This window comes from Haliotis rufescens, unplaced genomic scaffold, assembly GCF_023055435.1.
Source record: "Haliotis rufescens isolate VD_foot unplaced genomic scaffold, xgHalRufe1.0.p SCAF_14, whole genome shotgun sequence".
Classification (NCBI taxonomy): domain Eukaryota; kingdom Metazoa; phylum Mollusca; class Gastropoda; order Lepetellida; family Haliotidae; genus Haliotis; species Haliotis rufescens.
This window is the reverse complement of record NW_025963824.1, coordinates 13,219,115-13,363,293: the sequence shown is the minus strand read 5'-3', so window position 1 is coordinate 13,363,293 and position 144,179 is coordinate 13,219,115. Positions and strand designations below refer to the sequence as shown.

General features: G+C 42.1%; 1 protein-coding gene across 1 annotated transcript; it reads left to right on the top strand.

The window, feature by feature from the left end:
• The first annotated feature begins 26,038 nt into the window (after positions 1 to 26,038).
• LOC125379352 (glutathione hydrolase 1 proenzyme-like) lies at positions 26,039 to 112,906 on the top strand. Its single transcript, XM_048395760.1, has 12 exons — positions 26,039 to 26,178; positions 70,308 to 70,535; positions 94,048 to 94,170; positions 95,547 to 95,647; positions 100,026 to 100,215; positions 102,065 to 102,225; positions 103,267 to 103,416; positions 107,845 to 107,981; positions 108,265 to 108,452; positions 108,756 to 108,996; positions 110,077 to 110,190; positions 111,530 to 112,906. Exons 1-12 carry the CDS (start codon positions 26,144 to 26,146, stop codon positions 111,671 to 111,673), a joined length of 1,812 nt encoding a protein of 603 aa, XP_048251717.1. The 5' UTR covers positions 26,039 to 26,143; the 3' UTR covers positions 111,674 to 112,906.
• The last annotated feature ends 31,273 nt before the right edge of the window (positions 112,907 to 144,179 follow it).

The following is a 144,179-nucleotide window of genomic DNA, read 5'->3' as shown; positions in this document are numbered from 1 at the left end:
TAACAGTGTCACATTCTTACCGCGCCACTTACTAAAAGTGTCACATACTAACAGCGTGACAACCTAACAGCGCCCCATACTAACAGTGTGACATTCTTCCCACGCCACTTACTAAAAGTGTCACATACTAACAGCGTGAAAACCTTACAGCGCCCCATACTAACAATGTCACATAGTAACCGTGTCACTTACTAAAAGTGTCACATACTAGCAGCGTGACAACCTTCCAGCGCCCCATACTAACAGAGGACAACACGATGTCCTGCAGATGACCAATCACAGCCCGTGATCTACACAAAGAGACACGAACAGAGTGTATGACGACGACACCAAGAATAGGTCTACCTCAATGTACCAAATTCCGTAATCGAACACAGGTCTATGATCACGACCCAACACTTTAATCACCGGACTGCCCGACCGCCCACAAAAGCAGGAAGAAACAATTACCAAATCAAACTAAATGAGAATATCCCAACTATCGGACTATGGTTGAATAGCATCGGTTGTTCAGCTATTTATCTTGAAAGAATGTTTAATGTGAAGTTTACACGATATACGGCTTTTCCATTGGACGAGGGATCGGTCATATGACCGGCACATATTGACGTTCATACGTTTTTCACGAGCCTGTATACTTGAAATGACGTTAACGCTTAGTTTCAATTAAGCACATCTTTACAATCACCTTTCTAATTGACGCTTGTAATAGCCTCAGATTCATTAACAACTTCGTGAAGTCTCTCCCGTCACGTGTATCGTGTCGGCTATTTTGACGTCTTGGACTTGATGTAAATGTATTGCGACGCGCTGTCATTGTGACTGACTTACTGAGGTAGTTCTTAACAGACCTCTCTCATCTAATCAGGATATTATTTGAATACATTCATTATAAAGAATCTACAAAAGTTGTTCTCCTAGAACATGTTGAGCACACATACGCTCATGCCACCTCTCGTTTTGAGGAACTATTTTATTCCGGGATATAGCTGGTTAGGTATGTCTGTCAGTGTAGACATGAAATCACCCGTACTAAATAAAGTTGTCTATAGATATAGGTCTACATCCTTTGAGGTAAGAAATAGTTATATAAATACATAAGAATTGTCCCTCACTCTATACAGGTTCATATTCCAATAAACTCACACAAAGTGAAGGTTAATTATTAAATGCCAGTAGAAGAATGCAGATTTGTGCCGGTTTTACGAAATGTATATCTCGAGGTGTATATTTTGAAGCGGGACTGTCAACATGACATTACCAATGAGTTAAAACAATATATACAGTGCCTATAAATGTGATTATTTCATCCACATGTTCTGTTCGTTTGAGATATTTTAATTACCAGATATAAATCATGGTCCACTCACCCGTAGATCACGAAATTGCAGTGGGGTGGGGTGGGGGTTGGAGGTGTTTGGGGAGGTTGAGGGTGTGTCATTGGATATTACTTGAAAACATTCGTTGTAAAGAAACTACAAAAGTTGTTTCTCTAGAACATGTTGATCACAAACACGCTCATACACAATGAGCCAAAACAATGTATACAGTGCATGTAAATGTGATTTTTTCATCCATATGAGGGGAGGGTGTGTCAGTGGAAGGAAGTAACAATGTGAAATAATTACTATAACAGTTCAGGTTTCTCACTCACATTAATTAGTCTCGAGATGTGCAGAGATCGATAAGCCAACAACACCTACACAATACAAGACCAGTTCGGGGATATATTCCTATCATCACCATCATCGTTATCATCAGCAGCAGCAGCCGCATCAGAACGGGTTTCAGATTTTTTCACAGGGAGGTCGGAACAAACTCCATACAAACGAACTGCCACCTAGAGGCCGGTCGGTGCGAGGCAGACACACCGTACGCTTTATTGATTCTTAATGACACTCGCACGATGGCTTGTTCGATCTGTGGAGTACCTGGCAAAACCCAGCGTTGAAAAGCCAGGAACATTTCTACCCTTTTTCGGCTATAATTTCAGTTTGTTGTTTCATTTGAGAGTTGGAACATATTTAATCACAAATTGACTGATATCATGGTAAATTCTAACTTTAAACACAAACTCGGCACGCAAAGGATTAAATTGTGAAATTAGTCTATGACCATACTGGATCAATGAATAATCATTAAATTCTATTCAAATACACAGTTTTAAGTTTAAAATAAAACAGGCTGTATAGTGGGCTATGAGAGTGCCTACAACAAGAAATAACAGGCCTTAGAATTAATAGCCGGTGGGTCAGTTGTATGTGGACCAATGTGGACCGTAGAACCCTGGATTTCAGTTGGTACCACAGCTCATCAACAAGGGTAAGCTAGTTTTAAGTTTAAAATAAAACAGGCTGTACAATGGGCAATGGGAATGCCAACACCAAGAAATAACAGGCCTTAGAATTAATAGCCGGTGGGTCAGTTGTATGTGGACCAACACGAAGACACGTTTTTCTCTGTAGGCCAGTTTGTACTGAGACAGAAACAAATTCATAACATAGCTACGAGAGTATGAAATGTTACAACTACAAAAGGCTCTAAACTCTTTCATGAAAAACGTAATTCTGCCAGTTTTATCCAAATATTTGTAACAAATGGCAACAAACAATCAGTATTGACGAAAACATATGAATGTTTTACAATACAGAAGATGTACAAAAGACATTAAGCTGTTAGACTTTCACTACATATTTATATATAGAATTATTTATACCAAAACACAATTGTTTAAGATAAACAATGTTGATAATAACATTTGTTCCTTTGTGTGAGAATGAACCAGAATCTTAGATGCATGTTTATTTAGAAAATCATTATATTAAAATCATTTTACACACAACCAGAAAAGTATCTTAATAATCGTTTATCTGTTGAAATTAAGTGTGTTAAAAGCCGCATACTTTTGGCTATCTATAACAAAAATTCTAATTGACTTTATCATATCATTATTATTTCAAGTCAAAGATGTATCTTTATTTCTTGTATTAAGAAGGAAAAACTAACACTAATTTATTTCATCACAATTCGTGGCTAAACATAACAAAATAATGATTTGTTTTCCTCATAAATGGTCTAATCAATGTGGCCTATTTAGCTAAAACTTCATGGGTTGAAGAAGTTTCTAAAACATGATGATCATTAAGATATATTAACAGTGCTAGTGTGGACACGTGGAATGTCCTTTATTTTTTTACAATCATATGTAATTGCATGTTATGCAGTACATTCTGAAATTATAACATTGTCAAGATCACAATGTCATTTTAACTTGGTTTGACTCAATGTATGGGTTGTATCTGACAAGAGTGGTTGAACTATAAGTGATAATGAGAGTGAAGTTATGTAAGCTGGTTGAAGTGAGTGGACTGGCTTGCATGCTTTGCTTGATTTGAACATATAGCCATCATGTAATGTTGGCAATTTGAATCTTAATTCTGGGCAGTTACTGAAGAAACGTTGACCAGGTTGGACCGTGTTTCTGGACCGCGTGTCTGGACCGTGTGTCTGGACCGCGTGTCTGGACCGCGTGTCGTGTCTGGACCGCGTGTCTGGACCGCGTGTCGTGTCTGGACCGCGTGTCGTGTCTGGACCGCGTGTCGTGTCTGCACCGCGTGTCGTGTCTGGACCGCGTGTCGTGTCTGGACCGCGCGTCGTGTCTGGACCGCGCGTCGTGTCTGGACCGCGTGTCGTGTCTGGACCGCGTGTCTGGACCGCGTGTCTGGACTGTGTTTCTTGGTTAGACCTTGGGGTTTCTGTGATGTCCCTAGCTTCAGGGGCGTGAGTGTTATACCTTTATTGGTTATATTGATTGTACGTATCATGTCATCTTGAATAATTTGTGAATATATGCAGTATGTCATTTGAGATTGGAAGTTACATAATTGTGTCTATATTATGAATCAGTCTATGACTCCAAAAGACGGACATATGAGCCTCGCTTCGGAGCCAATGTAGTACGTCTTGTCAAAAAGTACGTAAACATCAGTTTATAAGTGTAAACAACGACACTGTAACTGTACCTCTTGGCTAGCAAAGTAAGTCTACCTGCAGTAAGTTGGGGTCTGTGCAGTTGACAAAGGTTATTTGAGAAAAGGTAGGCTCATTTGTATGACAATAACGTCGTCATTGGAGTTGGTTTAAGCTAGATATTATACTCTCTGCATGCTGAAAGACTTTGTTATTTGAGTAGAACAATGTCAGCTTGCTGTATGTAAGTTACTCCATTATGTATGTGAAAACATACTGGGTATTATATTGTGATTAAAGGTGTCCTATTGTGTTTATTATGTATACCTAGGTAATAGATTATAGATGGGAAGTAGGAGTACGATAGTGGCGGAGGGAGATGATTGAGAAATATGGCAGCCTTATGAGAGAGATAATGAGAGTGTGGGCAAGCTGTGTGGGTAGTGTAGGAGTAACGAGTGTAAGAGCGTGGAATATTGAGGAATTCTATTTTATTATTATGTATATAAATCTTTAAAATTCCTTTTGAGTTCTGTGGTCATTTTATGTGTGACAAACATGATGTATCCATTGACACGAAATAAAAAAAAATACCCCAAATATATATCTGAGAACAGATTATCATATGACAATAATCACCCAAGGCCCCATCCGGATTATCAAATGCTGTGACACTTTCGACAAGATATAGCATAAAGGACACCAGTTCTAACCCTGAATCCAAACGTAGATCCACTCTTCAACCGACCGGATTTGATTCCATAGTTCAAGTGATCTCTTTGCAATTTGGAAAAAAACGGTAGGGCAGTTGAACTCGGGAACAATTCACACATAGGAACTATGGATCGTGTTCATTGCTGCTGTGGACCTGGGAAGATCCGGGTAGAGAATAGGTTTTCAGAAACCCATGTTTGCCGCAATTCTTATTATGAATATAATCAGAGCAATGCTCTTCAACATATTCCTTTTGTTGGGGAAACACTTAAACATAATCACAGCAATATCTGTCCATTATCCCTACATTTGGGGAAACACTTGAATATAATCACAGCAATGTCTGTCTAATATCCCTACAGTTGAGGAACACTTAAATATAATCACAGCAATGTCTCTTCAACATTCCTCCTGTTGGGGAAACACTTGAATATAATCACACCAATGTCTGTTCAATATGCCTCCTGTTTGGGAAACACTTGAATATAACCACACCAATGTCTCTCCAATATCCGTACAGTTGAAGAAACACTTGAAAACAATCACACATTACAACCTTTTTTCATTTCGTGAAATACTTGAATACAATCAGGCGCTTGTTTATTTATAGGATATTTATCTTATGATGGCCAATGGCGTGTCTATTGCCGGGGCAATACCCCTTTTCCTACGTAGTATGTGTTTAATCCCCTTCCTAAAATCTTCCATTCTGTAGGTGTAAATGAGAAGGTTGAAACACGTTCCAAGTAGTAGACACACACTCGTGATTAGGGTCAGGGGAGCTTCTATCTGAAACATCAACTTAATAATTCTCAAACATACGATTGGACTCCAGCACAGCCCGGTCACTGAAGCCGTCAATACAGCTGCCATTGCCTTGCTGTGACTCACCCTTACGCCGTGCTCTAAGTCACGCTTAATGTGTCTTCTGGCGACGATATAGATCCAGGCGTAGATCACCACAACCAGCACCAGCAGGATTACTCCCAGCGTTGTTTCTACATACTTGAGGTCATCATACTGTCGTATGGCCGACGAAATCCCAGAGAAGACCCATATTCCAATTGCGACTGCAACACATCGCGAGTAATTAACGTGGGCAGTGTATCGATAGGGAAACTGAATTGCAATGAAACGTTCACATGCTAGTGCAGAACTGTTGAGTAAGTTGAGGTAGGTGGACATAAAAAAAACCCCTCTTCTCGCCATAGTGAAGCCTGTGTTGTTATGCATTTCAATGCAAAATAAAGACACAATCTGAAAAGCACAAGCAAAACAATTGAACAAATCCCCTAGTACAATGTTAATTATCAACACATTACATGTCTTTCGTAAATCCTTCGCACGAGCAAATGCTGTGATAATGATGCTGTTACATATAACGCTAACGACTTCAAGGGCGATGCCAGTTCCCCCTAAACCATACCGCAATGGCTTCGACAACTGACTGAGTGGATTACTGTTGTTCATGTCGTGTTGGTGACCTCTGACATAAAGATGGGCCGTGGTGGTGTTTTACTGATGCGAAACTGCTCTCATTTAAATATCAGGAGCACTCATCGGATACATCTTAGCCACAGATACACACATCAGTGTCACAGCTCATTACATAGTTCATCTTAATAGTAGACACACGGATCATTATCACACGACCATCACAGGTACATCATAGTCACAGTTACACAGGATCACAGGGTACAACTCAGTAGGAGATACATGACATGATTCAGGCTCACGATACCATCAGGAGGTACATTTCAGCCACAGATACACACGTCAGTGTCACAATACCATCAGAGAGTACATCTCAGCCACAGATCTACACATCATTGTCACAGTACCATCAGAGGGTATATCTCATCCACAGATACACGCCAGTGTCACAGTATCATCAGATAGTACATCTCAGCCACAGATATACACATCATTGTCACAGTACCATCACAAGGTATATCTCAGCCACAGATATACACATCAGTGCCACAGTACCATCACAAGGTAATCTTATCCACAGATACACAGACACGTCAGCGTCTTGGTACTAGAGAAGATGTAAATGCCTTTGACAAGAGCAAACGGTTCTGAAAATAATGTGGGCTTCACACAAATTAATAACAGACCACCGCCTCTACTCTCCTCTGAAACATGAATCCGTGTATTACAGCATCTGGAAGTAACTCTAAACCGTATCATTGTCTCCAATATGTAAAGGAAGCTTCATCTAATTGGCACCATGATATAGTCGGAATCGTACAATCGACAATCGATTTCTATTCTATTTACGCAATTGTCATACGATGACATCCATCAACCAAATTAGCGAGCCTGCCATCCGATCCCGCTAGTCGCTTCTTACGACAAGCATAGTCGCCTTTTTAAGGCAAGCAAAGTTTTCTGAAGACCTGTTCTAACCCGAGTCTTCACGGGTGGACCAATGAGTGAAACCGTTAATGTTTTGCTCCAGAAGCAGTGGGAACTAATTTGTAAACAAACGTTTGTCGTCTTTGCGTTCATAAACTACAAAATAATAGTGGACGACAAAGTGAGACAGGGACTACGAGCTTCCGGTACCATAGTTATCATTGACGTTAAAGTCACCCAAGAGACATGTTACGTCATGAATGTACAGAAAGGTCAGTACCTATTATATATCGCTATATGATAGTTCGCCAAGTCATCTCGCCAACAAGATTTATACACAAATCCAAGCCCCTTTATTTACAAAGAAATGATGTGAGGTAAAAGGAGGTTTAACGTCGCGTTCTCGTGCGTGCGTGTAAAAAAGTCTTACTAGACCCGATAAAAACATCAAGATGACGTTTGCCCTAAATTCGATTTATTCACAAACAATAGAATCTGTCGTATCAGATGACAACGTGACGGCAAAGAAACTTCTGACGTGGAATCGAAAACTAAAAGGCTTTACCCCATGTGTGTTGCATGTGACTGCACAGCCTGAAGTCGGTTGACTTGGCTGACTGCCCATATTTTCAACCCCTGGTTTCTCTGGACCAGTCTCGGTTATTTACAGTCGGTCATAATGTAGCATAAATGAAGCAAACATAGCATGTGCAGTGTACAATTGACTGGGGCAGTGCTGGTTCGACAACGAGAGGTCAGACATGAAAGCCCTGATTTGACGAAAACCAAATCGAGTCATGGCAGTGGCAGTTTATGATTTGAGGTATCCAAAACATAGGGACATTGACTACATACTATTATTGACATGTGTTGTACATATTCGGGTAAAGAGCATCAACTGTGCATACCAGAAACCTTAGAAGATTCTTACAAATTCAACATTCTAAATGGCATATTACAGTCAGTTCATCGAGTCGAAGTTTGGTAGTTCCAGTTACCTACTTTGTGACGAGTATGTCTTGCCCTGTCCAACTAATTGTGTATTTAGAAATGAACTAATTAAAGTTAGGTAGAGTTTATGTGAGTATCAAATCTCACTCTTTGACGTAGCGAGGTCTCCTGACCAAAGAAGTCAAAGAACTCTGATTAAATGCATCTGATGATCCATTTCTATCACCACGGCCTCTCTATCTACAGCAAACTTTACAACGATCGGGCCTTGGGTGTAAAGTCGTGTACTTCAACATGTTTGAAAGTTATTGCTGTTAACTTTGTCATTGTATTTGTGTATGATTGTGTTAGTATATCGAATGTGACATGTTTTAGGCGATTTGCACAGTCTATTTAGGCATTGAATTCATGAGCTCTGTATATTTTTGTGGCTTTGATGCACATCTTCCTCGTTTCAACCTGTACTAAAATTTAAACCCAAATCGGGATCGACGACATGCATCAGCCAAGTCAGCGAGCCTGACCACCCGATCCCGTTAGTTGCCTTTTACGACAAGCAAAGGATGGGTTGCTGAAGACGTACTTTACCTCGATATCTTCACGGTTCTTCAGGTGAAAGAAGGCAATATTAATGTTTTTACGGTACAATTATTGGTAATATCTAGATTAGATGAAAGAGAAAATTACGAAAATATCAATTATTTCGATTAAAGTAGTGTTCAATGTATATACGTATATTCACTATGACCACTAGAAAACATACATCCTTGTATTTTGGCCATTCCATGACAAACATTTTTTTTCTTTCATATTCTTTTATAAATACGAATTTAGAAGTGTATTTACACCTAGGCATGTAAATGTATGTTTATTTCCACAACAGTTTCCCGTTTCACTCCGTTCTACAAAAGGAAAGTTTGAAATAGGTCAATGAAAGTGAGTGAGTGTGAGTGAGTGAGTTAATGCTTTACGTCACATTGGCAATATTGTCAATGAAAGTAATGGAATAATTTGTCATAAAAGGAAAAATATATTCTTGGAATTGAACTTCGAAAATATGACTAGCAATTCAATTTTTATGTCTTTCTTTTTTTCTTTCGACCCAGCTGAACTGCAGTTTGGAGGATATATATTACAATTGTAAAAACAGAACCACAAGAATGCATTTATTTTAAGCTTGGACAAGATTTGTTTTACAAATTATATTTCTTCCTAAGGATACAAATCAAAGATTAAATGAAATAGGCCGAGAAGCAAGGTAACCACTTTACTAATCTCGCCATATTTCGCAATCCGTAGCACTGTATAGCATATGAGCTACACGATATTAAAGCTGAGATGATTAGGGTGATGATGGTTATAATTTTGATTGTGTGCAATCAGTGTTTGACATCTCAATTTACAGTTGAAAAGGAACATTTTCACCAAGAAGGTTAACGAAGGGAATATTGCTGTGGTGTCTAAGTACTGTTATTGGTGGACAAGCCAAAACGTTTTCCGTGATGAGATTGAGCTCAAGTTATGGTCTTTAGCTCAATATTTATTCGTATCGAGTATCAAGGCACTTGTTCGAAGAAAGTTTATCCAGAGACATACATATCATAATTTCCGTCTTCATCCGCCGAAGATGAACTGCTCCAAGCACCAAACCAAGACCTAAATGTTATAGATTTAACTATTCTGTGAAAATATTTCAGGTCATATCAGGGCTTGTGAACACAGTGTGTTCCACATCAACCTAAATGACAACTTACCTTTTTGTGATGCTACATAGAGTAGATTTTGAAATTTAAACTAGGAAGGGTCTCTCGGTTATTTTTCCTTGACAAGTAAACAAGTTGTTACAGGTGGCGTACCGTTGTTGGCGAGGCTATGGTGCCAACTAAAATCCTGTGGGTGGGCTGACACCATTCGTCCATATGACCACACCCACAGTGTCACATCCTAACAGCGTCACATACTAGCAGCGTCACACACTAACATGATCACATACAAAAAGTGTCACATACTATGTTACATCCTGATAGTGTTACATACAAACAGGGCCACTTACTAAAAGCGTCACATACTAACCATGTCACTTACGAAACGTGTCACATACTAACAGGGTGACAACCTAACAGTGTCCCGTACTAACAGTGTCACATACTGAACGTGTCACTTACTAAACGTGTCACATACTAACAGCGTGACAACCTAACAGTGTCCCGAACTAACAGTGTCACATACTGACCGTGTCACTTACTAAACGTGTCACATACTAACAGCGTGACAACCTAACAGTGTCCCATACTAACAGTGTCACATACTTACCGTGTCACTTACTAAACGTGTCACATACTGACAGCGTGACAACCTAACAGTGTCCCATACTAACAGTGTCACATTCTTACCGCACCATTTACTAAAAGTGTCACATACTAACATCGTGACAACCTAACAGCGCCCCATACTAACAGTGTCACATTCTTACCACGCCACTTATTAAAAGTTTCACATACTAACAGCGTGACAACCTAACAGCGCCCCATACTAACAGTGTCACCTTCTTACCGCGCCATTTACTAAAAGTGTCACATAAAAACAGCGTGACAACTTATCAGCGTCCCATACTAACAGTGTCACATTCTTACCACGCCACTTACTAAAAGTGTCACATACTAACAGCCTGAAAACCTAACAGCATCCCATACTAACAATGTCACATTCTTACCACGCTACTTACTAAAAGTGTCACATACTAACAGCGTGACAACCAAACAGCGCCCCATACTAACAGTGTCACACACTTACTGTGTCATGTACTAACAGTGTCACATACTTACCGTGTCACTTACGAAAAGTGTCGCATACTAACAGCGTTCCATACTAACAGTGTCACTTACTTACCACGCCACTTACTAAAAGTGTCACATACTAAGATCGTGACAACCTAACAGCGTCCCATACCAACAGTGTCACATACTTACCGTGTCACTTACTAAAAGTGTCACATACTAGCAGCGTGACAACCTACCAGCGCCCCATACTAACAATGTCACATACTAACCGTGTCACTTACTAAAAGTGTCACGTACTAACAGCGTGACAACCTAACAGCGTCCCATACTAACAGTGTCACATTCTTACCGCGCCACTTACTAAAAGTGTCACATACTAACAGCGTGACAACCTAACAGTGTCCCATACTAACAGTGTCACATACTTACCGTGTCACTTACTAAAAGTGTCACATACTAACAGCGTGACAACCTAACAGCGCCCCATACTAACAGTGTCACATACTTACCGCGCCACTTACTAAAAGTGTCACATACTAACAGCGTGACAACCTAACAGCGTTCAATACTAACAGTGTCACATACTTACCGCGTCACTTACTAAAAGTGTCACATACTAACAGCGTGACAACCTAACAGCGCCCCATACTAACAATGTCACATACTAACCGTGTCACTTACTAAAAGTGTCACATACTAGCAGCTTGACAACCTACCAGCGCCCCTTACTAACAGAGGACAACACGATGTCCGCCAGATGACCTGTCACAGCCCATGATCTACACAAAGAGACACGAACAGAGTGTATGCCGACGACACCAAGAATAGGTCTTCCTCACTGTACCAAATTCCGTCATCGAACACAGGTCTCCGATCACGACCCAACACTTTAATCACCGCACTGCCCGACCGCCCACAAAAGCAAACACCTTTCTAATTGACACTTGTAATAGCCTCAGATTCATTAACAACTTCGTGAAGTCTCTCCCGTCACGTGTATCGTGTCGGCCATTTTGACGTCTTGGACTTGATGTAAATGTATTGCGACGCGCTGTCATTGTGACTGACTCACTGAGGTAGTTCTTAACAGACCTTTCTCATCTAATCCGGATATTATTTGAATACATTCGTTATAAAGAAAATACAAAAGTTGTTCTTCTAGACCATGTTGAGCACACATACGCTCATGCCACCTCTCGTTTTGTGGAACTATTTTATTCCAGGATATAGCTTGTTGTTGTATGGCTGTCAGTGTAAACATGAAATCACACGTACTAAATAAAGTTGTCTATAGATATAGATCTACATCCTTTGAAGTAAGAAATAGTTATATAAATACATAAGAATTGTCCCTCACTCTATAAAGGTTCATATTCCAATAAACTCACACAAAGTGAAAGTTAATTATTAAATGCCAGTAGAAGAATGCAGATTTGTGTCTGGTTTTACGAAATGTATATCTCGAGCTGTATATTTTGAAGCGGGACTGTCAACATGACATTACCAATGAGTTAAAACAATATATAAAGTGCCTATAAATGTGATTATTTCATCCATATGTTCTGTTCGTTTATGGTATTTTAATTACCAGATATAAATCATGGTCCACTCACCCGTAGATCACGAAATTGGAGTGGGGTGGGGTGGGGTGGGTGTGGGGGTGTTTGGGGAGGTTGAGGGTGTGTCATTGGATATTACTTGAATACATTCGTTGTAAAGAAACTACAAAAGTTGTTCCTCTAGAACATGTTGAGCACATACACGCTCATACACAATGAGCCAAAACAATATATACAGTACAAGTAAATGTGATTATTTCATCCATATGAGGGGAGGGTGTGTCAGTGGAAGGAAGTAACAATGTGAAATAATTACCATTACAGCTTTCTCACTCACATTAATTAGTCTCGAGATGTGCAGAGATCGATAAGCCAACACCACCTACACAATACAAGACCAGTTCGGGGATATATTCCTATCATCACCATCATCATCATCACTATCATCGTCATCGTCATCAGCAGCAGCCGCATCAGAACGGGTTTCAGATTTCTTCACAGGGAGGTCGGAACAAACTCCATACAAACGAACTGCCACCTTGAGGCCGGTCAGTGCGAGGCAGACACACCGTACGCTTCATTGATTCTTAATGACACTCGCACGATGGCTTGTTGTTATGAAATCGATCTGTGGAGTACCTGGAACAAGCCAGCGTTGAAAAGCCAAGAACATTTCTACCCTTTTTCGGCTATAATTTCAATTAGTTGTTTCATTTGAGAGTTGGAACATATTTAATCACAAACTGACTGATACCATGGTAAATTCTAACTTTAAACACAAACTCGGCACGCAAAGGATTAAATTGTGAAATTAGTCTATGACCATACTGGATCAATGAATAATCATTGAATTCTATTCAGACACATAGGTTTAGGTTTACAATAACAAGTAGTAACAGGCCTTAGAATCAATACCAAACCAACTCACTCACCCACTCACAGTTTTAATCCCGATCACACAAAGGATGTCAAACGACGTTTAATAAGCTCATAACATTCATCATGTAGTCATGTCGAAGAGCGAATTTCACATGGATAGATGTCCGATGTCAGCCCTGGATTTCAGTTGGTACCACAGTTCATCAACCATGGTAAGCTAACAAATATATCAGCTTTTCAAGGAACAATAACCGAGACCTTCTTTCTCCTTTCAGGGACCCTTTATTGTTTTATTTCACAAGTCCTACGTTTTCATCTACGTTCAGTTTGAATAGACGGATTTTCACAAGCCCTGATATTAACTGAAATCCTGTTCAATTCAGCATCAAAATCTCACTTTCCAAGAGTTGGCGCGAGTCTGGGTTTGGTGTTTGTATCCAATGTAATTTTAAGATGTTAATGGATGGTAATTGTTATTTATTAAAGGTAGCAATTCATGGACCTCTTCACCTGAACTACGGCAATCCCCTCGTTCTTGGTGCTGATAGTCTGGGGTGTGCGAGAGGTACAATGCCAGTACTCGAGGGCCTTGGACCTTTTACCGTAGTTCCTCCAACAAGCACAAAGAGTGATCTTCGTTTAACAGCTTTTATTCCCACTTTGTGTTGCCGGTCAACCCACTCTATTTGTCACTTAAATACGCGACTTCGTCCGCAAAGCTTCAATCCCAGAAATGCCGCTTCCTGAGTTTGGTGTCTGGTTCGAAAGATCGTGACAACAAGCCGAGAGCGCAGCACCAGTCCTGATGTAGTCTCCCCAGCCGCTCTCTCGATTTGGAGACTTTTTTGGACGAGAGCGGAGCACCAGTCAAGATGTAGTCTCCCCAGCCGCTGTCCCGATTTGAGGATTTTGCGCCTTTTTAAACCGGTACCTACGTCACAGTTCTACTCATTTTTCCATCTATCATTGTGTGGCAGTTACAGGTTTTGTTTTACTGTCAACTAACCAGTAATATACCAGTAGTATATAGTGTATATAATACATAGCGTAGTTAGTATTAGCATTAGTATTATTATTGATATCAGTATGTAGTATTAGTATTTATTATTAATATTAGTATTTAGTATTAGTATTTAATATTAGTATTTAGTATTAGTATTTAGTATTAGTTTGCAGTATGGGTTTTAGGGATTTTAATGAAGATTTAATACAACACCTTTTTACTTAGGGTAGTGACTGACCCAAACATAACTATCAGCTTCTTTGTGTCAGCCAGGGTAAATGTTCTGGTTGAGTGGTTGACCCTATTGTTTTCCTTAGGGTCAGCTTTGCATGCTTTTTAACCCTCACTTGCACCTCAGTCACTACACAGACAAGTCACTGACAGACCACAGCACGTGGGCACATGTTACAGATTTTTATAAAGTCAAGGTATGTTTCCAATTAAATACATAAACATATATAAATCTATCTTTTCATAAATAACATTATATAAACAGGTGTACGTTGAATAAGGTGTTGGTTAGGGCATGTGAGATTTAGTCAATGTCTGATTCACCTGGACAGAGTGGTAAGTGTGTTGACATGTATGATAGTTTTAGGATGTTTAGTAATTTATTGTGTTTTATGGTAGTGCTGTGTTCAGATCTGTAAATATGTATTAACAATAGCACTGATCTGATAATAATGTCCACACGTGCAAGAGCATTGTGTAAGGAAGCTTATTGTACATTTAGAATAATTTCCATATTTATAGGAACTTTGATGTCACTGTAGCCCTGGTCATGTAGTCGTGGCAGATTAAAGTGTCACCTACACCTAGAGGCCATACTTCTGGTATGTTTACTTATCACCACATGTAAATATATATTATTATTATGTTTATCTATTGATCACGTTTTACACCACCTAAGAAGTATTTTGATTTGATGTATGCATATACTATATGTATGTATAATGTAATTCTAATGATGTATCATGTTCTCATTTTAATTGTCATAATTTACAAGATTCTTATTGAGTGTTATTGTGCATTTCAGGGTGTGAAAGAAAGGTATGCCCTTCGTCATCTAATAAAACGAATCACACCCGTAGCTGTATTTTTGACAACATTTATTGATGCACACACATATTCTGCTACAATTGGTCTACCACCTGCTCCACCTACACTAGATCATTCTAACCCACTCTTGTATAATAACAAGATCCTTATTAGGACTTGTGGTAATGTGAACTCCTCAAACCCCAGAATCCCCCCCTCCCCCCATTGCCCCTCATATTGCCTACTTATATAATTACTGTAGATGTCTTAATGAGTTGCTAATTACCATTATTTGATGCTAATAATACGACCCCCGTTCTGACGAAGAGTGTGTCTTGTTATAATATCTGGTATACATTCCCTCTTATTTCTCTGACTTATTGATTTATCTTCCCTTTAATTATCTAAATATGTATTACACTTTCATGCCTATAATACTGAGAGCAATGTATCTTCAGTTAATGAAGACGAGGATGATTGTATGGATGTATGGATAGTATTTGACACACAGACACACAGACAGACACAGACAGACAGACAGACACACACACACATACACACATTCATACCTTTCTGTATTTCTCCTCTTTCCATTCTGTCATATAACATATTTTTAAAAACAATTAAAAGAAATTACAAAAGCGCGAACAAGATGAAAACAGTTGGAATGCTTATAATATCAAACACAGCAATTCGCACATTTTTAAAGGAGATTTATGTATACATACTTTCTGTACATATAGTGGTGTAGATTGTCTCTTGAAGAATGTCATATGGATGACTTTAAACTCTATGATAACGACCGTATTACAACTTGTATTCGGAGTCAGTGCAGTGTGGTTTAGGGCATCCCTGCTGCCGCTGCTGCTGGTGGTGATGTGTGGGCGGATCAATGGCGTCACCAGAAGACACATTGCGCGTGACTTAGAGCACGATGTGAGGATGAGGCACAGCAAGGCAGTGGCAGCTGTATTAACGGCTTCAATGACCAGTTGTTTGTTCCATGAGTATGAAGTTTATGTTTGAAATAGGAGTTCCTCTGAACCTAGTCACAGATGTGTCTCTACTACTTGGGGCTTGTTTCACCCGTCTCATTTACACCTACAGAATGGAAGATTTCAGGAAAGGGTTAAACGCATACTACACGACATTGGCCATCCTCAAATAAATACCCTACAAGAAGACAAACGTCTTTGATTGCATGCAAGTATTACACGAATATTATATTCAAGTGGCCCCGAAACTGTAGGGATATTGGACAGACATTGCTGTGATTGTATTCAAGTGGTCCCACAACTGTGAGATTGGACAGACATTGTTGTGATTGTATTCAAGTGTTTTCCCAACTGTATGGATATTGGAAAGACATTGCTGTGATACTCACAAGTTTAGTTACAAACATAACACCTACATTTGCCATGAATTTTCTTTGATCGTTGCAACATCTGGCTGATATATAGGTTGCTGAGACAATGAGAAATTTAATTAAGATGACAGTTCCATCAACTGTCTTGGGTTTGATAAAACGTTGACTTGTGCAACTTTTGTTTTATGATTTGTGCAAAGATAATGATAAATTAGTTCATGTTATAAAGCTCCAGTGACTTCATCCCACTATCCTTCTATCATCTTAATGCCTCATCAATCCCAAACTTGTGCAATTCCCGTGATTATATACATAAATCACGGATCTTTTAAATTTTAACTCTGGAAAAACCGATGTTGTTTTTTATTTTTTTATTTTAGTGGATGGAACATGCAACCTTAACATCTGTAGCCTAATGAGTGAAACGAAGGCTCGGGAGACCAAGTCATGTGCCTGAACGCAAGCTAGAGATATTTTACGTCCGTTTCACGGAATATGTGTTGGAAACATGAAGGTGTTGCTAAAAGTTGTTTTTTATTTTCATTTTGGTTTGTGGGTGACATGAAAAACTGACCACCAAAGTGAGTGAGTGAGTATGGTTTTACGCCGCTTTTAGCAATATTCCAGCAATATCACGGCGGGGGACACCACAAATGGGCTTCACACATTGTACCCATGTCGGGAATGGAACCCGTGTCTTCGGCGTGACGAGCGAACGCTTAAACCACTAGGCTACGCGACCGCCCCTTGACCACCAGAGGTATATGAGATTTAAATCCCTCATTTCGGGATGACGATATTAGCATGTATAAATCGCCTTTGAAAATGCGCGAATTTCTGTGTTTGGTATTATAAGCATTCCAACTGTTTTCATCTTGCTCGCGTTTAATTGTTTTCAAAATATGTACATATATATTTATCGATCTAGATCTCAATATTGTCAATATACTTGATACGATCTCTTTCATTTTATCTTCTCTTAATTTTGTTACTTTTAACATGGTGTATTCTCATGGAAAGGATTGGGCACACAAGATCGCAGAATGCTCGCTCCTGTAGATTTAATCTATGCGTATTTATATGATTATTTAAGTTATACATTATAGGGCAGAATGGAAAGAGGAGAAAGACAGAAAGGTATATAACTGACATTACTCATTATGTATGTGTGTGTGTGTGTATGTATGTATGGTTAAGTGCTGAGTTTCTCTGAATGTTAGCCATTGTTTATGTAGGCTAGAGCACTCGAACCATGGTGTCTAATCGTTTAAATGGCTACTAAGATTCAGAAGCCTTTTACTAACCATTTCGGGGCGGTCTGGTAGCCTAGTGGTTAAAGCGTTCCCTCGTCACGCCAAAGACCGGGTTTCGATTCCCGACTTGGGTACAATGTGTGAAACCCATTTCTGGTGTCCCCCGCCGTGATATTGCTGGAATATTGCTTAAAGCGGCGTAAAACCATACTTGCTCGCTCGCTCGCTCGCTAACCATTTCATAGTGCATCGGACTCCTGCAACGATTAAGCAACAAGTCCTCATGTTCAAACCTATACTTACTGTTTTATTTAGGTCTCAGTATTGTTTATCCTGAAGTGAAGCATTGAATGTCCAACACACCTGTTCAACATCACTGTGTTGTCTTCTAACCTGGCTTGTATTGGGATGCTTCCTTTCATTGTTGTTTGATTGTTTGCTGTTTTACTCCAGTTACATGACGGCGATCTGAAAATAATCGAACATCGATCCACACAATTAAGATCGATGACGTTCATCAACAAAGTCAGCGAGTCTGACCACCCGATCGCATATTGCGACCAGCATAGTCGCCTCATAATTCAAACATGAGTTGCTGTAGACCAATTCCACCCCGTATTTTCACAAGTGGACGGATTCAGGGTTGTCTATTAACGGAATTGAAGAATGTCCCCTAGATGCTCCAATATCGTTATAGTTGTGTACATCAACTTGATCATGTTCAGTTCCATAAACTGAAGCACCTGCTGGACCAACACAAAGTGAACTGAATCACCTGCTTGACCAACACAAGGTGAACTGAACTGAAGCACCTGCTCGACCAACACAAGCTGAACTGAACTGAAGCACCTGCTGGGCCAACACAAAGTGAACTGAAGCACCTGCTGGACCAACACAAGGTGAACTGAACTGAAGCACCTGCTGGACCAACACAAGGTGAACTGAACTGAAGCACCTGCTGGACCAACACAAGGTGAACTGTACTGAATAACCTGCTGGACCAACACAAGGTGAACTGTACTGAATAACCTGCTGGACCAACACAAAGTGAACTGAACTGAAGCACCTGCTGGACCAACACAAGGTAAACTGAAGCACCTGCTTGACCAACACAAAGTGAACTGAAGCACCTGTTGGACCAAAAAACGGTGAACTGAACTGAAGCACCTGCTTGACCAACACAAAGTGAACTGAATCACCTGCTGGACCAACACAAGGTGAACTGAACTGCAGCACCTGCTTGACCAACACAAAGTGAACTGAAGCACCTGTTGGACCAAAAAACGGTGAACTGAACTGAAGCACCTGCTGGACCAATACAAGGTGAACTGAACTGAATAACCTGCTGGACTAACACAAGGTGAACTGAACTGAAGCACCTGCTGGACCAACACAAGGTGAACTGAAGCACCTGCTGGACCAACACAAGGTGAACTGAAGCACCTGCTGGACCAACACAAAGTGAACTGAAGCACCTGCTGGACCAACACAAAGTGAACTGAACTGAAGCACCTGCTGGACCAACACAAAGTGAACTGAACTGAAGCACCTGCTCGACCAACACAAGGTGAACTGAACTGAAGCACCTGCTGGACTCACACAAGGTGAACTGAACTGAATAACCTGCTGGACCAACACAAAGTGAACTGAACTGAAGCACCTGCTGGACCAACACAAGGTGAACTGAACTGAAGCACCTGCTGGACCACCACAAGGTCAACTGAACTGAAGCATCTGCTGGACCAACACAAGAAGGTCAACTGAACTGAAGCACCTGCTGGGCCAACACAAAGTGAACTGAAGCACCTGCTGGACCACCACAATGTGAACTGAACTGAAGCACCTGCTGGACCAACACAAGGTGAACTGAACTGAAGCACCTGTTGGACCACCACAAGGTGAACTGAACTGAAGCACCTGTTGGACCAACACAAGGTGAATTGAACTGAAGAACCTGTTGGACCAACACAAGATGAACTGAAGCACCTGCTTGATCAACACAAGGTGAACTGAAGCACCTGTTGGACCAACACAAAGTGAACTGAAGCACCTGCTGGACCAACACAAGAAGGTGAACTGCAGTTAGTTTCATCCGTGAAAATTAGATTTTTCACTGATCCCCTACTGGGACGTCGTGTGAATTTTCCCCGAGGTCAGTCATGTACGTTTCTTGCTTAAACAGGATTAAGACGCTGTCGTCTCCAAAGCAAAGAGTACATAATTCATTGTTCGTCAAATAAGATGTGTTATTACATAGTCTACATGGGCGTATACATTGATATGCATCAGTTTTATTGTATGGAATTACAATATCAATATACAAGTACCAACTGTCAAGGTGTACAAATTCAGTTGGTCCGTCATGGGCGAGACGTTCTAAGTTAATTTAAATGTCAATAAACATTCTCTACGCTCGCAGTGTTCAGGCTTTTTTATATGCGTTCTTAAAACTAAAATGCCATTTCTGGTGTCCCCTGCCGTGATATTGCTGGAATATTGCTAAAGGCGGCGAAAAACCATACTCACTCACTATAGCTAAAATGGAAAGAATTGTCATTAAACCGCCTACATGTTATCTGAAATGGGCTGGCCACTGTGACTTGATATTGCTTGACAACGAGTCATTATCACCCCGTCATCTGGGTTGTTCTATGACGTTTCCATATTTGTAAAAGTGGGTCGGTGACTTTCGTTGTGTGTTGATCGCAGTAAATGTTTCAAAACCGATATTGTTGTTTATCTGTATCTGATATAAAACATTCTATCCATTCTATCAATTATATCTATTTAATGGAAGACCAATGGCAGTGATAATACCCTCGAAAATAGTGTTACCCTTATATGACTGTTTGTTCTATTATAGGCATACAATACAATTGAGACGCGTAGTGATCAGTGAGTGAGTGAGTGAGTTGGGTTTAACGCCACTTTTAACAGTATAACAGTTATATCACGGCGGAACAGCTTAATGTAGGAGGAAAGCCCGAAGTGATGCAGGTCTCAGACGTTTACCACATCGGTGAAACCCACAAGCACGGGTATGGTGCTGACAAACCTAGAAACATAATCGGGGCGAACCGGGATTCGAACCCACAATCATAGGTTTCTGGTGTGCCCAAGGGACGCAAATCTGCGCAGCGAATCGCGGTGCCTTAGACGACTGGGCCACCCGTGTCCCCTGAGACGCGTAGATATGTACCTAGAGATTACAAGCCATGCATGGTTTGTAATCGGGGCGATGTAGAGACAGAGTACCATTTTCTGCTAATCTGCAATGTGTACAAAGATCTCTTCCAAATGTACTAACTCCAGAAACACTGTGTCCATCCGTCACTTGGAAAATCACACATGATCATGTCTACCTGAAATATAACATTTTTAATAAATCAGTTACCTTTATCTACCCTGCAATGGATGCTTCCTGACTTATAGTAGTACGTTCTGCAAGCTCTATATCCCACCCATCCACTATAGCAACATCATCTACCACCATATCTCAATAAGCAATTTCCGTCAAAATTGGTTTTTGGGGGGTGGGGTAACATTGTATACAATATCTAAGCCCCTATGTAATATATTTTCATTTTGTTTTTCGTATAGGATAGTGCAGTGGTTCAGGCAGATTTTAATACCCAGGTATAGTGGTTTTATTGTCACAATTCAATGGAATTAGTGTTTTACCTACTCACAAGATTTGAAAATGAAGTAAAAAAACATGATTTTTACCAATGTTTCCACTGGGAATTAGAATAACAGTTAAATGAAACAAAATGTTTGCCAAATTCAGATAACTGAACACATTACCTGTAATCAAAGACATAATTTGGATAGTTTAATGACTTAATAAAAATGTAACAGCCAATTTTGTCAAATTATGCATTTTTCCTTCAATTTATGCAATTTTGATCCCCTGAAAACTCCTGCACACACTTGCAAGCTTACTACCGAATGAAAATTGTGTACAGATGCCTCCTTCATGCAATAGAAAAGGTTTAAGGTATACAGGAAAATGTGGGAACGAAAATCGTATGTTTCACCCCTGGCCAACTGACTACTACTCTATGCAGTGTTATAATGTATGGCTGGACGGAGCTGTATGCTGTCTTAGATAATAAACCACGGGCTCATGGCCTACATCTGCACAAACAAAGAATCGAATTGAATAAACTTGGGGTACTAAAAGTGGGGCGGTCTATTTGGAGTGTATTTGAAAAGACATGGCTGTCGGATAAAATCTCGTTCACAACGCATTATGTATTCAGAGCAGGTTTGCGTTTCAGTCACGGTCTAGGTCTCAAGCCCGACAATAACACCAGCATTATTCTAACCCAGTTCTTCGCGGGTCAGGCGCATTAGGAATCCAGGCAGTCTGTATAACAATTTGACACTTATTACATGAGTCAACGACCTGCGAACGCGCAATCTTGCTGACGGTGATAGATAAACAAGTGGTACAGACTACCCAGTGATTGACAACATGAGCATCGATCTACGCCTTTGGGATTACGGTGACATGCTTCAACCAAGTCACGTAGTCTGACTGCCAGATCCTGCATGTTTAGCCTACATGGTTACATGTAACAGGATTCATAAACCATACATAACTTCCCCTTGGAGTATACCGTGTTCGACGTAATAAGCGCCTAGGGCGCTCTCAAAATTAGAAATCGGGGGCTCTTATTGGAATATTGTTTTATTGAAAAAAACTGAATTGAAAGATAAATTTCGTGGTTTATGCTGACAGCCTTAAATATTTATATACGACAGATATATTTTTCAAGAATTTAATTGCCCATTATTAAGGGTGCATATAACACATGAGTGCGTATTTTACGCGAATAAATAAGTCTTGTGTACATTGATCAATCGGAAGGGGTGCTAATTGGGATTGTTCAACGGCCAATATATCAGCAAATACCGCCGTGGGCGCTTATTAGAGCGGGGCACTTATTACGTTGAATACGATAATAACAATAGCGACATGATGGGGTGTCTCGATCATTTTATTACCGTCTTCGCCATGCTTGTGGTTTTGACACAGAGGTCCTCCAGGGTACGACCCGGAATATGTAGAGGGCGTCATGGAAAATGATAAATACAACATTCTTTGGTATAGGCCCGTATACAGCCTCAGACATATCCAGGCTAACAAACCTGATCTTGTCTTTTTTGATAAATCCAATGAAATCATTTATATTATTGAATTTTCTGTCCCTTTTGACACTAATGTGATTGACAAAATTCAGGAAAAACATGGCAAATATGCGCACCTCGCTTTCGAAATGTCACGCTTGCATCCCAAGTACCAAGTTGTCCGACTCCCCATTTTTCTCGGTGCCTTAGGTTTGGTACCTCCCAATCTGTTGTCTGACATTTGGAGAGTACCCGGGTTCGCTGCCAAGAATACAGCCCTTCTGACAATCTGGGTAATGCAGAAGGATGCAGTGTTGGGGAGTCTCCACATTCTCCAAAAAGTTCTCGCTGGGTTTAACTAGGCAGCGCTACCTGGGGGAAGCATTAGCTGTCTGGGCTACGTGTAGAGGGTGCAAGACCCCTTAGCTGATGATGAGCCTAACCAACCTGACTGTGCCAGAATCACCAAAACCCTCTTTGCCGGAGTTATCTATTTATTTAAAAATAAATAAATATCTAAATATTTATAATCAGAATAAAAGCGACAAAAATTATAAATTATCTGAAAGCAGAGTCCCTTGTACGATTGGGACAATATCATAAGCAAATGAATCACTATCAAGGGATTCATCGGTGGCACCTGTCACAAACACATGCGAAGGCAAGCCAACTACTCACCTGAAACAACACGGGAAGATATGGTACAAGGCAAAATAAGGACTTGAATCCGACATAATTTTTGTCACTACTGCATCAAGTTTGGACATGTCCTCCATATGTCTACCATAACACTTTTGAGAACTTTAAGGCCTTGAATTGTGTAACTATTGCGGTAGAAACAGGGAAATGGTTAACCCCTTCACGACAGACATCCGGTTGCGATACAATAGAATGCATATTGAATGCACGTTTCGACAGCTCTATAACTGACATAACTACAATATACAACGCAGTAAAATTCCTTTAATGTTTCTGCGAGAAGGTTACTCCGGATCTATGTTAACTATTCATAATATTTACCATATGCCAACATCAACAGATCTATGGTTTACCCAGTGTTTGTGAAAGATCTTTCAAATATTTGAACGCTCTCTGATCAGCATTTCAGTTATGTCACGCGTGTCAGCTTGATGCGGGAGGAAAAATGGAAGTCATGTAGGTCAAAAACAAGAATCATAATCAGGACGAACCAGCAATTCGAATCCACCGTCATAGGGTCCTTGTCGAATTCTTTGATTTGAGCGAGTTAGCGAATTTAGTTTTCAAAATTAATAAAAGTCCATTTGTATGACTCTTCTTCATGCTGAATTGCCAGATCATTCTACCGGGTACCCATTCACTGCTGGCTGAACTGTGGCATATTTCGAACAAAGTCACTTGCCCAAAGAGACACCACGTGTGTCACATGTGCTTCAGTCTGGGGCAGGACCGAAGCCCTAGGAGGAAAACAGCCCATCACGGCTGTCCGGCTTGTGCCGATTTGAACAATACTTCAGTTATTTCCAAGCATTTCAGCTTGATGTGGTAGGAAATCCCTAAGTGACGTATGCGGTTTTATGTGTCAGTGTATGTTTTTGTTGAACAATGATTGTAAAAGTGTTATATTGTTTCTGTTGACATTCGATAGAAGCTCATTGCATTGTGTTGGGGCAATGATTATTTGTCAGGAGTGTAGTACTACTAAATGTAAGCAGTCGTAAGGCAGGTACAATATTTAGATGCTAGAGTGGTGTGGTAATTTCATGAAACGGCGAGACTCGTCCAGCATTGTAAAGTGCCTTACAGCACTGGGTAGAAAGTTTTGGAAGCTAGTTAGGCGGTATGTAAGGGGACAAGAGCATGCCTCTCGCATCTCACACATTTCATCACACATTTTCATCTGAGAATACACAAGACCAGCTTTCGTGTGAGGATCACCCCAGACCCATCTCGGAAACTTGACAACCGCCGCTGGGGTAATATACTATCATCACTGACTTTTGCTATCACCACTGTATTTTTGTATTTGACGAGGACCACTGCCATCATATCATATATTGCCATCGAATATTGTACAACCACTCTATCGTGTACTGCCACTGTAATTGTTGTGCAGTAATTTGTGTTGATTTGTAAACCGAGTTAAATTTGGAATACAATTATTAATAATTGTACACCATTTGTTGGATGTTTGTTGGTTTCACACTAAGCTCTTTTACGTACATATTTCAGGGTTAACATATTGTTTCAATTTGGGAATCGACACGTAACAGTGCATGGTGCTGGGATTCGAACCCACGATCACAGTGTTCTGGAACGTCTCGGGGATGCAACTCTGCACAACGAATTGCGCCGTGTTATATGACCGTAATCAGATTACATAGAAATGCAAAGTGTTTGTTTCTTGTCGTGAAAATACGTTTGGTTTATTACAAAACGACAAAGACAATTACGATATATGAACTAATTTCTAGAGCAACGATGAAAGATGTGTTTAATTTTGAGAAAGGCAACCCACGCTGCCATTGCTACTTTGGTTTTAGAACAATTGGAGCAAGCAAAAGACCACTAGGGTTTGAAAAGGAGTATAACCATTGCTGCGCATACGTAAATTAATTCACTTACAACACATGCGCACTATTAATCGAAAAGGGCGGCAACTCGGCAATGCGACATAATCAATATGTCGAATGTTTGCGCATTTTAACGCCTTTTTTACACATTTTTTATGGGACGACAACGCGACATATTTTGACCTTGAAAGATGTCGCGTTGTCGCATTGTCGCCCTTTGGTAAAATGAAAAGCGATATTATTCAAGGCGAGACAACGCGACAATGCGACAAATGGCGGTTATATCGCGTTGTCGCATTGTCGTGCTTTAATTTTAACACTTTTTGCTTGTTTTTGTAAGGGCGGCAACGCGACAACGCGACAGTGCGACAATGTCCCTAATAAGATTCCATACTGAACTAATATCCATTGAAAGGCATAGTTCAGCTCGTCCTTTGACCTAAATGAAATTGTGTCTCTAAAGAAAATCTCATCTTCCCCGAATAATAGAAGGCATAACCCGTGAATGCTCTATAAGTCAAGCCTAACTTTAACACGCCTAAAGTTACGCACATTCAGCACTGATCCAACAGTAGTGGATACACGATGGAAGGCGACGAAAAAGAAGGGACGTTTAAGGGGTAAGATAATTACATTCATCAATTACTATTGGAAGATCCCATCTCCCATCAGTTCTTAGTGTGAAAACGTAATCACTTCTTAAAACAATGTGCATTTTATCAAACTTGAAAAATATCATGTTTAATAGCATAACTGCCATTTGTGAAAAGAAGCTAGTCCCTGGTATGTCATAATTGATAAATAGGAGCTCAGCGCAACTACGACAATGTGCAGTTTCACTCTGTCCATAAGTTTGTTTGTTTGTTTGTTTGTTTGTTGTTTAACGCCGAACTCAGCAATATTCTAGCTATATAACGGCGGTCGGTAAATAATCGAGTCTGGACCAGACAATCCAGTGATTCAAATCATGAGCATCGATCCACGCAATTGGGATACGACGACATGCATCAATCAAGTCAGCGAGCCTGACCACCCGACCCTGTTAGTCGCCTCTTACGACAAGCATAGTCACCTTTCACGGCAAGCATGGGTTGCTGAAGACCTATTCTACCCGGGATCTTTACCGGTCTTGCACACTGGAGGTTACACTTATATATACGCCATGCCATCAGTACCGGGACTGCAGGTGTTTAAGCCTACCTTTTACGTGGTCACCTTTCACGGCAAGCAAGGGTTGCTGAAGACCTATTCTACCCCGGATCTTCAAGGGTATGTCCATACGTGTGTCAACTACACTAAAAGATTTAAATAAATGCAAGACTCTGTTTCTTGCTGCTTCTCTGTGTATAGCCCCTGTCTTGTGTTCATGTTTCAATTGTGATATGTCATAACGTCAGTCATTAATTTCGGGAGAGGGTTACCAAAGTTGTGAAGACATGTGTCCAATCCGTTTGCTTGTGGATAATATAAAATGTATGTTTAAATCAAACGGTACCAAATGAAGTAGCCTTACTGTCCTATCACAACTAAGCAAGCAGTCTTCTAATATCTGCATCTGTAGTCTAAAGCTGTTAAAACGCATACAACTCTATATAAGGTTCATGCGACCAACGACCACCGATACCCGATAGACAGGGCGTCAATATCCATCAAGCCAGTCAAACCTGTTTAACGGTCCCGACAACGCGAAAACCGGGCGCAAACAAATGAATCATTTCACAACGCAGTTGGCAAACTTTCAAGTCGTTATCAGACCGTGAAGCTATGAAAAAGGGAAAGCATATCCACATGTAGCTGAGTTCTTGGACTGCTCGGCGCTGTATTAGACTAAGAGAATGGTCATTAATTATATGGGACAATATGTAGGGGCAACTAATTTGATGTAGGATGGGGTGTCATGAAAATTATATTACAGAAAATGATGTGTGTGTGTGACGAAGCTTGATAGTCTAAGGCCAATCTCCCCCCCCCCCCCCCCCCCCCCCCCAAAAAAAAAAAAAAAATGAAAAGAAAGGAGAACAAAAGAACACACACCCTATTATAAATGTCCAGAATCGATCTGAGTTGTTCAAGGAGGACATCGTCGAGATACAAAGGAGTCGCCGTAGGCCACAATCTCGGCAGATGCTCGGCAGATGCTTCATGTCACTCTCTTTTGTTGTGCATTGGAGACACTGAAACCGTCCTTTTTAGGGGACCGTTTAAGCCTAGAATTGTTACGGGGAATTAACTCCGGGATCTCCACGCCTTCAAAAACAGACAGAGAGGTTTTCAGGCGAAATGCAGGAATGTTTATTAGATATGACGTCAAAATGGCACAACATACATTCACATCATCTCAGTATTCTATTTCATAGTTTAGACATCATAATAAGCAATTAAATAGTACAGCATTAAGATATTGAAATGATAATGAGTTACATAAAAGATACCATATTATCTTGTACAATGAGTTCATTATTACAGTATAGTAAAATATTTTCACTTAATAATTCATTCCGAATATTCTTAAACTTAATTACCTCAGAATTGAATTTAATTGATAAATAAGTAAAGTACTTTACTGGTGCCTTGTTGAAAATATAACAATGATTTCATAGTTGTAACCAGGATAACTGCGGGACAACTACCTGGGGCTTAAGCCGGGCGTCACGGTACGTGCACCACGTGAACAATGGCTGGCGGCCTTCATTATGACGAGGGCATTCGTCACCACTCGCCCCTTTCCGTAACCTGCAAGAAGACTCGTCCCCCTATCGATGAATGTTATGTGCGAAAATACGACAAACCAATCAGAATGCGCGTATGATTTCAAGTACTTCGTCAAAGAATCCCTCAGAAATAATTTTTGATTTTACATATGTCTTGCATCTAAAAATATACCCAAGACACAGTTAAATGTGTTCAATCAAACTGTATAATTTCGCATGTCCTGATGTACTTTTAATTGCATCTGAAATATAAATGATATATGGGGAAATATATGTGAACCATTGCGCAACGAGTTGACAATTGTTTTAGGTATGCCCGTTTGCGCTAAGACGGAACCTGGTTGCAAAAATGGCCACGAGAGGGGCACGAGTCGCTATATTCGGCTTGTCCCGGAATAACACGAGTTGGTCACGAATGTAACGAGGGGTTATGGGCCGGAAGAGCGAAACCTAGCCATATTCAACTCTAAAATCTCTCGCTTTCGTGAAGCTACAGTTAGACTGGTCACGCTACAGTAAACACGGGATATTGCTATACCGGGACTCTCAAATTACAAGAAAAACCCAGAAATGCGTATACCGTAATTACAGTAGTAATTTATTAGATGCTGAAGTATAGTATAGTTGCACAAAAGTACTTTACATTTAACAAATTTAATAACTCTAATACTTTAATATTTCATAGATGTACATTAAAATATCTACAAAAACAACAATAACATATATCTTAAAATATATAATGGTAAATACATAAATACTTTCTATAATAAATTTGCGGTTGCACTGGCATACACGTTGTGTTCAAGTCATTCACTCCAAGGGGATCAGGTGACCAACGTGATCTGTGAACTCAACGTCGCCGATGACGTTGTTGACGAGATTGTCTTTCAGAGCCTGAAGACGGTTGTCAATCAGCCGGTATCTTCTCTTTCTGGGTGGTGCTGACCAGTGGGCTCCAATTCGTTGAATGGCGACTTCTACGTTGGATTGCTCTCTTTGAAATAGCGTAACAACTTCAAAAATGTTCGGATGGCCGCTTGAAGAATGCCGTTTTCAGTGATCACCGACGCTCTGCAGGCAGCAACAACGCAGTTCCAATACTTCTTCTCACGGGCCGTTTTCTTACAACGAAACTTGAATCCCTCATAAAACAAGTGCTGACCACCTCGCACGGTATCAACCATGGTCACTCGAACTTGTGCATTAGCCATTTTGGACATAGATAAATAAGTTGCACGCTTTATATATACCATCAAATACATACTGTATGTATTCTTAAGAAACGACTCTCCTCTAAACCCATCAGTATCATAACCCATATCAACTAAGAAACTAATTGTTTGTTCAATTAAGAAACTGATCATCTCTTCTCCTGTGTTTAAACATCCAACTGTATTATTTTTTTACGAAACGACTCTCCTCTCCTCTCCTCTCCTCTCCTCTCCTCTCCTCTCCTCTCCTCTCCTCTCCTCTCCTCTCCTCTCCTCTCCTCTCCTCTGTTTGAACAGCACGGGCGCTAATCTAAACTACGGACATCCGGTGTTTTTATAGCAATTACTCATTTCTCGCCTTCGTAGGACAAATACCCCAACTTGGGTTATTGCTTTACTGATACTAGGGAAAATTGGATTTTCGCTAACCTGGCACGACACCATAACGAGGTAACTGCCGACACTTACTTCAAGATAATGATTATTAAACATTTTAACACTAATCAAAAACTTCTGACGTTTACCAATTATAAGTAAATAACTTATAACATAAGAAACAGTTTATAAAAGAAATGCTGGATATTGTATTGTAACTCTTATCTACTAGACTGCCACTGAATTGCCTGTACCTTTATAGACTATTCTACGATATGAAACACAAAATCTACCGGCGCTTCACGATAGTGCGGATGCACTTATGTGATAAATAGTTAAAAGACATTGCCGAATCTGTGCGTATTTAGCTACAGAAACAGTGTTACTTTTCGTGTATTGTGTTCTAGACATATACGGTCACAGACTGGTTATCTTTAAATACATACATTTAGCTGCCGATGCTATGCTACTCATTATAATGAAACAAGAAATGTTTCCTGTGAAAATACAAACAGTGAGACTAATTAATAACATGATCAAAAATATTAATGCAGATAATAGAACACGTTGACCACCAAGTCACTTGATACAGAAACGTTATACACGTTGAACATGATGTTTAATAAGCATCCATAACTAAAATGGCGTAATATGTTAGATTGATATTTAAACTACTAGAATACTAACGCTAGTATTTTATCCGGGACGCTCTATTATTCTCTATTATTCAGTATAGTATTTGATTTCTAGATGAACTGTAAATCCCAAATCGTAGATTTCGAACAATGCATTTTGAATAATTGTAACATAAGTTCATTGTACCAGCAGAGTAACAAAGTAAGAATTATTTACACCACGTTTAACAAAAATGGCAAAGTAATAAGTAAAAGTAACTTACCTCCAAAAACAGACAGAGAGGTTTTCAGGCGAAATGCAGGAATGACTCTATGCCAAGATACCCCTGCATTTATACCCGAGACCTCCAGTCCACGTTTGAAAGCATGTCACTACCCATCTGTCCAGTTTGGAATTGATAACAATGGTTTGCCACATGGTGGTCAAATTATGCAAGTTTTGATGTGCTGACTTGCTTAGTTAATTGTTTATTGGCTGGTCGGCTGTGTCTGAATCTGGTCAGCCGGGTCTAGAATTTATATAGCGCTAGCTGATTAGCATCTACCTGCTCGTTTGACTGGTTTTGACAGCTTGCATCTACAAGCGTTACGTATTATGATAGACGTCCTGTAAACTATGTTGCATTTACTGGCTTGGGAACGTGAAACTTAAAGTACTAGAATATATTTGATTTTGATAAAACTTGAAGAAAAATATAATGATTTTCGCACTGTTATAACACTATAAAGAGGTTGTTGACAGAAAGCCTAGTTCACTAACAAAAATATACTTAATGTCACTGTCATTGACGACAGTAAAGTGGATGTAGACAGAAAGCCCAGTTCACTAACAATAAAAGACTTAATGTCACTGTCATTGACGACAGTATAGTGGATGTAGACAGAAAGCCCAGTTCACCAACAATAAAAGACTTAATATCACTGTCATTGACGACAGTATAGTGGTTGTAGACAGAATCCCAGTTCACTTAATGTCACTGTCATTGACGACAGTATAGTGGTTGTTGACAGAAAGCCCAGTTCACTTAATGTCACTGTCATTGACGACAGTATGGTGGTTGTTGACAGAAAGCCCAGTTCACTTAATGTCACTGTCATTAACGACAGTATAGTGGTTGTTGACAGAAAGCCCAGCTCACATAATGTCATTGTCATTGACGGCGGTATAGTGGTTGTTGACAGAAAGCCCAGTTCACTTTATGTCACTGTCATTGACGACAGTATAGTGGTTGTTGACAGAAAGCCCAGTTCACTTAATATCACTGTCATTGACGGCGGTATAGTGGTTGTTGACAGAAAGCCCAGTTCACTTAATGTCACTGTCATTGACGACAGTATAGTGGTTGTTTACAGAAAGCCCAGATTACTAACGATAATAGACTTAATGTCACTGTCATTGACGACAGTATCGTGGTTGCAGACAGAAAGCCTAGTTCAGTTTCTCAGGTTTCATATGTGACAGATAGATAACAAATAGATTTCAACAGTGCATCTCGTTTCCCCAACGTATGTCAGAGAATGCGGCAATAACGCTGAACGCTCGCAATAAAGTCATAGACACAAATACTTATGCTGTACCTGTTCTTTCGTACTCTGTTGGTGTTGTTGATTCGCCGAAACAAGACATGTCAACCATGATCAATAGCTTATATTTGCCAATCATCACTGGGTGCTAAGTCTAGGCTGTACAGTTAAATCACCCACCCTACAGCCCAGACTTAGTCCTCAGTGACTATTGCCTGTTCCATCCCTTCTCTCTAACATATCTATCTTCCTGATCGTCCATCCCTTCTGTCTAACATGTATATGTTCCTGATGGTCCACTCCTTCTGTCCAACATGTATATGTTCCTGATGGTCCACCCCTTCTGTCCAACATGTATATGTTCCTGATGGTCCATCCCTTCTGTCTAACATGTGTATGTTCCTGATGGTCCACCCCTTCTGTCTAACATGTAGCTGGTCCTGAAGATCCACCCCTTCTGTCTAACATATATATGTTTCTGATGGTGCACCCCTTCTGCCTAACATAGATATGTTCCTGATGGTCCACAGTTTATGTCTAACATATATATGTTCCTGATGGTTCACCCCTTCTGTCTAACATATATATGTTTCTGATGGTGCACCCCTTCTGCCTAACATAGATATGTTCCTGATGATCCATCCCTTTTGTTGAACATATATATGTTCCTGATCCTCCACCCCTTCTATCTAACATAGCTATGTTCCTGAAGGTCAAACCCTTCTGTCTAACATAGCTATGTTCCTGATGGTCCACCCATCCTGTCTAACATATACTTGTTTCTGATAGTCCAGCCCGTCCGTCTCAGATATATATGTTCCTGATCCTCCACCCCTTCTGTCTAACATGTGGCTGGTCCTGATGGTCCACCCCTTTTGTCTAACATATATATGTTCCTGATGGTGCACCCCTTCTGTCTAACATATATATGTTCCTGATGGTCCAACCCTTCTGTCTAACATAGCTATGTTCCTGATAGTCAAACCCTTCTGTCTAACATAGCTATGTTCCTGATGGTCCATCCCTTCTGTCTTACATATATATGTTCCTCTCGGTCCACCCCTTCTGTCTAACATATACTTGTTCCTGATCATCCACCCCTTCTGTCTAACATGTGGCTGGTCCTGATCGTCCATCCTTCTGTCTAACATAGCTATGTTCCTGATCATCCACCCCTTCTGTCTTACATATACTATATACTTTTTTCTGATTGTCCAACCCTTCTGTCTTACATATATATGTTCCTGATCGTCCACCCCTTCTGTCTCACATATATATGTTCCTAAAGGTCCACCCCTTCTTTCTAACATATATATATTCCTGATAGTCCACCCTTTCTGTCTAACATATATATGATCCTGATCGTCCACCGCTTCTGTCTAACATGTACTTGTTCCTGGTGATCCACCCCTTCTGTCTAACAGATACTTGTTCCTGATCATCCACCCCTTCTGTCTAACATCTATATGTTCCTGATCGTCCATCCTTCTGTCTAACATATATATGTTTCTGATCGTCCATCCTTCTGTCTAACATATATATGTTCCTGATCGTCCTTCCATCCTTTCTAACATGTATATGTTCATGATCGTCAAACCCTTCTATGTAACAATTATATGTTCTTGATGGTCGATTGCTTCTGTGTAAAATATATATGTTCCTGATCGTCCTCCGATTCTTTCTAACCTATATATGTTCATGATCGTCAACCCCTTCTGTCTAACATATATATGTTCCTCATGGTCCACCCCTTCGGCCTCACATATATATGTTCCTGATCCTCCACCCCTTCTGTCTAACATTGATATGTTCCTGATTGTCCACCCCTTCTGTCTAACATATATTTGTTCCTGATCATCCATCCCTTCCGTCTAACATATATATGTTCCTGATGGTCCACTACTTCTGTCTAGCATGTACTTGATCCTGACGGTCCACCCCTTCTGTCTGACATATATATGCTCCTGATCGTCCACCTATCCTGTCTAACATATACTTGTTTCTGATAGTCCAACCCTTCTGTCTAACATATATATGTTCCTGATGGTCCACCCCTTTTGTCTGACATATATATGTTCCTGATCGTACACCCATCCTGTCTAACATATACTTGTTTCTGATCGTCCAACCCCTTCTGTCTAACATATATATGTTCCAGATGGTCCACCCTTTCTGTCTGACATATATATGTCCCTGATCCTCCATCCCTTCTGTCTAACATATATATGTTACTGATCGTCCACCCCTTCTGTCTAACATATATATGTTCCTGATGGTGCACCTCTCTGTCTAACATATATATGTCCCTGATCGTCTACCCCTTCTGTCTAACATATATATGTTACTGATCGTCCACCCCTTCTGTCTAACATATATATGTTCCTGATGGTGCACCTCTCTGTCTAACATATATATGCCCCTGATCGTCCACCCCTTCTGTCTAACATATATATGTTCCTGATCCTCCATCCCTTCTGTCTAACATATATATGTTCCTAATAGTCCACCCCTTCTGTCTAACATATATATATTCCTGATAGTCCACCCTTTCTGTCTAACATATATACGTTCATGATCGTCCAACCCTTCTGTCTACCATGTACTTGTTCCTGGTGATCCACCCCTTCTGTCTGACATATTCTTGTTCTGATCATCCACCTATCCTGTCTAACATATACTTGTTTCGGATAGTCCAACCTTCTCTCTAACATATATATGTTCCTGATGGTCCACTCCTTTTGTCTGACATATATATGTTCCTGATCGTGAACCCATCCTGTCTAACATATACTTGTTTCTGATCGTCCAACCCCTTCTGTCTAACATATATATGTTCCTGGTGGTCCGCCCCTTCTGTCTAACATATATATTTTCCTGATCCTCCATCCCTTCTGTCTAACATATATATGTAACTGATGGTCCACCCCTTCTGTCTAACATATGTATGTTCCTAATAGTCCACCCCTTCTGTCTAACATATATGTTCCTGATGGTCCACCCATCCTGTCTAACAGATATATGTTCCTGGTCGTCCATCCATCCTGTCTCACATATATATGTTCCTGATGGTCCACCCCTTCTGTCTAACATATATATGTACCTGATGGACCAACTCTTCTGTCTAACATATATATGTTCCTGATCCTCCAACCCTTCTGTCTAACAAGTACTTGTTCCTGATGGTCCACCCTTACTGTCTGACATATATATATTCCTGATGGTCAACCCCTTCTGCCTAACATGTACTTGTTCCTGATCGTCCAACCCTTGTGTCTAACTGATATATGTTCCTGATTGTCCATCCATCCTGTCTTACATATATATGTTCCTGATGGTCCGACCATCCTGTCTAACATATATGTGTTCCTGGTCGTCCACCCATCCTGTCTCACATATATATGTTCCTGATGGTCCAACACTTCTGTCTAACAGATCTATGTTCCTGATGGCCGACCCCTTCTGACTAACATATATATGTTCCTGATGGTCCACCCTTTCTGTGTGACATATATATGTTCCTTATGGTCCACCCCTTCTGTCTACCATATACTTGTTCCTGATGGTCCAACCCTTCTGTCTAACATGTATATGTTTCTGATGGTGCACCCCTTCTGCCTAAGATAGATATGTTCCTGATGATCCATCCCTTTTGTTGAACATATATATGTTCCTGATCCTCCACCCCTTCTGTCTAACATAGCTATGTTCCTGAAGGTCAAACCCTTCTGTCTAACATAGCTATGTTCCTGAAGGTCAAACCCTTCTGTCTAACATAGCTATGTTCCTGATGGTCCACCCATCCTGTCTAACATATACTTGTTTCTGATAGTCCAGCCGTCCGTCTCAGATATATATGTTCCTGATCCTCCACCCCTTCTGTCTAACATGTGGCTGGTCCTGATGGTCCACCCCTTTTGTCTAACATATATATGTTCCTGATGGTCCACCCCTTCTGTCTAACATTTATCTGTTCCTAATGGTCCAACCCTTCTGTCTAACATAGCTATGTTCCTGATGGTAAAACCTTTCTGTCTAACATAGCTATGTTCCTGATGATCCATCCCTTCTGTCTTACATATATATGTTCCTCTCGGTCCACCCCTTCTGTCTAACATATACTTGTTCCTGATCATCCATCCCTTCTGTCTAACATCTATATGTTCCTGATCGTCCATCCTTCTGTCTAACATAGCTATGTTCCTGATCATCCACCCCTTCTGTCTTACATATACTATATACTTGTTTCTGATTGTCAATCCCTTCTGTCTAACATATATATTTTACTGATAGTCCACCCCTTCTATCTAACATATATATATATTCATGATCCTCAATTTATTCTGTCTAACATATATATGTTCCTGATCGTCCACCCCTTCTGTCTCACATATATATGTTCATAAAGGTCCACCGCTTCTGTCTAATATATATATATTCCTGATAGTCCACCCTTTCTGTCTAACATATATATGATCCTGATCGTCCACCGCTTCTGTCTATCATGTACTTGTTCCTGGTGATCCACCCCTTCTGTCTAACATATACTTGTTCCTGATCATCCACCCCTTCTGTCTAACATCTATATGTTCCTGATCGTCCATCTTTCTGTCTAACATATATATGTTCCTGATCGTCCTCCCATCCTTTCTTACATGTATATGTTCATGATCGTCAACCCCTTCTGTCTAACAATTATATGTTCTTGATGGTCGATTGCTTCTGTGTAAAATATATATGTTCCTGATCGTCCTCCGATTCTTTCTAACCTATATATGTTCATGATCGTCAACCCCTTCTGTCTAACATAGATATGTTCCTCATGGTCCACCCCTTCGGTCTCACATATATATGTTCCTGATCCTCCACCCCTTCTGTCTAACATTGATATGTTCCTGATTGTCCACCGCTTCTGTCTAACATATATTTGTTCCTGATCATCCATCCCTTCCGTCTAACATATATATGTTCCTGATGGTCCACTACTTCTGTCTAGCATGTACTTGATCCTGACGGTCCACCCCTACTGTCTGACATATATATGTTCCTGATCGTCCACCCATCCTGTCTAACATATACTTGTTTCTGATCGTCCAACCCCTTCTGTTTGACATATATATGTCCCTGATCCTCCATCCCTTCTGTCTGACATATATATCTTACTGATCGTCCACCCCTTCTGTCTAACATATGTATGTTCCTGATGGTCCTCCCCTTTTGTCTAACATATCTATCTTCCTGATCGTCCACACCTTCTGTCTAACATATATATATTCCTGATAGTCCACCCTTTCTGTCTAAGATATATATGTTCATGATCGTCCAACCCTTTTTGTCTAACATGTACTTGTTCCTGGTGATCCACCCCTTCTGTCTGACATATTCTTGTTCCTGATCATCCATCCCTTCTGTCTAACATCTATATGTTCTGATCATCCACCTATTCTGTCTAACATATACTTGTTTCGGATAGTCCAACCTTCTCTCTAACATATATATGTTCCTGATGGTCCACCCCTTTTGTCTGACATATCTATGTTCCTGATCGTGAACCCATCCTGTCTAACATATACTTGTTTCTGATGGTCCAACCCCTTCTGTCTAACATATATATGTTCCTGATGGTCCACCCCTTCTGTCTAGCATATATATGTTCCTGATCCTCCATCCCTTCTGTCTAACATATATATGTAACTGATGGTCCACCCCTTCTGTCTAACACATGTATGTTCCTAATGGTCCACCCCTTCTGTCTAAGATATATATGTTTCTGATGGTCCATCCCTTCTGTCTCATATATATATGTTGCTCATCGTCCATCCATCCTGTCTAACATTTATATGTTCCTGATGGTCCACACATCCTGTCTAACAGATATATGTTCCTGATCGTCCATCCATCCTGTCTCACATATATATGTTCCTGATGGTCCACCCCTTCTGTCTAACATATATATGTACCTGATGGACCACCTCTTCTGTCTAACATATATATGTTCCTGATCCTCCAACCCTTCTGTCTAACAAGTACTTGTTCCTGATGGTCCACCCTTACTGTCTGACATATATATATTCCTGATGGTCAACCCCTTCTGACTAACATGTACTTGTTCCTGATCGTCCCACCCTTGTGTCTAACTGATCTATGTTCCCGATTGTCCATCCATCCAGTCTTACATATATATGTTCCTGATGGTCCGACCATCCTGTCTAACATATATGTGTTCCTGGTCGTCCACCCATCCTGTCTCACATATATATGCTCCTCTCGGTCCACCCCTTCTGTCTAACATATACTTGTTCCTGATCATCCACCCCTTCTGTCTAACATCTATCTGTTCCTGATCGTCCATCCTTCTGTCTAACATAGCTATGTTCCTGATCATCCACCCCTTCTGTCTTACATATACTATATACTTGTTTCTGATTGTCCAACCCTTCTGTCTAACATATATATGTTCCTGATCGTCCACCCCTTCTGTCTCACATATATATGTTCCTAAAGGTCCACCCCTTCTGTCTAACATATATATATTCCTGATAGTCCACCCTTTCTGTCTAACATATATATGATCCTGATCGTCCACCGCTTCTGTCTATCATGTACTTGTTCCTGGTGATCCACCCCTTCTGTCTAACATATACTTGTTCCTGATCATCCACCCCTTCTGTCTAACATCTATATGTTCCTGATCGTCCATCCTTCTGTCTAACATATATATGTTCCTGATCGTCCATCCTTCTGTCTAACATATATATGTTCCTGATCGTCCTCCCATCCTTTCTTACATGTATATGTTCATGATCGTCAACCCCTTCTGTCTAACAATTATATGTTCTTGATGGTCGGTTGCTTCTGTGTAAAATATATATGTTCCTGATGGTCCTCCGATTCTTTCTAACCTATATATGTTCATGATCGTCAACCCCTTCTGTCTAACATATATATGTTCCTCATGGTTCACCCCTTCGGTCTCACATATATATGTTCCTGATCCTCCACCCCTTCTGTCTAACATTGATATGTTCCTGATTGTCCACCGCTTCTGTCTAACATATATTTGTTCCTGATCATCCATCCCTTCCGTCTAACATATATATGTTCCTGATGGTCCACTGCTTCTGTCTAGCATGTACTTGATCCTGACGGTCCACCCCTTCTGTCTGACATATATATGTTCCTGATCGTCCACCAATCCTGTCTAACATATACTTGTTTCTGATAGTCCAACCCTTCTGTCTAACATATATATGTTCCTGATGGTCCACCCCTTTTGTCTGACATATATATGTTCCTGATCGTCCACCCATCCTGTCCAACATATACTTGTTTCTGATCGTTCAACCCCTTCTGTCTGACATATATATGTCCCTGATCCTCCATCCCTTCTGTCTAACATATATATGTTACTGATGGTCCACCCCTTCTGTCTAACATATATATGTTCCTGATGGTGCACCTCTCTGTCTAACATATATATGTCCCTGATCGTCCACCCCTTCTGTCTAACATATATATGTTCCTGATCCTCCACCCCTTCTGTCTAACATATATATGTTCCTGATGGTCCACCCCTTTTGTCTGACATATATATGTTCCTGATCGTCCACCCCTTCTGTCTAACATATATATGTTCCTGATCCTCCACCCCTTCTGTCTAACATATATATGTTCCTGATCCTCCACCCCTTCTGTCTAACATATATATGTTCCTGATGGTCCACCCCTTTTGTCTGACATATATATGTTCCTGATCGTCCACCCATCCTGTCTAACATATACTTGTTTCTGATCGTCCAACCCCTTCTGTCTGACATATATATGTCCCTGATCCTCCATCCCTTCTGTCTAACATATATATGTTCCTGATGGTCCACCCCTTCTGTCTAACATATATATGTTCCTGATGGTGCACCTCTCTGTCTAACATATATATGTCCCTGATCGTCCACCCCTTCGGTCTAACATATATATGTCCTTGATCGTCCACCCCTTCTGTCTAACATATATATGTTCCTGATCCTCCATCCCTCCTGTCTAACATATATATGTTACTGATCGTCCACCCCTTCTGTCTAACATATATATGTTCCTGATGGTGCACCTCTCTGTCTAACATATATATGTCCCTGATCGTCCACCCCTTCGGTCTAACATATATATGTTCCTGATCCTCCATCCCTTCAGTCTAACATATATATGTTCCTGATCGTCCACACCTTCTGTCTAACATATATATGTTCCTGATCATCCAGCCCTTCTGTCTTACATATATATATTCCTGATAGTCCACCCTTTCTGTCTAACATATATATGTTCTTGATCGTCCAACCCTTTTTGTCTAACATGTACTTGTTCCTGGTGATCCACCCCTTCTGTCTGACATATTCTTGTTCCTGATCATCCACCTATTCTATCTAACATATACTTGTTTCTGATAGTCCAACCTTCTCTCTAACATATATATGTTCCTGATGCTCCACCCCTTTTGTCTGACATATATATGTTCCTGATCGTGAACCCATCCTGTCTAACATATACTTGTTTCTGATCGTCCAACCCCTTCTGTCTAACATATATATATGTTCCTGATGGTCCACCCCTTCTGTCTAGCATATATATGTTCCTAATCCTCCATCCCTTCTGTCTAACATATATATGTAACTGATGGTCCACCCCTTCTGTCTAACACATGTATGTTCCTAATGGTCCACCCTTCTGTCTAAGATATATATGTTCCTGATGGTCCACCCCTTCTGTCTCATATATAAATGTTGTTCATCGTCCATCCATCCTGTCTAACATTTATATGTTCCTGATGGTCCACCCATCCTGTCTAACAGATATATGTTCCTGGTCGTCCATCCATCCTGTCTCACATATATATGTTCCTGATGGTCCACCCCTTCTGTCTAACATATATATGTACCTGATGGACCAACTCTTCTGTCTAACATATATATGTTCCTCATCCTCCAACCCTTCTGTCTAACAAGTACTTCTTCCTGATGGTCCACCCTTACTGTCTGACATATATATATTCCTGATGGTCAACCCCTTCTGCCTAACATGTACTTGTTCCTGATCGTCCAACCCTTGTGTCTAACTGATATATGTTCCTGATTGTCCATCCATCCTGTCTTACATATATATGTTCCTGATGGTCCGACCATCCTGTCTAACATATATGTGTTCCTGGTCGTCCACCCATCCTGTCTCACATATATATGTTCCTGATGGTCCAACACTTCTGTCTAACAGATCTATGTTCCTTATTGCCGACCCCTTCTGACTAACATATATATGTTCCTGATGGTCCACCCCTTCTGTGTGACATATCTATATTCCTTATGGTCCACCCCTTCTGTCTACCATATACTTGTTCCTGATGGTCCAACCCTTCTGTCTAACATGTATATGTTTCTGATGGTGCACCCCTTCTGCCTAAGATAGATATGTTCCTGATGATCCATCCCTTTTGTTGAACATATATATGTTTCTGATGGTCCAATCCTTCTATCTAACATAGCTATGTTCCTGAAGGTCAAACCCTTCTGTCTAACATAGCTATGTTCCTGATGGTCCACCCATCCTGTCTAACATATACTTGTTTCTGATAGTCCAGCCCGTCCGTCTCAGATATATATGTTCCTGATCCTCCACCCCTTCTGTCTAACATGTGGCTGGTCCTGATGGTCCACCCCTTTTGTCTAACATATATATGTTCCTGATGGTCCACCCCTTCTGTCTAACATATATCTGTTCCTAATGGTCCAACCCTTCTGTCTAACATAGCTATGTTCCTGATGGTAAAACCGTTCTGTCTAACATAGCTATGTTCCTGATGATCCATCCCTTCTGTCTTACATATATATGTTCCTCTCGGTCCACCCCTTCTGTCTAACATATACTTGTTCCTGATCATCCATCCCTTCTGTCTGACATCTATATGTTCCTGATCGTCCATCCTTCTGTCTAACATAGCTATGTTCCTGATCATCCACCCCTTCTGTCTTACATATACTATATACTTGTTTCTGATTGTCCAACCCTTCTGTCTAACATATATATGTTCCTGATAGTCCACCCCTTCTATCTAACATATATATATTCCTGATAGTCCACCCTTTCTGTCTAACATATATATATTCCTGATAGTCCACCCTTTCTGTCTAACATATATATGTTCCTGATCGTCCACCCCTTCTGTCTCACATATATATGTTCCTAAAGGTCCACCCCTTCTGTATAACATATATATATTCCTGATAGTCCACCCTTTCTGTCTAACATATATATATTCCTGATCGTCCACCGCTTCTGTCTAACATGTACTTGTTCCTGGTGATCCACCCCTTCTGTCTAACATATACTTGTTCCTGATCATCCACCCCTTCTGTCTAACATATATATATTCCTGATCCTCCATCTATTCTGTCTAACATATATATGTTCCTGATCGTCCACCCCTTCTGTCTAACATATATATATTCCTGATAGTCCACCCTTTCTGTCTAACATATATATATTCCTGATAGTCCACCCTTTCTGTCTAACATATATATGTTCCTGATCGTCCACCCCTCCCCTTCTGTCTCACATATATATGTTCCTAAAGGTCCACCCCTTCTGTATAACATATATATATTCCTGATAGTCCACCCTTTCTGTCTAACATATATATATTCCTGATCGTCCACCGCTTCTGTCTAACATGTACTTGTTCCTGGTGATCCACCCCTTTTGTCTAACATATACTTGTTCCTGATCATCCACCCCTTCTGTCTAACATATATATGTTCCTGATCGTCCATCCTTCTGTCTAACATATATATGTTCCTGATCGTCCTCCCATCCTTTCTAACATGTATATGTTCATGATCGTCAACCACTTCTGTCTAACAATTATATGTCCTTGATGGTCGATTACTTCTGTGTAAAATATATATGTTCCTGATCGTCCTCCGATTCTTTCTAACCTATATGTGTTCATGATCGTCAACCCCTTCTGTCTAACATATATATGTTCCTCATGGTCCACCTCTTCGGTCTCACATATATATGTTCCTGATCCTCCACCCCTTCTGTCTAACATATATTTGTTCCTGATCATCCATCCCTTCCGTCTAACATATATATGTTCCTGATGGTCTACTACTTCTGTCTAGCATGTACTTGATCCTGACGGTCCACCCCTTCTGTCTGACATATATATGTTCCTGATCGTCCACCTATACTGTCTAACATATACTTGTTTCTGATAGTCCAACCCTTCTGTCTAACATATATATGTTCCTGATGGTCCACCCCTTTTGTCTGACATATATATGTCCCTGATCATCCACCCCTTCTGTCTAACATATATATGTTCCTGATCGTCCATCCTTCTGTCTAACATATATATGTTCCTGATCGTCCTCCCATCCTTTCTAACATGTATATGTTCATGATCGTCAACCACTTCTGTCTAACAATTATATGTCCTTGATGGTCGATTACTTCTGTGTAAAATATATATGTTCCTGATCGTCCTCCGATTCTTTCTAACCTATATGTGTTCATGATCGTCAACCCCTTCTGTCTAACATATATATGTTCCTCATGGTCCACCTCTTCGGTCTCACATATATATGTTCCTGATCCTCCACCCCTTCTGTCTAACATATATTTGTTCCTGATCATCCATCCCTTCCGTCTAACATATATATGTTCCTGATGGTCTACTACTTCTGTCTAGCATGTACTTGATCCTGACGGTCCACCCCTTCTGTCTGACATATATATGTTCCTGATCGTCCACCTATACTGTCTAACATATACTTGTTTCTGATAGTCCAACCCTTCTGTCTAACATATATATGTTCCTGATGGTCCACCCCTTTTGTCTGACATATATATGTCCCTGATCCTCCATCCCTTCTGTCTAACATATATATGTTACTGATCGTCCACCCCTTCTGTCTAACATATATATGTTCCTGATGGTGCACCTCTCTGTCTAACATATATATGTCCCTGATCGTCCACCCCTTCTCTCTAACATATATATGTTCCTGATCCTCCATCCCTTCTGTCTAACATATATATGTTCCTGATCGTCCACACCTTCTGTCTAACATATATATGTTCCTGATCGTCCACCCCTTCTGTCTAACATATATATATTCCTGATAGTCCACACTTTCTGTCTAACATATATACGTTCATGATCGTCCAACCCTTTTTGTCTAACATGTACTTGTTCCTGGTGATCCACCCCTTCTGTCTGACATATTCTTGTTCCTGATCATCCACCTATCCTGTCTAACATATACTTGTTTCGGATAGCCCAACCTTCTCTCTAACATATATATGTTCCTGATGGTCCACCCCTTTTGTCTAACATATATATGTTCCTGATCGTGAACCCATCCTGTCTAACATATACTTGTTTCTGATCGTCCAACCCCTTCTGTCTAACATATATATGTTCCTGATGGTCCACCCCTTCTGTCTAACATATATATGTTCCTGATCCTCCATCCCTTCTGTCTAACATATATATGTAACTGATGGTCCACCCCTTCTGTCTAACATATGTACGTTCCTAATGGTCCACCCCTTCTGTCTAAGATATATATGTTCCTGATGGTCCACCCCTTCTGTCTCATATATATATGTTGCTCATCGTCCATCCATCCTGTCTAACATTTATATGTTCCTGATGGTCCACCCATCCTGTCTAACAGATATAAGTTCCTGGTCGTCCATCCATCCTGTATCACATATATATGTTCCTGATGGTCCACCCCTTCTGTCTAACATATATATGTACCTGATGGACCACCTCTTCTGTCTAACATATATATGTTCCTGATCCTCCAACCCTTCTGCCTAACAAGTACTTCTTCCTGATGGTCCACCCTTACTGTCTGACATATATATATATTCCTGATGGTCAACCCCTTCTGACTAACATGTACTTGTTCCTGATCGTCCAACCCTTGTGTCTAACTGATATATGTTCCTGATTGTCCATCCATTCTGTCTTACATATATATGTTCCTGATGGTCCGACCATCCTGTCTAACATATATGTGTTCCCGGTCGTCCACCCATCCTGTCTCATATATATATGTTCCTCTCGGTCCACCCCTTCTGTCTAACATATACTTGTTCCTGATCATCCACCCCTTCTGTCTAACATCTATATGTTCCTGATCGTCCATCCTTCTGTCTAACATAGCTATGTTCCTGATCATCCACCCCTTCTGTCTTACATATACTATATACTTGTTTCTGATTGTCCAACCCTTCTGTCTAACATATATATGTTCCTGATAGTCCACCCCTTCTGTCTAACATATATATATTCCTGATCCTCCATCTATTCTGTCTAACATATATATGTTCCTGATCGTCCACCCCTTCTGTCTCACATATATATGTTCCTGATGGTCCACCCCTTCTGTCTAACATATATATATTCCTGATAGTCAACCCTTTCTGTCTAACATATATATGATCCTGATCGTCCACCGCTTCTGTCTAACATGTACTTGTTCCTGGTGATCCACCCCTTCTGTCTAACATATATATGTTCCTGATCATCCACCCCTTCTGTCTAACATCTATATGTTCCTGATCGTCCATCCTTCTGTGTAACATATATATGTTCCTGATCGTCCATCCTTCTGTCTAACATATATATGTTCCTGATCGTCCTCCCATCCTTTCTAACATGTATATGTTCATGATCGTCAACCCCTTCTGTCTAACAATTATATGTTCTTGATGGTCGATTGCTTCTGTGTAAAATATATATGTTCCTGATCGTCCTCCGATTCTTTCTAACCTATATATGTTCATGATCGTCAACCCCTTCTGTCTAACATATATATGTTCCTCATGGTCCACCCCTTCGGTCTCACATATATATGTTCCTGATCCTCCACCCCTTCTGTCTAACATATATATCTTCCTGATGGTCCACTACTTCTGTCTAGCATGTACTTGATCCTGACGGTCCACCCCTTCTGTCTGACATATATATGTTCCTGATCGTCCACCTATCCTGTCTAACATATACTTGTTTCTGATAGTCCAACCCTTCTGTCTAACATATATATGTTCCTGATGGTCCACCGCTTTTGTCTGACATATATATGTCCCTGAACGTCCACCCATCCTGTCTAACATATACTTGTTTCTGATCGTCCAACCCCTTCTGTCTGACAAATATATGTTACTGATCGTCCACCCCTTCTGTCTAACATATATATGTTCCTGATGGTGCACCTCTCTGTCTAACATATATATGTCCCTGATCGTCCACCCCTTCTGTCTAACATATATATGTACCTGATGGACCACCTCTTCTGTCTAACATATATATGTTCCTGATCCTCCAACCCTTCTGCCTAACAAGTACTTCTTCCTGATGGTCCACCCTTACTGTCTGACATATATATATATTCCTGATGGTCAACCCCTTCTGACTAACATGTACTTGTTCCTGATCGTCCAACCCTTGTGTCTAACTGATATATGTTCCTGATTGTCCATCCATTCTGTCTTACATATATATGTTCCTGATGGTCCGACCATCCTGTCTAACATATATGTGTTCCCGGTCGTCCACCCATCCTGTCTCATATATATATGTTCCTCTCGGTCCACCCCTTCTGTCTAACATATACTTGTTCCTGATCATCCACCCCTTCTGTCTAACATCTATATGTTCCTGATCGTCCATCCTTCTGTCTAACATAGCTATGTTCCTGATCATCCACCCCTTCTGTCTTACATATACTATATACTTGTTTCTGATTGTCCAACCCTTCTGTCTAACATATATATGTTCCTGATAGTCCACCCCTTCTGTCTAACATATATATATTCCTGATCCTCCATCTATTCTGTCTAACATATATATGTTCCTGATCGTCCACCCCTTCTGTCTCACTTATATATGTTCCTGATGGTCCACCCCTTCTGTCTAACATATATATATTCCTGATAGTCCACCCTTTCTGTCTAACATATATATGATCCTGATCGTCCACCCCTTCTGTCTAACATGTACTTGTTCCTGGTGATCCACCCCTTCTGTCTAACATATATATGTTCCTGATCATCCACCCCTTCTGTCTAACATCTATATGTTCCTGATCGTCCATCCTTCTGTGTAACATATATATGTTCCTGATCGTCCATCCTTCTGTCTAACATATATATGTTCCTGATCGTCCTCCCATCCTTTCTAACATGTATATGTTCATGATCGTCAACCCCTTCTGTCTAACAATTATATGTTCTTGATGGTCGATTGCTTCTGTGTAAAATATATATGTTCCTGATCGTCCTCCGATTCTATCTAACCTATATATGTTCATGATCGTCAACCCCTTCTGTCTAACATATATATGTTCCTCATGGTCCACCCCTTCGGTCTCACATATATATGTTCCTGATCCTCCACCCCTTCTGTCTAACATATATATCTTCCTGATGGTCCACTACTTCTGTCTAGCATGTACTTGATCCTGACGGTCCACCCCTTCTGTCTGACATATATATGTTCCTGATCGTCCACCTATCCTGTCTAACATATACTTGTTTCTGATAGTCCAACCCTTCTGTCTAACATATATATGTTCCTGATGGTCCACCCCTTTTGTCTGACATATATATGTCCCTGAACGTCCACCCATCCTGTCTAACATATACTTGTTTCTGATCGTCCAACCCCTTCTGTCTGACAAATATATGTCCCTGATCCTCCATCCCTTCTGTCTAACATATATATGTTACTGATCGTCCACCCCTTCTGTCTAACATATATATGTTCCTGATGGTGCACCTCTCTGTCTAACATATATATGTCCCTGATCGTCCACCCCTTCTGTCTAACATATATATGTCCCTGATCGTCCACCCCTTCTGTCTAACATATATATGTTCCTGATCCTCCATCCCTTCTGTCTAAGATATATATGTTCATGATCGTCCAACCCTTTTTGTCTACCATGTACTTGTTCCTGGTGATCCACCCCTTCTGTCTGACATATTCTTTTTCTGATCATCCACCTATCCTGTCTAACATATACTTGTTTCGGATAGCCCAACCTTCTCTCTAACATATATATGTTCCTGATGGTCCACCCCTTTTGTCTGACATATATATGTTCCTGATCGTGAACCCATCCTGTCTAACATATACTTGTTTCTGATCGTCCAACCCCTTCTGTCTAACATATATATGTTCCTGATGGCCCACCCCTTCTGTCTAACATATATATGTTCCTGATCCTCCATCCCTTCTGTCTAACATATATATGTAACTGATGGTCCACCCCTTCTGTCTAACATATGTATGTTCCTAATGGTCCACCCCTTCTATCTAAGATATATATGTTCCTGATGGTCCACCCCTTCTGTCTCATATATATATGTTGCTCATCGTCCATCCATCCTGTCTAACATTTATATGTTCCTGATGGTCCACCCATCCTGTCTAACAGATATATGTTCCTGGTCGTCCATCCATCCTGACTCACATATATATGTTCCTGATGGTCCACCCCTTCTGTCTAACATATATATGTACCTGATGGACCACCTCTTCTGTCTAACATATATATGTTCCTGATCCTCCAACCCTTCTGTCTAACAAGTACTTCTTCCTGATGGTCCACCCTTACTGTCTGACATATATATATTCCTGATGGTCCACCCCTTCTGACTAACATGTAGTTGTTCCTGATCGTCCAACCCTTGTGTCTAACTGATATATGTTCCTGATTGTCCATCCATCCTGTCTTACATATATATGTTCCTGATGGTCCGACACTTCTGTCTAACAGATCTATGTTCCTGATCGCCGACCCCTTCTGACTAACATATATATGTTCCTGATGGTCCACCCCTTCTGTCTCACATATATATGTTCCTGATGGTCCACACTTCTGTCTAACATGTACTTGTTCGTGATGGTCCACCCCTTCTGTCTAACATATGTATGTTCCTAATGGTCCACCCCTTCTGTCTAAGATATATATGTTCCTGATCGTCGATCCCTTCTGTCTAACATATAAATGATCCTGATCGTCCATCCCTTCTGTCTAACATTTAAATGTTCCTCTCGGTCCACCCCTTCTGTCTAACATGGATATGTTCCTGATGATCCATCCCTTTTGTTGAACATATATATGTTCCTGATCCTAGACCCCTTCTGTCTAACATGTATATGTTCCTGATGATCCATCCCTTTTGTGGAACATATATATGTTCCTGATGTCTAACATGGATATGTTTCTGATCCTCCACCCCTTCTGTCTAACATGTGGCTGGTCCTGATGGTCCACCTCTTCTGACTCACATGTTGCTGGTCCTGATGGTCCTCCCCTTCTGTCTAATATAGCTATGTTCCTGATGGTCCACCCATCCTGTCTAACATATACTTGTTTCTGATAGTCCAGCCCGTCCGTCTCAGATATATATGTTCCTGATCCTCCACCCCTTCTGTCTAACATTGATATGTTGCTGATCGTCCACCCATCCTGTCTAACATATATATGTTCCTGATGGTCCATCCATCCTGTCTCACATATATATGTTCCTGATGGTCCATCCCTTCTGTCTAACATATATATGTACCTGATTGACAACCTCTTCTGTCTAACATATATATGTTCCTGATCCTCCAACCCTTCTGTCTAACAATTACTTGGTCCTGATCGTCCAACCCTTGTGTCTAACTGATATATGTTCCTGATTGTCCATCCATCCTGTCTTACATATATATGTCCCTGATGGTCCGAACACCCTGTCTAACATATATTTGTTCCTGGTCGTCCACCCATCCTGTCTCACAAATAAATGTTCCTGATGGTCCATCCCTTCTGTCTAACAGATCTATGTTCCTGATCGCCGACCCCTTCTGACTAACATGTACTTGTTCCTGATCGTCAAACACTTCTGCTGAACATTTACTTGTTCCTGATGGTCTACCCCTTCTGTCTAACATATATATGTTCCTGATGGTCCACCCCTTGCGTCTCACATATATATGTTCCTGATCGTCCACCCCTTCTGTCTAACATGTACTTGTTTCTGATGGTCCACCCCTTATGTCTAAAATGTATGTGTTCCAGATGGTCCATCCCTTCTGTCTAACATATATATGTTCCTGATCATCCATCCCTTCCGTCTAACATATATATGTTCCTGATGGTCCACCACTTCTGTCTAGCATGTACTTGATCCTGACGGTCTACCCCTTCTGTCTGATATATATATGTTCCTTATCGTCCACCTATCCTGTCTAACATATACTTGTTTCTGATAGTCCAACCCTTCTGTCTTACTCATATATGTTCCAGATGGTCCACCCCTTCTCTCTAACATATATATATGTTCCTGATGGACCACCGCTTCTGTCTAACATATATATGTTCCTGATCCTCCAACCCTTCTGTCTAACAAGTACTTGTTTCTGATCGTCCATCCTTCTGTCTAACATAGCTATGTTCCTGATCATCCACCCCTTCTGTCTTACATATACTATATACTTGTTTCTGATTGTCCAACCCTTCTGTCTAACATATATATGTTCCTGATAGTCCACCCCTTCTGTCTAACATATATATATTCCTGATCCTCCATCTATTCTGTCTAACATATATATGTTCCTGATCGTCCACCCCTTCTGTCTCACTTATATATGTTCCTGATGGTCCACCCCTTCTGTCTAACATATATATATTCCTGATAGTCCACCCTTTCTGTCTAACATATATATGATCCTGATCGTCCACCCCTTCTGTCTAACATGTACTTGTTCCTGGTGATCCACCCCTTCTGTCTAACATATATATGTTCCTGATCATCCACCCCTTCTGTCTAACATCTATATGTTCCTGATCGTCCATCCTTCTGTGTAACATATATATGTTCCTGATCGTCCATCCTTCTGTCTAACATATATATGTTCCTGATCGTCCTCCCATCCTTTCTAACATGTATATGTTCATGATCGTCAACCCCTTCTGTCTAACAATTATATGTTCTTGATGGTCGATTGCTTCTGTGTAAAATATATATGTTCCTGATCGTCCTCCGATTCTATCTAACCTATATATGTTCATGATCGTCAACCCCTTCTGTCTAACATATATATGTTCCTCATGGTCCACCCCTTCGGTCTCACATATATATGTTCCTGATCCTCCACCCCTTCTGTCTAACATATATATCTTCCTGATGGTCCACTACTTCTGTCTAGCATGTACTTGATCCTGACGGTCCACCCCTTCTGTCTGACATATATATGTTCCTGATCGTCCACCTATCCTGTCTAACATATACTTGTTTCTGATAGTCCAACCCTTCTGTCTAACATATATATGTTCCTGATGGTCCACCCCTTTTGTCTGACATATATATGTCCCTGAACGTCCACCCATCCTGTCTAACATATACTTGTTTCTGATCGTCCAACCCCTTCTGTCTGACAAATATATGTCCCTGATCCTCCATCCCTTCTGTCTAACATATATATGTTACTGATCGTCCACCCCTTCTGTCTAACATATATATGTTCCTGATGGTGCACCTCTCTGTCTAACATATATATGTCCCTGATCGTCCACCCCTTCTGTCTAACATATATATGTCCCTGATCGTCCACCCCTTCTGTCTAACATATATATGTTCCTGATCCTCCATCCCTTCTGTCTAAGATATATATGTTCATGATCGTCCAACCCTTTTTGTCTACCATGTACTTGTTCCTGGTGATCCACCCCTTCTGTCTGACATATTCTTTTTCTGATCATCCACCTATCCTGTCTAACATATACTTGTTTCGGATAGCCCAACCTTCTCTCTAACATATATATGTTCCTGATGGTCCACCCCTTTTGTCTGACATATATATGTTCCTGATCGTGAACCCATCCTGTCTAACATATACTTGTTTCTGATCGTCCAACCCCTTCTGTCTAACATATATATGTTCCTGATGGCCCACCCCTTCTGTCTAACATATATATGTTCCTGATCCTCCATCCCTTCTGTCTAACATATATATGTAACTGATGGTCCACCCCTTCTGTCTAACATATGTATGTTCCTAATGGTCCACCCCTTCTATCTAAGATATATATGTTCCTGATGGTCCACCCCTTCTGTCTCATATATATATGTTGCTCATCGTCCATCCATCCTGTCTAACATTTATATGTTCCTGATGGTCCACCCATCCTGTCTAACAGATATATGTTCCTGGTCGTCCATCCATCCTGACTCACATATATATGTTCCTGATGGTCCACCCCTTCTGTCTAACATATATATGTACCTGATGGACCACCTCTTCTGTCTAACATATATATGTTCCTGATCCTCCAACCCTTCTGTCTAACAAGTACTTCTTCCTGATGGTCCACCCTTACTGTCTGACATATATATATTCCTGATGGTCCACCCCTTCTGACTAACATGTAGTTGTTCCTGATCGTCCAACCCTTGTGTCTAACTGATATATGTTCCTGATTGTCCATCCATCCTGTCTTACATATATATGTTCCTGATGGTCCGACACTTCTGTCTAACAGATCTATGTTCCTGATCGCCGACCCCTTCTGACTAACATATATATGTTCCTGATGGTCCACCCCTTCTGTCTCACATATATATGTTCCTGATGGTCCACACTTCTGTCTAACATGTACTTGTTCGTGATGGTCCACCCCTTCTGTCTAACATATGTATGTTCCTAATGGTCCACCCCTTCTGTCTAAGATATATATGTTCCTGATCGTCGATCCCTTCTGTCTAACATATAAATGATCCTGATCGTCCATCCCTTCTGTCTAACATTTAAATGTTCCTCTCGGTCCACCCCTTCTGTCTAACATGGATATGTTCCTGATGATCCATCCCTTTTGTTGAACATATATATGTTCCTGATCCTAGACCCCTTCTGTCTAACATGTATATGTTCCTGATGATCCATCCCTTTTGTGGAACATATATATGTTCCTGATGTCTAACATGGATATGTTTCTGATCCTCCACCCCTTCTGTCTAACATGTGGCTGGTCCTGATGGTCCACCTCTTCTGACTCACATGTTGCTGGTCCTGATGGTCCTCCCCTTCTGTCTAATATAGCTATGTTCCTGATGGTCCACCCATCCTGTCTAACATATACTTGTTTCTGATAGTCCAGCCCGTCCGTCTCAGATATATATGTTCCTGATCCTCCACCCCTTCTGTCTAACATTGATATGTTGCTGATCGTCCACCCATCCTGTCTAACATATATATGTTCCTGATGGTCCATCCATCCTGTCTCACATATATATGTTCCTGATGGTCCATCCCTTCTGTCTAACATATATATGTACCTGATTGACAACCTCTTCTGTCTAACATATATATGTTCCTGATCCTCCAACCCTTCTGTCTAACAATTACTTGGTCCTGATCGTCCAACCCTTGTGTCTAACTGATATATGTTCCTGATTGTCCATCCATCCTGTCTTACATATATATGTCCCTGATGGTCCGAACACCCTGTCTAACATATATTTGTTCCTGGTCGTCCACCCATCCTGTCTCACAAATAAATGTTCCTGATGGTCCATCCCTTCTGTCTAACAGATCTATGTTCCTGATCGCCGACCCCTTCTGACTAACATGTACTTGTTCCTGATCGTCAAACACTTCTGCTGAACATTTACTTGTTCCTGATGGTCTACCCCTTCTGTCTAACATATATATGTTCCTGATGGTCCACCCCTTGTGTCTCACATATATATGTTCCTGATCGTCCACCCCTTCTGTCTAACATGTACTTGTTTCTGATGGTCCACCCCTTATGTCTAAAATGTATGTGTTCCAGATGGTCCATCCCTTCTGTCTAACATATATATGTTCCTGATCATCCATCCCTTCCGTCTAACATATATATGTTCCTGATGGTCCACCACTTCTGTCTAGCATGTACTTGATCCTGACGGTCTACCCCTTCTGTCTGATATATATATGTTCCTTATCGTCCACCTATCCTGTCTAACATATACTTGTTTCTGATAGTCCAACCCTTCTGTCTTACTCATATATGTTCCAGATGGTCCACCCCTTCTCTCTAACATATATATATGTTCCTGATGGACCACCGCTTCTGTCTAACATATATATGTTCCTGATCCTCCAACCCTTCTGTCTAACAAGTACTTGTTTCTGATCGTCCAACCCTTCTGTCTAACATATATATGTTCCTGATGGTCCACCCCTTCTTTCTGACATATATATGTTACTGATCGTCCACCCCTTCTGTCTAACATATATATGTTCCTGATGGTGCACCCCTTCTGTCTAACATATATATGTCCCTGATCGTCCACCCCGTTTGTCTAACATGTTCTTGTTCCTGGTGGTCCACCCCTTCTGTCTAATGTATATATGTTCCTGATCGCCGACCCCTTCTGATTAACATGTACTTGTTCCTGATCGACCAACTCTTCTACTGAACATTTACATGTTCCTGATGGTCTACCCCTTCTCTCTAACATATATATGTTCCTGAGGGACCACCCCTTCTGTCTCACATATATGTTCCTCATCGTCCATCCCTTCTGTCTCACATATATATGTTCCTGATGGTCAATCCCTTCTGTCTAACATATATATCCTCCTGATGGTCAACCCCTTCTGTCTAACATATATATGTTCCTGATGGTCCATCCCTTCTGTCTAACATGTACTTGTTCCTGATGGTCCACCCCTGATGTCTAATATATATATGTTCCTGATGGTCCACCCCTTCTGTCTAACATGTATATGTTCCTGATGGTCCACCCCTTCTGTCTAACATGTATATGTTCCTGATGGTCCACCCCTTCTGTCTAACATGTATATGTTCCTGATGGTCCACCCCTTCTGGCTCACATATATATGTTCCTGATGGTCCATCCATCCTGTCTCTCATATATATGTTCCTAAAGGTCAATCCCTTCTGTCTAACATATATATCCTCCTGATGGTCAACCCCTTCTGTCTAACATATATATGTTCCCAATGGTCCACCCCTTCTGTCCAACATGTATATGTTCCTGATGGTCCACCCATTCTGTCTAACATGTATATGTTCCTGATGGTCAACCCCTTCTGTCTAACATAGCTATGTTCCTGATGGTCCATCCCTTCTGTCTAACATAGATATCTTCCTGATGGTCCACCCCATCTGTCTAACATATATATGTTCCTCATCGTCCATCCCTTCTGTCTAATATATATATGTTCCTGATCATCCACCCCTTCTGTCTAACATATATATGTTCCTGATGGTCCATCCCTTCTGTCTAACATAGATATCTTCCTGATGGTCCATCCCATCTGTCTAACATATATATGTTCCTCATCGTCCATCCCTTCTGTCTAATATATATATGTTCCTGATCATCCACCCCTTCTGTCTAACATATATATGATCCCAATGGTCAAAACCTTCTGTCTAACATATATATGTTCCTGATGGTCCACCCCTTCTATTTAACATATATATATGTTACTGATTGTCCACACCTTCTGTCTAACATATATATGTTCCTGATCGTCCACCCCTACTGTCTAACATATATATGTTCCTGATCGTCCACCCCTTCTGTCTAAAATGTAGCTGGTCCTGAGCGTCCATTCCTTCTGTCTAACATTTATATGTTCCTGATGGTCCACCCCTTCTTTGTAACAAATATATGTTCCTGATTGTCCGTCCCTTCTGTCTAACTTGTGGCTGGTCCTGATCGTCCGCCCCTTCTGTCTAACATGTACCTGGTCCTGATGGTCCACCCCTTCTGCCTAACATATGGCTGGTTCTGTTCGTCCACCCATTCTGTCTTAGATATATATGGTCCTGATTGTCCGCCCCTTCTGTGTAAGATGTAGCTGGTCCTGACGGTCCACCTCTTCTGTCTAACATGTAGCTGGTCCTAATCATGATGGTCCACCCCTTCTGTCTAACATGTCGCTGGTCCTGATCGTCCACCCCTTCTTTCCAACATATATATGTTCCTGATCGTCCACCCTTCTTGACTCACATATATTTGTTCCTGATGGTCCAAACCTTCTGTCTAACATATATATGTTCCTGATGGTCCATCCCTTCTGTCTAACATATATATCTTCCTTATGGTCCACCCCTTCTGTCTAACATATATATCTTCCTGATGGTCCACCCCTTCTGTCTCACATATATATGTTCCTGATGGCCCACCCCTTTTGTGTAACATATATATGTTGCTGATCGTCCATCCATCCTGTCTAACATTTATATGTTCCTTCTCTTCCATCCATCCTGTCTCACATATCTATGTTCCTGATCGTCCATCCCTTCTGCCCAACATATATATGTTCCTGATGGTCCATCCCTTCTGTCTAACATATATATGTTCCTGATGGTCCATCCCTTCTGTCTAACATATATATCTTCCTGATGTTCCACCCCTTTTGTCTAACATATATAGGTTCCTGATGGTCCACCCCTTCTGTCTCACATATATATGTTCCTGATGGCCCATCCCTTTTGTCTAACATATATATGTTGCTGATCGTCAATCCATCCTGTCTAACATTTATATGTTCCTTCTCCTCCATCCATCCTGTCTCACATATATATGTTCCTGATCGTCCATCCATCCTGTCTCACATATATATGTTCCTGATGGTCCACCCCTTCTGTCTCACATATATATGTTCCTGATTGTCCATCCATCCTGTATAATATATGTGTTCCTGGTCGTCCACCCCTTCTCTCTCACATATATATGTTCCTGATGGTCCGACCATCCTGTCTAACATATGTTTTCCTGGTCGTCCACCCATCCTGTCTCACATATATATGTTTCTCATCGTCCATCCCTTCTGTCTAATATATATATGTTCCTGATCATCCACCCCTTCTGTCTAACATATATATGTTCCTGATCGTCCACCCCTTCTGTCTAACATATATATGTTCCTGATCGTCCACCCCTTCTTTCTAACATATATATGTTCCTGATCGCCCACCCCTTCTGTCTAACATATATATCTTCCTGATCGTCCACCCCTTCTGTCTAACATATATATGTTCCTGATCGTCCACCCCTTCTGTCTAACATATATATGTTCCTCATCGTCCATCCCTTCTGTCTAACATATATATGTTCCTGATAGTCCACCCTTTCTCTCTAAGATATAGCTGGTCCTGATGGTCCAACCCTTCAGTCTAACATATATGTGATCCTGATTGTCAAAACCTTCTGTCTAACATATATATGTTCCTGATGGTCCATCCCTTCTGCCTAACATATATATCTTCCTGATGGTCCACCCCTTCTGTCTAACATATATATGTTCCTGATCCTCCACCCCTTCTGTCTAACATGCTGCTGGTCCTGATCATCTATCCCTTCTGTCTAACAGATATATGTTCCTGATGGTCCACCCCTTCTGTTTAACATATAGATGTTACTGATTGTCCACACCTTCCGTCTAACATATATATGTTCCTGATCGTCCACCCCTTCTGTCTAAAATGTATCTGGTCCTGAGCGTCCATTCCTTGTGTCTAACATTTATATGGTCCTGATGGTCCATCCCTTCTTTGTAACAAATATATGTTCCTGATTGTCCGTCCCTTCTGTCTAACATGTGGCTGGTCCTGATGGTCCACCCCTTCTGTCTAACATGTAGCTGGTCCTAATCATGATGGTCCAATCCTTCTGTCTAACATGTCGCTGGTCCTGATCGTCCACCCCTTCTTTCTAACATATATATGTTCCTGATCGTCCACCCCTTCTGTCTAACATATATATGTTCCTGATGATCCACCCCTTCTGTCTAACATATATATGTTCATCATGGTCCACCCCTTCTGTCTAACATATATATGTTCCTGATGGCCTATCCCTTCTGTCTCACATACATATGTTCCTGATCGTCCACCTATCCTTTCTCACATATATATGTTCCTGATCGTCCACCCTTCTTGACTCACATATATATCTTCCTGATGGTCCAAACCTTCTGCCCAACATATATATGTTCCTGATGGTCCATCTCTTCTGTCCAACATATATATGTTCCTGATGGTCCATCCCTTCTGTCTAACATATATATCTTCCTGATGGTCTACCCCTTGTGTCTAACATATATATGTTCCTGATGGTCCACCCCTTCTGTCTCACATATATATGTTCCTGATGGTCCACCCCTTCTGTCTCACATATATATGTTCCTGATTGTCCATCCATCCTGTATAATATATGTGTTCCTGGTCGTCCACCCCTTCTCTCTCACATATATATGTTCCTGAAGGTCCGACCATCCTGTCTAACATATGTTTTCCTGGTCGTGCACCCATCCTGTCTCACATATATATGTTCCTCATCGTCCATCCCTTCTGTCTAATATATATATGTTCCTGATCATCCACCCCTTCTGTCTAACATATATATGTTCCTGATGGTCCACCCCTTGTGTCTAACATATATATGTTCCTGATCGTCCACCCCTTCTGTCTAACATATATATGTTCCTCATCGTCCATCCCTTCTGTCTAACATATATATGTTCCTCATCGTCCACCCCTTCTGTCTAAAATGTAGCTGTTCCTGAGCGTCCATTCCTTCTGTCTAACATTTATATGTTCCTGATGGTCCATCCCTTCTTTGTAACATATATATGTTCCTGATCGTCCACCCCTTCTCTCTAAGATATAGCTGGTCCTGATGGTCCAACCCTTCAGTCTAACATATATGTGATCCTGATGGTCAAAACCTTCTGTCTAACATATATATGTTCCTGATGGTCCATCCCTTCTGTCTAACATAGATATCTTGCTGATGGTCCACCCCTTGTGTCTAACATATATATGTTTCTGATGGTCCACCCCTTCTCTCTAACATATATATGTTCCTGATCCTTTCACCCCTTCTGTCTAACATGCAGCTGGTCCTGATCGTCTATCCCTTCTGACTAACATATATATGTTCCTGATGGTCCACCCCTTCTTTGTAACAAATATATGTTCCTGATTGTCCGTCCCTTCTGTCTAACATGTGGCTGGTCCTGATCGTCCGCCCCTTTTGTGTAACATGAAGCTGGTCCTGATCGTTCACCCCTTCTGTCTAACATGTAGACGGTCCTGATGGTCCACCCCTTCTGCCTAACATGTGGCTGGTCCTGTTCGTCCACCTCTTCTGTCTTAGATATATATGGTCCTGATCGTGAGCCCCTTCTGTGTAACATGTAGTTGGTCCTGATGGTCCACCCCTTCTGTCTAACATGTAGCTGGTCCTAATCATGATGGTCCAATCCTTCTGTCTAACATGTCGCTGGTCCTGATCGTCCACCCCTTCTTTCTAACATATATATGTTCCTGATCGTCCACCCCTTCTGTCTAACATATATATGTTCCTGATGATCCACCCCTTCTGTCTAACATATATATGTTCCTCATGGTCCACCCCTTCTCTCTAACATATATATGTACCTGATGGTCTATCCCTTCTGTCTCACATACATATGTTCCTGATCGTCCACCTATCCTTTCTCACATATATATGTTCCTGATCGTCCACCCTTCTTGACTCACATATATATCTTCCTGATGGTCCAAACCTTCTGCCCAACATATATATGTTCCTGATGGTCCATCCCTTCTGTCCAATATATATATGTTCCTGATGGTCCATTCCTTCTGTCTAACATATATATCTTCCTGATGGTCCACCCCTTGTGTGTAACATATATATGTTCCTGATGGTCCACCCCTTTTGTCTCACATATATATGTTTCTGATGGCCCACCCCTTTTGTCTAACATATATATGTTGCTGATCGTCAATCCATCCTGTCTAACATTTATATGTTCCTTGTCGTCCATCCATCCTGTCTCACATATATATGTTCCTGATCGTCCATCCATCCTATCTCACATATATATGTTCCTGATCGTCCATCCATCCTATCTCACATATATATGTTCCTGATGGTCCACCCGTTCTGTCTCACATATATATGTTCCTGATTGTCCATCCATCCTGTATAACATATGTGTTCCTGGTCGTCCACCCCTTCTCTCTCACATATATATGTTCCTGATTGTCCATCCATCCTGTCTAACATATGTGTTCCTGGTCGTCCACCCATCCTGTCTCACATATATATGTTCCTAATAGTCCATCCCTTCTGTCTAACATATCTATGTTCCTGATCGTCCAACCCTTCTACCTAACATGTACTTGTTCCTGATGGGCCACCCCTTCTGTCTAAGGTATATATGTTCCTGGTCGTCCACCCCTTCTCTCTCACATAAATATGTTCCTGATTGTCCATCCATCCTGTCTAACATATGTGTTCCTGGTCGTCCACCCATCCTGTCTCACATATATATGTTCCTAATCGTCCATCCCTTCTGTCTAACATATCTATGTTCCTGATCGTCCAACCCTTCTACCTAACATGTACCTGGTCCTGATGGTCCACCTCTTCTGTCTAACATGTGGCTGGTCCTGATCGTCCGCCCCTTTTGTGTAACATGTAGCTGGTCCTGATTGTCCACCCCTTCTGCCTAACATGTGGCTGGTCCTGTTCGTCCACCCCTTCTGTCTTAGATATATATGGTCCTGATTGTCCGTCCCTTCTGTGTAACATGTAGCTGGTCCTGATTGTCCGTCCCTTCTGTGTAACATGAAGGTGGTCCTGATGGTCCACCCCTTCTGTCTAACATGTAGCTGGTCCTGATCGTCCACACCTTCTGTCTAACATATATATATGTTCCTGATCGTCCACCCCTTCTCTCTTACATATAAATGTTCCTGATCGTCAATCCTTTTGTCTAACATATATATGTTCCTGATCGCCCATCCCTTCTGTCTAACATATATATGTTCCTGATCGTGCAACCATTCTGCCTAACATGTACTTGTTTCTGATGGTCTACCCCTTCTGTCTCACATACATATGTTCCTGATCGTCCACCTATCCTTTCTCACATATATATGTTCCTGATCGTCCGACCTTCCTGTCTCACATATATATCTTCCTGATGGTCAAACCATTCTGTCTAACATTTCTATTTCCCGATCGTCCAACCCATCTGTCTAACTTGTACTTGTTACTGATGGTTCACCCCTTCTGTCTAACAAATATATGTTCCAGGTGGTCCACCCTTCCTGTCTCACATATATATGTTCCTGATGGTCCATCCCTTCTGTCTAACATATCTTTGTTCCTGATCGTCCAACCCTTCTGTCTAACATGTACTTGTTCCTGATGGTTCACCCCTTCTGTCTAACATATATATGTTCCAGGTGGCCCATCCCTTCTGTCTAACATATATATCTTCCTGATGGTCCACCCCTTGTGTCTAACATATATATGTCCCTGATGTCCCACCCCTTTTGTCTAACATATATATGTTGCTGATCGTCCATCCATCCTGTCTAACATTTATATGTTCCTTGTCGTCCATCCATCCTGTCTCACATATATATGTTCCTGATCGTCCATCCATCCTGTCTCACATATATATGTTCCTGATGGTCCACCCCTTCTGTCTCACGTATATATGTTCCTGATGGTCCACCCCTTCTGTCTCACATAGATATGTTCCTGATCGTCCATCCATCCTGTCTCACATATATATGTTCCTGATCGTCCATCCATCCTGTCTCACATATATATGTTCCTGATGGTCCGACCATCCTGTCTAACATATGTGTTCCTGGTCGTCCACCCATCCTGTCTCACATATATATGTTCCTAATCGTCCATCCCTTCTGTCTAACATATCTATGTTCCTGATCGTCCAACCCTTCTATCTAACATGTACCTGTTCCTGATGGGCCACCTCTTCTGTCTAAGGTATATATGTTCCTGATCGCCAACCCCTTCTTACTAACATGTACTTGTTCCTGATCGTCCAACCCTGCTGTCTAACATATAAATGTTCCTGATCGTCAATCCTTTTGTCTAACATATATATGTTCCTGATCGCCCTCCTATCCTTTCTTACATATATATGTTGATGATCGTCAACCCTTCTGTCTAACATATATATGTTCCTGATGGTCCACCCCTTCTGTCTAACATGGATATGTTCCTGATGATCCATTCCTTCTGTCTATAAAGTGTACAAGGAAAAGGTATTAGACATTTTTAATAGAGCCAGGAATAAGAATCCTACATATGGGGAACTTGCTGATAGAGACATAGAACGTGCACACAGGATATCCAGCAAAACAACAAATAAACCCCGCCCTCTTATAGTGAAAATGGCACACTGGGATGATAAAATCCAAACACTTGGATTCAGGGATACCCTGAGAAAAATGGGATATGGTGTGGCTAATGACTTAACATATTTCCAGCGACAAGAGCTAGGCAGGTTACGACGTGAAAATCCAGATAAGAGGTTTTTTATAAAGGAGGCAAACTTGTCGAGGATGTGAAGAAGGATAGTGAGATGAGAGATAGCTCAGAGACACCAGAGAGAACTACAGCACACAGACGGGAGAGAAGGGATAGCCAGAACATCAGAACATCACCCTCACAAGGACATAGACGGGGAGGTTCACACACAGGACCACGACTTCTGAGTTCTCGCGTTAAGGCCTGGGACAGGACAGCAACCCACTAGGGGTGCGACGAGACCGAGCGTGATTGTAGGACGCCTCATGTAGATACGACAGATGATGTCGATGATTGTACATTTAAAATAGAACATTTGTTTTCTGGAATGTATCAGGACTTAATTCTAAATTAACTGATCAGGACTTTACCGATTATTTAAACTCATTTGACTTCATCGGCATAACAGAAACATGGATGAAAGATATAGACATAAGTTTGATATTTCAAGGATTCAAGCTATGGATCAAAGAAGCTGAAAAGATTTCCAACTTTGGTAGACTTTCTGGTGGTATTGCCATATTAGTTAGACAACAACTTGTTAAATATGTAAAATGGTCTAAAGTTTACGACAGTGGCATTTTCATGCTGTTAGATAAAACCGCATTTGGATTTAAAAAAGATTTGCTATATTCATGTGTCTGTGTTCACCCTGAATGTTCGACTTGGTACACAAACCCTTTAAGGCAATGCAAAAATGGTATTCAAATATTACAAAATGACTTACTTGATACACTAGCACATTGTGATGATGTTTATTTGATGATTGGGGGAGACTTGAATGCCAGAACTAGCACGGAATCTGATTTTGTAGAAGATGATATCCATGAATATCTCGAGGGTCATGATAACAGTGTATGGGGATTTCTGTTAGACAATTTCAGCTTAAAAAGATTTTCTGTGGATTTATCTTTAAATAGTTTTGGTAAGTGCCTACTAGATTTATGCAGTATACTAAATATACATATTATGAATGGAAGGTGCGGGTCAGACGCCGGGGTGGGAGATTTTACTTTTATAGGAAATCAGGGTGCGAGTATGGTGGATTATGTTATTGCTTCGTCCGAGTTGTTTGATATGTGCCAGAGCTTTGACATACCGTCTCGAGCCGAGTCATCACACCTTCCTGTCACGACTAGTTTACGTACGCTTCTAGTAAATGACCCTATGCCACGCAATACACGTAACAATGCTTCCTTCAAATTTGTGTGGGTTGAAGAGAAGGCTGAACAGTTTAGAATAAACCTTATTTCTGGGACTGCGAATGATTTACTGGAGAAGGCTGTAGATGTAGCATTTGTTAATGTTGAAGAAAGTATTGGGTATATCACTGAAGCTGATATTATTGCTGCATCAGATATGAAGAAAATGAATAAGGACTGTAAATATGATCAACAATGGTTTGATAGCGAATGCCAGCTACTTAAAAAGGAACGATGTAGACGTTTAAATAATTTTAGAAAGAATAAGGATAGAGGATCACTAACCGACTATAATAGAGTAAGAAATCAGTACAACGATGTTTGTAGGAAAAAAAAGACAGAATATTTCGAACAAAAACAGAAACTGTTGGAATCAAGCATAGATAATTCTAAAACATTTTGGTCATCGCTAAAAGCCATTAAACCAAATAGATATTGCAAAAATGACATTGATATTCAAGCCTGGTTTGAGCATTTCCAGGAACTGTTTTCAGTTCCATTTAGCCATGACAATAACAATTTATTTGACATGGAATTCATGGAAGATAAAGTTGACAGTGTAACAGATGATATTCTTGAATGTCCAATATCTAGAGAGGAAATTATTGCATATCCAACCTTAAAGATAATAAGGCATCTGGAAATGATAATGTGATAGCAGAGTTTTTTAAACATTCCTCAGACATTTTAATACCATATTTGGAACTAATTTTTAATATCCTTTTAGAGAGATCATATTTTCGAGATAATTGGACAGTTGGCATTATTGTCCCTCTTCACAAACAGGGGGCAACCAGCGATGTTAATAATTACAGAGGCATAACTCTCCTAAGTACATTCAGTAAAATATTTACTTCAATTATTAATAAGAGACTTGTTTTCTGGGCGGATTCTTTGGATAAGATAAGTGAGTCACAAGCGGGTTTTAGAAAAGGATACTCCACCACTGACAATGCTTTTATCCTATATTCTATAATTCAGAGATATCTATCAGTGAAACGAGGGAAGCTATATGCTGTATTCGTAGATTTTGCAAAAGCTTTTGACTCTGTGAAAAGGGATATCTTGTGGTCACTCTTTCAAAGACATGGGCTAAGTAGCAAAATTGGAAAGTTATTATGCTCTCTATATAAAAATGTGAAGGTGTGTGTCCGGAACAATGGCGCTATTTCGGATACTTTTGTAAGTAGCAGGGGTGTCCGACAAGGGTGTATATTAAGTCCCTTCTTATTTTTATTTTTCATAAATGATTTGGCATATCAAATCCAAACAAAATGCACTGATGGAATACAACTGCACCCCGAAATTATTAAATTATTTCTGCTTCTTTTCGCTGACGATATAGTCATGTTCTCGAGCACAATACCTGGCCTGCAAAAGCAAATACATGTATTAGAGAGTTATTGTGACGAGTCAAAACTTACTGTAAATATGGATAAAACCAAAGTTGTAGTTTTTAAAAATGGTGGTAACATTTCCAGAAAAGATAAATGGTTTTACAGAAGGAAGCCTGTAGAAGTTGTTCCATTTTATAAATACTTAGGCTTGTGTTTTACAAGTAGATTAACTTGGTCAAGGAATGCACATAACATTTCATTGCAAGCCTAGACAATTTTTGTAGGCATATTAAAAAGACTTAGAGTTCTGGACAATGTTACATATGATGTTTATTTTAAAATATTTGATACAAAAACAAGCCCGATTCTATTGTATGGATCAGAAATTTGGGGCCTAGAACATTTGGATGTTATTGAGAAAATACATTTATATGCATGTAAACGGTTCTTGGGGGTAAAATCTAGCACAGAAAACGCAAGGGTATATGGTGAATGCGGACGGTTTCCCATGTATATCAATAGTTATTTAAAGGTTATTAAATACTGGGTCAAGCTATTAAATATGCCATCTTCAAGATACCCGAAAAAATTGTATAATATGATGCTTCTCTACGACAGCCATGGGAAACAAAACTGGGCATCAAAAGTTAAAAACATGTTATACGAATGTGGATATGGTTATATTTGGTTACAGCAACATATAGATATGCCATAGATATGCCACATCATTTCTTCTCCCGTTTGACACAGACTTTAAAAGATATGTACATTAAAAAATGGCATTGTTCTTTGTCAAGTTCTAGAAAAGCAAAATACTACACTACATTTAAGACTACTATTACACTAGAACCTTATCTATTAAGTGTAAATTTACATAAGTTTAGAACAGCTCTTTCTCGATTCCGTTGTCGCTCACATGATCTATTTATTGAAACAGGCAGATATGAAGGTATTGCAAGAGAACACAGACTTTGTAGGATTTGTAAAACTGATTGTACTGAAGATGAATATCACTTTTTATGTGTATGTCCAGTGTATGAAGATTTAAGAGCAAAATATCTAAATAACTATTTCTACGGCAACCCAAACGGTAACAAATTTTGTAAATTTATGACTTGTGATTGTACAGAAACTATTAGAAATCTATCAATGTTCATTTATCATGCCATGAAACTAAGAAAATGTATGAATTTGTAACACGCCCCACACATTGTACTATAGGCCTTTCGCCTCATAAGTACCACGAATAAAGATTGATTGATGGTCAACACCTTCTGTCTAACATATATATCTTCCTGATGGTCCACCCCTTCTGTCTAACATATATATGTTCCTGATGGTCCACCCCTTCTCTCTAACATATATATGTTCCTGATCGTCCAACCCTTCTGTCTAACATGTAGCTGGTCCTGATCGTCCATCCCTTCTGTCTAACATATATATGTTCCTGATCGTCCACCCCTTCTGTGTAACATATATATATGTTCCTGATTGTCCACCCCTTCTGTCTAACATATATATGTTCCTGATGGTCCACGCCTTCTGTCTAACATGTATATGTCCCTGATTGTCAATCCCTTCTCTCTAACATATATATGTTCCTGATTGTCAACCCCTTCTGTCTAACATGTAGCTGGTCCTGAGCGTCCATTCCTTTTGTCTAACATTTATATGTTCCTGATGGTCCAACCCTTCTGTGTAACATGTGGCTGGTCCTGATTGTGTACCCCTTCTGTCTAAAATGTATATGTTCCTGATCGTCCACCCCTTCTGTGTAACATGTACCTGGTCCTGATGGTCCACCTCTTCTGTCTAACATGTGGCTGGTCCTGATCGTCCGCCCCTTTTGTGTAACATGTAGCTGGTCCTGATTGTCCACCCCTTCTGCCTAACATGTGGCTGGTCCTGTTCGTCCACCCCTTCTGTCTTAGATATATATGGTCCTGATTGTCCGTCCCTTCTGTGTAACATGTAGCTGGTCCTGATTGTCCGTCCCTTCTGTGTAACATGAAGGTGGTCCTGATGGTCCACCCCTTCTGTCTAACATGTAGCTGGTCCTGATCGTCCACACCTTCTGTCTAACATATATATATGTTCCTGATCGTCCACCCCTTCTCTCTTACATATATATGTTCCTGATCGTCCATCCCTTCTGTCTAACATATATATATATGTTCCTGATGGTCCACCCCTTCTCCCTAACATATATATGTTCCTGATCGTCCACCCCTTCTGTCTAACATGTAGCTGGTCCTGATCGTCCCTCTCTTCTGTCTAACATGTAGCTCGTCCTGATCGTCCATCCCTTCTGTCTAAGATATATATGTTCATGACCGTCCGCCCCTTCTGTGTAACATGTAGCTACTCCTGATGGTCCACCCCTTCTGTGTTATCTGTAGCTGGTCCTGATCGTCCACCCATTCCGTCTAACATGTAGCTGGTCCTGATCATGATGGTCCACCCCTTCTGCCTAAGATATATATGTTCCTGATCGCCGACCCTTTCTGACTTACATGTACTTGTTCCTGATCGTCCAACCATTCTGCTGAACATTTACTAGTGACTGATGGTCTACCCCTTCTGTCTAACATATATATGTTCCTGATGGTCCACCCCTTCTGTCTCACATATATATGTTCCTGATGGTCTACCCTTTCTGTCTAACATATATATGTTCCTAATGGTCCACCCCTTCTGTCTAACATATACATCTTCCTGATCGTCCACCCCTTCTGTCTAACATATATATGTTCCTGATCGTCCATCTCTTTTGTCTAACATATATAGGTTCCTAATTGTCCATCCCTTCTGTCTGAGATATAGCTGGTCCTGATGGTCCATCCCTTCTGTCTAACATATATATGTTCCTGATCGTCCACCCCTTCTGTCTAACATGAATATGTTCCTGATGGTCCACCCCTTCGCTCTAACATATATATGTTCCTGATCGTCCACCCCTTCTGTCTAACATGTAGCTGGTCCTGATCGTCCATCCCTTCTGTCTAACATATATATGTTCCTGATCGTCCATCCCTTCTGTCTAACATAAATATGTTCCTGATGGTCCGCCCCTTCTGTCTAACATGTAGCTGGACCTTATGGTCCATCCCTTCTGTCTAACATGGATATGTTCCTGATGGCCCACCCCTTTTTCTAACCTATATATGTTCCTGACCGTCCACCCCTTCTGTCTAACATGTAGCTGGTCCTGATCGTCCCTCTCTTCTGTCTAACATGTAGCTCGTCCTGATCGTCCATCCCTTCTGTCTAAGATATATATGTTCATGACCGTCCGCCCCTTCTGTGTAACATGTAGCTACTCCTGATGGTCCACCCCTTCTGTGTTATATGTAGCTGGTCCTGATCGTCCACCCATTCCGTCTAACATGTAGCTGGTCCTGATCATGATGGTCCACCCCTTCTGCCTAAGATATATATGTTCCTGATCGCCGACCCTTTCTGACTTACATGTACTTGTTCCTGATCGTCCAACCATTCTGCTGAACATTTACTAGTGACTGATGGTCTACCCCTTCTGTCTAACATATATATGTTCCTGATGGTCCACCCCTTCTGTCTCACATATATATGTTCCTGATGGTCTACCCTTTCTGTCTAACATATATATGTTCCTAATGGTCCACCCCTTCTGTCTAACATATACATCTTCCTGATCGTCCACCCCTTCTGTCTAACATATATATGTTCCTGATCGTCCATCTCTTTTGTCTAACATATATAGGTTCCTAATTGTCCATCCCTTCTGTCTGAGATATAGCTGGTCCTGATGGTCCATCCCTTCTGTCTAACATATATATGTTCCTGATCGTCCACCCCTTCTGTCTAACATGAATATGTTCCTGATGGTCCACCCCTTCGCTCTAACATATATATGTTCCTGATCGTCCACCCCTTCTGTCTAACATGTAGCTGGTCCTGATCGTCCATCCCTTCTGTCTAACATATATATGTTCCTGATCGTCCATCCCTTCTGTCTAACATAAATATGTTCCTGATGGTCCGCCCCTTCTGTCTAACATGTAGCTGGACCTTATGGTCCATCCCTTCTGTCTAACATGGATATGTTCCTGATGGCCCACCCCTTTTTCTAACCTATATATGTTCCTGACCGTCCACCCCTTCTGTCTAACATGTAGCTGGTCCTGATCGTCCCTCTCTTCTGTCTAACATGTAGCTCGTCCTGATCGTCCATCCCTTCTGTCTAAGATATATATGTTCATGACCGTCCGCCCCTTCTGTGTAACATGTAGCTACTCCTGATGGTCCACCCCTTCTGTGTTATATGTAGCTGGTCCTGATCGTCCACCCATTCCGTCTAACATGTAGCTGGTCCTGATCATGATGGTCCACCCCTTCTGCCTAAGATATATATGTTCCTGATCGCCGACCCTTTCTGACTTACATGTACTTGTTCCTGATCGTCCAACCATTCTGCTGAACATTTACTAGTGACTGATGGTCTACCCCTTCTGTCTAACATATATATGTTCCTGATGGTCCACCCCTTCTGTCTCACATATATATGTTCCTGATGGTCTACCCTTTCTGTCTAACATATATATGTTCCTAATGGTCCACCCCTTCTGTCTAACATATACATCTTCCTGATCGTCCACCCCTTCTGTCTAACATATATATGTTCCTGATCGTCCATCTCTTTTGTCTAACATATATAGGTTCCTAATTGTCCATCCCTTCTGTCTGAGATATAGCTGGTCCTGATGGTCCATCCCTTCTGTCTAACATATATATGTTCCTGATCGTCCACCCCTTCTGTCTAACATGAATATGTTCCTGATGGTCCACCCCTTCGCTCTAACATATATATGTTCCTGATCGTCCACCCCTTCTGTCTAACATGTAGCTGGTCCTGATCGTCCATCCCTTCTGTCTAACATATATATGTTCCTGATCGTCCATCCCTTCTGTCTAACATAAATATGTTCCTGATGGTCCGCCCCTTCTGTCTAACATGTAGCTGGACCTTATGGTCCATCCCTTCTGTCTAACATGGATATGTTCCTGATGGCCCACCCCTTTTTCTAACCTATATATGTTCCTGACCGTCCACCCCTTCTGTCTAACATGTATATGTTCCTGATGGTCCACCCCTTCTGTCTAACCTATATATGTTCCTGAATGTCCACCCCTTCTGTTCCTGATCCTCCACCCCTTCTGTCTAACATGTAGCTGGTCCTGATCGTCCATCCCTTCTGTCTAACATGTAGTTGGTCCTGATCTTCCATCCGATCCGTGCAACATGTATGATAATTAACATCATACGTTATGTTACAGATCCGCCCGTAGGCCTCTGATATACGCTATCCTCGCCGGGTCGATGTTAATAGCTCTCGGTCTAGCATTTGGTCTTGGCTACGGTCTAAGGGCACGTCAGCCGGCGGTTGCATCAGCAGAGATGACGACAGCGGCTCCGCCATCGGCACAAGAAGAGAAATCTAAAACAGGAAGTTTCAGATTTGCCTCTGTCGCCTCTGATACTATGCGCTGCTCCGAAGTTGGAACGTAAGTCCCTGGGTGTATCATCACCATACGTACACGTCCCATAGTGTATGATCACGTTACGTAAACGTCCAAGAGTGTATCACCACCATACGTACACGTCCCAGAGTGTATCACCATACGTACACGTCCTATAGTGTATCATCACCATACGTACACGTCCTAGAGTGCATCATCATCATACGTACACGCCCAAGAGTGTATCGCCACCATACGTACACGTCCCAGAGTGTATCATCACCATACGTACACGTCCTACAGTGTATCACCACCATACGTACACGTCCTACAGTATATCATCACCATACGCACACGTCCCAGAGTGTATCACCATACGTACACGTCCTACAGTGTATCGTCACCATACGCACACGTCCCAAAGTGTATCACCATACGTACACGTCCCAGAGTGTATCACCACCATACGAACATGTCCTAGAGAGTATCCTCGCCATACGTACACTTGTCAGAGTGTGTCACCATATGTATACGTCCAGGAGCGTATCATCACCATACGCATACGTCCTACAGTGTATCACCACTATAAGTACATGTCGAAGAGTGTATCATCACCATACGTACACGTCCCAGGGTGTGTCATCACCAAACGTACACATCCCAGAGTGTATCACCATACGTACACTTCCCAGAGTGTATCACCATACGTACACGTCCAAGAGTGTATCATCACCATACGTACATGTCCTAGAGTGTATCACCACTATACGTACATGTCCTAGAGCGTATAGTCACCACTATACGTACATGTCCTAGAGCGTATAGTCACCATACGTACACGTCCAAGAGTGTACCGTCACAATGCGTACATGTCCCAGAGTGTATCGTCACAATACATACATGTCCCAGGGTGTATCGTCATCATACGTACACGTCCTACATTGTATCATCACCATACACACATGTCCGAGAGTGTATCACCACCATACGTACACGTCCCAGAGTGTATCGTCACAATACGTACATTTCCAAGTGTGTATCACTTTCCAACGTACACATCCGAGAGTGGATCACCATACGTACACGTCCCAGAGTGTATCATGATACGTACACGTCCCAGAGTGTATCATCACCATATGCACATGTCCAAGAGTAAATCGTCACAATACGTACATGTCCAAGAGTGTATCATCGCCATACGTACATGTCCCATAGTTTTCCGCCACAATACGTACATGTCCCAGAGAATATCGTCAAAATACGTACACGTCCCAGAGTTTTTCGTCACCATACGTACATGTCCAAGAGTGTATCGTCATCATACGTACATGTCCCAGAGCGTACCGTCACAATACGTACATGTCCCAGAGTGTATCGTCACCATACGTACACGTCCCAGAATGTATCATCGTACGCACATGTCCCAGAGTGTATCAACATACGTACACGTGCTAGAGTATATCATCACCATACGTACACGTCCCGCAGTGTATCACCATACGTACACGTCCTACAGTGTATCACCACCTTACGTACATGTCCTAGAGCGTATCCTCTTGTTACGTACACGTCCAAGAGTGTACCGTCACAATGCGTACATGTCCCAGAGTGTATCGTCACAATACATACATGTCCCAGGGTGTATCGTCATCATACGTACACGTCCTACATTGTATCATCACCATACACACATGTCCGAGAGTGTATCACCACCATACGTACACGTCCCAGAGTGTATCGTCGCAATACATACACTTCCAAGTGTGTATCACTTTCCAACGTACACATCCGAGAGTGTATCACCATACGTACACGTCCCAGAGTGTATTATGATACGAACACGTCCCAGAGTGTATCATCGCCATACGTACATGTCCCAGAGTATATCGTCACAATATGTACACGTCCCAGAGTGTATCACCATACGTACACCTCCCAGAGAGTATCCTCACCACACGTACACGTCCAAGAGTGTATCCTCGGCATACGTACACGTCCAAGAGAGTATCCTCACCATACGTACACGTTCTAGAGCGTATCACCATATGTACACGTCCCAGAGTGTTTCACCATACGTACACGTCCTAGAGTGTATCGTCACCATACGTACACGTCCTAGAGCGTATAATCACCGTACGTACATGTCCCAGAGTGTATCATCATGGTACAATCGCGTGCCATAGTGTAGCACCATACGTACACGTCCTAGTGTGTATCATCACTATACGTACACGTCCCAGAGTGTATCATCACCATACGTACATGTACCAGAGTATATCGTCACAATACGTACACGTCCCAGAGTGTATCACCATACGTACACCTCCCAGAGTGTATCATCACCATACGTACATGTCCTAGAGTGTATCACCACTATAAATACATGTCCTAGAGCGTATAGTCACCACTATACGTACATGTCCTAGAGCGTATAGTCACCATACTTACACGTCCAAGAGTTTACCGTCACAATGCGTACATGTCCCAGAGTGTATTGTCACTATACATACATGTCCCAGGGTGTATCGTCATCATACGTACACGTCCTACATTGTATCATCACCATACACACATGTCCGAGAGTGTATCACCACCATACGTACACGTCCCAGAGTGTATCGTCACAATACGTACACTTCCAAGTGTGTATCACTTTCCAAAGTACACATCCGAGAGTGTTTCACCATACGTACACGTCCTAGAGTGTATCGTCACCATACGTACACGTCCTAGAGCGTATAATCACCGTACGTACATGTCTCAGAGTGTATCATCATGGTACAGTCGCGTCCCATAGTGTATCACCATACGTACACGTCCTAGTGTGTATCATCACTATACGTACACGTCCCAGAGTGTATCATCACCATACGTACATGTCCCAGAGTATATCGTCACAATACGTACACGTCCCAGAGTGTATCACCATACGTACACCACCCAGAGTGTATCATCACCATACGTACATGTCCTAGAGTGTATCATCACTATAAATACATGTCCTAGAGCGTATAGTCACCACTATACGTACATGTCCTAGAGCGTATAGTCACCATACGTACACGTCCAAGAGTGTACCGTCACAATGCGTACATGTCCCAGAGTGTATCGTCACTATACATACATGTCCCAGGGTGTATCGTCATCATACGTACACGTCCTACATTGTATCATCACCATACACACATGTCCGAGAGTGTATCACCACCATACGTACACGTCCCAGAGTGTATCGTCACAATACGTACACTTCCAAGTGTGTATCACTTTCCAACGTACACATCCGAGAGTGGATCACCATACGTACACGTCCCAGAGTGTATCATGATACGTAAACGTCCCAGAGTGTATCATCACCATATGTACATGTCCAAGAGTAAATCGTCACAATACGTACATGTCCATGAGTGTATCGTCCCCATACGTACACGTACCAGAGTGTATCATCGCCATACGTACATGTCCCATAGTTTTCCGCCACAATACGTACATGTCCCAGAGTATATCGTCAAAATACGTACACGTCCCAGAGTGTTTCGTCACCATACGTACATGTCCAAGAGTGTATCGTCATCATACGTACATGTCCCAGAGCGTACCGTCACCATACGTACATGTCCCAGAGTGTATCGTCACCATACGTACATGTCCCAGGGTGTATCGTCACCATACGTACACGTCCCGCAGTATATCACCATACGTACACGTCCTACAGTGTATCACCACCATACGTACATGTCCTAGAGAGTATCCTCTTGTTACGTACACGTCCAAGAGTGTATCCTCACCATACGTACACGTCCAAGAGAGTATCCTCACCACACGTACACGTCCAAGAGTGTATCCTCGACATACGTACACGTCCAAGAGAGTATCCTCACCATACGTACACGTTCTAGAGCGTATCACCATATGTACACGTCCCAGAGTGTTTCACCATACGTACACGTCCTAGATTGTATCGTCACCATACGTACACGTCCTAGAGCGTATAATCTACGTACGTACATGTCACAGAGTGTATCATCATGGTACATACACCTCCCATAGTGTATTACCACACGTACACGTCCTAGTGTGTATCATCACTATACGTACACGTCCAACAGTGTATCATCACCATACGTACACGTCCCATAGTGTATCACCACTATACATACACGTCCCAGAGTGTATCACCATACGTACATGTCCTAGAGTGTATCCTCAACATACGTACTCTTCCTACAGTGTATCACCACCATACGTACACGTCCCTGAGTGTATCCTCGCCATACGGTCATGTCCTAGAGAGTATCCTCGCCATACGTACACCTCTAAGAGAGTATCCTGTTGTTACGTACACATCCAAGAGTGTATCCTCACCATACGTACACGTCCAAGAGAGTACCCCCACCACACGTACACGTCCAAGAGTGTATCCTCGGCATACGTACACGTCCAAGAGTGTATCCTCACCATACGTACACGTTCTAGAGCGTATCACCATATGTACACGTCCCAGAGTGTTTCACCATACGTACACGTCCTTGAGTGTATCGTCACCATACGTACACGTCCTAGAGCGTATAATCACTGTACGTACATGTCCCAGAGTGTATCATCATGGTACATACACGTCCCATAGTGTATCACCATACGTACGCGTCCTAGTGTGTATCATCACCATACGTACACGTCCCAGAGTGTATCATCACCATACGTACACGTCCTAGAGTGCATCGTCACCATACGTACACGCCCAAGAGTGTATCGCCACCATACGTACACGTCCCAGAGTGTATCATTACAATACGTACACGTCCTACAGAGTATCACCACCATACGTCACGTCCTACAGTATATCCTCACCATACGCACACGTCCCAGAGTGTATCACCATACCTACACGTCATACACTGTATCATCACCATACGCACATATCCGAGAGTGTATCACCATACGTACACGTCCCAGAGTGTATGATCACCGTACGTACACGTCCTACAGAGTATCGTCACCATAGGTACACGACCAATAGTGTATCACCATACGTACACGTCCCAGAGTGTATCACCATACGTACACGTCCCAGAGTATCATCACCATACACATACACGTCCCAACGTGTATCACCATACGTACACGTCCCAAAGTGTATCACCACCATACGTACACGTCCTAGAGCGTATCATCACCGTACGTACACGTCCCAGAGTGTATCACCATATGTATACGTCCAAGACCGTATCATCACCATACGCATACGTCCTACAGTGTATCACCATACGTACACGTCCCAAAGTGTATCACCATACGTACACGTCCAAAAGTGTATCACCACTATAAGTACATGTCGAAGAGTGTATCATCACCATACGTACACGTCCCAGAGTGTATCATCACGAAACGTACACATCCCAGAGTGTATCACCATACGTACACGTCCGTGAGTGTATCACCATACGTACACGTCCCAGAGTGTATCATCACCATACGTACATGTCCCATAGTTTACCGCCACAATACGTACGCGTCCCAGAGTTTAACACCATACGTACACGTCCCAGAGTGTATCACCATACGTACACGTCCCAGAGTGTATCATCATACGTACACCTCCCAGAGTGTATCATCACCATACGTACATGTCCTAGAGTGTATCACCACTATACGTACATGTCCTAGAGCGTATCGTCACCATACGTAAACGTCCCAGAGCGTACCGTCACAATACGTACATGTCCCAGAGTGTATCGTCACAATACGTACACGTCCCAGAGTGTATCGTCACAATACGTCCATGTCCCAGGGTGTATCGTCATCATACGTACACGCCCTACATTGTATCATCACCATACGCACACGTCCAAGAGTGTATCCTCACCATACGTACATGTCCCAGAGTGTATCGTAACAATACGTACACGTCCCAGAATGTATCACCATAGGCACATTTCCCAGTGCGTATCACCGTACGTACACGTCATAGAGCATATCATCACCGTACGTACACGTCCCATAGTGTATCACCATACGTACACGTTCTAGGGTGTATCACCATACGTAGACTTCCCAGAGTATATCGTCACCATACTTACATGTCCCAGAGTGTATTGTCACAATATGTACACGTCCCAGAGTGTACCGTCACAATATGTACATGTCCAAGAGTATATCGTCACCATACGTACACGTCCTACAGTGTATCACCACCGTACGTACATGTCCTAGAGAGTATCCTCGCCATACGTACACGTCCAAGAGTGTACCATCACCATATGCATACGTCCGAGAGTGTATCACCAAACGTACACGTCCCAGAGTGTATCATCACCATACGTACACGTCCCAGAGTGTATCGTCACAATACGTACATGTCCCAGGGTGTATCATCACCATACGTACATGTCCCAGAGTGTATCGTCACAATACGTACATGTCCCAGGGTGTATCGTCATCATACGTACACGCCCTACATTGTATCATCACCATACACACATGTCCGGGAGTGTATCACCACCATACGTACACGTCCCAGAGTGTATCGTCACAATACGTACACATCCAAGTGTGTATCACTTTCCAACGTACACGTCCGAGAGTGTATCACCACACGTACACGTCCCAGAGTGTATCATCACCATACGTACATGTCCGAGAGTGTATCACCAGACGTACACGTCCTAGAGCGTATCAGCACCCTACGTACACGTCCCAGAGTGTATCGCCATACGTACACGTCTAGAGTGTATTATCACCATACGTACACGTCCCAGAGTGTATCATCATTTTACATACACGTCCCATAGCGTACAACCATACGTACATGTCCTAGAGTGTACCATCATGTTACATACTCGTCCCATAGTGCATCACCAAACGTACATATCCAAGAGTGAATCCTCACCATACGTACACATCCAAGAATGTATCCTCATCATACGTACACGTCCAAGAATGTATCCTCGGCATACGTACACGTCCAAGAGTGTATCCTCACCATACGTACACGTCCAAGAGTGTATCCTCACCATACGTACACGTCCTAGAGTGTATCACCATATGTACACGTCCCAGAGTGTATCATCATATGTACACGTCCAAGAGTGTATCGTCACCATACGTACACGTCCAAGAGTGTATCCTCACCATACGTACACGTCCAAGAGTGTATCCTCACCATACGTACACGTCCTAGAGTGTATCACCATACGTACACGTCCCAGAGTGTATCATCATACGTACACGTCCAAGAGTGTATCCTCACCATACGTACACGTCCTAGAGTGTATCCTCACCATACGTACACGTCCTAGAGTGTATCACCATATGTACACGTCCCAGAGTGTATCATCATATGTACACGTCCAAGAGTGTATCGTCACCATACGTACACGTCCTAGAGCGTATCATCACCGTACGTACATGTCCCAGAGTGTATCATCATGGTACATACACGTCCCATAGTGTATCACCATACGTACACGTCCTAGTGTGTATCATCACCATACGTACACGTCCCAGAGTGTATCATCACCATACGTACGCGTCCCATAGTGTATCATCATGGTACATACATGTCCCATAGTGCATCACCAAACGTACATATCCAAGAGTGAATCCTCACCATACGTACACGTCCTACAGTGTATCATCACCATACGTACATGTCCTAGAGAGTATCCTCGCCATACGTACATGTCCAAGAGTGTATCCTCACCATACGTACACGTCCAAGAGCGTATCCTCACCATACGTACACGTCAAAGAGTGTATCCTCGGCATACGTACATGTCCTAGAGAGTATCACCATATGTACACGTCCCAGAGTGTATCACCATACGTACACGTCCAAGATTGTATCCTCACCATACGTACACATCCAAGAGTGTATCCTCATTATACGTACACGTCCAAGAGTGTATCCTCACCATACGTACACGTCCTAGAGTGTTTCCTCACCATACGTACACGTCCTAGAGTGTATCACCATATGTACACGTCCCAGAGTGTATCATCATACGTACACGTCAGAGAGTGTATCGTCACCATACGTACACGTCCTAGTGTGTATCATCACCATACGTACACGTCCCAGAGTGCATCATCACCATACGTACGCGTCCCATAGTGTATCATCATAGTACATACATGTCCAAGAGTGTCTCACCATACGTACCGTCCTAGAGTGTATCATCACCATATGCACATGTCCAAGAGTAAATCGTCACAATACGTACATATCCAAGAGTGTATCATCGCCATACGTACATGTCCCATAGTTTTCCGCCACAATACGTACATGTCCCAGAGAATATCGTCAAAATACGTACACGTCCCAGAGTTTTTCGTCACCATACGTACATGTCCAAGAGTGTATCGTCATCATAAGTACATGTCCCAGAGCGTACCGTCACAATACGTACATGTCCCAGAGTGTATCGTCACAATACGTACACGTCCCAGAGTGTATCGTCACAATACGTCCATGTCCCAGGGTGTATCGTCATCATACGTACACGCCCTACATTGTATCATCACCATACGCACACGTCCAAGAGTGTATCCTCACCATACGTACATGTCCCAGAGTGTATCGTAACAATACGTACACGTCCCAGAATGTATCACCATAGGCACATTTCCCAGTGCGTATCACCGTACGTACACGTCATAGAGCATATCATCACCGTACGTACACGTCCCATAGTGTATCACCATACGTACACGTTCTAGGGTGTATCACCATACGTAGACTTCCCAGAGTATATCGTCACCATACTTACATGTCCCAGAGTGTATTGTCACAATATGTACACGTCCCAGAGTGTACCGTCACAATATGTACATGTCCAAGAGTATATCGTCACCATACGTACACGTCCTACAGTGTATCACCACCGTACGTACATGTCCTAGAGAGTATCCTCGCCATACGTACACGTCCAAGAGTGTACCATCACCATATGCATACGTCCGAGAGTGTATCACCAAACGTACACGTCCCAGAGTGTATCATCACCATACGTACACGTCCCAGAGTGTATCGTCACAATACGTACATGTCCCAGGGTGTATCATCACCATACGTACATGTCCCAGAGTGTATCGTCACAATACGTACATGTCCCAGGGTGTATCGTCATCATACGTACACGCCCTACATTGTATCATCACCATACACACATGTCCGGGAGTGTATCACCACCATACGTACACGTCCCAGAGTGTATCGTCACAATACGTACACATCCAAGTGTGTATCACTTTCCAACGTACACGTCCGAGAGTGTATCACCACACGTACACGTCCCAGAGTGTATCATCACCATACGTACATGTCCGAGAGTGTATCACCAGACGTACACGTCCTAGAGCGTATCAGCACCCTACGTACACGTCCCAGAGTGTATCGCCATACGTACACGTCTAGAGTGTATTATCACCATACGTACACGTCCCAGAGTGTATCATCATTTTACATACACGTCCCATAGCGTACAACCATACGTACATGTCCTAGAGTGTACCATCATGTTACATACTCGTCCCATAGTGCATCACCAAACGTACATATCCAAGAGTGAATCCTCACCATACGTACACATCCAAGAATGTATCCTCATCATACGTACACGTCCAAGAATGTATCCTCGGCATACGTACACGTCCAAGAGTGTATCCTCACCATACGTACACGTCCAAGAGTGTATCCTCACCATACGTACACGTCCTAGAGTGTATCACCATATGTACACGTCCCAGAGTGTATCATCATATGTACACGTCCAAGAGTGTATCGTCACCATACGTACACGTCCAAGAGTGTATCCTCACCATACGTACACGTCCAAGAGTGTATCCTCACCATACGTACACGTCCTAGAGTGTATCACCATACGTACACGTCCCAGAGTGTATCATCATACGTACACGTCCAAGAGTGTATCCTCACCATACGTACACGTCCTAGAGTGTATCCTCACCATACGTACACGTCCTAGAGTGTATCACCATATGTACACGTCCCAGAGTGTATCATCATATGTACACGTCCAAGAGTGTATCGTCACCATACGTACACGTCCTAGAGCGTATCATCACCGTACGTACATGTCCCAGAGTGTATCATCATGGTACATACACGTCCCATAGTGTATCACCATACGTACACGTCCTAGTGTGTATCATCACCATACGTACACGTCCCAGAGTGTATCATCACCATACGTACGCGTCCCATAGTGTATCATCATGGTACATACATGTCCCATAGTGCATCACCAAACGTACATATCCAAGAGTGAATCCTCACCATACGTACACGTCCTACAGTGTATCATCACCATACGTACATGTCCTAGAGAGTATCCTCGCCATACGTACATGTCCAAGAGTGTATCCTCACCATACGTACACGTCCAAGAGCGTATCCTCACCATACGTACACGTCAAAGAGTGTATCCTCGGCATACGTACATGTCCTAGAGAGTATCACCATATGTACACGTCCCAGAGTGTATCACCATACGTACACGTCCAAGATTGTATCCTCACCATACGTACACATCCAAGAGTGTATCCTCATTATACGTACACGTCCAAGAGTGTATCCTCACCATACGTACACGTCCTAGAGTGTTTCCTCACCATACGTACACGTCCTAGAGTGTATCACCATATGTACACGTCCCAGAGTGTATCATCATACGTACACGTCAGAGAGTGTATCGTCACCATACGTACACGTCCTAGTGTGTATCATCACCATACGTACACGTCCCAGAGTGTATCATCACCATACGTACGCGTCCCATAGTGTATCATCATAGTACATACATGTCCAAGAGTGTCTCACCATACGTACCGTCCTAGAGTGTATCATCACCATATGCACATGTCCAAGAGTAAATCGTCACAATACGTACATATCCAAGAGTGTATCATCGCCATACGTACATGTCCCATAGTTTTCCGCCACAATACGTACATGTCCCAGAGAATATCGTCAAAATACGTACACGTCCCAGAGTTTTTCGTCACCATACGTACATGTCCAAGAGTGTATCGTCATCATAAGTACATGTCCCAGAGCGTACCGTCACAATACGTACATGTCCCAGAGTGTATCGTCACCATACGTACATGTCCCAGAGTGTATCGTCACCATACGTACACGTCCCAGAATGTATCATCGTACGCACATGTCCCAGAGTGTATCAACATACGTACACGTGCTAGAGTATATCATCACCATACGTACACGTCCCGCAGTGTATCACCATACGTACACGTCCTACAGTGTATCACCACCTTACGTACATGTCCTAGAGCGTATCCTCTTGTTACGTACACGTCCAAGAGTGTACCGTCACAATGCGTACATGTCCCAGAGTGTATCGTCACAATACATACATGTCCCAGGGTGTATCGTCATCATACGTACACGTCCTACATTGTATCATCACCATACACACATGTCCGAGAGTGTATCACCACCATACGTACACGTCCCAGAGTGTATCGTCGCAATACATACACTTCCAAGTGTGTATCACTTTCCAACGTACACATCCGAGAGTGTATCACCATACGTACACGTCCCAGAGTGTATTATGATACGAACACGTCCCAGAGTGTATCATCGCCATACGTACATGTCCCAGAGTATATCGTCACAATATGTACACGTCCCAGAGTGTATCACCATACGTACACCTCCCAGAGAGTATCCTCACCACACGTACACGTCCAAGAGTGTATCCTCGGCATACGTACACGTCCAAGAGAGTATCCTCACCATACGTACACGTTCTAGAGCGTATCACCATACGTACACGTCCCAGAGTGTATCGTCACAATACGTACACTTCCAAGTGTGTATCACTTTCCAACGTACACATCCGAGAGTGTTTCACCATACGTACACGTCCTAGAGTGTATCGTCACCATACGTACACGTCCTAGAGCGTATAATCACCGTACGTACATGTCTCAGAGTGTATCATCATGGTACAGTCGCGTCCCATAGTGTATCACCATACGTACACGTCCTAGTGTGTATCATCACTATACGTACACGTCCCAGAGTGTATCATCACCATACGTACATGTCCCAGAGTATATCGTCACAATACGTACACGTCCCAGAGTGTATCACCATACGTACACCACCCAGAGTGTATCATCACCATACGTACATGTCCTAGAGTGTATCATCACTATACGTACATGTCCTAGAGCGTATAGTCACCACTATACGTACATGTCCTAGAGCGTATAGTCACCATACGTACACGTCCAAGAGTGTACCGTCACAATGCGTACATGTCCCAGAGTGTATCGTCACTATACATACATGTCCCAGGGTGTATCGTCATCATACGTACACGTCCTACATTGTATCATCACCATACACACATGTCCGAGAGTGTATCACCACCATACGTACACGTCCCAGAGTGTATCGTCACAATACGTACACTTCCAAGTGTGTATCACTTTCCAACGTACACATCCGAGAGTGGATCACCATACGTACACGTCCCAGAGTGTATCATGATACGTAAACGTCCCAGAGTGTATCATCACCATATGTACATGTCCAAGAGTAAATCGTCACAATACGTACATGTCCATGAGTGTATCGTCCCCATACGTACACGTACCAGAGTGTATCATCGCCATACGTACATGTCCCATAGTTTTCCGCCACAATACGTACATGTCCCAGAGTATATCGTCAAAATACGTACACGTCCCAGAGTGTTTCGTCACCATACGTACATGTCCAAGAGTGTATCGTCATCATACGTACATGTCCCAGAGCGTACCGTCACCATACGTACATGTCCCAGAGTGTATCGTCACCATACGTACATGTCCCAGGGTGTATCGTCACCATACGTACACGTCCCGCAGTATATCACCATACGTACACGTCCTACAGTGTATCACCACCATACGTACATGTCCTAGAGAGTATCCTCTTGTTACGTACACGTCCAAGAGTGTATCCTCACCATACGTACACGTCCAAGAGAGTATCCTCACCACACGTACACGTCCAAGAGTGTATCCTCGACATACGTACACGTCCAAGAGAGTATCCTCACCATACGTACACGTTCTAGAGCGTATCACCATATGTCCACGTCCCAGAGTGTTTCACCATACGTACACGTCCTAGATTGTATCGTCACCATACGTACACGTCCTAGAGCGTATAATCTACGTACGTACATGTCACAGAGTGTATCATCATGGTACATACACCTCCCATAGTGTATTACCACACGTACACGTCCTAGTGTGTATCATCACTATACGTACACGTCCAACAGTGTATCATCACCATACGTACACGTCCCATAGTGTATCACCACTATACATACACGTCCCAGAGTGTATCACCATACGTACATGTCCTAGATTGTATCCTCAACATACGTACTCTTCCTACAGTGTATCACCACCATACGTACACGTCCCTGAGTGTATCCTCGCCATACGGTCATGTCCTAGAGAGTATCCTCGCCATACGTACACGTCTAAGAGAGTATCCTGTTGTTACGTACACATCCAAGAGTGTATCCTCACCATACGTACACGTCCAAGAGAGTACCCCCACCACACGTACACGTCCATGAGTGTATCCTCGGCATACGTACACGTCCAAGAGTGTATCCTCACCATACGTACACGTTCTAGAGCGTATCACCATATGTACACGTCCCAGAGTGTTTCACCATACGTACACGTCCTTGAGTGTATCGTCACCATACGTACACGTCCTAGAGCGTATAATCACTGTACGTACATGTCCCAGAGTGTATCATCATGGTACATACACGTCCCATAGTGTATCACCATACGTACGCGTCCTAGTGTGTATCATCACCATACGTACACGTCCCAGAGTGTATCATCACCATACGTACACGTCCTAGAGTGCATCGTCACCATACGTACACGCCCAAGAGTGTATCGCCACCATACGTACACGTCCCAGAGTGTATCATTACAATACGTACACGTCCTACAGAGTATCACCACCATACGTCACGTCCTACAGTATATCCTCACCATACGCACACGTCCCAGAGTGTATCACCATACCTACACGTCATACACTGTATCATCACCATACGCACATATCCGAGAGTGTATCACCATACGTACACGTCCCAGAGTGTATGATCACCGTACGTACACGTCCTACAGAGTATCGTCACCATAGGTACACGACCAATAGTGTATCACCATACGTACACGTCCCAGAGTGTATCACCATACGTACACGTCCCAGAGTATCATCACCATACACATACACGTCCCAACGTGTATCACCATACGTACACGTCCCAAAGTGTATCACCACCATACGTACACGTCCTAGAGCGTATCATCACCGTACGTACACGTCCCAGAGTGTATCACCATATGTATACGTCCAAGACCGTATCATCACCATACGCATACGTCCTACAGTGTATCACCATACGTACACGTCCCAAAGTGTATCACCATACGTACACGTCCAAAAGTGTATCACCACTATAAGTACATGTCGAAGAGTGTATCATCACCATACGTACACGTCCCAGAGTGTATCATCACGAAACGTACACATCCCAGAGTGTATCACCATACGTACACGTCCGTGAGTGTATCACCATACGTACACGTCCCAGAGTGTATCATCACCATACGTACATGTCCCATAGTTTACCGCCACAATACGTACGCGTCCCAGAGTTTAACACCATACGTACACGTCCCAGAGTGTATCACCATACGTACACGTCCCAGAGTGTATCATCATACGTACACCTCCCAGAGTGTATCATCACCATACGTACATGTCCTAGAGTGTATCACCACTATACGTACATGTCCTAGAGCGTATCGTCACCATACGTAAACGTCCCAGAGCGTACCGTCACAATACGTACATGTCCCAGAGTGTATCGTCACAATACGTACACGTCCCAGAGTGTATCGTCACAATACGTCCATGTCCCAGGGTGTATCGTCATCATACGTACACGCCCTACATTGTATCATCACCATACGCACACGTCCAAGAGTGTATCCTCACCATACGTACATGTCCCAGAGTGTATCGTAACAATACGTACACGTCCCAGAATGTATCACCATAGGCACATTTCCCAGTGCGTATCACCGTACGTACACGTCATAGAGCATATCATCACCGTACGTACACGTCCCATAGTGTATCACCATACGTACACGTTCTAGGGTGTATCACCATACGTAGACTTCCCAGAGTATATCGTCACCATACTTACATGTCCCAGAGTGTATTGTCACAATATGTACACGTCCCAGAGTGTACCGTCACAATATGTACATGTCCAAGAGTATATCGTCACCATACGTACACGTCCTACAGTGTATCACCACCGTACGTACATGTCCTAGAGAGTATCCTCGCCATACGTACACGTCCAAGAGTGTACCATCACCATATGCATACGTCCGAGAGTGTATCACCAAACGTACACGTCCCAGAGTGTATCATCACCATACGTACACGTCCCAGAGTGTATCGTCACAATACGTACATGTCCCAGGGTGTATCATCACCATACGTACATGTCCCAGAGTGTATCGTCACAATACGTACATGTCCCAGGGTGTATCGTCATCATACGTACACGCCCTACATTGTATCATCACCATACGCACATGTCCGGGAGTGTATCACCACCATACGTACACGTCCCAGAGTGTATCGTCACAATACGTACACATCCAAGTGTGTATCACTTTCCAACGTACACGTCCGAGCGTGTATCACCACACGTACACGTCCCAGAGTGTATCATCACCATACGTACATGTCCGAGAGTGTATCACCAGACGTACACGTCCTAGAGCGTATCAGCACCCTACGTACACGTCCCAGAGTGTATCGCCATACGTACACGTCTAGAGTGTATTATCACCATACGTACACGTCCCAGAGTGTATCATCATTTTACATACACGTCCCATAGCGTACAACCATACGTACATGTCCTAGAGTGTACCATCATGTTACATACTCGTCCCATAGTGCATCACCAAACGTACATATCCAAGAGTGAATCCTCACCATACGTACACATCCAAGAATGTATCCTCATCATACGTACACGTCCAAGAATGTATCCTCGGCATACGTACACGTCCAAGAGTGTATCCTCACCATACGTACACGTCCAAGAGTGTATCCTCACCATACGTACACGTCCTAGAGTGTATCACCATATGTACACGTCCCAGAGTGTATCATCATATGTACACGTCCAAGAGTGTATCGTCACCATACGTACACGTCCAAGAGTGTATCCTCACCATACGTACACGTCCAAGAGTGTATCCTCACCATACGTACACGTCCTAGAGTGTATCACCATACGTACACGTCCCAGAGTGTATCATCATACGTACACGTCCAAGAGTGTATCCTCACCATACGTACACGTCCTAGAGTGTATCCTCACCATACGTACACGTCCTAGAGTGTATCACCATATGTACACGTCCCAGAGTGTATCATCATATGTACACGTCCAAGAGTGTATCGTCACCATACGTACACGTCCTAGAGCGTATCATCACCGTACGTACATGTCCCAGAGTGTATCATCATGGTACATACACGTCCCATAGTGTATCACCATACGTACACGTCCTAGTGTGTATCATCACCATACGTACACGTCCCAGAGTGTATCATCACCATACGTACGCGTCCCATAGTGTATCATCATGGTACATACATGTCCCATAGTGCATCACCAAACGTACATATCCAAGAGTGAATCCTCACCATACGTACACGTCCTACAGTGTATCATCACCATACGTACATGTCCTAGAGAGTATCCTCGCCATACGTACATGTCCAAGAGTGTATCCTCACCATACGTACACGTCCAAGAGCGTATCCTCACCATACGTACACGTCAAAGAGTGTATCCTCGGCATACGTACATGTCCTAGAGAGTATCACCATATGTACACGTCCCAGAGTGTATCACCATACGTACACGTCCAAGATTGTATCCTCACCATACGTACACATCCAAGAGTGTATCCTCATTATACGTACACGTCCAAGAGTGTATCCTCACCATACGTACACGTCCTAGAGTGTTTCCTCACCATACGTACACGTCCTAGAGTGTATCACCATATGTACACGTCCCAGAGTGTATCATCATACGTACACGTCAGAGAGTGTATCGTCACCATACGTACACGTCCTAGTGTGTATCATCACCATACGTACACGTCCCAGAGTGTATCATCACCATACGTACGCGTCCCATAGTGTATCATCATAGTACATACATGTCCAAGAGTGTCTCACCATACGTACCGTCCTAGAGTGTATCTTCAACATACGTACTTGTCCTACAGTGTATCACCACCATACGTACACGTCCCTTTGTGTATCCTCGCCATACGTACATGTCCTAGAGAGTATCCTCGCCATACGTACACGTCCTAGAGAGTATCCTCACCATACGTACACGTCCTAGAGTGTATAACCATACGTACACGTCCCAGAGTGTATCGTGACAATACGTACACGTCCAAGAGTGTATCCTCGCTATACGTACACGTCCTAGAGTGTATCATCATGGTACATACACGTCCCAGAGTGTATCACCATACGTACACGTCCTAAAGTGTATCCTCAACATACGTACACGTCCTAGAGCGTATAATCACCGTACGTACATGTCCCAGAGTGTATCATCATGGTACATACACGTCCCATAGTGTATCACCATACGTACACGTCCTAGTGTGTATCATCACCATACGTACACGTCCCAGAGTGTATCATCACCATACGTACGCGTCCCATAGTGTATCATCATAGTACATACATGTCCCAGATTGTCTCACCATACGTACCGTCCTAGAGTGTATCTTCAACATACGTACTTGTCCTACAGTGTATCACCACCATACGTACACGTCCCTGTGTGTATCCTCGCCATACGTACATGTCCTAGAGAGTATCCTCGCCATACGTACACAACCTAGAGAGTATCCTCACCATACGTACACGTCCTAGAGTGTATAACCATACGTACACGTCCCAGAGTGTATCGTCACAATACGTACACGTCCAAGAGTGTATCCTCGCTATACGTACACGTCCTAGAGTGTATCATCATGGTACATACACGTCCCAGAGTGTATCACCATACGTACACGTCCTAAAGTGTATCCTCAACATACGTACACGTCCCAGAGTGTATCGTCACAATACGTACATGTCCCAGAGTATATCGTCACCATACGTACACGTCCTACAGTGTATCATCACCATACGCACACGTCCGAGAGTGTATCACCATATGTACACGTCCCAGAGAGTATCGTCACCATACGTACATGTCCAAGAGTAGGTCTTCACCATACGTACACGTCCCAGAGTGTATCGTCACCATACGTGCACGTCCCAGAGTGTATCGTCACCATACGTACACGTCCTAAAGTGTACCGTCACCATACGTACATGTGCCAGAGTGTATCGTCACAATACGTACACGTTCCAGAGTAGGTCGTCACCATACGTACACGTCCCGCAGTGTATCACCATACGTACACGTCCTAGAGCGTATCAGCACCGTACGTACACGTCCCAGAGTGTATCACCATACGTACACGTCCTAGAGTGTATCACCACCATACGTACACGTCCCAGAGTGTATCATCATGTTACGTACACGTCCCAGAGTGTATCATCACCATACGTACACGTCCCATAGTGTATCACCATACGTACACGTCCCAGAGTGTATCATCACCATACGTACACGTCCCAGAGTGTATCATCACCATACGTACACGTCCCAGAGTGTATCATCACCATACGTACATGTCCCAGAGTGTATCATCACCAAACGTACATATCCAAGAGTGTATCCTCACCATACGTACATGTCCAAGATTGTATCCTCACCATACGTACATGTCCAAGAGTGTATCCTCACCATACGTACACGTCCAAGAGTGTATCCTCACCATACGTACACGTCAAAGAGTGTATCCTCACCATACGTACACGTCCTAGAGTGTATCCTCACCATACGTACACGTCAAAGAGTGTATCCTCACCATACGTACACGTCCTAGAGTGATTCACCATATGTACACGTCCCAGAGTGTATCACCATACGTACACATCCTAGAGTGTATCACCATACGTACACGTCCTAGAGTGTATCGTCACCATACGTACACGTCCTAGAGCGTATAATCACCGTACGAACATGTCCCAGAGTGTATCATCATGGTACATACACGTCCCAGAGTGTATCACGATACGTTCATGTCCTAAAGTGTATCCTCAACATACGTACACGTCCCAGAGTGTATCGTCACAATCCGTACATGTCTCAGAGTATATCATCACCATACGCACACGTCCCAGAGTGTATCACCATACGCACACGTCCGAGAGTGTATCAACATACGTACACGTCCCAGAGTGTATCGTCAAAATACGTACACGTCCAAGAGTAGGTCGTCACCATACGTACACGTCCCAGAGTGTATCGTCACCATACGTACACGTCCCAGAGGGTACCGTCACCATACGTACATGTCCCAGAGTGTATCGTCACAATACGTACATGTCCAAGAGTAGGTCGTCACCATACGTTCACGCCCCAGAGTGTATCGTCACAATACGTACAGGCACCAGAGTGTATCGTCACCATACGTACATGTCCCAGAGTGTATCGTCACAATACGTCCACGTCTCAGAGTAGGTCGTCACCATACGTACACGTCCCACAGTGTATCGTCACCATACGTACATGTCCGAGAGTGTATCACCACCATACGTACACGTCCCAGAGTGTATCGTCAACATACGTACACGTCCCAGAGTGAATCGTCACCATACGTACATGTCCCAGAGTAAATCGTCACAATACTTACATGTCCAAGAGTGTATCGTCACCACTCGTACACGTAGCAGAGTGTATCATCACAATACGTACATGTCCCATTGTTTACCGTAAGAATACGTACATGTCCAAGAGTATATGATCAAAATACGTACACGTCCGAGAGTGTATCGTCACCATATGCACATGTCCCAGAGTATATCATCACAATACGTACATGTCCCAGAGTGTATCGTAACAATACATTCACGTCCCAGAATGTATCACCATAGGCACATGTCCCAGAGCGTATCACCATACGTACACGTCCTAGAGCATATCATCACCGTACGTACACGTCCCATAGTGTATCACCATACGTACACGTCCTAGAGTGTATCATCACCATACGCACACGTTCTAGAGTGTATCACCATATGTAGACGTCCCAGAGTATATCGTCACCATACGTACATGTCCCAGAGTGTATTGTCACAATACGTACACGTCCCAGAGTGTACCGTCACAATATGTACATGTCCAAGAGTATATCGTCACCATACGTACACGTCCTACATTGTATCATCACCATACGCACACGTCCGAGAGTGTATCACCAAACGTACACGTCCCAGAGTGTATCGTCACCATACGTACATGTCCCAGAGTAAATCGTCATAATACGTACATGTCCAAGAGTGTATCATCACCATACGTACATGTCCCATAGTTTACCGCCACAATACTAACATGTCCCAGCGTATATCATTAAAATACGTACACATCCCAGAGTGTATCGTCACCATACGTACATGTCCCAGAGTATTTCGTCACAATAAGTACATGCCCCAGAGTGTATCGTCACAATACGTACATGTCCTACAGTGTATCATCATCTTACGTACATGTCCCAGAGCGTACCGTCACAATACGTCCATGTCCCAGAGTGTATCGTCACCATACGTATATGTCCCAGAGTGTATCGTCACCATACGTACACGTCCCGCAGTGTATCACCATACGTACACGTCCTAGAGCGTATCAGCATCGTACGTACATGTCCCAGAGTGTATAACCATACGTACACGTCCTAGAGTGTATCATCACCATACGTACACGTCCCAGAGTGTATCATCATTTTACATACACGTCCCATAGCGTACAACCATACGTACATGTCCTAGAGTGTACCATCATGTTACGTACACGTCCTAGAGTGTATTATCACCATACGTACACGTCCCAGAGTGTATCATCATGTTATATGCACGTCCCATAGTGCATCATCAAACGTACATGTCCAAAGTGAATCCTCACCATACGTACAAGTCCTACAGTGTATCACCACCATACGTACATGTCCTAGAGAGTATCCTCGCCATACGTACACGTCCAAGAGTGTATCCTCAAAATACGTACACGTCCTAGAGTGTATCACCATATGTACACGTCCCAGAATATATCACCATACGTACACGTCCTAGAGTGTATCGTCACCATACGTACACGTCCTAGAGCGTATAATCCCCATACGTACACGTCCCATAGTGTATCATCATGGTACATACACGTCCCATAGTGTATCACCATACGTACATGTCCTAGAGTGTATCATCATGGTACATACACGTCCCATAGTGTATCAATATACGTACATGTCCTAGTGTTTATCATAACTATACGTACACGTCCCAGAGTGTTTCATCACCATACGTACACGTCCCATAGTGTATCATCATGGTACATACACGTCCCAGAGTGTATCACCATACGTACATGTCCGAGAGTGTATCCTCAACATACGTACTCGTCCTACAGTGTATCACCACCATACGTACACGTCCTAGAGTGTATCACCACCAAACGTACACGTCCTAGTGAGTATCCTCACCATACGTACACGTCCTAGTGAGTATCCTCACCATACGTACACGTCCAAGAGTGTATCCTCACCATACGTGCACGTCCTACAAAGTAACACCATACGTATACGTCCCAGAGTGTATCCCCACCATACGTCCATGTCCTAGAGAGTATCCTGGCCATACGTACACGTCCCATAGTGTATCACCACCACACGTACACGTCCCGGAGTGTGTCACCACCATACCTACACTTCCCAGAGTGTATCACCATACGTACACGTCCCAGAGTGTATCGCCACAATACGTACATGTCCCAGAGTATATCGTCACCATACGTACACGTCCTACAGTGTATCATCACCATACGCACACGTCCGAGAGTGTATCACCATACATTGTACGTACATGTCCAAGAGTAGGTCGTCACCATACGTACACTTCCCAGAGTGTATCATCGCCATACGTACACGTCCCAGAGTGTAGCACTTTCCAACGTATACGTCCCAGAGTGTATCACCATACGTACACGTCCCAGAGTGCATCGTTATCATACGTACATGTCCTAGAGTGTATCACCACTATACGTACATGTCCTAGAGTGTATAGTTACCATACATACACGTCCTACAGTGTATCACCACCAAACGTACACGTCCCAGAGTGTATCATTATACGTACCCGTCCCAGAGTGTATCGTCACAATACGTACATGTCCCAGAGTATATCGTCACCATACGTACACGTCCTACAGTGTATCATCACCATACGCACACGTCCAAGAGTAGGTCGTCACTATACGTTCACGCCCTAGAGTGTATCACCATACGCACACGTCCCATAGTGTATCGTCACCATACGTACACGACCCAGAGTGTATCGTCACCATACGTACACGTCCCAGAGTGTATCGTCACTATACGTACACGTCCTAGAGTGTACCGTCACACTTCGTATATGTCCCAGAGTGTATCGTCACAATACGTACACGTCCCAGAGTGTATCGTCACAATACGTACATGTCCCAGATTAAATCGTCACCATACGTACACTTCCTACAGTGTATCATCACCATACGCACACGTCCGAGAGTGTATCACCATACGTACATGTCCAAGAGTAGGTCGTCACCATACGTTCACGCCCCAGAGTGTATCACCATACGCACACGTCCCAGAGTGTATCGTCACCAGACGTACACGTCCCAGAGTGTATCGTCACCATACGTACACGTCCCAGAGTGTACCGTCACAATACGTATATGTCCCAGATTGTATCGTCATAATACGTACACGTCCCAGAGTGTATCGTCACCATACGTTGATGTCCAAGAGTATATCGTCACAATACGTACATGTCCCAGAGTATATCGTCACAATACGTACATGTCCCAGAGTGTATCGTCAGCATACGTACACGTCCCAGAGTGTATCGTCACCATACGTACATGTCCCAGAGTGTACCGTCACAATACGTACATGTTCCAGAGTGTATCACCATACGTACACGTCCTACAGTGTATCATCACCATACGTACACGTCCCAGAGTGTATCGTCACCATACGTACACGTCCCAGAGTGTATGATCACAATACGTACACGTCCCATTGTGAACCATCACAATACGTACACATACGCCCCAGAGTGTACCAACGAACCAACGGTCATATGTGTCTGGTACATCCAAGGGACGCCACTCTATACAGTGATTTGATGCCACCAGTGCCTCCTTTGATGGTAACCCCCTCTGTTATGCCTTGTCAAGTAGATGTGTTTGTTTCTCAGGAACGTGTTGGCCAGAGGTGGATCCGCAGTGGACGCAGCTATAGCCACTGCAGTATGTTCCTGTGTTTTAAATGCACAAAGTTGCGGACTAGGTGGAGGGTTCTTTATGACGGTTTACAACAGGTAAGACAATTCCAGGAACCCAGAAAAATAACTCATAAATTATAAAAGGAATATTAAAGTATGTTCCAACAGAAAGATATCTTTTTTACTTTGAAACTGACATTCGCATTAAATCCTAGGGACGTGTAGAGCGGGGACATTAAAATTACAACGCAATTGAAATTGACGTCAAAATGTTGATTCTTCAACGCGAAATCGTTCATTGTGTAAGTTATGAATAAATGATTATCATTTCATATTTCAAGCTTTTAAAAACTTACGAAAAATATTCACACCAAGAACATTTTGTTTTCTTTATATTTCCAAATACATTTATTTAAAAAATTAAAATGATCATTACAAGGGTTAGGTATAATGTGGTATAGTGTTCATAATGAACACAACTACGAAATGATCTGATTGATACTAAATACCGCTACTGAATTGTTAATGGTCATTAACGTGTGTTGACGTGCAGCTCACACAGAAGGCTCAAACTCATACAACTATTCTTTCAAAAAGCAAAACGTTGGTCTTGAAATACCTGGGGGAACGCGTTTGCAAATTATGTAAATATAATTGTTGAAGAGGAGTACTCTTCTTGCTAAAATGCAAATGTTACCAGATTCGAATTTGTAAAATTTATACCAAGAAAATATTACGAATTTTAAACCATTCAAAACTTTAGCATATTAATGGCATCTGTCCATAAGAAACTGTACATTGTTCCTTGTTCATTATTAAAGAACAATTTTGCCAGACAGTCTTTGTAAAATGTATGGTTTACAATACACTTGTATGAAGAATACTGACTAAGAAATGGTTGATTTAAATAGATATATCTAAAACATATATTGCCATGGGATTGTTTTGAATTATATCTCCAGTAACAATAAACATGAACAAAAATCAAAGGAGAACCTGACAAAAAAGTAATATTATCTTGAAAATGAGGGCGGTGGGGTAGCCTAGTAGTTAAAGCGTTTACTCGTCACGCCGAAGATCCGGGTTTGAATCCCCACACGAGTAGAAAGTGCTAAGCCAATTTCTGATGTCCCCTGCCGTTATATTGCTGGTATAATGCTAAAAACTCAACTCACTCACTGAACAGCAATACAGGACCTGGATACGGACCAGGAATTTTATTATTGAAACAATAGTTCATAATTCCTATCAAAACATAGCGTTGTGTTCTGAGATTTGAGGAACCAAACATTTTTCTTTGACCCACAACATATTTTTTCTTTTGTTGACCTGAGGCGAAGCCTTTTTTTAAAAGACAAGTTTATCATGATCCCGCTATCATCCTTCCCCCAGTTTGTTTTGTTTGCTACTTTGAGTTCTTTGAAACGTTGCAATGTAACTCTTGTCAAACATTTCTTCTTTTGTGTGACTAGAACATCGGGTATGTCCCACGTTTTGGATGCTCGAGAAAGGGCGCCCTTGGCCGCCAACAGCACCATGTACGTTGGACGAGAGAAGGGTGCATCCCTCAACGGTGAGTTGCAAGAAAACAGGGCATCTAACCGTCACAGGGCCATTTTGCTCTCAGAGCAGATACAATCATCTTGTTGTGATTGCCTTTGAAGGAGAATGTATTCTTTGTCGAATGTCATATCATGACTTTCGTCGCCAGGGTGCATTTTTATAATTTGATAAGTGAGTAATATTTGTATACATATGATATTAAGTGTGTGTATTATATCAAATTTAAACAAGTGAGATTTTTATAGCTTTTTGAAAAGCATAACAGAAGATAATTTTAATATATAAAATCGAAACGAAAGTTACACTTTTATAGAAATCCGCAGATTGGCACTCTAACCACGCCTCTGTGGCAGCCTTAATGTCCTCGTAATCCTGGAAGCGTCTTCCACATAGGGCAGATTTCATTTGCCGGAACAGGAAATTGTCACTGTGGGCTAAGTCACGGCTGTACAGTTAAATCACCCGACCTACAGACCAGACTTAGTCCCCAGTCACTATTTCCTATTTCCTGGGGATTTATATAAAAGTGGTATTAAAAGCTTGAAGGACAAATGAAATAAGTGTATTGAGGTGAATAGTGGTTGTATTGAAAAAGTGCAAAAGATATTCTGCGACTTGGTCTCATATTGAAGTTGCAAAACTTATTGAACGCCCCTCGTAACGCTATCGTTATGAACTTTGCAGATAATGTTAACATTGTTATACACCTGTGTCCTGACCAGACAACTAAAATGTGTCTGCTGTATAGGTATGTAACTACGCTTATAAACCTCCGGTGACGTCATCCCATTGTTCTCCAGTCGGGTTAAATCGAATAAACAGGGACGTTGTAATGTCCCTGGGATTATATAAAATATCCCCTGGATTTTATAGGATATTCAAGTCATATTTGCTGTTTATAAACCTATTCATTGGAATCTCTATAAAGTAAGAGAGTTCTTTCTATAGGTATTAAAACCTATTGTGAGGTTTTATTTTCGTTCGGGAGGTTTTACTTTGAATGTAAAACCTCAAATCCCAGGTTTAACCAAGTAACTGAAAAAATGACAACAAGTAGCAATTCAAAATTTTAAATCAATTAAAATTGAATGTCATGTGTACAGTTCCGCGTGGACATTTAAAAGCGACATCACTTCAGAGTCTCCGATGAAAGGACAGCGAGGTTTCAAAACACATGCTTTTAAACAAGTGCTTATCAATGCTGCACAATTTGCACGTGCAGTAACTGCTAGCCGTTACGTCACAACTACCTCTATGTAACAGTTGGATTGTTTAAAGTCGACAATCTTGTAAAGCAAAAAAACATCTTTAAAATTTGCGAATTTTCGTTTTGAAAGGTTTAAAAAAAGTGGAATATTGCAACACAAACATTTAGAAACCGAGGATTTCACTTTCATTTAAAAGTAAGTATTCAAGTTTTGTTTTGTTGTTGACACATCCAAGTGCTCTTGAACGCCTGGCAAGTCAGCGAATTTCACGTGCAAGTTATGATATCCCGTCTTCAAGGAAGCGCTATAATGAAGCGCCTCATTTATAGATGCTCGTTATAACATTTAATCAATTTAGACGGTTTATAAGTATGGAAAAACACTTTCCCTCGGTTTTGTTAGACAGAGCATGTCCCCTTGGTTTTTCCCTCTCCCCAGGGCATGCTCTGTCTACCAAAACCTCGTAAGCGTGTTTTCTCCAATACATAATGTGTTATAATATCCCAGGGATTTTATTAATATAACTTCCGTTCAGATTGTAACATGTAATGAAATGTAAAAATCATATGACAAATGTTTTCTTTATATTCCCGAGGATAGAACTCGCAACCTTCATATCTGTAGCCCAGTGAGTGTACCACAAGGCTACAGAGGTGTTGATAAGCCGTACTGCTTTTTAGAATGTCCTTTTCAAGAACGTTCGCCAGCAACAGATATTTTACGCCCGTTTCCTAAGGTTCATGGAAAGTATGTTCAAAACATAAAAATGTTGATAAATGTTGTTTTAAGTTTCTTTTTTCGGTTCATAAGTTAGATAAAACACTTCCCGTCGGGTTTTTATTATATCTAAAAACGTTATCCTTGGGATGCGTGTTTTAAATGTGAGAAAAACCCTTGGACGTGCTTTATTGTACACTTATAACGAGTTGAAATTTAGTTTGAGGATAATTTTAAGGTTCAAAATCGGTTTATAAGTAAGATAAAACACTTCCCCTCGGGTTGTTATCATATTTAGAACCCCTTTCCCTCGGAAAATCCCCCGGGATGCGGGTTTTAAATAGCATAATAACCCTCTGACGTGTTTTATCCTATACTTAAAAATTATATTACATGTCATGTTACTCCATATACTATATTGAACAAGAATATTTTTTTTAAAACTTTGCAGATAAGAGTGACGTGAAATTGATTGGTCACTGAAATCCAGCGTTGTACCTTGACCTACAAAACTAAAATCCATCGGACCCCCAATAATTAATTCAAGAGTCCATACAGAAATATGAGGGTCCTGTAAAGTAAAAAAAGGGTGAAGCGTAACGTACTGTAAGATTTAATAATTACTTTAGTTACAGGAACAATATATGCTTTTGCCAAGAATTTAGTGCTATACGAGAAATATTTGTTTCTGCGTCCATTCTATCCATTAGTGCCTTCTGGGGGCGCATTTCTGCGTCGCGGTCGCCTCTGTAGTCTAGTGTTAGAGCGCCCGCCCGGAGATAATTTGGAACGCGAATTAAACCCAATCTCACCTCACCTCACCTCACCTCACCTCACCTCACCTCACCTTTCTGCGTCGCCTGAAACCCTGCAGATGTCACCTCACCTCACCTCACCTCACCTCACCTTTCTGCGTCGCCAGACACCCTGCAGATGTAACCTCACCTCACCTTTCTGCGTCGCCTGAAACCCTGCAGATGTCACCTCACCTCACCTCACCTCACCTCACCTCACCTCACCTCACCTCACCTCACCTCACCTTTCTGCGTCGCCTGAAACCCTGCAGATGTCACCTCACCTCACCTCACCTCACCTCACCTCACCTCACCTCACCTTTCTGCGTCGCCTGAAACCCTGCAGATGTCATTTTGCTACAACTCAGATTACAATATGACTATGTAGCCTAATATGAATAGAGATTATGTCATGGACGTCACGTCTCTCTGTCAACAATTTGTTTAGAAATTATTAACTCCTTCATTGGTCGGTAGAAATGTTTTTGTCTGGAAACAAAAAAACCGACCTTTTTTGCTATTACCGCTTTTCGGTCCCTCTCATCTACTTCAGACACGGTTTGCCGACTGTATCAATCTCCTTGTTAAGAACATCCGATACATGCACCAGTGGCCTTTTTGAAGTACTAGAGAAATAAATTTCGTACTCCTGTAATTACCAAGTGCTTTGGAATACAGTGACCAAAGTGACCAAAGTGCAGTAGAATTGTTCTACTCGGGGATGACCCATGAAAAGTAGTTCCGTTATCTCTTGTCATACTTTGTAAACGTTATTTTTTAAATTTTCCTGTATATCAACTGGCCTTGTGGGCATCATGTCACCGGAAATCCCTTAATCTAAGGGAACAGGGGGTAGGTATGAGTGAGTGAGTGAGTGAGTGAGTGAGTGAGTGAGTGAGTGAGTGAGTGAGTGGTGAGTGAGTGAGTGAGTGAGTGAGTGAGTGAGTGACATCCCAACGGGCACACCATGAATAAGATTCACACATTTCTTTATTCGGGACAGGAAAGGGAACGTGTCGTCTTATGGTAGTACAAGAAATATCCAGTACGTTTAACAACACCTTCCGGACATTTCTGCATCCAAACCATAATCATTCTTCAATGAAATATCAATTTTCACTCCGAAGCGCAAGTAAAATCACTATAACGGAAGCACAAGTTGTTGTCAGTTACAAGTGAGGCTGCACATGCGGCAACGCGAAATAATCTACGACGATGAAAATATTTCGATTTTGGATTTTTAGGTGAATGAAATACTGGTATTTTTCTATAGTATTTCTTGCCAAATGTTAATATATTTTTATGGAATTGGGAGAGGGGTGAGTGAGTGAGTGAGTGAGTGGGTAAGTGAGTGAGTGAGTGAGTGAACGAGTGAGTGAGTGAGTGAGTGATTGAGGGAGGGAGGGAGGGAGGGAGGGAGGGTGTGAGGGAGTGAGGGAGGGAGTGATGCATGTCTCTATATATACGGTACTGACAAACGTGGAATAATAATCAGGATGTTTCTCAAATATTTAAAACCATGTAGCAGGCTGAAAGTGTCAACATGGCGTCAACAGTGTTCGGTCTTGATGTGACGTCATCTACTGTAACGTCATGCATTACATCACCAATGGTCTCTGTATCATGAGCCATAGCGAAAATAATTATATGACACAATATTCAATTTCAGGTGGCCTTGCTATTGCTGTGCCGGGGGAACTAATGGGGTATTGGGAGGCCCACCAGAGATTTGGTAAACTACCGTGGAAATATCTCTTTGAGCCAACAATCAAGATGTGCAGAGAAGGAGTGAAGGTAACCAAGGCAACGGCTTATGGAATATCCAGATCCGTCGACCTACTTCGAAACGGATCATTCACGTAAGCACAACGAGTTTCTTTGTTGCCTAAAGTATAGTTGCAGTCATGCTTGTGACCTGTACAACAAAATGAGACGATATGAGAACTCCTGGCCCGAATTTAAGGGCCGAATCAACCTATGCTGGTCGTTCGAGACCACAAATATTTCGGTTGGTATGACTCGGTGAGTTATGTGAGTACGTCTAACTGAACGACCCAACGGCGTGGGACGTTGGTCATAAAGCTCCCATGTGATGTACAGACAGCCTTCGAATTAATTGAATGTTGCTGGTCAGATGGGCAAGAGCGATTTTCAGTCTGTCATGACAACTAGTGTAACGCATTAACCTGTCTGATTTCTGGCTTGATGAGGGGCGGTCGGGTAGCCTATTGGTTAAAGCGTTCGCTCGTCAAGCCGAAGACCCGGGTTCGATTCCCGACATGGGTACAATGTGTGAAGCCCATTTCTGGTGTCCCCCGCCGCGATATTGCTGGAATATTGCTAAAAGCGGCGTAAAACCTCACTCACTCACTCACTCTGGCTTGATGAGGGTTGCCGTGTTGTCCATTCATGCTGCAAACAATTTGTACATATCAAAATATCAATGTTTTGTTCTATTGGTGCATAACTGTTTTACTATTCTATACCAGAATGGCCGCCTCCGTGGTCTTGTGGTAAAGCGTCCGCCCGGAGAGCGGAAGGTCCGGGGTTCGAAAACCGGCCGCGTCATACCAAAAGACGTTAAAAGATTGTATTTGTTGTTACCATGTCTGGCGCTCGGCATTAAGGGGCTTAAACAAGGACTGGTCGGCTCGGAGTCAGTATACTGTGTCTGAGTGGGGTATTCATGTGGACCTGCGGCATGGTATCTCATTGAGCTAGCACTATAAATCGGCATCAGTCCGGACTAGTACAAACAGCCACACACACACACACACACACGTGCATGCACGTCGCTATATAGGTGTAATAATCTTGGACGCGACTTTAAACCCAATTTCACCTCACCTATACCAGAATGAACTTCAACCCTACATCTGAATATGTCAACGTTTTATTGTCTTACTGTGTAGCCGTTTTATCATTCCATACTAGATCGACTTCCCCCCTTCATCTGAATATGTCAACGTTTTATTGTCTTACCGTGTAGCCGTTTTATCATTCCATACTAGATCGAATTCCACCCTACATCTGAATATGTCAACGTTTTATTGTCTTACTGTGTAGCTGTTTTATCATTCCATACTAGATCGACTTCCACCCTACATCTGAATATGTCAAAGTTTTATTGTACTACTGTGAAACTGTTTTATTACTCCATACCAGAATGTACTTCCACCGTACATCTGAATATGTCAACGTTTTATTGTATTACTGCATAACTGTTTTATTACTCCACACCAGAATGTACTTCCACCCTACATCTGAATATGTCAACGTTTTATTGTATTACTGTGTAACTGTTTTATTACTCCACACCAGAATGTACTTTCACTCTACATCTGAATATGTCAACGTGTTATTGTATTACTTTGTAACTGTTTTATTACTCCCACCAGAATGTACTTCCACCCTACATCTGAATATGTCAACGTGTTATTGTATTACTTTGTAACTGTTTTATTACTCAACACCATAATGTACTTCCACCCTACATCTGAATATGTCAACGTGTTATTGTATTACTTTGTAACTGTTTTATTACTCCCACCAGAATGTACTTCCACCCTACATCTGAATATGTCAACGTTTTATTGTATTACTGTGTAACTGTTTTATTACTCCCACCAGAATGTACTTCCACCCTACATCTGAATATGTCAACGTTTTATTGTATTACTGTGTAACTGTTTTATCACTCCACACCAGAATGTACTTCCACCCTACGACTGGTGCCATGGTGAAGGCTGGAGACACGGTCAAGTATCCCAAACTCGCAGACACCCTGGAGACTGTCGCTACTGAAGGGGCCTCGGCCTTCTATAACGGCAGCCTGACTGATGCCATAGTGTCTGAGATAAAGGAAAATGGTGGGTGTTGTTGAATGGGCGGGGTAGGGGAGAAGATAAGTGAGATAGAGGTGAATGGTGGGTGATGTTGAATGGTGTGATGGAGGAGAATGGTGTTGAAAGGTGTGATGGAGGAGAATGGTGTTGAAAGGTGCGATAGAGGAGAATGGTGTTGAATGGTGAGATGGAGGAGAATGGTCAGAGGTGTTGAAAGATGAGGTGGAGGAGAAAGGTGTTGAATGGTGAGATGGAGGAAAATGGTGTTGAATGGTGAGATGGAGGAAAATGAGGGGTGATGTTGAATGATGTGATGGGGAGAGTGTTGAATGTTGTTGAATGGTGTGATGGAGGAAAATGGTATTGAATGGTGTGATGGAGGAGAATGGTCAGAGGTGTTGAAAGATGAGGTCGAGGAGAAAGGTGTTGAATAGTAGATGGAGGAGAATGGTGGGTGATGTTGAATGATGTGATGGGGAGAGTGTTGAATGTTGTTGAATGGTGTGATTGAGGAGAATGGTGTTGAATGGTGAGATGTAGGAAAATGGTCTTGAATTGTGTGGCGGAGGAACGTGATGAGTGTTGTTCAATGGTTTGATGGAGGAGAAGGGTGAGTGGTGTTGAATGGCCTGATTGGGGAGAGAGTTGAGTGTTGTTGAATGGTGTGATGGAGAAGAATTGTTTGTGGTGTTGAATGATGAGGTGGAGGAGAATGGTGAGAGGTGTTGAATGGTGTGATGGAGGAGAGTTGTGAGTGTTGTTGAATGGTGTGATGGAGAAAAATAGTTTGTGGTGTTGAATTGTGTGATGGAGGTGAATGGTGAGAGGTATTGAATGGTCTGATGGTGGAGAATGTTGAGAGGTGTTGAATGGTGTGATGGAGGAGACTGGTGAATAGTGTTGTTTGATAAGATGGAGGAGAATGGTGAATGGTGTTGAATGGTGTGATGGAGGACAATGGTGAAGGATGTATTCCAGGACATCAATGTTAATGTGTCGTTTGTTATCTCTGAGTAGGCTAAAACCATAACAAGTCCGATCTCTCTCAACTGTGGTTCATTCCAGGTGGCATCGTATCAAAAGAAGACCTGAGTGGGTATACGGCCTCATGGCGAACACCAGTTACCTTCACCCTGAGAGATGGCAACAGAGTGCACTCAATGCCCGCACCAGGAAGTGGAGCTGTGTATGCATACATCCTCAATGTCCTAGACGGTATGGCCTTGCCTTTAATGTCCTAGACTGTATGGCCTTGCACTAAATGTCCTTGACGGTATGGCCTTGCCTTTAATGTCCTAGACTGTATGGCCTTGCCCTCAATGTCCTATACGGTATGGCCTTACCTCAACGTTCTTGATGGTATGGCCTTGCCTTTGATGTCTTAGGCTGTATGGCCTTGCACTCAATGTCCTAGACGGTATGGCCTTGCCTTTAATGTCCTAGACGGTATGACCTTACCCTTAATGTCCTACACCGTATGGCCTTACCCTCAATGTCCTAGACTACGTGGCCTTACTCTAAATAACCTAGACTGTATGGCCTTGCACTTAATGTCTTAGACTGTATGGCCATGCACTCGAAGTCCTAGGCGGCATTGCCTTACCTTCAATGTCCTAGACTGTATGTCCTTGCCCTCAATGTCCTAGACAGTATGCCATTGTCCTCAATCTCATAGACTGTATGGCCTTGTTCTCAATGTCCTAGACGGCATTGCATTGTCCTCAATATCCTAGAAGGTATGGCATTACCCTCAATGCCCTAGACGGTATAGCCTTGTCCCCAATGTCCTAGACGGTATGGCCTTACCCTTAATGCCCAAGACGGTATGGCCTTGTCCCCAATGTCCTAGACGGTATGGCCTGGTGCTCAATGTCCAAGACGGTATGGCCTTGTCCTCAATGTCCTAGACGGTATGGCCTTGTCCCCAATGTCCTAGACGGTATGGCCTTGTCTCCAATGTCCTAGACGGTATGGCCTGGTCTCCAATGTCCTAGACGGTATTGCCTGGTCTCCAATGTCCTAGAAGGTATGGCCTTGTCCCCAATGTCCTAGACGGTATGGCCTGGTCTCCATGTCCTAGACGGTATGGCCTTGTCCTCAATGTCCTAGACGGTATAGCCTTGTCACCAATGTCCAAGACGGTATTGCCTTGTCCCCAATGTCCTAGACGGTATGGCCTGGTCTCCAATGTCCAAGACGGTATGGCCTTGTCCTCAATGTCCAAGATGGTATTGCCTTGTGCCCAATGTCCAAGACGGTATTGCCTTGTCCCCAATGTCCAAGACGGTATTGCCTTGTCCCCAATGTCCTAGACTGTATGGCCTGGTCTCCAATGTCCTAGATGGTATGGTTTTACCCTTAATGTCCTAAACGGTATTGTCTTGTCCTCAGTGTCCTATAAGGTATTGCCTTGTACCCAATGTCCTAGACGGTATGGCCTGGTCTCCAATGTCCTAGACGGTATTGCCTGGTCTCCAATGTCCTAGAAGGTATGGCCTTGTCCCCAATGTCCTAGACGGTATGACCTGGTCTCAATGTCCTAGACGGTATGGCCTTGTCCTCAATGTCCTAGACGGTATAGCCTTGTCACCAATGTCCAAGACGGTATTGCCTTGTCCCCAATGTCCTAGACGGTATGGCCTGGTCTCCAATGTCCTAGACGGTATGGCCTTGTCCTCAGTGTCCAAGATGGTATTGCCTTGTCCCCAATGTCCAAGACGGTATTGCCTTGTCCCCAATGTCCAAGACGGTATTGCCTTGTCCCCAATGTCCTAGACTGTATGGCCTGGTCTCCAATGTCCTAGATGGTATGGTTTTACCCTTAATGTCCTAGACGGTATTGTCTTATCCTCAGTGTCCTATAAGGTATTGCCTTGTACCCAATGTCCTAGACGGTATGGCCTGGTCTCCAATGTCCTAGACGGTATGGCCTGGTCCTCAATGTCCTAGACGGTATGGCCTGGTATCCATGTCCTAGACGGTATGGCCTTGTCCTCAATGTCCTAGACGGTATAGCCTTGTCCTCAATGTCCTAGACGGTATAGCCTTGTCACCAATGCCCAAGACGGTATTGCCTTGTCCTCAATGTCCAAGATGGTATTGCCTTGTCCCCAATGTCCAAGACGGTATTGCCTTGTCCCCAATGTCCAAGACGGTATTGCCTTGCCCCCAATGTCCTAGACGGTATGGCCTGGTCTCCAATGTCCTAGATGGTATGGTTTTACCCTTAATGTCCTAGACGGTATTGCCTGGTCCCCAATGTCCTAGACTGCATGGCCTGGTCTCCAATGTCCTAGATGGTATGGTTTTACCCTTAATGTCCAAGACGGTATTGTCTTATCCTCAGTGTCCTATAAGGTATTGCCTTGTACCCAATGTCCAAGACGGTATTGCCTTGTCCTCAATGTCCTAGACGGTATGGCCTGGTCCCCAATGTCCTAGAAGGTATGGTCTTACCCTTAATGTCCTAGACGGTATTGCCTCGTCCTCAATTTTGAGACGGTATGGCCTTGTGCTCATGTCCCTAAACGGTATGGCCTTGCCCTTATGTCCAAGACGATGTGGCCTTCCCCTTCAATGTCCTAGACGATATGGCTCCTTTCTCAATGTCCAGGCGATATGTCATCATTGTCCCCAATGTCCTAGACGGTATAGTCTTCTTTTCATTCTTTATTCATGATCAAGCACTTAAGTCAAAAGTCCTATAGTACCTTGAGTACAGAGACGTCACATACATTTTAACTTTGTTTCTATACAGCAATGCGTGGCATATGAAGATGGGCGTGTTTGTTTTTATCAAAAACTGGCTCCCTCAGGAGATATCCCTTGGGTGAGATCAAGCGATATCTACAGTGTAGATATCGCTGCAATGAAACTGCATCACAATGCTTTGAAGAACATTGTGAATTTGTGATGTCATTGGTTACCATGATGTCACAATCAAATGACATCACCTATGGCTCTGCTACTGAAGCTGTTAGCAGTACTTTTTACACTAAAGACGCTGCTTATTACTGTCTACAAACTGAACAAGTTGGAAGATTGATGTTGGATGATAAATAAAATCTCACCATCATGTCTTTTGATATCAAATATATCAACACTTGTTGATAAAAGTGGAAAAAATCCCCGGCAAGCCTCGGAGTTTTGCCACTTTTATCAACTCATGTTGATATATTTGATATCAAAAGACACTCGGGTGAGATTCTCTATGTATAACTCACTTGTCTTTATGGTAGAACTACTGGAATTCTATAATATTTGGCTCATTAATCTAACAAACAAGGACATATTTTCACCCCAATGGGAAGTAGAATGAACAGTCAAGTAGAACGCGATACCGTCCTTGAGCGACAGGATATTTACAAAACGCCAGAAAATAACCAGTCTCCATTATCTGCCGAAACTGGGTGTAAAAGGCAAAATATTGGTGAAAATTATATAAAAGATCACTGAATATCAGTGATGACACCAGGTGCTCCCGAAAAGGGAAAGCATGACCTGTTTTAACGTAGCACCAGCCACAATGTGCACAATAACGCGAACTATTATTGCCAGTCAAATAGAATTAGTCTGTGATTTGTAATCGTACATACACGATTTAACAGAAAAATATTCTCTCACGAAACATAGCGAGTTGCTGCTTCGACCGATTTTCAGCCCTTTCAGTCAAACTATTCACATTTAATCATCAGTAGGTTAAGCTGTTCCAATATGAAACACAATGAAACAATGACACTTATCACAAAAGAAAAGCCACCACCCAGTTGGAGTTTATGTTAGAGACAGGATGTTTTCATTAACTGCTGCAGACAAATCGTTCTTTATTCTGAAAAGGCGTACAACCCTGACCGTATACCTTGTAGAGCTTCACTATGCTAACCATACATAAGTGGTTTATCTATGGCTCTGTGTAATCCGTATCGTCACTGACTGCAGTTATGACGTAAACAGTTATAGTTCGAAAATGTTGGATGCCATGTATCTGCGTAATAAATATGAATTGAAGCTTGCAAGTTATATTTTTTGGCCACCTACCCACCTTCCCACCCACCCACCCACCCACCCACCCACACACCTACCTACCTACCTACCTACCTACCTACCTACCTACCTACCTACCTACCTACCTACCTACCTGCATGCCTGCCTGCCTGCCTGCCTGCCTGCCTACCTGCCTTCCTGCCTACCTACCTACCTACCTACCTACCTACCTCCCTACCTCCCTACCTACCTACCTACCTACCTACCTACCCACCTTCCTACCTTCCTACCCACCTACCCACCTTCCCACCTACCTACCTACCTACCTACCTACCTACCTACCTACCTACCTACCTACCTACCTACCTACCTACCTACCTTCCCACCTACCTACCTACCTACCTACCTACCTACCTACCTACCTACCTACCTACCTACCTACCTACCTTCCTACCTACCTACCTACCCACCCACCTACCCACCCATCCACCCACACACACACACACACACACACACACACACACACACACACACACACACACACACACACACACACACACACACACACACACACACACACACACACACACACACACACATAATGTAATATTGTTAGCTGGCATCGTGCCCCAGTGTGTATGTATCAAGTTACATTTGCAGGGTACAACTTCACGACTGAAAGTGTCTCGAATGATGACAACAGCATACTGACATACCACAGAATAGTGGAGGCTTTCAAGTTCGCATATGCCAAAAGATCAGAACTTGGTGATGAAGATTTTGAAGACGTGGCAGATGTAAGTTTGTTTGTTTCTTGTTTAACGTCGCACTCAGCAATATCCCAGCTATATGACGGCGGTCTGTACATAATCGAATCTGGACCAGACATTCCATTCAGGAGTACCGATCTACATAATTTGGATACGATGACGTGCATCAAACAAGTCAGTGAGTCTGACCACCCGATCCCATTAGTCGCCCGTTATGGCCGAACAAACATGCGAAAATGGCAATTCACCTGCCTGTAATTCCGACTGGAATGCCACTTTAATGTCATCTGTGTTTGTGATCGTGTTTAAGTTGATGAAAAACATGACATCTCGGGAATTTGGAGATTCTACCCGGGCCAAGATTGATGACGCAGCAACTCACGACGCCAAGTACTATGGTGCTACCTTCTCCAGTGCGCTAGACCAAGGAACCACGCACCTCTCTGTTGTAGATGCGGAGGGAAACGCCGTTGCGATAACATCAACCATAAATTACTTGTGAGTCCAACTTGACATCGATCAGTTTTAAGATGTAAGGCAAACAATGGTGAAAAGCATATGTTTACCCCTTTGGCGAACGCTGGGGACATCACTGACCTAAGGAAAAAAGTGCAGTACCTGTTTTGCTTCGAGACTACCGTAAGTTCGACACGTCAAAGTTCGACACAACGATGTGTGACTGTATATTCCCTCTTATACTGATAATTTATTGTATCTGATTGTCTAAAGTTCCGTTAAAAAGATTAAAGGATGTTTATTATTCGTATGTATAATGTTGGTCACAACTTCTTTCCTATTCAGTTTTGGATCGAAAGTTCTTGGTAAGACAACAGGAATAATTTATAACAATGAAATGGACGACTTCTCGACACCCGGTACTGTCAACGTGTACGGTGTGCCAGCATCACCCGCCAATTATATCAAACCCAGAAAGCGCCCTCTGTCGTCAATGTGTCCTACTGTTGTGGTAGATAACTCCGGTGACGTCATCTTGGTTTTGGGAGGAGCTGGTGGCCCAAAGATTACAACAGCTGCAGCATTGGTATGTTGAAGTACACCACCACAAGCAAAACACGAATCACCGTTACAGATTTAGACCTAAAATTATGCAAACGCGTAATCAGGCTTGAAACTATAATACCATATGGGGGCACGGGTGGTTTAGTCGTCAAAGGCGCCGCAATTTGCTGTGCAGAGTTGCGTCCCTTGTCATAACAGCAACCTTCGATCGTGGGTTCGAGTCCTGGTTCGCCCCGATTAGTACCTACCAATGAAGTGACTTACCAAAACTCGACATCAGCCATTCACGCACACACACACACACACACACACACGCACACACACACACACACACACACGCACACACACACGCTCACATGCACGTAGCCATATAAGTGCAATAATTTTGAAGGCAACGTTAAACCCCATTTCATTTCACCTCACCTCATTCCGGACTGGGCTTTGAAACACATTCCGACTGTCTAGTAAGCGCCGTTTTGATTGGTAGAAGGGAGGGCGTTCCGACGTGATCCGTAATGGGATGTGTTCAGATCCTTGCTTAGCGGTAGCGAGAAGGAAGATTTAATCTCAAACATTCAGTCACTCGCTTTATGTTGACATTAATGTTAGTTTGGCAAAATATATTGTACAAAATGGCGACGCCCGTCAAAACGATCTCATCGATAATCAAGATCTATATTGTAAAAAAGAGTTGGCGCTCTTGATTGGACTATGCAGTGACTGGTTGGTCCAGCCATTATGTAACTCCAGAATTTTATAGTCAGTTAACGCGAAGATGATCACTGATGATTGGTGTGCACATGATAATTAACGATGTTAAATCACTATGGATGAACAACTTCTTTATTACAATTAGTGCGACGTTTCGGTGTAGATCCTAACACCTTTATCGAGCAGTGAAGTTGTTCATCCATAGAACTTGTCTTACTTCATCACACCAACTTCTAAATGCCACTGAAAGAAGTTAAATCACTGACGGAATATGTTGCACATACACCTAAACAATTTTGTGACACTGCAGAACATTGATGCACATCAATCATGACGTGTCACTGACTGGATATATTTCAGATGCACACGTTTTCACGTTGTTTCTGTACAGGTAACACTACATACCCTCAAGTTTGGGCTGAGTGCCGGAGAAGCCCTGGACCACAAACGTCTTCATCACCAGCTTTTGCCGTCCACATTATCAGTTGAAGATGGCTTTCCAAAGGTGAGCTTTTCACATGCATATGTGTGTCACTGTGTGTATTGAGGCAGACGTTCAACAGGTGAGGTTTGTCACATGCATATGTGTGTCACTTTGTGTATTGAGGAGGACGTTCAACAGGTGAGGTTTATCACATGCATATGTGTGTTACATTGTGTATGAGGAGGACGATCAACAGGTGAGGTTAATCACATGCATATGTGTGTTACTGTGTGTATTGAGGAGGACGGTCAACAGGTGAGGTTTATCACATGCATATGTGTGTCACTTTGTGTATTGAGGAGGACGTTCAACATGTGAGGTTTATCACATGCATATGTGTGTCACTTTGTGTATTGAGGAGGACGTTCAACAGGCGAGGTTTATCACATGCATATGTGTGTCACTTTGTGTATTGAGGAGGAAGGTGAACAGGTGAGGTTTATCACATTCATATGTGTGTCACTGTGTGTATTGAGGGGGACGTTCAACAGGTGAGGTTTATCACATGCATATGTGTGTCACTGTGTGTATTGAGGAGGACGTTCAACAGGTGAGGTTTATCACATGCATATGTGTGTCACTGTGTGTATTAAAGGGGGACGTTCAACATGTGAGGTTTATCACATGCATATGTGTGTCACTTTGTGTATTGAGGAGGAAATGAACAGGTGAGGTTTATCACATTCATATGTGTGTCACTGTGTGTATTGAGGGGGACGTTCAACAGGTGAGGTTTATCACATGCATATGTGTGTCACTGTGTGTATTGAGGAGGACGTTCAACAGGTGAGGTTTATCACATGCATATCGGTTACATTGTGTATGAGGAGGACGATCAACAGGTGAGGTTAATCACTTTGCATATGTGTGTCACTGTGTGCATTGAGGAGGACGATCAACAGGTGAGGTTAATCACTTGCATATGTGTGTCACTTTGTGTATTGAGGATGCCGTTCAACAGGTGAGGTTTATCACATGCATATGTGTGTTACTGTGTGTATTTAGGAGGACGTTTAACAGGTGAGGTTTATCACATGCATATGTTTGTCACTGTGTGTATTGAGGAGGACGTTCAACAGGTGAGGTTTATCACATGCATATCTGTGTCACTGTCTGTATTGAGGAGGACGTTCAACAGGTGAGGTTTATCACATGCATATGTTTGTCACAGTTTATACTGAGGAAGTTCAACAGGTGAGATGTACCCCACTATATATTGAGGGTGACTCTTTGAAGGCAGCTTTCCAGGCGAATCAGGGCATTGTTGTTAACGTTTAAGGTTTTACTTTTCATAAGAGCAACAGTGTTCCGGTCCTTAGATTCTATCGTCATCGATATTCCATATCTTATTCCATTGCAGGCAGTGGTGAATGGTCTCATTGCTAAAGGCCACAACGTCACAAGCTACGGATTCACATCAGTTGTCAATATAGTCCGGGTCAAGGACAACATGAGGCACAGTGCTTGTGATCTACGAAAGGGTGGCCAGCCAGACGGATATTAGTGAATGAAACCACATTAATTGGGAATCGGTTATGTGGTGAAATAATCCCTGCCATCTTACTGAGTATAACGTGTTCAATTTGACATGCCCTTTACATATACGTTTCTCTTTGCCTTTGTGACCTTGAATGTATGTAATGGTTTTGTAAGTCTACGACGACCAAACGATATAACAATAAAATGTACGGTGAAATTTATATTCCTTCGCTTCTTGGTCAGTAACGTATGGAGTGAGTGAGTGAGTGAGTGAGTAGAAAGTATAAGCCGCATAAGGACCCTGGTTTAGTTTTGGATGGTACTCCTATCAAAGTTGTAAAAGAGGCCAATTTTCTTGGAATTATTTTTGACCAGCACATGACCTTTCTGCAACACATAAACCATTCAATCATAAGACTGAAAGCATTGGATTTATTGAAAGTAGTTTAACTGTACAGAGCGCTTATCCGCTCTAAACTTGATTACGGCTCCATTATCAAGTGGTGGAGCATATAAAAGCAATTTGAAAAAAAATGATTCTATTCATCTCCAGGGCCCGAGGCTTTGCCTAGGAGCCTTTAGAACATCTCCAGTTCATGGCCTGTATCTAGAGGTCGATGAACCATTACTTAAACAACGTCACATTAAATTATCTTTACGGTACATTTCTTAATTGCATTCTAATGACTCCAATCCAAACTTCGGTTGTGTTTACATCTCTTACATCTCTCATATTCCTGATGCTAAAATAAATCTCGAAAATATAGCTCCCACAGAACTTTTATCTTCTCCGCCAGGGAAATTGGTAATTCCAGAGGTTTAAAGAAATCGGAAACAAATCAGCTGATTAATGAACAGGAATATAATGAATTAAGAGAACAAATATGATACTTTTAAATCTATATTTACCGATGGATCTAAGGATGGTCACGCTGTTGCCAGCGCCAGCATAATTAGATCCAGGACAATATCTTTAAGACTTCAGGATAACTGTTTCATTTTTACGGCCGAATCCAAGGCCATATTAACAGCATTAGAGTACATAGATAAACAATCCAAACATAAGCAATATGTTATATTTTCAGACTTACTTTCTTGTTTTCAGTCAATTAAAAATCAATCTTGTAAACATTCTCTTTTAATTGAAATTAATCAATTATTAAACGTTCTTGCTACTGGCCAATGCGTTTTTTGTTGCTTAGCCATGTTGGTATCATTTGTAACACAATGGCCGATGCTGCAGCTAAATAGCACCCAACAAATCTGTGACACCCCTTCAAATTCCACACACTGGGGACAAGTTCTATTGACTGACGAGTCTCGTTTTCACCTCAGCCACAGCGATGGACGGATTCGAGTGTACCAACGTGGAGGTGAACGTTACATCAATCATTGTGTCATGGAAGAAGATCGGTTCGGGGGCGGCAGCGTTATGGTATGGGGTGGGATTACAGCAAGACAAAGGACCCGTTTGATATTGGTAGAGGGAAATCTCAATGGACAGCGCTACCGCGACGAGATCATCGGTCCTGTTGTTCTACCGTTTTTACGTCGTCATGGCCCAGGCATTACCTTTCAACATGACAACGCCCGGCCTCATATTGCTCGACTTGTTCAGCATTCTCTTCAACAAAACAACGTGAATGTCATCCCCTGGCCGGCTCGCTCCCCTGATCACTCACCAATCGAGTACATGTGGGATGAGATGGATCGGCGCCTTCGACGTCAACCACGTGTTCCACAGACACTCCAGGAACTTCGAAACATGCTCCAGCAGATATTGACAGATATCCGACAGGACTTTGTGCGACGCCTGTTCCATTCCATGAGACAAAAATGTGTTGCTTGCATCGCAACCAGAGGTGGACACACATGCTATTGATTTGTAAACTGACATTTTGGCATGTTCATGGTTTTTGTATGAAATCACGCATTTTCTGAAGTCAGTATGGCAAATTAACACTGAAACTGAAATTGTTTCAGATTTGGTAAAAAAAACATAACTTTGCATTAAATCTTCTTAAATGTCACAGGAAATATAAGTTCTTAAGTATAGTTATTATCCAGTCCTTTCGCTACAGGTATTTTAATAGTATGAATTTCATTGTTATCAAATATCTGACTTCACTTCTCTCTCTTCACGATACGGCTATAATACTGCCGATGTGACGTTAAATTTTAACTCACTCACTCACTCACTCAAGAACAGCGGTCGTGTACAGTTTATTGTTTTCACTCTTGATATCCAGCCTAGACCTATTTTGGAATAGCCTTGACATATTTTTTTATCACTGACGTTTTTGCTTTTATCTCTGCTATTGTATATTATACTGCCATTGAAATTGTACTGCCATTGCATTTTGCACTACCACACTATTGTGTACTGCCATTGTAATTTGTAAACCTAGATTATTATTTTGTAATACAACTGTTCATTGTATAACATGTCTTTGTTATGGATTGGTTTCACACTGAATTATGTTGCCCTATAGATTTCTGGGTAAGCTGATTGTTTCAATTTGGAAATTGAACGTAACAGTATATATCAAGTTTATGTCCTTTCAAAGGGAACATAGTGTTCCATTCAATACTTCATATGAAACGAATAGCTCTTTTTAGACATGGACGTTCATGTACAAATGGGAAGACCTCGTAAAACATGGAAGTTCATGTCCAAATGGGAAGTCCTCGTAAGACATGGACGTTCATGTACAAATGGGAAGTCCTCGTAAGACATGGAAGTTCATGTCCAAATGGGAAGTCCTCGTAAGACATGGACGTTCATGTACAAATGCGAAGTCCTCGTAAGACATGGAAGTTCATGTACAAATGGGAAGCCCACGTAAGACATGGAAGTTCATGTACAAATGGGGAGCCCTCGTAAGACATGGAAGTTCATGTACAAATGGGAAGTCCTCGTAAAACATGGAAGTTCATGAACAAATGGGAAGTCCTCGTAAGACATGGAAGTTCATGTACAAATGGGAAGCCCTCGTAAGACATGGAAGTTCATGTACAAATGGGAAGTCCTCGTAAAACATGGAAGTTCATGAACAAATGGGAAGCCCTCGTTAGACATGGAAGTTCATGTACAAATGGGAAGCCCTCGTAAGACATGGAAGTTCATGTCCAAATGGGAAGCCCTCGTAAGACATGGAAGTTCATGTACAAATGGGAAGTCCTCGTAAGACATGGAAGTTCATGTACAAATGGGAAGCCCTCGTAAGACATAAGAGTTCATGTACAAATGGGGAGCCCTTGTAAGACATGAAAGTTCATGAACAAATGGAAGCCCTCGTAAGACATGGAAGTTCATGTACAAATGGGAAGTCCTCGTAAAACATGGAAGTTCATGAACAAATGGGAAGCCCTCGTAAGACATGGAAGTTCATGTACAAATGGGAAGCCCTCGTAAGACATGGAAGTTCATGTACAAATGGGAAGTCCTCGTAAAACATGGAAGTTCATGAACAAATGGGAAGCCCTCGTAAGACATGGGAGTTCTGGTAGAAATGGGAAGCCCTCGTAAGACATGGAAGTTCATGTACAAATGGGAAGTCCTCGTAAAACATGGAAGTTCATGAACAAATGGGAAGCCCTCGTAAGACATGGGAGTTCATGTAGAAATGGGAAGCCCTCGTAAGACATGGAAGTTCATGTAGAAATGGGAAGCCCTCGTAAGACATGGAAGTTCCTGTAGAAATGGGAAGCCTTGCAAGACATGGGAGTTCACGTACAAGCGGGAAGCCCTCGTAAGACATAGGAGTTAATATACAAATGGGAAGCTCTCGTAAGACATGGGAGTTCATGTACAAATGGGAAGCCCTCGTAAGACATGGAAGTTCATGTAGAAATGGGAAGCCTTGCAAGACATGGGAGTTCATGTAGAAATGGGAAGCCTTGCAAGACATGGGAGTTCATGTACAAGCGGGAAGCCCTCGTAAGACATGGAAGTTCATGTAGAAAGGGGAAACCCTCGTAAGACATGGGAGTTCATGTACAAATGGGAAGCCCTCGTAAGACATGGGAGTTCATGTAGAAATTGGAAGCCGTCGTAAGACATGGGAGTTCATGTAGAAATGGGAAGCCCTCGTAAGACATGGAAGTTCATGTAGAAATGGGAAGGCCTCGTAAGACATGGGACTTCATGTAGAAATGGGAGGCCTTGCAAGACATGGGAGTTCATGTACAAATGGGAGACCTCGTAAGACATGGAAGTACATGTACAAATGGGAAACTTTGCTTTGATATCGTAGCTCATGGACAAACTTGAAGCTCATATAATATGCTAACAAATATGGTAATCATGACATCTTGACATTTTCTTCAATCAACATACCATAATTGTAAATGCTGCATATTTGTTGCATTTTATCGAAAAATAAACTGCCCCCGAATATTCTTGTAAAAAAATAATATTAATGCTTCATATTGTTGGGTTGAAAACGGAATCGCCCTGAAACAAAAATTACACATTTGCAGTGTGTATTTTAGAAAAATATATTTTGGCTCATAGTTTTAATTTATATGGCTAGATGCAAAATGTATCTGGTATCAAAACACAATCCCACAAAATCTTACTAAACTCCTTCAAAACACGCACAATTTCTTTTTTTGCGACATCCTGAATATCCAGCAAAGAGTCAGTTTTCTGGGGAGAACCCTGAAGACAAAATATTGTTTTCTAAGTATTTTATATTTGTAAGTCGTATATCTACATATTCTCATATTTGCAACATTAGATATCTATATCGTTTATAGAGTTGTGTTATCAGCGTGATTTGAAACAATCCGCAAAACTTGATATCACAATCAGATAAATATGCACACGAGGACATCTTGCAGGAACTCCATGAGGCTACCTTGCAGGAACTCCATGAGGCCACCTTGCAGGATCTCCATGAGGCCACCTTGCAGGATCTCCATGAGGCTACCTTGCAGGAACTCCATGAGGCTACCTTACAGGAACTCCATGAGGCTACCTTACAGGAACTCCATGAGGCCACCTTGCAGGATCTCCATGAGGCCACCTTACAGGAACTCCATGAAGCCACCTTGCATAAAACTCCATGAGGCCACCTTGCAGGATCTCCATGAGGCTACCTTACAGGATCTACATGACTCCACCTTGCATGAGCTCCATGAGGCTACCTTACAGGATCTACATGACTCCACCTTGCAGGAACTCCATGAGGCCACCTTGCAGGTGCTCCATGAGGCCACCTTGCAGGAACTACATGAGGCCACCTTACAGGAACTCCATGAGGCCACCTTGCATAAAACTCCATGAGGCCCCCTTGCAGGATCTACCTGAGGACATCTTACAGGATCTCCATCAGGCTACCTTGCAGGAGCTCCATGAGACCACCTTGCAGGATCTCCATGAGGCCACATTGCAGGATCTCCATGAGGCCACCTTGCAGGAACTACCTGAGGACATCTTACAGGAACTCCATGAGGCTACCTTGCAGGAACTCCATGAGGCCACCTTGCAGGAACTCCATGAGGCCACCTTGCAGGAACTACATGAGGCAACCTTGCAGGAACTACCTGAGGACATCTTACAGGAACCCCATGAGGCTACCTTGCAGGAACTCCATGAGGCCACCTTGCAGGAACTCCATGAGGCCACCTTGCAGGAGCTCCATGAGGCCACCTTGCAGGAACTCATAGAGGCCACATTGCAGGATCTACATTAGGCAATCTTACAGGAACTACATCAGGCCACCTTGCAGGAACTACATCAGGCCACCTTGCAGGCACTACATCAGGCCACCTTGCAGGAACTCCATGAGGCCACCTTGCAGGAACTCCTAGAGGCCACATTGCAGGATCTACATTAGGCAATCTTACAGGAACTACATCAGGCCACCTTGCAGGAACTACATCAGGCCACCTTGCAGGCACTACATCAGGCCACCTTGCAGGAACTCCATGAGGCCACCTTGCAGGAACTCCATGAGGCCACCTTACAGGAACTCCATGAGGCCACCTTACAGGAACTCCATGAGGCCACCTTGCAGGAACTCCATGAGGCCACCTTGCAGGAACTCCATGAGGCCACCTTGCAAGAACTCCATGAGGCCACCTTGCAGGTGCTCCATGAGGGCACATTGCAGGATCTACATGAGGCAATCTTACAGGAACTCCATGAGGCCACTTTGCAGAAGCTCCATCAGGCCACCTTGCAGGCACTACATCAGGCCACCTTGCAGGAACTACATCTGGCCACCTTGCAAGAACTACATCAGGCCACATTGCAGGATCTACAGCAGGCCACCTTGCAGGAACCCCATGAGGCCACCTTGCAGGATCTCCATGAGGCCACCTTGCAGGAACTCCATGTCGTTGAGTGATCAATTCTGCAATGTGTGAGTGTTTCTGCACAGAAACATGGCTCCAAATAAGTTGCCACTATATACGATGGGTGGGCTGCCCACTCAAACATTGTATTGATACGCGGTTTCTAAAGTTACTGTATTGAAAAAAATAGTTTTGTAAACATTAATTACTCTAAGATATACATGATATGATAAACATCTTCTTAGCCTCGTTCGTTTCTGTATCGTAAATATCATATATTAGGAATAAAAACTAAGTAAACAGAGGAGCAAAGGAAACAAAAACTTATCGATATTTATGTCCAATGTGTTATCTTTGAAAATCAATATATTTCACTTTTGTTCAGCTTGCGTTTACAACTTTTCCAAACACCTTATCTCCATTAAACAAATACAATATTACACAGAACGGTTGGGTGGCCCACAGGTTAAAGCCATCACGCCGGAGACCCGAGTTGGATTCGTCCATATGGATACAATGTGTGAAGCCCATTTATTGTGCCCCCAGCCGTGATATTGCTGCCACATTGCTAAAGCGGCATAAAACCACACTCACTCACTCTTCATTTTACACAACAGTACCCGGGAACAGATTACTTTCTTCAATCTGTTGCAGCAACGAGTGATGATTAAATAGACATGATCAAATTTAACAACATCTCTTTCAATTTGCAACTGCATTATAAACCCAACTCAGCATACGTTCGTTTGGCCCTCAGGTTATTACTCTCGCCAAAGGCCCGCATATAACAAGTAACATTCCTAATTAATATGTGTCTGTTATTGAAATACACTCAGCTGAACATACCCGCTCTGCCCTGTGCTACAAACAATGGTTCGAAATAGAATAAGCAGAACTATTAAGCAACTAATAATCCATTTCTGAAGGCGTGATCTTTATTCTCAGACTTTTAGCTTCACTGGTCATGTGTGCGTGAATGGTTTCGACAATAAATATATACTATTCATTAGTAATTTCCAAAACTGTCACTTTGTAAAAGAGATCATTGAGTTGGAACTGCTGTCTGTGTCCACCAGGATATATTTATCACCTTTATCACTTCAACAATATAGATTATTTACGCATTACTGGATGGAACTGGTCTGGTTCTATAAGCAGCATTGTGTCTCTGTCGTGTTTCTGTCCAAGGTTGTATAGAGACAAAAGATGGCACCAAATCGTATCAATGTCGTCCTTCTTGCCTGTGTCCGTGCAATCGCCATTGTATGCCAAGCTGTGAACCAACAGAAGCAGCCAGTGGGAGCGGAAATGTGCAAGGATTATTGTCGACAATACACTGGGTGTAAATATTGTAGGTTTCTGCTGAATACATATGTCTGCAAGGTCAACAGTGTCAGACACCTACACTAATACAACATATTGTTCTCTGTTCACAAGATTGTTCAGTACGTTTGTTGGTTGTCTAACGCCACAATAGGACATATTCCAGGTCTATGAAGGTGATCTGTAAATAATCGAACTGGAGCAGTAGAGTACTGCCTGGACGACCAGTAAAGGTTGTTTTTGACCTCTTGGTACCCGACATCTAACAAACACCATATTGTTCTCAAGTCACTAAATTGCTCTTTTGTTTGATGGTCGCCTAACGCCGCAACTGGACATATTCCAGGTGAATGAGGGTCTGTATATAATCGGGAAGGACAAGTCGTATCCTGCTTGTAAGACAAGTAAAGGTTGATTTGGCCTTTATCACATCCAACATAGTCCATGTTTCCAGAAGAGACATGAACTACAGCATCATCATTAATGCTCGGGAAAACTCTCTCGGGTTGTCTTTACAAGATCAGGTACATCCAATGTGTAGAATGTAAGAGAATATTTGCTATCAAGTCTGTGTACAGGCACAGCATACTAACTCCCAGCCGACCAGTCGTTGTTGTAGACCCTCAATGCCGAACGCGAGGCAAGGTAGCACCAAGTACCATATTTTAACGTCGTATGGTAGGACGCGGCCAGGGATGGAACCCCGGACCTTCTGTTCTCCAGGGACACGCTCTACAACTCGAGCGAAGAAGTGTATCATATTAAAACATAGACATAAACACTGGATAATGGCTCTTATGAACAGTCACAACAATGATATTCAAACCAGTTAGATGGGTTATATTTATTATTCAAGGATTACATCTTTACAACAATCTTCGCCCTATCGGGCTTAAAGTGGCAACACGCTCCCACGTTTATCAGATTCCACGGCGAGCAAATTGGGGAAGTATACTGAACCGCAAAAGAAACGTCACCCCAAGTAACATTGCATGAAAAGTTGTAATTTAAATATCTGGGTAATTTTTGTCAAAGTTTCTTAAATTTAACATTACCTTGTTCGGAAAAAAAAAAAATGATGATAAAAAACCAAAGCAGATGACAATAAAACCGATCGCCCAAACGCATCACGGCAACGGCCATGGTAGCCTGATGCACGTGAGTTCCGTGCAAATTGAAATGCACATGCGTTCCCCCATTTCTTGCCCTATAAAAATCCACCAAGATCGGATTACATTCATTCGTTATTGAATTGCTACCACATGTCAAGATTGACAAGAAATCAGCGACGCCAAGCCCTTGAATGATTGTAAGCTGGACAAACCGCCCGGCAAGTAGCCAATGCATTTCACGTCCACGTAAGCTCCAGCAACGGTACCAGACCACCAACACTACAGATGGCCGACCACAGAGTGGAAGACCAAGGGTCACCACCCGACGTCAGGATCGTCAGATTGTGCGACAGCATATCGACAGACCATGGGGACACAACAGCGACACATCAGTTCGGACACCGTGCGTCGACGAATGACGAGCAGACACCTCCTCTGTCACAGGCCTAACAGAGGACCCACTCTGACACCACGTCATCGCTGGGACCGTCTTCAGTGAGAAACACAGCACCAGCATTGGCGCCACCAGCAGTGGAGAAGAGTCCTCTTCTCAGACGAGAGCCGTTACTGTATCTAAACAGCAGCTGACAGAGAGAGAGTCTTGCGTCGCCGTGGGGAACGTTATTCGGATGCTTGTGTTGTTGAGAAAGACTTGTGGGGTGGTACGAGCATCATGGTGTGGGGTGGAATTGGTCTTGTGCTGCAACTGCTGAACTGCGTCAGGCGTTCCTCAGAGTGTGGGCTAAAGTGCCTATGGCCTTCATCAACAGTCTTATCTATTCCATGTATCGACGTTGCACGGCAGTCATCAATGCACATGGCGGACACACGAGATACTGACTTGTGATGCCATTTTCTCAGAGACTAGTGTTGTGTTTCACTCTAAGAACATTTGACACTTTAATTTCAACCTTGATGATCAGTTTTGCCAATTGTCATCTTTTTAATATGTCTCAAAGTATGTTTACAGTGTTTGGACAAATAAGGTTTCTCATATGTCTATCCATGGTGACGTTTCTTTTGCGGTTCAGTATATGATGCCTAGTCCGCCATAACTCCAAGTAAGTTACATGCACGTATCTTGCGTACGGTTGATAAGTGAATACGATTTCAATGGCCCATGCAAACTGATGGTTGTCTATGGTGGTTTATGAACACCAGAGTATGAGCAGGTTGTGTTTTTGTTTAACGATAAATATGACGTAGCTTGTGTTCGGGACCGTTTTGCCTTGTGTGGGCGTGGTCCCGTTTGCTACGTCACAATGACCAATATAGTGGGGGAATTAACTTGGTAGAGCTGATTACTCGGCTATCACCTTTACGTCTTTATTCGTGGCAGAGTGAAATTTAATATATAGAGAGATATTTAAACAACATTACATTACAAGATAGATGCAGTCAATGACTTGTCACATTAAATATATAATTGACAACCATACATGAATTGATAGCGACTGGTTTAAACTTTCTTAACAGGACTGTTCAAATAAATAAGGTACAAAAACGAATTGTGAATAAAAAGCGACTGGGAGGTATTTCATATTATTCTAGTTACGACATTTCATACAGGAACTGTTAACATTTATATTTACGGCATTCTAGCGTTACTCGTGTAATTACATACAAATGTATTTAACATACTGTATAATTTCAATGCCGTAATTGCTTAACCAAATGATAGACGTAGCATGGCCAATATTCGCATGAAACGGTATTTACGTGAGATTACCCGCGGGTATTTACCACAATGTACTCTTTCTCATGCTATGTAATGTACGGCTTTATCTATCACTTGGCATATCAACAGTTAATGTACAAGTGAACTAATTTACTTACATCTATATAAACACACCCATACAATTAACATTCAAGTTGCTTTGCGGTATAATGAATGACATATAACTTATTCTTAAATATTACAAACCATGGTAAGTATATATTTCCTTGCACAGGATACCATATAATTTAAAGACAAGGAGAATTTAACAAGAAAATAATGTTATCTTACCTTAAAAACAGAGAGAAAGCTGCTGAGTCCCTTTGAGTCTTTATTCGTGGCAGAGTGAAGTATCTGTCACTGGACTCCGTAAATATAGGGACTCAGGCCTTCTGTAGAATGCATTAGTTACCTAATATTGAAACTATGATCTAAATCTGCTACATGCGTGGCGTATTAATTACAATTATTCGACAGTTACGGAGCGCACTGACCGCGTAATATCCTTTATATTCCACCTATCTGATACTAAAATGACGACGCGTCCGGCCATACACAGCATGTTATAGCCTGGGGCATAACCCGAGCCTGGCCATCTGTCTGAGTTACATAATCCAGAGTCACTGGTTTGTGACGGTCAGTTACGTGCATGGCAGCTGACTAACATTATCTACAGAAATATATTTAGGTTAAGCTAGTTGTAAGATAAAATATTGAGAGAAATACAAAACATATTATTGAAATATGACCACTATAATTATGGGTTAATTATAGTGATTTTAGGACTATGACAATATCCCTCCGCTGTGGGAAGCTTTTGACTGCAAAAGCACAAAATATAAGTTACATGGAACTAGTGCTACTGAAAGATACAATATCCATTTGTCATGGTAACAAACATAAAGTAGGTATTGAAAAAAGAATACAATATTTGCGCAATAGTCTACCAAACAGAACATGTTATGACAGAGTGTTGTTCTGTTATGAGAACCCAAAAAGGTACAACATAATGAAGCATAATACAATAGTTTTAGCAACATCTGGCTTAATAGAACATGCAGAGTATTGTTCTCAGCAGGAATTCGGCAATTTGAAAACTCTACTTGATGAAAGAGGTCATATACATGTGTTGGTTTAGTTCATGGGTGAGTAACAGTTCATACAACGTAAACTGGTTGGTGTTTTATTTTTTTAAGCTTAAAGTTTTAAATAGTTGTGGGAATGAAGGTGGACAAATAGTGTGATATTTGGACATAACGTTTGTCTCGATTTTGAAATATACACCATTATAACAGCATAATCTATAATAATAGATAAGTGAATCTGACAACTCTGAGAGAAGATCAAGTGGGTAGATCAGTGTTGACAACGGGTTTGAAGAGATGACATTTGCAACTATCATCATTCAAGCACTTAATAACACAGGAGGCCCTGCAGGTTTGTCGACAACATCTAACTACTCACAATGAAACTAACTGCCAGGTACTATCAAAGTCAAGGATAACTATATTATTAGAGATTAGACAAAATATTTGTGTGATCGTTTGTGCTTACGACTGCGTCCAGCCTGTATTTTATGCACGTGGAAGTCACGGATAAGTCCTTGTCCTATATTATGGTGTGGCTCCCATGTTGGTGTAGGATGCGCAACCCATTTGACAAGAAAATGGCGTATGCCATTGATGCCTTTGTACTTCAAGAGTTTTTCCACATCATAGAATTGATCTTGATTGTGATCTTTTGTTTGCTTGTGATTGTGCTGTGATGGCACAGTTTCATCTGCTTTTGCAGTTGGCTTTTCACTGTATCGATATATTAACTTTGTTTACCTTATCCGTACTTGGCGGTAATGGTTATTGCATCCAGACGGAAATATCTGAGTGGAAACAACAAAACCCTTTTGTTAATCACGAGAAATATATACCAAAAACAGATGCCATTGCTTGCAAGATCCCGACTCAATCATAAGCATATCTTTATGAATCACTATCAAACAGTGATGATACCAGGTGCTCGCGAAAGGTAGCGTGTATTCTACCCCACTGGTGGCACACGTCACACACACTTGCGAGAGAACGTAAATAAAGTTTATGTGTGCACTCATTCACTTCAACTTATTTTACCTCTTTCGTAAAAAGGACAGTTTCAAAACCTTGCAGGTATCTGTACTACTGAAAGTAATCGTTGCACAGAGAGCACAATACCATTTGCTACTGAGTAGTGCAACACTTGTGAGTGCACTAATGCCCCTTTCAGCGTCAAGGACGTTACTTGACGAATTATGCTTGAAACTGAGTCACAAGAACGTCACGTTGCAAACGTCTTTGGTATCTGTCAAAGTGTGATCATCTGGGCATGGAATCGATACCATACGTTTGGATGAATTACCAAGCGACGTGCAGCAGGCCATAAGCGTTACACCACACAGGTGAAGACAGGTTTCTCCTGATTGCAGCAAGACGTCATCAGTTCATGACTGCCACCACTCTCAGAAATGACCTGTGGAACGCAAGTAGGTAGCATTAACGTTTCTACTCAGTGTGTAATTATCTCAATGAGGCTGGTCTCCGGTCACGGAGGGCATGCTATCACATCCCACTGATCTGACATCACAGGCAGGCAAGCTTGGATCGGGGTGAAAATCACATTAATGGGATAACTTTCACTGATGAATCGAGATACTTTCTAGCACTCACAGATCGTCGTGCCCGACCGTGACGTAGAAGAGGAAAACTATTTCAGGATTCCAACGTAGCCGAACCTGACCGCTAGCGTGAGGGCTTAATCATGATTTGGGGTGGGATCTGTAGAGCTCGAAGGAGCAATCTGTATATCCTTCAGAGGGGCACGTTGACAGACGTGTGCTACAGGGAAGATATTCTAGGAATGTACTTGAGACCCTATGCTGGTGCCATCGGACCTCATCCTCATGGATGATAACGCACGACCTCATCATGACAGAGTCATTGCTATCTACTTAGACAGGAGAACATTATCCGCATGGATTCAATAACCTTGTCACCAGACCTAAACACTATCGATCGTATGTGGGACGACCTGCAGATCGCCCTCTCGCGACGCCCTGTCCTTTCAACAACTCTACTGGAACTCAGCAATGCTCTCACTGACGAGTGGATAAATCTTCCCTTGACGACCATCCAGACATATTGGGAGCATCAGACGACGATGCCAGGCTGTGATCGCATCACATGGATCAGATACGTTTTACTGCGAGTTTTTTTGGCGGGAAATGCATTTGTTTTCGTGATTTTTGGACGTTCTAGTTTTGGTCAGATACTCTCATTTTGACGCGTGATGGTCGCATGTTGTTTGCTGGCATTGTGTCCATTTCCCTTGCCAATCAATCTTACAAGCCGTGATATAACTGACATATTATTTAAAGTGGCATTACATGGCACTCAATTTAACATTTTGAATAACCAATACAATATAATCAGGGCCAGATTTAGTTCAAGACTTTCTGTGATGTTACCTGCAATATATATAATATGCTTTCTCAAAAAGTGAGGGGGTAGTGGGAATCAACAAGACATATCTTCCGTGGAGCAGGAGATCAGAACAGCTTGACTCATGTTGTCTACTCATCAGTGAGAGCAAGTCTGAGTTCATTGAGGCTTGTTGGTGGACTTTGTCATTGATTTATGCGTCTGCCAATGACATCGCAGACGCCTGAAACCCTGATGCCTGCAAGTTTAGTGAAATGTGAATTTTCACAAGCACATGTACAAATTTAAGACATTGTCATAGTCAAAAGTCAGGTACCGCCCGCTGAAGCAGAGGTGGAAGCTATTTCACAATTAGAAGTCCCAACACCAAGAGGAACTTATGTGATTTCTGCGTATGGCCAGTTACTACCGTAAATTTGGCTGGGCGCAAGGGTAAAAATCACTCACTCACCAAGCAACAGATTACTTTCTACAATCTGTTGTAGCAACGAGTGAAGATTAAAAAGACATTAACAATTTTAACAACAGCTCATTCATTCTGCAATAACATTTTAAAACCCATCTGAGCATATTTTCTGTAGGGTGTGATCTGTGTTCTCAGATTTTTCGCTTCTACTGGCCATGTGTGCGTGATTGAGTTCGACAAAATAAATATACTATTCAGTGATAATTTCAAAAACAGTCACTTTTTAAAATAAAATCAATGAGTTGGAAAGAGCTATCTGTCTCCTCCAGGATATATTTAGAATCTATCACTTCAACAACATAGATTATTTTACGTATGACTGGATGGAAGTGGACTCTTCCTGTAAGCAGCATTATGTTTCTGTTGTGTTTCTGTCCAAAGTTGCACAGAGACAAGCGATGGCACCAAAACATGTCAATGTCGTCCTTCTTGCTTGTGCCAGTGCCATCGCTATGGTATCTCAAGCCTTTAACCAACAGAGGCAGCCAATGGGAGTGGAAATGTGCAAAGATTATTGTCGACAATTCTCGGGGTGTAAATACTGTAGCTTTCTGCTGAAAACATATGTCTGCAAGGTCAACAGTGTCAGACACCTGCAATTAGCACAGAATCAGCAAGAAATCACGTTTAGCACCTGCAATGTAAGACGCAGTTTTGTCAGAACAGTTTTGTCAGAATAGTTTCATGTATTTCGAGATAATCAAGATAGTTTTTCATGTTTGTGGGTTGTCTAGCGCCGCAACTGGACATATTCCAGGTGGATGACGGTGGTCTGTAAATAATCGAGAAGGACAAGTCGTATCCTGCTTGTACGACAAGTAAAGGTTGATCGGGACCTATTATAACCAGAAATTCAATACAATAATATAATACAATAATTGTTCGGAAATAACTTCCAAAATCATTTACCAAACGTGATTTGTCAAGAATGAATTATTAACACCACAACTTTGGGGAAGATGTAAATGTGAGTTTGTTTCCAAGTTAACATCCAACATTGTCATGTTTCTAGAAGGGACATGAACCACAACTACAGCAGCAATGCATGGGAAAACACTCTCGGATTGTCTTCACAAGATCAGGAACCATCCAATGTGTACAATGTAAGTATAATTTCTTCTCTTAATCATCCCCGAGCATAAAACGTATTATATCTTCATGTCATTATGATGACCCTTTATGCTGAGTAACAGTCAGGGTAACAACAAGTACCATATTTTAACGTTTTTTGGTATGACGGGGCAATAGTTTCGCTATGTGACGGCTACCTGTAAATGATGAGGTCCGGGTCAGTTGAACCAGTGACTGATAGTATGAGCAACAGTCGTGTCAACGCTTGTTCCGAATTAATTGACTGATAGGATGAGCAACAATCTTCACCCTCTCGGGCTTAATGATGCACAGTCAGCTGAGAGTGGCAAGTCATGACCACACACTCCATCGTTTATCAGATCCACGTTGAGGAAATATGATGCCTATCTTAGTCTGCCTCAACACCAAGTGCTTCACATCCACCCATGTAAGGTTGATAAGTGAATACGAACACAGGCACATGCAAACTGATGGTTGTCTATGGTGCTTCATGAAAACCAAAGTGTGAGCAGTCATCTCGGTGGTTGTGTTTTTGTTTAGCGCCACGCTGACGGCTACCACATACGATAAATACATAATTGTATATAACTAGACAAAACAGTTTTGATTGAAATTAGCACTTAACGTTCCATTTACAATGACAAGCCATCAACTACGTCACCGAGCCTTATTATCCGACCCATTATACGACAAGCACAGGTTGCTGGGACAATTTGTAACCTGGAATCCCAACGATTGTTCAGATATCTGAACACATACCGCCCGTGTAGTAGGCTCAATCGACTCCCCCTAAATTTGACTCTAGAGTCATATGGCCCTAGGCTCACATGACTCCCCTAGCCAGGCTCAAAACACTCCCTCTAAGCTCAGCTAACTCCCCTGCTGGACGCAAATGACTCCACTTGTTTTGAAACAAAATGATTGCAGAAAAGATCAAACATATCTTGTATTATTAAGGTTTCCAACCCCTCTTCCTCATTTTCTATTCTGAAATGTCAGGTTAAGAAAGCTCCCCAATATTGTGTGTCAGATGTTTTAGCACCAGTTATTTTATTACAGTTTTATATTTCGTTGGAAAACTCAAGGTGCCTCCCTTGAATCACTATACTTTTCTTAACCTATAATCTATTTTAAGAATACTCCCTGTATCCTACATCCAATTCTTGAGTATCAGGCACAAACTACTCCCCCTGTTCTATATTCAATTCTTGAGTATCAGGCTTAAACTACTCCGCCTATTCTATATCCGATTTTTAAATATCAGGCTCAAACTACTCCCCTTATTCTATGTCCGATTCCTGAGTATCAGGCTCAAACTACTTCCCCTATTTCAAGCATACATCCATATTTGATAGTCGTTTGAAATGAAACAAACATGAAATGGTTCTTCGATGGTTGTTGTTGGTTTGTTGTTTAACGTCGAACTCAGCAATATTCCAGCTATATGACAGCGGTCTGTAAATAATCGAGTCTGGACCAGACAATCCAGTGATTGATATCATGAGCATCGATCCACGCAATTGGGATCGATGACATGCATCAACCAAGTCAGCGAGCCTGACCACCCGATCCCGTTAGTCGCCTTTTACGACAAGCATAGTCACCTTTTACGGCAAGCATGGGTTGCTGAAGACTTATTCTACCCCGGAATCTTCATGGGTCGGTTCTTCGATGGTAAAGTAATGCGCAAGTTGAAGCAGATATTAAATTGTGCCATTGTACAATATGGGACGGTGCTCAACTGGTCGTTGTTGTAGATTTAACTATTTACAGGAGTGCTGCGTTAATAAACAAATACACACACATCAGAGAAAACTACAAGTGACCCAATGATAAGCAAGCGTCATGCATTCGAAAAATAAATATCCGGGTTAGAATAGTTCTTTAGCAACCCATGCTTGCTGTAAATGGCGGCTATGCTTGTCGCGAGAGGCGACTAACGAGCTTAGTTGCATGGATTGAAGCTGATGATATCAATCACTGGATTGTCTGGTCCAGTCTCGATTATTTTCAGACCTCAGTGATATAGCTGGAATATTGCTGCTTGCGGCGTCAAACAACAAACAAACACCTCATCTCATGTTGGTATCATTATATTGACCTGTGGGGATTCCACGTAAGGATATAGGCCACCATCAACCTCAACGCATCATAGGATGCGTCTAAATGGATCGGGTGGTCAGGCTCATTGACTTGGTTGATACGTATTATCGTATCCTGATTGCGGAGGTCGATGCTTATGATGTGAATCACTGGGTTTTCTAGTCTATTCTCGGTGATTTACAGACCGGCACAGCAATGTAGCTTGACTATAGCTAAGCGCGGTGTTTAACAAACAAACAATTAATCAATCAAACAAACTAACAAACAAGTTGTTTTTAGATCATATCACCCCGCCGATGACAAAACTTCTGGTGGCTCAATTGAGATTTATGGAAAAACCTTTCTATAAGATAAACCTACAAGACAACTCATGGAAGGTGTACCCGAAGATAAAGTCATTGAAGGTTGTTGTCTTTGCCTATGTTCACTATTCAAGAACTCTAATAATAGCTGTTGCTAAACCATATAACATCGTCTCTTATCCTTTTGATGGTGGACACCCAGTGATGCTTAAAAGGCAGGTATCCGTCAGAGACATTGCAGTGGATGACAACCAGAATCTTGTGTTCATGATCACCTGGAATCCACGTCGCGCTGTCTGCAAAATGACTCCCGAGGGAAAAATATACAGGTGCTTTGTCGAACTGGTGATGAGTGCTGTCTCACTTTGTCTTGATACAAATCATAAAATGTTCTATATCAGTTATATGAATAAAGTTATGTCATATACATATGAAGGTAAGAATAAGAAGATGTTATTTAAAGGTAAAAGCATATTTGATATCGCGTTAGATGAAGATGCACAAACATTGTATTCCAACACTGGCCATACATTGAAACAGAATAATTTATCCAGTAACACGAGTGAAATCGTAACTACTATTGAGTTCACGCCAAACAATATTGTCTACCATGGCGGTGATATATATATATCGTCTATGTTTTCTTCCCAAGAGGTCGGTGTCTGGAGACATTCCATTTATACCAAGATATTGAAGATGCCCGCAAAGACAGCAGCAACTCTCTTTATGAGGGACCACGACAACTTCCTCCTTGGTAGTGACAATGTGAAAGGGGTTGTGGGTTGTGGGTTGAGGGTTGTGTGTGTGCTGAGGTATATTTCCTCAGATTTCACCCCAAAAATACATTCCAAATGGTCTGTTGTTCTGATAGATATTGTGATGTGGCTCAAATAAAATTGAACGTTGATTTTACACGTGTTTGTTTTAAAAACAACATTACCTCAAAGTCGAAGGCCAACGTGCCATTACAAAGTACTCATGGCATATTGTTACCTTATAGAATGTTGTTTTCCCTGCTCATCCACCTGTTGTCAGCAGCGATGGGGTAGCCACCATGATTAAAGAGTTGGTTTCGGATCCACACATGGGTACAATGTTAGAGGCCTATTTCTGATGTCCCCCATCGAGATATTGCCAAAAGCAGTTTGAACCCATATTCACTCACTCACTCACCTTCTATGAAGGAAAGTAATTTTGCCTCAGATTTCGCCCCAAAACTTACATTGTTTGCTGGATAGATATGACATCCTTCAAAACGTGTATTGTGAAAACATAAATGATCGACTCCTTTCAATGAAAACCAACGCGTGTTTTTAAAGAAGTGACTGAGAAAACTCCCATCGCTGACAAAAATCCCACAACAATTATTGTCTCTAGCTAACGTTGAATTTACATGTGTTTTTTTTTTTTAAATTACCTCAAGTTTAGCGCCAAGTTACTTATGACATATGATGACCTTATAGAATGTTGCTACCCCTGCTCATCCACCCCTTGTTAGCAGGGAGGGCGTTAGCCATCGTGGTTAGAGCGTTCTCTCGTCACACCCAAAACCCGGACTGTCTGAAAAAAAAATCCCATCTCTGACAAAAATCCCACAACAATTATTGTTAATAGCTCATGATTCATCTTGCTTTTGGTTATACAGTCAGCTACATGTTACGTTATTATACTTATAGACACTAATCGAAAATGTTGTGTTATGTTTTGTATTGTGTTTCAAAAGTTGTATTGTATCTTCAGTTCGTACATTGTATAACCCTTTTTAAAGACTCAACGTGCTTCGTATATGTTTGAGTCACTGAGAAGCACTGATTAAGAAACTGGTTTTGAGAGTTTCCCACGTAAGCTATTCGAATAAACATAGATTTTACTGGGTTTTTTTAGAAGGCCTATGAAGTTGATAAGCATGTCATCCACCCTATACCCCGAACTCACAGAAGCACTTTGGCTAAATTAAGATGTGGCACTGTTCTTAACTAATTTTTTGGGGGATTGTATATAACATCCCTTTAGAGGACAGGGAATGTTTGCAGTATATAAATGTTGTTGAAGATAGATGCCATGTTATTTCAAATTGTTGAGTGTTAAATGTTGATTGCCACGAGCTAAACTTGTATTTTATCTACCTGTGTGATTTGCAGAAAACAGCTTATATTTCGTCAGATAATATTTTGGTCCTTTTCCTGCAAAAACCTGCAATGATATTTTACGAAAAGGGAAATGTGTTTTATACAGCTGATAGTCAGCTTTTGGTTTAAACATTGGTGTAGTGGCAGTCAGGGGAGATCTGAAATTACTCTTGGCTGGGTCATAATGGAGGAAGGACTCCGGGAGCTGTTAGTCTGCTAGCTGGTAACAATTACTTTCTGCACACAATAGGTTCTATAAGATCTAGTATAATCTTGTGTTGTGAATTCTTTACTCAGTACAATAGTGGCCATGGGCCCTTTTTCCAAAATTTATGACATATTTAAGGCAACAGTCACAATGATAAAATACGTATTCTTTCTTCTTTACTGTGACACAGATATTTAGCAATATTAATAATGAGCATTGAGTTAGTTGTAGATAAAAGAATATTAAAATTTACAGTTGGGTGTAGATAATATTTTGAAGGAATATAGAGATTGCGTAGGTGAGTATATGCAAGGCACACTGCCAGGAAATGAAACTCGTCCTCTATTAGGCCAAATTGACATAGATTTGAATCTTTCTTCACGAGGAATGTTGAGTTTTCTACCAGTTTCTAAACCTTGACATGCATGACTGGAATTTACTCACGGTTACACAATACAAATATTCTTCACACTTCAACGTTTATTAAAAATGAGAAAAGAAGGACATTTTGGAGCTATTACATAAACTTCTATGCCATATTTGCTCTAATATTGCTTAAGGCTGCGTCAAATTATATTCATTTACTCATTCATCAAATAGATCTTTAGTCTGAATTTACAGTACACAGTTCCTGGGCTGTTCTTACATCAAGTGAGAGTTGGTTATAGAGGAAGTGTCCTGCAGTTTGATGACTGATTACCGAATGTCTTAAAACGTGTTGGTACAGTCCAGCAAGGATTGCCTGATCTGATGAGATGACGTATTAGCTGGTACTTAACACAAGATCCGACATATAATGGAGTTAATCAGATGACTTGAGATGACGTAATAGCTGATACTTAGTGCGAATTCTGACAGATAAACTGGAGCTGATCAGATGTAATTGCTGGTACTTTATAGAAAATTCGCACAGATATACTACAGATCTGTTGTTGAATGCCTTGAACATTAGTATGTTGTATTGGATTCTTTAATGGATTGTTTGTTTGCTTTTTGAAACCACACTCAGCAATATTCCAGCTATATGATAGCAGTCTGTAAATAATCAAGTCTGGACCAGACAATCCAGTCACTGATATCATGAAGATCGATCTAGGAAAATAGGAAACGATGACGTGCATCAACCAAGTCAGCGAGCCTGACCACCCTATCCTGCCCATCACTGGATTGTCTGGTATTTACAGAACGCCGTCTTATAGCTGGGGTGTTAAACAACAAACCAACCAATAAACAAATCTGAATGAGATGAAGATGATGTTCCATTGACTTCGGATTCCTCGAGTGAATCACTAGGACCCGACTCTTTGTCGGATGGAATATGTTGGAAGGGGTCTGTCGAAAGAAAGTGAGGGGCAATCTTACAGCTGTGACCCTCGATATGTTTTGTTAGTATTGTTTATATTTTTTAAGATTTTGCATTTTAAGTAATACAATAATAGGTAGGGAGAATTTACTTTTCAAGGTTTTACATTTGTAATAAAATTATTTATTTTTCCGGTAGACAACTGCACGAAAAATATATAACAAATAGGATATTCCATGTGTTACGTGAAGTATCAAATCTTCTTTTCCCCTGTCCCTCGATGAGTGAGTGAGTGAGCTAAAGTTTAACGTCACATCGGCAATATTTCAGCCATATGGTGACGAGTCACTCGATGAGAGAAATATGATATTTAACTAGACACATGAAATATCCTCTGTATACCAAGCGCACAGCAAATAAAAAAAACCCCTGAGAAATTCAAAGAGAACAAAAAGAGCAGACCAAATAATATGCAAAGAAAAAACCCTTCATGTATCTCTACTGGTGTGCAGTGTCAATGCTCAAACGGTTGTGCATAATTATGTGATTAAAATTACAGTATGTTCTCAGCATTTAACCGTTTAGCAAGATGGGTATATATTTGATATTTTTCATTACATAATTGAACGTCATGAAACGTAATTATTATTATGAAAAGATGCAGCCACAAAATGCAGCAAAGTGGATTTGGGTGATCCTGGCACAGTCAGGCTGGTGAGGTTCATCAAAAGATCAGGGCCCTTGCCCCCTCTACACACAGCCCAGACAGCAATAGAGCTGCCCAGTCAAACCCACCCAGAAATTTTCGGAGAGTGTGAAGACTCCCCAACACTGCAGCCCTCTGCATTACCCAGATTGTCAGAAGGGCTGTACTCCTGGTAGCAAACCCAGGTTCTCTCCTAATGTCTGTTAACAGATTTGGGGGGTACAAAACGTAAGGCACCGAGAACAATGGGGAGTCGGACAACTTGGTACTTGGGATGCAAGCGTGACATTTCGAAAGCGAGGTCTGCATATTTGCCATGTATTTCCTGAATCTTGTCAATCACATTAGTGTCAAAATGGACAGAAATTTCAATAATATAAATGATTTCATTGGATTTATCAAAAATGACAAGATCAGGTTTGATGGCCTATTCCAAAGAACATTTGTATTTATCATTTTTCATGACGACCTCTACATATTCTGGGTCGTACAATGGATGAATCTCTGTGTCAAAACCACAAGCATTGCGAAGACGGTAATAAAATGTTTGAGCCCATCCATCATGTCGCTTAAGATACTGTATTTGTGCCACAGCAGGGCATCCACTGACAATGTGTTGGATAGCCTCATTAAATTCATTGCCTTATCTTGATTTTATATTTACATTTTGATGCAAAATTACACATGGATGGTTTCGAGTGGGAAGTGACTGGTCCTCAGCAGCAAACAGAAAGCCTTCTGTTTCTCTTTTCAGGCCAGCCGACCTCATCCAAATGAAGGACTCTACAGGGTTGCTGATCTTCTCAACACAGTGCAAATAAACTTGATGCAGTGGTCGTTCAGATAGCCTTTCCTTGAAAAAACTGGGGTCGAATTGATATGGCACTTCGCTTGGTTGACACTCGTTTCTGTACCGCCCAGCGGTAATGTTTGACTCTGTTTTGCCTATGACACTCTTCCATTTATCTTACAGTTAAGCGGCGTCAAACTTTTTAAACTATTAAAGTCACATAATTGTTTTTTTTTCATTTGTCTTTTTATTTTTCATATTTTCAAATACAGGCATTGTACAATAGGAGTATTACTAAATAGCATATAATTATAAGGCATGTTTCGGCGCACACGCATCACAACAAGGCGTTCTATGTCCAAGTATTTACTTTTCAAAGCACTAAACATATTCATTATTTTATATATTTTTTTCTAGCTGCTTTTCAATGCTATATTCATAGAGGCGGTCGGGTAGCCTAGTGGTTAGAGCGTTCGTTCACGTCACGTCAAAGACCCGGGTTCGATTCCCGCCATGGGTACATTGGTGAAGCCCATTTCTGCTGTCCCCCGCCGTGACGTTGCTGGAATATTGCTAAAAGCGGCGTAGATTATCATTTGCAGGTGTAAAGGTGAGATGACAGTTTGAACATCACTATTTCTAAATAGTAAATGAAGCGTTGACCCAATGTCTCTCACAGCTTATAGGCAGGTGCATCGCCTGTATTCTGTGGATGGTATTGGTGTATCGATCACTGCACATCTCGAGAGTGAGACTTCTGAACTATAACGGTAGTTATTTCACATTGTTAACGCCTCCATTGATTCCTCAAGTTCGTTGTCAGCGAGTGAGGGTCACTGTGATGGTACTGTGACACTGACATGTGTCTGTGGCTGAGATGTACCTTGTGATTGTACTGTGACTCTGATGTGTATCTGTGGCTGAGATGTACCTGGTGATGGTACTGTGACACTGATGTGTATCTGTGGCTGGGATGTACCTTGTGATGGTACTGTGACACTGACGTGTCTCTGTGTCTGAGGCGTACATTTTGATGGTACTGTGACACTGATGTGTATCTGTTGCTGAGATGTACCTTGTGAAGGTACTGTGACACTGATGTGTATCTGTGTCTGAGGCGTACATTTTGATGGTACTGTGACACTGACGTGTGTATCTGTGGCTGACATGAGCCTTGTGATGGTACTGGGACATTGATGTGTATCTGTGGCTGAGATGTACCTTGTGATGGTACTGTGACATTGATGTGTATCTGTGGCTTAGATGTACCTTGTGATGGTACTGTGACACTGATGTGTATCTGTGGCTGAGATGTACCGTGTGATGGTACTGTGACACTGACGTGTATCTGTGTCTGAGGCGTACATTTTGATGGTACTGTGACACTGATGTGTATCTGTGGCTGAGATGAGCCTTGTGATGGTACTGCGACATTGATGTGTATCTGTGGCTTATACGTACATTTTGATGGTAATGTGGCACTGACGGGTATATCTGTGGCTTAGATGTACCTTTTGATGGTACTGTGACACTGATGTGTATCTGTGGCTGAGATGTACCTTGTGATGGTACTGTGACACTGACATGTATCTGTGGCTGAGATGTACCTTGTGATGGTACTGTGACACTGATGTGTATCTGTGGCTGAGATGTACCTTGTGATGGTACTGTTACACTGACATGTATATGTGGCTGAGATGTACCGTGTGATGGTACTGTGACACTGACGTGTATCTGTGTCTGAGGCGTACATTTTGATGGTACTGTGACACTGATGTGTATCTGTGGCTGAGATGAGCCTTGTGATGGTACTGCGACATTGATGTGTATCTGTGGCTTATACGTACATTTTGATGGTAATGTGGCACTGATGTGTATCTGTGGCTGAGATGTACCTTGTGATGGTACTGTGACACTGACATGTATCTGTGGCTGAGATGTACCTTGTGATGGTACTGTGACACTGATGTGTATCTGTGGCTGAGATGTACCTTGTGATGGTACTGTTACACTGACATGTATATGTGGCTGAGATGTACCGTGTGATGGTACTGTGACACTGACGTGTATCTGTGTCTGAGGCGTACATTTTGATGGTACTGTGACACTGATGTGTATCTGTGGCTGAGATGAGCCTTGTGATGGTACTGCGACATTGATGTCTATCTGTGGCTTATACGTACATTTTGATGGTAATGTGGCACTAACGTGTATATCTGTGGCTTAGATGTACCTTGTGATGGTACTGTGACACTGATGTGTATCTGTGGCTGAGATGCACCTTGTGATGGTACTGTGACACTGACATGTATCTGTGGCTGAGATGTACCTTGTGATGGTACTGTGACTCTGATGTGTATCTGTGGCTGAGATGTACCTTGTGATGGTACTGTGACACTGACGGGTGTATCTGTGGCTGAGATGTACCTTGTGATGGTACTGTGACTCTGATGTGTATCTGTGGCTGATATGTACCTTGTGATGGTAATGTGACTCTGACGTGTGTATCTGTGGCTGAGATGTACCTTGTGGTGGTACTCTGACTCTGATGTGTATCTGTGGCTGAGGCGTACATTTTGATGGTAATGTGACACTGACGGGTGTATCTGTGGCTGAGATGTACCTCGCGATGGTACTGTGACACTGACGTGTGTATCAGTGGCTGAGATGTACCTTGTGATGGTACTGTGACACTGACGTGTATCTGTGTCTGAGGCGTACATTTTGATGGTAATGTGACACTGATGTGTATCTGTGGCTGAGATGTACCTTGTGAAGGTACTGTGACACTGATGTGTATCTGTGTCTGAGGCGTACATTTTGATGGTACTGTGACACTGACGTGTGTATCTGTGGCTGAGATGAGCCTTGTGATGGTACTGTGTCATTGATGTGTATCTGTGGCTGAGATGTACCTTGTGATGGTACTGTGACATTGATGTGTATCTGTGGCTTAGATGTACCTTGTGATGGTACTGTGACACTGATGTGTATCTGTGGCTTAGATGTACCTTGTGAAGGCACTGTGACACTGATGTGTATCTGTGGCTTAGACGTACATTTTGATGGTACTGTGACACTGATGTGTGTATCTGTGGCTTAGATGTACCTTGAGATGGTACTGTGACATTGATGTGTATCTATGGCTGAGATGTTCCTTGTGATGGTACTGTGACACTGACGTGTATATCTGTGGCTGAGATATACCTTGTGATGGTACTGTGACACTGATGTGTATCTGTGGCTGAGATGTACCTTGTGATGGTACTGTGACACTGATGTGTATCTGTGGCTGAGATGTACCTTGTCATGGTACTGTGACACTGACGAATCTGTCTGTGGCTGAAATGTACCTTTTGATAGTACTGTGACTCTGATGTGTATCTGTGGCTGTCATGTACCTTGTGATGGTACTGTGGCACTGATATTTATCTGTTGCTAAGACGTGCATTTTGATGTGTACTGTGACACTGACGGGTGTATCTGTGGCTGACATGTACCTTGTGATGGTACTGTTACACTGACGTGTGTATCTGTGCCTGAGGCGTACTGTTTGATGGTAATGTGACACTGACGGGTTTATCTGTGGCTGAGATGTACCTTGTGATTGTACTGTGACACTGACATATGTCTGTGGCTGAGATGTTCCTTGTGATGGTACTGTGACTCTGATGTGTATCTGTGGCTGAGATGTACCTTGTGGTGGTACTGTGACACTGACGGGTGTATCTGTGGCTGAGATGCACCTTGTCATGGTACTGTGACACTGACGGGTGTACCTGTAGCTGATATGTACCTTGTGATGGTACTATGACACTGATGTGTATCTGTGGCTGATATGTACCTTGTCATGGTACTGTGACTCTGATGTGTGTATCTGTGGCTGACATGTACCTTGTGATGGTACTGTGACACTGATGTGTATCTGTGGCTGAGACGTACATTTTGAAGGTACTGTGACACTGACGGGTGTATCTGTGGCTGAGATGTACCTTGTGATGGTACTGTGACACTGATGTGTATCTGTGGCTGAGATGTACCTTGTGAAGGTACTGTGACACTGACCTGTATCTTTGTCTGAGGCGTACATTTTGATTGTATTGTGACACTGACGTGTGTATCTGTGGCTGAGATGAGCCTTGTGATGGTACTGCGACATTGATGTGTATCTGTGGCTTAGACGCAGATTTTGATGGTAATGTGACACTGACGTGTATACCTGTGGCTTAGATGTACCTTGTGATGGTACTGTGGCATTGATGTGTATCTGTGGCTGAGATGTTCCTTGTGATGGTACTGTGACACTGACGGGTGTGTCTGTGGCTGATATGTACCTTGTGAGGGTACTATGACTCTGATGTGTATCTGTGGCTGATATGTACCTTGTCATGGTACTGTGACACTGACGAATCTGTCTGTGGCTGATATGTACCTTGTGATGGTACTGTGACTCTGATGTGTATCTGTGGCTGTCATGTACCTTGTAATGGTACTGTGGCACTGATTTTTATCCGTTGGTAAGACGTGCATTTTGATGGTACTGTGACACCGACGGGTGTATTTGTGGCTGACATGTACCTTGTGATGGTACTGTGACACTGATGTGTATCTGTGCCTGAGGCGTACTTTTTGATGGTAATGTGACACTGACAGGTTTATCTGTGGCTGAGATGTACCTTGTGATGGTAATGTGACACTGACGTGTGTATCTGTGGCTGAGATGCACCTTGTCATGGTACTGTGACACTGACGGGTGTACCTGTGGCTGATATGTACCTTGTGATGGTACTATGACACTGATGTGTATCTGTGGCTGAGATGTACCTTGTCATGGTACTGTGACTCTGATGTGTGTATCTGTGGCTGACATGTACCTTGTGATGGTACTGTGACACTGATGTGTATCTGTGGCTGAGACGTACATTTTGAAGGTACTGTGACACTGACGGGTGTATCTGTGGCTGAGATGTACCTTGTGATGGTACTGTGACACTGACGTGTGTATCAGTGGCTGATATATACCTTGTGATGGTACTGTGACACTGATGTGTATCTGTGGCTGAGATATACCTTGTGATGGTACTGTGGCACTGACGTGTATCTGTGTCTGAGGCGTACATTTTGATGGTACTGTGACACTGATGTGTATCTGTGGCTGGGTGTACCTTGTGAAGGTACTGTGACACTGACCTGTATCTGTGTCTGAGGCGTACATTTTGATGGTACTGTGACACTGACGTGTGTATCTGTGGCTGAGATGTACCTTGTGATGGTACTGTGACATTGATGTGTACCTGTGGCTTAGATGTACATTGTGATGGTACTGTGACACTGACGTGTATATCTGTGGCTTAGATGTACCTTGTGATGGTACTGTGACATTGATGTGTATCTGTGGCTGAGATGTTCCTTGTGATCGTACTGTGACACTGATGTGTATATCTGTGGCTGAGATATACCTTGTGATGGTACTGTGACACTGATGTGTATCTGTGGCTGAGATGTACCTTGTGATGGTACTGTGGCATTGATGTGAATCTGTGGCTGAGATGTACCTTGTGATGGTACGATGACACTGATGTGTATCTGTGGCTGATATGTACCTTGTGATGGTACTGTGACACTGACATGTGTCTGTGGCTGAGATGAACCTTGTGATGGTACTGTGACACTGATGTGTATCTGTGGCTGAGATGTACCTTGTGATGGTACTGTGACACTGACGGGTGTATCTGTGGCTGAGATGTACCTTGTGATGGTACTGTGACACTGACGGGTGTGTCTGTGGCTGATATGTACCTTGTGATAGTACTATGACTCTGACGTGTATCTGTGGCTGAGATGTACCTTGTCATGGTACTGTGACACTGACGAATCTGTCTGTGGCTGATATGTACCTTGTGATGGTACTGTGACTCTGATGTGTATCTGTGGCTGTCATGTACCTTGTGATGGTACTGTGGCACTGATGTTTATCTGTGACTGAGAAGTTCCTTGTGATGGTACTGTAACAGTGATGTGTGTCTGTGGCTGATATCTACCTTGTGATGATACTGTGACACTGATGTGTATCTGTGGCTGAGATGTACCTTGTGATTGTACTGTGACTCTGATGTGTATCTGTGGCTGAGATGCACCTTGTGATGGTACTATGACACAATCGTGTATATCTTTGGCTGAAAAATACCTTGTGATTGTACTGTGACACTGATGTGTATCTGTGGCTGAAATGTACCTAGTGATAGTACCATGACACAATCGTGTATATCTGTGGCTGAAATATACCTTGTGATGGTGCTGTGACACTGATGTGTATCTGTGGCTGAGATGTACCTTGTGATGGTACTGTGACACTGATTTCAGATGTCAGAAACGCAACATGTCGGTACCCATATGGAGGCTTGTATTCGGAGGTAGTGCGGTATAGTTTAGGGGTGAACTGGCATTGCTGTTGAAGTCTGTAGTGTTACATATAACATCATTATCATCACAGCATTTGCTCGTGTGAAGGATTTACGAAAGACATGTAATGTGTTGATTGTTAATATTGTTATTGGGGATTTCTTCTATTGTTTTGCATGTGGTTTTGCGATTGAGCCTTTATTTTGTACTGAACTGTTTTGTAACGCAAACTTCCTTACGGCGTGAAGCTGGTTTCGTTATATGACGGCCTACCTCAACTTCTTCAACATGCGCGTGACTTAGAGCACGGCGTGAGGGTGGGGCACAGCAAGGGAATGGCAGCTTTACTTACGGCTTCGGTGTCTGGGCTGTCTTGGAATCCAATTGTATATTTGATAATGATGGAGTTCCTCTGTGCCTAGTCACGGATGTGTCTCTACTACTTGGGACTTGTTTCAACCTTCTCATTTACACATACAGAATGGAAGATTTCAGGAAGGGGGTGAAATACATTCTTATTCTGTCCAGGGAACAAACACGGAACTGAAAACATGAAATAAATTGCAAGAAACACCAGCCCTTGAGTCACGATCCCGCAGAGTGACGCAAGTCTTTGACTGTACGCAAATATTTCACTAACAGAAGTACCTTAATACAGACATTACTGTGCTTGTATCCAAGTATTTCCCCGACAGGATACATAATTGACAGACACTGCTGTGATGATATCAAAGTATTTCCCCAACAGGAGACATAATAGACAGACATCACTGGGCTGGTATCCAAGTATTTCCCCGACAGGATACATAATGGACAGACATTGCTGTGATGGTATCCAAGTATTTCCCCGACAGGATAGAAAATGTACAGACATTGCTGTGCTTGTATCCAAGTATTTCCCCGACAGGATACATAATGGACAGACATTGCTGTGACGGTATCCAAGTATTTCCCCGACAGGATACATAATGGACAGACACAGCTGTGATGGTATCCACGTTTTTTCCCAATCGATGGAATATCGGACAGACATCACTGGGCTTGTATTCAAGTATTTCCCCGACAGGATACATAATGTACAGACATTGCTGTGACGGTATCCAAGTATTTCCCCGACAGGATACATAATGGACAGACACAGCTGTGATGGTATCCACGTTTTTTCCCAATCGATGGAATATTGGACAGACATCACTTGGCTTGTATTCAAGTATTTCCCCGACAGGATACATAATGGACAGACATTGCTGTGATGGTATCCACGTTTTTTTCCCAATCGATGGAATATCGGACAGACATCCCTGGGCTTGTATCCAAGTATTTCCCCGAAAGGATACATGTTAGACAGACATTGCTGGGATTGTATCCCAGGTTTTCTCGAAGAGGATAAATATTGGACAGGCATTGCTGTGATTGTATCCATTTCTTTCTGGAAGAGGATAAATATTGGACAGACATTGCTGTGAGTGTTTCCTCAGCTGGGGCACTTTTGACTGGCATAAACCGCCTCTTTATTTATGTTTGACAGAACAGTTGGTGAAACTATGAGATGTCTAATGATGACATAAGCATCCAATTCATTAGAAGCTATTTACGCTGATCTTGTTTGTACATTACTAATAGTTCTCGTTTATTTATTGATTGTAAGGTAAGAGATATGATGAAACTCGCCTGCGAAGCTTCGGGATTAACTTTTTGGGTTTGATGAACATTTGGTATGTGCAAATCTTTGAACTAATCTTCTCTAAGTTTTGTTTTCTTTATTGGAGTGTCGTTGGGCTAGCTTTGTTAAGGGCGTTTCGGGCTTGATGTGATAGGAATTATGTATATAGTCAGTTATCTAGTATATATATTGTCAGTTTAGTCAGCCAGTCAAGTCATACGAATCTCTCATAACATTCATATATTTTTTTCTCGAAAGATCCAGACAGTCGTCGTTTGGACAACGAGCAAACTACCTTAAGTGACACTACAGTACCATGTATATGTTTTCATCTTTGGGTTTTCAGTGTTTTTTAACAACGGTAGTGTGTGTGGTAGTTTAGTTTAATTTGTTTTCGAATAGTATAGTATATCAACTAGTGCTTTGTTTGTGTTTACAAATGCTCCAATGTATTGATCACCACTGTTATCGTTAGTTTAGTTCAGGAGTACAGTGTGCCTTGAAGATAGTTGACAAACTTTGTCTGTAACTACTTTTGCGTTGTAATAAAATAAATGAATAGAGAGTGGTGTTTTTTTAATTTTTACTCACTCACGTAATAAAATTAGAACATTTGAGCGTTTTATTCCCGATCGATCACACACTCACTCACTCACTCACTCACTCACTCACTCAGATCCCTGACTTCGTGTGCTTGCCATTAGGTGCCTAACTCTGGTAGTGTGGGTTCGAATCCAGAATCTAAAAGTGGTAAGCTTGTGTAAGGACATTTGAGCTCGTGTTCAAATTGGAAGCTCTTAGAAGAAATGGGAGCTCGTGTTCAAATTGGAAGCTCTTGTAAGAAATGGGGGTTCGTGTACAAGTGGGAAGCTTTTGTAATTTTCTATCAATCATGGTAATTTTGACATTTTGACATTTCCCTCAATCAACATACCATAATTGTAAAAGCTGCATATGTTTGGCACGTTGTCAAAATAAATAAATTGTCCCCGAACATTCTTGAAACAAATAATTATGCTTCATTATATGTGGGAAAAAGAAATAGTCCGCAAGAAAAAATACATATTTGCAATGTGGGTTTTCGAAAAAAAATTTTGGCTCATAATTTTAATTAAAAATATATCTAGTTTGCAGCTGTAGCGCTCGCTCGTCACACAGAAGACACGAGTTCGATTCTCCATGTGGGTACAATGCATGAGGCCTATTTTTCAAGTCCCAAGCCATGATATTGCCGCAACATTGCTAAAAGCGGCGTAAAGCCATACTCACTCACTCATCTTTTTACACAACAGTACCCAGCAACAGATGACTTTCTACAATCTGTTGCAGCAACGAGTGATGATTAAATAGACATAATCAAAATTAACAACTCTTTCAATTTGCAATTACATTAAAATCCCAACTCGGCATGCTTTCTTTTGGGCCTCAATTTAGTACTCTCGCCA

Bases quoted from the DNA above. Each gene is read 5' to 3' on its own strand.
- LOC125379352 (XM_048395760.1), top strand. From the start codon at position 26,144: ATGGAAGGCGACGAAAAAGAAGGGACGTTTAAGGG. The intron at 95,648-100,025 runs GTGAGTTGCAAG...ATTCAATTTCAG, and splicing joins GAAGGGTGCATCCCTCAACG to GTGGCCTTGCTATTGCTGTG. The intron at 102,226-103,266 runs GTGGGTGTTGTT...GGTTCATTCCAG, and splicing joins GTCTGAGATAAAGGAAAATG to GTGGCATCGTATCAAAAGAA.